Here is a 123,757-nt window from a genome sequence, read left to right as displayed (position 1 = left end):
TATGGATCACCACTTGTCCCAACACCATTTATAAAAGTCTGTCTTTTCTCCACTGGTTGGTGATGCCTCCCTGTCATATAGCAAGTTCTCATTTATGCACAGTTCCACCTCTGGGCCCTTCTTCTCTTCTTCTGTTCATTTTCTCTCTTTATAGCCTGATGCTGAAAGTGGTCTGCTTAATTTCCTTATAAGGTTTTTTTAAAAAATAAATTTATTTATTTTTGGCTGCATTGGGTCTTCATTGCTGCGCACAGGCCTTCTCTAGTTGCAGCGAGCAGGGGCTACACTTCTTTGTGGTGCGCGGGCTTCTCATTGCAGTGGCTTCTCTTGTTGCGGAGCACGGGCTCTAGGCGCGCAGGCTCAGTAGTTGTGGCGCAGGGACTTAGTTGCTCCGCGGCATGTAGGATCTTCCCGGGCCAGGGCTCGAACCCGTGTCCCCTGCATTGGCAGGCAGATTCTTAACCACTGCGCCACCAGGGAAGTCCCAAAAGTTTTAATATTTAGTAGGGCACAATGGAGGACTTGGAAGACAGGAAATGGTGGAGTCAGAATGATGCTGTGTCGAGGTCACTTTGATGAGTGAAGAAATGGATTTTAGAGGCCAAGGCAAAGGGTCAAGAGTCCAGCTGGTGGCTGCTGCAGTATCCAAGCCAGAGGGGAGCAGCATGGCCGAGGCATGGGCTGATGTTGGATATGTAATGGATGTAAAGCAGACGGGATTTGCTGATGGATCAGAAAAATTTGGGATCAAAGATGACTCCTTTTTTTTTTGGCCAAAGTAGCTGGTGGTGCCATTTGCTGAGATGGGAAGGCCTGGGGTGAAGCTGACAGGTGGGCCCTTAGAAAGTGCCTGACAAATGAATGAATGAATGAATGAATGAGTGGGGGTTGGTGGGGGGAGTGAGTTGGCAGGGCCGCCCCACCTCCTGCAGCCCTTCCATCTGATGCCTTAGGGAGGATTAAGCACCATCCTCCTAGTTTAACACCATTAGTTGTTTCAGCACGTGTGTGTCATTTCTCCCAACCACGACTGTCATCATCGACTGTCATCGCTGGTGGGGAGGAACATCTTCCCTGCCCGTGCGGTGGCACCTCCCCACCCCCACCCTGGCTCAGAGCAGGTCCCCCAGATTCATGGTCCCAGGACACTGGCCTCCAGACTCACAGGAGGCGCGAGGCACCTGGAGAGGACCGAGCAGGCTGCAGGACCAGCTTTGTTACTCAACTCCCTCCTCAGTAAAGGAAGTGGCCTGGGCGAGTCTCCATGTCATTTGGGGGTGGGGGGTGGGCGGGGCCTGTGCTATCAGCCAGGGTGAAGGAAGGAGCCCCTGGCACATGGGCATGAAGGAGGCCCTGCCACCACTGTGGAGCTTATAGCCTCAGAGGCCCTGCTTGTGTGTGGGGCCTCAGACAAGGGCGGGTTTTTTTGCTCTGTTTACAGCCTGCTTCTGGCTCATCTTCCCCAGCTATTATGAAAACACCTTTAGTCCATAAAACGTGGAAAATTGCGTCTGAGCACTCAAGATGAGTCATTTTTCTAAGCAAGCCTTCAGTCGGGGCAGTGTTTTGGGCCAGGCCTGGGGCGGGGCTCTGTGTAGGTCTGCATTTAGCCTGTGGGCAGCCCCAGGTGGCCTGGCCAGCTGGCCAGCTCGAGGCCCAGGGCACAGGCTTCGTTCTTAAAATCAAGAACGATTTTAAGCCTCTTGTCTGTGTTGAGAGTAAAGCCCTGTCACCAGGATGGCTGAAGAGCAGGGAGGGACCCCTGGGTTCTCAAGTCGCCAGATAACCATGGGGGCGTGTTGGGCCAGGGTGGGGGGAAAGATAAGGAACAGAAAGGGCAGGGAGCGTCTCAGCTGGGGGTGGGGAGGAAGGCCAGGCTCAGCCTGTGTCCTTCGCTGTCCGTGCACCAGGGAGCCCTTGGCCTGAGCACTGTCCATCCCACCACAACCCTAGCCAGGGGTGACCTTCACACTGGGGCCCAGCACGACTCTTGGCTGTAAGGGAAGGAGGGACGAGGGCAGGAGAGGAGAAACCAGTCTTTCTTAAGCAACTACTTCATGCCAAGCCCTTGGCTAAGCTTGCTCTTAGGGCCTCGCGCCTGGTCCAAGAATGTTGGATGCTTGCCGGCTGCAAGGCCTTGGGCCAGTGACTTCACCTCCTAAATGTTCTGTCCTCATCTGCCTCATCTTCCTCATCTGGCCTCAGGCTTGTTGTGAGGATCAAGTGAGGTGATGCAAAGACACAGTCAATAAATGGCCCTTCATGTTTTTATAAACAGTAATGACATGGTTCACATTTATTGAGTACACCCTGTACCAGGCTCTATGCTAAGTGTTTTCCTCACAGTAACTGACTTGATCCCCCCCAGCAACTCTGAAGTTTAGTCCCATTTTATAGGTGAAAACACTGAGGTGCAGAGACATTAACTTGTCCAAGGCCACAGAAACACTAACGCTGGAGCCAGAATTCTGACCCAGGGGATAATAGTTTATGTATTATTAAATACATCAAGTCAGTTGGATTAAATTGGTGTTTCTCGATGTGAATTCTCCAGAACCTTTGCCTTTGCTCCATTTAAAAACCTTGCTTCACCATCCGATAAGCATGTACAATGCTGGAACATTGCATTCTCCTTCTGAGAGATTCATAGGTCACTCTGATAGATCAAAGGCTCTCAGATGTGCCGTGATGAAAAGGGAAAAAGCAAAGAAGCTGTTTATGTTTAACCCAGCATTTCCAAGCTTGTCTGCTCTCAGAGCCTTATTTCTGAGATGCCCTTAATAAGATGAAGCTGGAGATGTACACATTTTCACGAGGCACTGCTGACCTTCAACTGCTGCATCACAGGTCTTTTACTGTCTTATGGGGGCACGCCGTGGACCATCCTGGTTTAAGGACCCTGTATTATTCCTTTGTTCTCTCACTCATTCATTCAACAAATGTCTCGAGTTCTCACAGGCACAATGACAGGTAGAGAAGATGCAACTTCTATTTATTTATTTATTTTCGGCTGCACTGAGAGGCATGCAGAATCTTAGTTTCCCAACCAGGGACTGAACCCATGTCCTCTGCAGTGGAAGCACAGAGTCTTAACCACTGGACTGCCAGGGAAGTCCCAAGATGCAACTTCTTTTTTAAGAATCTCATAGTCTGACGGAGGAGACAGTGTGATCAGAAGTTGCAGGGACTGGGGGGCTGAGTGGATGGCACCTACCCCGCCTGGAGCCAGGGAGGGCGTCCTTGGGGAGGCGTGGCCTCAAGCAGGTCAGGTGAAGGACATTGGGTGGTCAAGGCTGTAGGCGAGTCTTTGTACAATCTGTGGAAAAGCTCTGCAGTATCTCAACTTGCAGGACATCCCTGGGATTATCGGATTCCAGTCTATGAAGGCAATTTTACAACTCTGCAAATTGCAGGTAACTGATAGTGATTCAAACTAATTCCTGTCTACACTGTAGATTCTGAACCAACCTGTAGAACAGACTGACTTCCCCTCCTCCGTATTGCCTGTGTCCACATTCATTTCAATAGTCCTGATCAATAAATGTGTTTGTTCTTCACATTCTCTTTTGAACTGATTATAATACCTCTCTTATTGATTTAGGAGTATAATACACTCTTTAACACCTGTTCATTTTTATATATGTGTGACAGTCGCGATTCTACCTCCTTCTAAAAGGATAGTAGCAGGAGGCTCCCCAGGCAGAGGGACACGCAGGCAAAGGCCCGGAGGCTTGCCCTCAGTACCCAGCAGTGAGCAGCGGGTGGGCTGATCCCGATCCTCACCGGAGCAGACCTTCAGGAGTTGCCGAAATGGGCTGGTTTTTCAGCCTCCACTTACGAAGGGTGGAGGCAGCTGGAGTAAAAGGAAAACATGCTAGCTGCCAGGCATCGATGTGTATGGAAACTGGGGATTGCATGGCTCTGTGTCACCTCCTGATTAGTGTGTCTGCAGGGGAGTTGAATGCACTTCTGCAGTGGGATCCATCGCATCTTCTGACACTGCCATTGAAGCAGTCTTTCCTCACCGGCGGTCAGGGAGCAGACAATCGGCATGGCCACTTTGTTTAATGAGCTCGCCCTAGCGCACAGACGCAGGGAAAACTTACCAAGAACAGAAGTAAGCAGGGACACCTGAAGCCTTGTGTCTGAAACCAGGCTTGTTAGAATCCCCAATCCTAGGCACCAGAGCCCTTAAGTTAATTAGCTAAAAAATTCCTGAAATGCACAAAAGAAGGTGAAAGAAACTGGACTCTATCTAGGAATGTCATATAATATATACACAATTTGAAGGAAGCTGGCTTGGGCTCCTCCAGCCTCGCCCCAAGTGGCCTCAGGCTCTGGGGGAAGGATTTCTTCATTTCTCTTCCTCCTCCCTCGTTAATTTGTTGCTGGTAGCTCTGGCTGAAGTGCTGATGGAACCCCCCTTTCCTGTCCTCCCCAAGGCGGGTCCTATTTGGGGGCCCTCGGCCAGGCACGGCTTTGTCCCCATTCCCTGCCGGTGTGCCGCTGTCAGGGTGTTCAGTGGGGCACGGCACTGGGCATCTGTGATGTGCCAGGCTCTGTGCTGGGCACCCATGACCCAGACCCCCTCTGCTGTCACAGAGCTCACTACCATGCCGAAGGGTCGGGGCTGTGGGCACAGGGGAGGCCCCACTGGATGTTCCTGCATCAGTGGGGGACCCTGTCTAGGCAGCTGAGGGGCCAGAGCTGGCAAAGGGGAAGGAAATGGCCATCCAGTCCAGTCTCAGTACCTGCCCAGACTGGCTTCTGAGCTCACGTAGACACTCTGGACGGACTCCCAGAAATGCAGGGAACGGGGCTGAGGGACTGGGGCGATGGCTAGACCCATTTCCCTGGGACTGGGTGGTCACTGCACCTTCCCTGAACCCCTCAGGCCTTCTGCATGGGTGGGGCCCCTACATCCCCTTCTTCCCTGGCAGGCAGCCCAGCAGGAACCTCTCTGCTCCCCAAGCTCTGCTTTCTTGTTTGAGTTGCATAACAATCTGCCCAGACCAGCTCTGTACCTTGTGCACCCAAGGCTGTAGCCCAGCACTGCCCTTTGGCTAACAAAATCCAACCAGCCAACCAAACAGATCTCTGGCATTGGGAAAGGCTATTTGTGGTTCTGGGCAGTCTTTCTGGGGAACTGGCTCTTGGGGACTGGCTGGCCCTGGAGTGAGCTTGGGTGAGTCCCAGGTGAGGGGTCCTCCTGGAAACCGTGTCCTTCTGGCGAGAGGCCCAGCATCCCATCTGTGGGGCCTGCCGGAGCCCTGGAGAATTTATCCTACACACACACACACACACACGCATGCAAAGGGATGTCATCACAAGGGTAGTCATCACAGCACTGTTGTCTTAGCAAGACTAGAAATAACCTATGTATCCAACAGTGGGGGAGGGGGATCAGGGATTCTGGGCGTCCCCTCAGTGGAGTGCTGCAAGCCCGGAAAAAGAACGAGAGTCCCTGGAGTGTGCTCACAGGGGAGGGGGCAGCTCCTCTGTGCCCATCCCTCAGAGGCTGCCATAAACCCTGCAGCCGGGGCTCCCATGTCCCTCAGAGGGCCCCCTCCCCATGCAGCCTCACTCAGCGCCCTCTGCATCACATTGCTCTGTCCCTGCTGGGTACTGGGGCTGGGGCAGAAAGGTGAGCTGGAAGACCTCAGAGCCAGGTGGGCTGCCAATCCCAGCGGTGTGGCCTACAGCAACCCATTCACTGCTTTTTTGCCTCAGTCTCCCCATCTGTAAAATGGGGACAATTTACCTACCTCGCAGGTGAGGTGAGCACCTGGTAGTAGGTGTCCGACAGAGGTGAATGTGACTTTTAAGTTCTGCCCAGTGGGAACTGTGGGCGTGCAGATCAGAGGCCGGGTGGGTTCGGGAAGGTGGGGGAGCTGCGGGCAGGGAGGAGCAGGGGCTCAGGCTGCGGCCTTGCCTGTCACACGCTCTGTGTGCGCCCACGGCAGACGAGGGGAAGAGTTCACGCCGCTGTTTCCTGAGGGAGGAGGAGGCACATCAGGCAACACACGGTGACAGCCCCAGCCCTCACCCCCGGCCCCCCAGCCCCCACCTGCCTGGAGATTCACCTGGCACTGCTGGGGTGGCAGTGACCTCAATTCACCCACGGGTGCTGGGGGCTTGCCCCAGAGCTGCGTTTGCTCAGCAAGCTCGCTACGTGAATAGAGAAAACGATTCGAGGGAACTTCTGGGGGAGCTGGTGGATACTGTGTGGGGTGATGCTTCCCAGGGTTCTAAGGGGCACAGGGGGTGCTGAGCTGGAAGGCACGGGGGTCTGAGAAGGAAGTTCCCACTGGGTCTGGAGGCTGGGGACCGAGCCCCACCCGGGGTCCTCCATGGTGTCCAACCCCCTGGACCCACAGACCCTCAGTGGGCTCTGCAGGGAATCTCTTTCCTCTCAGGAAAGTTGGACTTTTTTTCCCAATTAAACTCTTTATCACTTATCTTCCATTACTGACTTGATGATTTCCCCCTTTCACTTCCCCTCCTCCTTTAAGCTTATATCTCATTGTTATTCTTTTAATAAACTTTAAAATAAGAAATACATGTTATCTTTTTTATATCTTTCAAGGACTCCATGAAGAAGATTTACAATGTCCTTATTAAAAACAAACAAACAGGGCTTCCCTGGTGGCCCAGTGGATAAGAATCTGCCTGCCAATGCAGGGGACACGGATTCGATCCCTGGCCGGGGAAGATCCCACATGCCGCGGAGCAACTAAGCCCGTGCACCACAAGTACTGAATCTGTGCTCTAGAGCCCGCGAGCCACAACTACTGAGCCCGCGTGCCTAGAGCCCATGCTCTGCAACAAGAGAAGCCACTGCAATGAGAAGCCCGCGCACCGCAACAGAGAGTAGCCCCCGCTCGCTGCAACTAGAGAAAGCCCGTGCACAGCAACAAAGACCCAACGCAGCCAAAAATAAAACAAACAAATAAATAAATTTATAAAACAAACAAAAAGGAACTTCCCTTGAGGTCCAGTGGTTAAGAGAAGCCCACGCACCGCAACAGAGAGTAGCCCCGCTCGCTGCAACTAGAGAAAGCCTGCGCGCAGCAACGAAGACCCAAGGCAGACAAAAATACAACAAAGCAGCAAATAAATTTATAAAACAAACAAACAGAAAGGGACTTCCCTTGAGGTCCAGTGGTTAAGACCTTGCACTTCCACTGCAGGTGGTGCAGGCTCTATCCCTGGTTGGGAACTAAGATCCCACATGCCTCCACACAGAGCAGCCAAAAAAACGAAAACACAAAAAAACCCCAAACATACGATGTCCTTATTTTTCAGATGAGGACATAGTCAGCGAGGACAAGGGACCTGGCTGAGGTCACCCTACTGGTAAGAGGCCAAGGCCAGTCTCACTCACATGCCTTCCTGGCTCCCTGACACCAGGCCCCGGCTGGCACTGGGCCATAGGGCTGGGCAGAGCAGGCTGGCCCAGGGGGGCTGGGGCGGATCACAGCCCACAGAAGGGGGCAGGGGCCTGACCTGTGGGTTTGGGAGGTATGTCAGGAAGGCCTCCAGAGGAGGGGGTCTTGGGATCTAGGGGTGAGGGAAGGAGGGTAGGAAGGGGATTCTGGTGGAGGAAAAAGCATGTGCAAAGGCCAGGTGGTGTGGGGAAGGCGAACTTAGGCCAGGGTGGCTAGAGTGAGGGTGCAAATGGAGAAGGATAGGGTCAGGGCTGCACTCAAGAGGTGGGAGTGGGAGGTGAGGGTACTGGAGTCAGATGGGGCTCAGTTGCCCCCAAGGCTACAGGGAGGAGAACCCTGGCCGGGCACGTCCCAGACACTTACCAAGGCTGGGCTGGGCCCTCAGCTGCCTGGGTCCAGGGCCAGCTAGAATGGGCATCTGTCTCACAGCCTTAGGATCCCAGGACAGGCACAGGAAACTCTGGCCGAGGGGCCAGGAGACAAGCTCAATGGTTCTTCCAGCCGAGAGGGGCTGAAGATTCTGGAAACCAACTCCCCTCTTCAGCTCTTCCCAGGATTTAGGTGCCCAGGTCAGGATCTGCAGAGACTCTGGGTCCTCCTGCTGCCTTCCTAAAAACCTTATTTACATTAAAGTGTTAATGACTCATACAGCTTAAAATGTAGTGGTTCTCAACTCTGACTATTCATTAGAATCATCTGAGGTGTGTGTGAAAGTAATGACCATTGTTTATATAAAAATGACACATGCTCGTTCTCAGACAAAATAAAACAAGCAATCTAGAAAAGTACAAAGAAGGAAGCCATAAATCCCCCCATTAGAATGCCAACTTCCTGAGCACAGGATTTTTATCTCTTCTGTTCTCTGCTGTATTCTCAGCTCCTAGAACTTTCTGGCACAGAGTAGATGCTTAATACAGCCCATCATTTACTGTTAACATTTGGTGAACGTCATCTGTACACAGAGGACTTTGGAGAGACAACGAAGTACAGGTAGAGAGAAAGGTAAATAGGTGGAAATAATTTTTAAAAATGGGATTGTACCACACCTGCTATATTTTAAACTACTTAATTTTAATTGAGTTTAACAGAAAGAAAATGAAAAAATTGCTGAATCTTAAATAAATTTTTACTTTCCACAGAGATATTAGTTCATAATGAATGTCTCTAACAGTGAGAAGAAAATTATGAAACTCATTAAGAGATTGGAGTCTTGGGGAAAAAGAATAAACCCTTCACTTTTGGCAGGCTCAGTATTTCTTGGGATGAAAAAGATGATCACTTCCTGTATACATCCTCCCTCCTCACACGCTACAGCTTCTGATTTTGATGCTAATATTTTCACTTTGTCAAGGTTTATAACACTTATACTCTGTTCTGCAACTATAATTCTCCTAGTATTTCGTCTTAGTCCTGTACTTAAATAGATTCCATTTCATTTTTTAAGCTCACTGTGTGCCTGAGTTTTGCATTTGGAGTCATTTCTTGGCTGAATCAGGAAAATCTGTGAAAGACTTTGAATGAGACCAACAACAGAAAAGACTGGTGGGTGTCCTGCATTTAGGGACTCATGCCGTTCATTGTCTTTGAGCAAATCTAAGTTGTAGAAAACCTAGAGTAGGGCTTGTCCATCAGAAATGCAAATGGATTTTGTCCAGTGGAATACAACTGACTGCTGTCTGTGGCCACTGATCAGTTTTACACGTATATGTAAATTCATTTCAGTATTTCTTATCTGCCTATATATGTGTGTGTTGTTCCAATTTTCCTTTGAATCAATTGGAAAATATTACTTGTTCCCAGGCTTCCCTGGTGGCACAGTGGTTGAGAGTCCGCCTGCCGATGCAGGGGACACGGATTCGTGCCCCAGTCTGGGAAGATCCCACATGCCGTGGAGTGGCTGGGCCCGTGAGCCATGGCCGCTGAGCCTGTGCGTCCAGAGCCTGTGCTCCGTAATGGGAGAGGCCACAACAGTGAGAGGCCCGCGTACCGAAAAAAAAAAAAAAAAATTACTTGTTCCCTAATTACTTAATGAGTTTAATAAAAATTTTGACATGTGTTCATTTTATATTGTCTGAGAGTCATGATTTTACCTTTGAAAAAATGGACACTTTTTTTTTTGGCTGTGTTGTGTGGCTTGCGGGATCTTATTCCCCAATGAAGGACTGAACCTGGGGCCGTGGCAATGAAAGTGCCGAATCCTAACCACTGGACTGCCAGGGAACTCCCCAGAACGAACACTTTTAATGGTTAGCTAGATTTCACGGCTGAGTCTGTTTTTTTTTTTTTCTTCAAAAAAAGGCTCAAGGGTGCTATTTTCCTCGACCCTTTCCATGTTGTCTACGAATCCAAACAACCTCACTGGGTGTCAAATTCTTGGTTTCCCCCTTTCCATACCACTTCGAACACTCAGCTCCCTTGTCTTCTGGTCTTGAATGTTGCTGTGGAAAAATGTGAGGCTGTCAACCAAAAAAAAAAAAAAAAAAAAAACCCTCACAAGGCTACAATAAGAAAAGAGTTTATTTGGGGTCTTAAGGATTTTAAGTCAGGAGACACAGACTTGGGTAAAACCAAAACAGTGTTCCAGGGAAGAGGAAGAGTCAGGGGCTTGTAAAGGCAAAAGTCACGAGGCTGTACTGACGCAAGAAAGGAAATATTTGTCCTTAAGGGATTGGCTGTCATGAATTATTTGAGGGTAAGGGTCCAATAAGTATCTGGAGTTTCTGGGACATTGGACAGATGTTCTGGATGCCTGTGTTAAGACGAGAAGATTCCATCTGGGCTGAGGCGTGCTTAAGTCACACTCCCTCAGTGGCCTCCAGCTCCATTTTAGAGAGCTCCCTTAGCAATACTGACTCCATTTTTATTTTCTTTTCATGAGGCCAGATTGATTTTTCTCTCCCCTCATTGTTGACTTGGTTTTTCCTCGTGGGTGCCTGAAGGGTTGTTTTCTTTATCCTTAAAGTCCAGCAACTCCACCGGATTCAGTGTGCTCCCGGTGTCGATCAGTCTGAATCCCTCTTGTACCCTTTCAATCAACACAGTGGGTTCTCCCTTTGTTTCAGGGAGAGTTTCTCTAAACATTCTTTTGCTTTAGCTGTTGGATAATCTACTTCAGGGACTCCAAGCCCTCTGAGGTGGGAAGGTCTGTGTTCCATAATGATCTTCTTCTTTTTAGTTGTTTGAATTTATGTGTCCTCTTTCTCTGAATTCACTGTGACTAGTTCAAGTTTCTCTCTGTGCCATGAATTTGCTTTTCAGACCTGGGCCCTGTGTTGTAACTCAGTTTTTAGATGTGCAATGATCTGGCTTGGGTCCTTAGTGTGTGTCCTTTCCTCTTCAAGCTCTCTTTGCATCTCCTGATGCTATATACATATATATTTTTTTTAAATTAATTAATTAATTAATTTTTGGCTGCGTTGGGTCTTCGTTGCTGCGCGCAGGCTTTCTCTTGATGCAGCGAGCGGGGGTTGCTCTTTATTGCGGTGCGCAGGCTTCTCATTGCGGTGGCATCTCTTGTTGTGGAGCACGGGCTCTAGGCACACAGGCTTCAGTAGCTGTGGCTCGCGGGCTCTAGAGCACAGGCTCAGTAGTTGTGGCGCAGGGGTTAGCTGCTCCACGGCATGTGGGATCTTCCTGGACCAGGGCTCGAACCCGTGTCCCCTGCATTGGCAGGTGGATTCTTAACCACTACGTCACCAGGGAAGCCCCTGATGCTATTTTGTGTGTGTGTGTGGTTTTTTTTTTTTTTTTTGCGGTACGCGGGCCTCTCACTATTGTGGTCTCTCCTGTTGCGGGGCACAGGCTCCGGACGTGCAGGCTCAGCGGCCATGGCTCAAGGGCCCAGCCGCTCCGCGGCACGTGGGATCTTCCCAGACCGGGGCACGAACCCGTGTCCCCTGCATCGGCAGGCGGACTCTCAACCACTGCGCCACCAGGGAAGCCCCCTGATGCTATTTTTTTTTTTTTTTTTTTTGCTGTACGCGGGCCTCTCACTGTTATGGCCTCTCCCGTTGCGGAGCACAGGCTCCGGACACACAGGCTCCGCGGCCATGGCTCGCGGGCCCAGCCGCTCCGCGGCATGTGGGATCTTCCAGGATCGGGGCACGAACCCGTGTCCCCTGCATCGGCAGGCGGACTCTCAACCACTGCGCCACCAGGGAAGCTTTGATGCTATTTTTTAATCATCTCTCCTCTGTGCTCTTTTTATATCTGACTCATCTTCTCATTAACTTTTCTCTCTCCTGAAGCTATTAGTTTCAGGGAAGCTGCCTTTGATCCTCAGCCCCATCCCCCCCAGCCGTGCCCTCATGAGATTTCCTTCCCCTTCCTGGCAGTTGGCAGGGTGGCCTTGCGAGTTCTTTTCATCTTGCTCAGTTAATTTGAGCAACTCCACCACTTCTCACACCGGAACCAGGCTGCCCTCCCCCAGAAGGATGGTTTCGAGAGCTGTGTTGTTTTTAGTCTGCTTTTTGGGAGCCCAAATGTGCAGGGGTTGGGGGAGACTCCCCCCACCGCGGCCACCCTTGCTGGGGGCACAGGTCTTCTGCATCCTGCCATCCCTCACATACCCTGCACCCCAGACCCCCTCTGCCCAGCCAGTCCTGTGTCCTACTCCCATGTCCCAGGCAGCCCAGGATTCGTGAGGACGGAGGGCCTGGAGGCCACTGCTCTGGAGATTGTCTTCTTAGTGTGTCAACTCATTCTCTTCATAATTTGTCGTCGTTGCTCACTTTGTCAGGTACTGGGGTAGGGAGAGTCTGTGTTCTCCCCTCACTCTGCCTTCTAAAGTCTGAAATCCTCTCCTAGGCAGCCTCTTAACAAATGCAAATCTCCAGGTCCTGCCCACCCAGAGGCCTAGAGGCCCAGAGACTCAGATTCTGTGGGTCTGGGTGGGACCTCTCCCTTCCCATCCCAAGTGCTGTGGGTGTACAGGCCAGGGTTGAGGACTGCTGAGTCATTTACCAGGGCCATTTACATTTTTGTCAGATTAAAGGAATGCGTCTCTGATTATGTAAAATCACATGGCTATGAACATTTCATAGTTTTGGAATGTCCTAGTGGGTGGGCATATTGGATCATTCATTCTATTGGTGAGGATTCTGAGGGCCAGAGAAGGAAGTGACTTGCCCAAGGTCACGTAGCAAGTCAGCAACAGGTTTGAAGGACTGAACAGACAGGTTTGAAGAACTGGAAATTCCAACCCCAGATATGGGGCCTCGGGATCAGGGTAGCCAACCTCAGAGGGCAGGAAGGTCTTTGCCTGTGGCATAAGCAGCTCACTTCCCATCTTGGGGCCTTGAAGAGAATATATGGTTGTGGCCCTTCCCCTAGGGAAATTTGGTCCGGAGCGTCACTGGGGACGGGGGCCAGGCCAGGAGGCACACCACCAATCCAAGCCCTCCCAGGAGGAGTGACCCCACTTCCCCTCATGCCTGCCTCACCCCATTCACCCACTGCCCCATAGCCACGCTCTCATCACCAGCCCAGGACCTGGTCAGGACCTTGGGCCAGGCGGCAGGTTGAGTTGTCCTGGTGAGGAAGCAGCATCAGAATAGGTGGGGAGTCTGGGATCAAGGCTAAAGAAGGGTCGGTCAGGCCTTTCTGGGAGGGTCCCCCACCTGCCCAGGGAAGGGGCTGCGGGAGCAGTATGGGCCATGACAGGGCAGTGCAGCTTGACCCTCCATCAAGAGGATGGGCCAGGGACTTCCCTGGAGGTCCAGTGGTTAAGACTCTGCGCTTCCACTGCAGGGGTGTGGGTTCAATCCCTGTCAGGGAAGATCCTGCATGCTGTGGGACTTGGTCAAAAAAACAAACAAACAAAAAAAAGGATGGGCCAGGAGCCTCTGGGCAGCTGGGTCGAGCTCTCAGCGTGTCCTGGGTGTTGTCAGCCCCTGGCCTGTCCTCGTCCTGCCCCACCAGCCTGGTGACATCAGGCAGCCTGAGGAGAATCCCGGGCCCAACACCTGCCTGGATTCAGGGTTCAGCTGCCTCAGGGACTAGCAGGACCCTCTCACAGGTTGCGGTAAGGGTGGGTTCCTGTAAAGGCATGGGAAGCGCAGGCTCCCTGTAATGGAGCTGCTGAGCTCGGAACAGATCCATTCCACAGGGAAACAAGAAATACTTGATTGGAGTATTTTTGTGAGGAGACGGGAAAAGGAATCTCATCCTTCCCCATAATAAAGCTGTAACTGCTTTTCTCTCTGGGACATTTCTGCTCTTTCCTTGCTAAACGTCCCCTCCTCCTCCTCTCTCATCCCCACCTGGATTCCTCTCTATTGTTCAATCGCAGCCCTCTGTTTGCACAGCTCTTACCAAAACAGGGGGGGCTGACAGTAGCCCCCGAGGGTGTCCCGCTGAGCGTGTGAATGAGGACGGTGGCCTCGGCTTGCCCAGCACTCGCCATGCTCTGGGAAGTCCAGGAAGCGAGCCTGTGGCAGGACCACCCTGAACCCATTAGACACAGGAGCGCCCAGGGAGGAAGTGCCAACTTGGGATTCAGACTCAGGCCACCCAGGCCCCAGCTGCTGCTGCAGCTGACCTTGAACCCATCACAACATGCACGGGCTTCTTGGCTCTACAGCAAGCCCAGGAGGAGAGAGGCCAGGTATCTACCACCATCCCACCAAATCCCATTTTTCAGATGAGGAAGTGAGGCTAAGGGAAGCTAAGGGCTCACGTGACTGATACGCCCCAGAGCCTGCACTCACCCTGTTCTGCAACTCCTTCGGCTGTTTTAGTCTGAGCTGCACCATGGACTCTGCACACCTCTCCATGCCCGATGCCCCGGCTGTCCCGACCACCCCGCCGAGCACACCATCTGCTTGGTCTGTGATGGGGCAGCTCCCTCCCTCTTCCCCGAGGCTTGTCTCCCCCACCAGATTGCAGGCAGCTGGTCATTATGGCGAACTGTCATCAGACTTTTTTGCCTGGGGTTTACACTTTCTAATTTGTTCTCACCATTTCGTAGTGTTGAGTCCTCTCCTCACTTTGGAGAAGGCTTGGCTCTCAGGCAAGGAGGTGCAGAGCTAGCTCAGTCCTGGGTCTTGGTTTCAGGGAGCCCCTGTGTGTTCCTGGGAGGAGCTGTACTGTCCAGGGAGCCTGCTGAGGCCTTCCTCAGCCTCTGTGAGGCAGGGTCTCTTAACTTTTTAGGGGTGTTGGCCTCTTTGACCATCTGAAGAAAGTCATGGCCCTTCTCCCAGAAATCTGCACAGACATACAAAAAGAGTACATACAATTTAGAGGTTTATACACCCTCTGACATCCATCCCTGGGTCTTCCAGGGGTTCCTAGAGTCTGTATTGAGACCTCCTATGTTAGGAGGTGCTATCTGCCAATTTCCAGAACCCAGAATCTGGTTGCTTATGATGATTAGCTAGTTGGACGTGCCCATGCCTGAAGGAGGGTTTTTTTTTTGCTTTCTGTAAATTCATTTACTGCTTTAAAGTTTTTAACTGTTCGGCAGTTACAGGAATCTTTTTTTAACCAGAAAGAAAAATATTTACATCTCAAATACAAAAGAAAATTTTAAATTATTCTTGGTTGATCTCTAAAACCCAACCACTTACATGCTCATGATTTTTTTTTTACCAACCCACTTTATCTATTCAACATGTGCATCCTGTGTACTTACTAAACATTTACTTGCACTTGCATTTTCTGTGTCAGGTTTATTCTCTCACCCTGGAGAGAGATTTCACATGTTGCTTCCTCTTCTCAATTGCATTGTCAGGATTAAGGCTTATGGCATTCCTTTGTCAATACAAATATGAAATCCAGACAGCTTTGTGGAAGGATTCAAAAAGTCTTCTTTTTTTTATAACTTAAAAAAAAATTAATTAATTAATTAATTTTTGGTTGCATCGGGTCTTCATTGCTGCACGCGGGCTTTTCTCTAGTTGCGGCGAGCAGGGGCTACTCTTCGCTGTGGTGTGCAGGCTTCTCATTGCAGTGGCTTCTCTTGTTGTGGAGCATGCGCTCTAGGTGCACGGGCTTCAGTAGTTGTGGTGCACGGGCTTAGTTGCTCAGCAGCATGTGGGATCTTACTGGACCAGGGCTTGAACCCGTGTCTCCTGCATTGGCAAGTAGATTCTTAACCACTGCCCCACCAGGGAAGCCCCCAAAAGTCTTCTACGTTCAACATAATTTTAGATAAACCTTCTTTCTCTGTAATACTTCCAGAAAGCTGTATTGCAGAAGGAGAGTAATCAATTTCAGAAATATTACAGAAACCAAATTTTGCCTCCTATTCTTTTAGTGATCTCAAGCCATATTCTTCAAGATCTTCATTTTCTCCCAGTTTCCCTCATTTCCTTCTCTATCAGACCAACAAGTTTAGCCAGTAAAACGCCATTCCCGTTCCAGTATCAAGCACTGGATGCATCCAATGGAATCTTGTGTATCTGCCTCCACTTTATAAGTCAAGCCATAACCAGATTTCTCCTGTATCTCCATGATCTTGGAAAGTTTGCAGCTCTCTCTCATAGACAGCATTTCAATGCTCTCAGGTGCCCAGTGCAGACGGGGTAAAGTCATCCTCTCCAGGACTGCCCTCTCGGGTGGTGGCTTCTTTTTTTGAGAGAGCAATTTCAAAAAAAGGATCAGGTTGAGAATGGCTGAGTTGAGTGAGGACTATATCCAGTTTATTCACCAGTCAATTTCTGCACAGATATATGCAACAGACAACACAAACATAGGGGGGTCTACGCTACAATAACAAAAGTTCATGTTCAGTGAGTGCCAGGCAGTGGCAACCTGCTGATCACGCATTATATCATTAAACCCTCATAACAATCAATCCCATAGGGTTATGCTATTATGATCACTCTCAGGCACAGAGAAGTTAAGTAACTTACTTAAGGTCACACAATAAATGGATTCAGTTGGCCTTTGACCTCAAGCACTCTGACTCCAGAGCCATTTGATAGTCTTCCTTGCTATGAACTGGTGAAACACAGCCCGCGGGGTGACTGGCCCCATCCTGTTCTGAGGTTTGGCTTTGGATGTTGTAGGGTCGAGGCAAAGGGACCAGGCTCAAGTGGATGCTGAAATGACGGTTTTCTGGAAAGCCTCTGTAGCACATTGGCGCCCCAAGCCCCCTATCTCAAATCCCCAACGGACTGTATCATGAAGTGGCATTTGCCTGGCTTGACAGGGAGACAGAACTCCGCTCTCCAGCAAATTTGGGGGGTCATGTGACCCCATTTGACTCCACAGGCTGGCAAGGACTGGGAAATCTCAACTTACACTCTTTCCACCGCTTTTAAGGTTTCCTTTACCTCCAGCGCTCTCTGCAAAGCGCCTGCCGGAAACAGCATTCCTGCTTCTGCTTCCCTGTTGCCGAGTCTGTTGAAGACGTACTTGGGTGCTGGAGGAGCTCTTCTGTGACACCAGACCCCTTCCTGCAAATAGCTCTCACCAAGCAAGGCTGTTCCACCCGCACATTCCTAAACACCCCCTGGAGGCTTCCGGCCCACCCTAAAGGCTTGCTGACATTGTGGGGAAACCAAGGATGAAAGGTTGCCTTGCCCAAGGCCCAAAGCTAAATTCCCAGCAGCTAAGGTTTGTATTCACCCTGAGGGCTGACCCCTGGTGCCCTTTCCTCTGCCCTAGGCAAGTCTCAAAATGTGGGCCCGGGGACTTGCCCTGGTGGCGCAGTGGTTAAGAATCGGCCTGCCAATGCAGGGAACACGGGTTCGATCCCTGGTCCAGGAAAATCCCACATGCCGAGAAGCAACTAAGCCCGTGTGCCACAGCTACTGAGCCTGCGCTCTAGAGCCCTCGAGCCACAACTACTGAGCCCACGTGCCACAACTACTGAAGCCCGCGTGCTTAGAGCCCGTGCTCCGCAACAAGAGAAGCCACCGCAATGAGACGCCCACATACGGCAAGAAGAGCAGCCCCCGCTCGCTGCCAACTAGAAAAAGCCCACGCATAGCAACGAAGACCCAAAGCAGTCAAAAAGAAAAAAAAAAGTGTGCCCGGGGTGGCTGGTGGCCTCAGCATCACCAGGGACCACGTTAGAAATGCAGACCCTTAGGCCCCAGCCCAGATCTTCTGATCCAGAAACTGTTTTACCCAGCCCTCTAGAGATGCTGAAGCTTTGAGAACTACTGACCTAGGTTTCTGCCTTCTCAGCTGGGATGAAGCTCTGCACAGGTAGCGATGATCAAAGTTTGAATTCCAAGTCCTCCATGCATCCTGGTCTTCCCCACACGTGAGTGGACTCCAGAAAATCAGTAAATGGGGAAATCGGCCAGCTTTCTGAGAATGAGTAAGACACTAATAATCAAAAGCATCAATGCACAAATACAAAAGGAAATCTAAGTGAATACTGAGGCCAACTGGAAGGCAACTTTCACTTGTCTTGGTGAAGCCAACAGAAGCAGTAAGGGGGGAGCCTCCCTACAGGCCTGGCAGTGCCAAGTGGGCAGCGGGATTTTAAGATCCAGCAGGCCCCAGGCCCCTGTCCCCATCCTCCTATCTCATCCTCTCATGGGGAGGGCCGTCTAGGCAGGTGCCTTCATAGTGGCCCCTTCACCCACTCATCCAACAAATGTTATTAGGCACCTGCTGTATGATAGGTCCTTCCAGCCAGAACCCCGGTCTGGGGCAAAGTGCAGACCTCAGCTAAGGACTGCTGAGGGAGTGGCAGGACTTGTAGGGTGGGGGTCCTTGCGGGCCACCTGGGGCCCCCTTCTCCTTTCCCCAGTGCAGCACCCTCTCCTTGAGCTGGAGTTCCTGCTGTGCTCCCCACTGGCACCTAGGCAGGTGACCCAGCACAGGGCACTTGTCCCCTGGAAGTGAGAAGGGTGGCCAGGTGGGGAAGTGTTGTCTTCTGATCAGGAATGGGCAGGGTGGCCCCAGTGGCAATGGCCAGACCCTGGGCTCCCCAGCCTAGAGGCCACAGGGCCACTCCAGCCTCAGCACCCTGTGCAAGTTCAACTCCACTGACGCCTGCTGGCCTTGCTTGGTCCTGGCCCTAGGAGTGGGTGCTTGCTCCAGGCCCACAGCCTATTCCTAGTCCACTGGGGGCTCTGACCCCACAGCCCTTCTGGAGCAAAGCCAAACCCCAAGGTGGCCGAGTGGCTCTCCCTTGCTTTATTCTGATTATAAAAATGATAAGAGTTCTTTTTGTAAAAAGTCAAGCAATTCAGAAAAGTAAAAATCATCTCAATTCCACTACTGTTAATATTTTGGTGAGCAACGCTATCTAAACACACACACACACACACACACACACACACACACACAGAGGTAAAGTGACAAATAAAATCTTTACTAGCCATGTTGTTCTATAGCCTTTTAAAAAAGTGAGCTGAGCTGTCATTTAAGAGACATACAATGCCGAGTGCTGTGCCTTATGTCATGGCCCTTCCTGCAGCCCACGAGGGACCTGGGGTCCCAGGCTGGGCAGCAGGGCGGCATGGATCTACAGCAAAGGGGTAGGACTCTGTTCGGCTTCTCAAAAACATGCTGTGGATGACTTTCCAGGTCAATAAGCAGAGCATTCATCACATGCTCTTAAATATAAAAAATAAATTAGCACAGAGTTGGCATTTTTTTGTGGGGTGTTGGTGTGGCCTTTGTGGAATTACTTGCCAAACTCGGAGGAGGCAGCGTGGGCTGGACAGAACCCTCACGTGCACACGCATGCATACCCCACACATTGCAGGAGATCCTGGGCCCCAGGAGGGCTGCACTGGGGCCTGGACCAGGGGCTCCCAAATTGACCCCTCTGGCAACAAAGCGTCCTTCTGCCTGGAAAGGGCCAGGACTGTCGGCCTCCCTGATGTGGGATCGCTATCTCTCGGGGATGTCTTCAAAGCATGTCAACAGCCCCTGTCCCTGCCCCATGTCCCCTCCTTGGCCAGTGGGATCTGTTGACTCCTGTCACCTTGCTACCCTGAGAGCTGCTACTTCTCTTGCTGGATATGTAAGAGCCTCCTGCCTGTCTGCTGGCGTCCGGCCTCACCCACTCCAATCCTTTTCTGACCCTGGGGTCATTTTTCGAAGGCAAATCGGATCATGTCTCTCAGAGCCCCCCCTGGGGACAGATCCCACTCCTCAGCCAGGACCATCTGGGATGGCTTCTCCACCTCCCTCAGCCCGTCCTTAACCCCGGGGAGGTCCCCTCTCAGGCCAAGCTCCATCACAGCTCCAGCCTTTACCCCTGCGGTTCCCTGGGGTGTCCTTCTCGTGTTCTGAACTCCTACTCATTCTCCAAGGCTCAAACTTCATTCCCTGTGCCCTCTGGACTGGACTAGGTCTCCCCTGGGGGCTCCCGCAGCACCCCCATACCCCAATGCTGCTTCTCCTCTCCTTCCCCCGGGGTGAGCGATCGCGTTTCCCTCCCTGACTGTGACCTCGCCGAGTGCCAGGGCCATGCCTGGGTTTCTGTGTTTGGCCCAACAAACATTTGTGGGACCTCTGACCAGAGGTGCTGGTAACCAGCTCGGGTGGCAGGGCCAGTTTACCGTGCAGATGAGAAGTTGAGGCTCAGAAAGGCCACAGAGCTTGCAAAGATCATCCAGCGAGTGCGAAGGGAGCAGGACCGCTGGGCTGGAAGCTGGCACCAGGCGGTGACAAGTGGATGGCGGTCCCCCGTGGCGGGGCACATGTGGCCTGCACATGGCAGGCTCGTGGGGCTGGTGTGGGAGGCCTGCTCTCGCAGTAACTGTCAAACCACGGCCGCCGCAGAGGTTGATGCTTCCGTCTTGAGGTTAGCAGGGTTCCCTGCTCCCCAGGTCACGAGAGGCTTGGGGGCCCCTCGCTGCAGAGGAGGCTCGGGGGTGCTAGCCGTGAGAGGGACTCCGGCCGCAGGTCTCGTTTCTCAAACACGCCTCCTTCCAGGCTGGGGTTTCAGACCTGTCCTGAGAGCAGTGAAGGTCACCGGGTCTGGATGTCCAGTCACCTGCCCTGCGGTGCCTGGCTCCCGCTCCTGCCCCACGGAGGGGGACGTAAGGACCTGCGCACTCTGCTCCCACACAGAGCTGGGCAGGGGCCAGGGCCTGACCTCTTTGGGAGCTTGAGGCTCCTGGAAGAGGCTGAATATGTGGGACCAGGACAGGCCGTGTATGTGGGACCCAGAGGGACAGACAGAGGCCCACTGGAGTGAGCTCCCGCATCCTGAGTAGGCTGAGGGGCCATCCAGGTTACTGATGCTCACCAAACTCTGTGGGATGTTGGAACCACGCAGTCAAGCTGTGATGACACCAAAACCCCATTCCCCACACCTGCAGGCAGTAGGGACACGGCCTCAGGCCCTCCTCCCTGGTTGGGAAATGCCTCCCTTCCTCAGAACCACTTGGTTGTGTGGACTCAAGTTCAGGCTTCCGGCTAGCCTCTTGTTCTATCCTCTGTCCTCTGCCCCGCAACCAGAACAGGGGCCCAGCAGCCCAATCTAACCTCTATGGGATTTTGTTTCCTTCTTCCTTCTTCTCTTGCCAACATGGAACATGGGTCTGGCTGAGGAAAGTCGGCCTGGGGGTGGGGAGAACAGGAGAGTGAGTGTTTTTTGAAAGGTAGGAGCTTTCTAAAGGCCAAGGGTACTTGTCTTAGCAGCTCTGGTGGTGTCTGGCACAACTGTGGGAATTGAGCCCTTGACTCCTAGCAAACAGGGGCTGGGCCCATGGCCTGGAGCACCTAGCAGGGGCCGGTAGAGGCTTGGGTCCCCAGAGCACGTCCCACCAGTCTGCTTCTCCAAATCCTGTGATGCCACGTGGGGGACGTGACTTCTGCCTTGAGTGAGAAGTGACTGCTGGAGCCTCCTGGGGACTCCACCCTGGCTTCCGCTAAAGGCTTTAGGGGCCATTGTCCCTCTGCTCAGGGGCCTCTGTCAGGATGGGGGCCCAGGGTTGGGTGAGATTCACCCCTGCCACCAACCCAGGCTGCTGCTCAGAGCAGGAGAGCCAGGGTGGGGACGCTGGGAGCCTCCCAAGCACAGGGTGGGCCTTAGGGGCTCAGAGCAGCTCCAAGCCATAGGAGGAGAAGCAGTTTCTTAAGAAGAGCAAGAGGGCCTGGACCACAGCCTCCGCTTCCTCTTCTGGATAAAAAACCACAGCTTAGCTGTGCTGGCTGATAATTCTGCAGCTTCTGTCCCTGGGGCCTGCCCCAGGGGCCTGAAGTTTTGAGCAGGCAGCCCCTGGGGCTTTAGCTGGAAAAATGGGGTTGGGAGAGGAGGTTGGATTGTTCAGAGGAAGAGCATAGACCTGGATTCCTTATAATTTATCTTCTAAACTGGAGCACTTTCAAGAATGAAAGGGAGCTGTCTTAATTATTACACCTGGGCAGCAGATGCAAACTGAGACTCTTCAGGGCAAACTGAGATATATGTTACCCTAATTACCACCATTTCCTAGCTGTGTGGATCTGGGCAATTACATAACCTTTCTGAACTCTAGTTTCTGCATAAAAAAAGACTGATATCATGTGCCGTCTCCCAGGGCTGGTGGAAGGATTAAAGGAGTGAATTACTGTGTGTGAAAATGCCTGAACAGCCCTCAGCATAGACTGGGCTTTCCATGTTTGCTCTCTTCCAGTGAGATAGTGGGTTCCCTGTCCCTGGAGATAAGCAAGGACTTGTCAACTCTCTGGAGCAAGTTCTCATGGTGGGAGAGGGGCTGGGGAAGGTATGTATATAGCTGGAGAGTCAGATTCTAATCCTTCCTGTGCCCTCGAGAGGGGTGATGGCAAGGGTGGGAGAGCCCGAGCCCCCACCCTCAGGCCTACCTGTACCTGGGGAGGGCGGCCAGTGAAGGGTCCTAGGCTGGAGCTCCTTTGTGGATTTGTCCCCGCCCCTCCTCCCAGGTGGTGGTGATTTCGGCGCTCATGGAGGACCCCTACCAGCACCCAGCCTGGATTGGCTTCGCTATCACCACCTGTCTTCAGCTGCCAGAGGTCCCAGTTTTGGTTTAGGGAAAGTCTGTGTACTTCTGTCCTCCTAAGATGGCGCTGTATGGACACGGTTGCATTCTCTGGGAGCCGGAGGCTGAACTGAAGGAGGCTGCTTGCATTTTCTGTGGCTGCTCCTGGGGACTGAGAAATTGAATAGACCCTGCTCCAACCCAACATTTTTTTTTTATTATTTTTGGCTGCATTGGGTCTTTGTTGCTGTGCGTGGGCTTTCTCTAGTTGCAGCGAGCGGGGGCTACTCTTCTGTTGCAGTGCGTGGGCTTCTCATTGCGGTGGCTTCTCTTGTTGTGGAGCACGGGCTCCAAGCACGTGGGCTCAGTAGCTGTGGCTCGCGGGCTCCAGAGCACAGGCTCAGTAGTTGTGGCGCACGGGCTTAGCTGCTCCGCTGCATGTGGGATATTCCCAGACCAGGGTTCGAACCCATGTCCCCTGCATTGGCAGGCGGATTCTTAGCCACTGCGCCACCAGGGAAGCCCCGCAACCCAACATTTTTAAAGAGGTGGGTGTGGGGCCTGCCTGACCCTGGGCTACCCCAAGGTCTCTAGGCTTCAGGTTCCTGCAGTGAGTTCCTCTTCAGTGCTTGGTGAAAGGCGTAGGTGACAGGGGTGGGGGTGGTGCTGGCCCTGCTCACAGACTCTGCATTCCACCCAGGGGCTCCCACTGCACTGCCTTCGCCTGTCCTCCCCATTGCTCCGGGAGCCCCTGGAGGCAGAGTGGGCACTGCCGAGGGCACAGCTAGCTCCAGAGTCCGGGCAGAAGAGGGGCTCAGTAAAGGAATGAATGAACGAGTGAGGTCAGAGCCGGGAAGTGACCCGATGTCTGTGGCATCAGCTCTGTGCAGAGGCTACCCTCTCTGTCCCCAAAGCCAGAGCTGCTGAAGGTAGAAGGGTGTGACCTCCTGCCAGACACCCTTGTACACTGCCAGCTCTCCAAGGTGACCTTAGGCCAGCGACATTATCCCAGCAGCCTCGACTACTGGCTACTCTGCCTTCCACTTCCTCTCCTCACCCCAAGGAGGTTCTTCTGGCCACTTGAGTCAGAGCTTGCCGGAAAGATGGTTCCTGAAAATGTCAGCTCTTGAAGGCATCTAGAGGTTAACAGTGCATGACCCTCAGCAGACTCCCTGCGTTAAACGAGGGACCAAGGGCCCAGGTGGAGGTCGAGGAAGCAGGAGGTAGGCGTGCAGCTACAAGGGTGGCCCCTCGGGGTGGGTGCAGGGTCTGCCTCAGCACCGTCTCCAGGCCAAGGCCACAGACTTCCAGCCAACTCCATCTTCCAACACCTTTGGCCCAGGCAAGGTCTCTTCAGCTCTACCTTCTTGACAGAGGTCAAGGAGAGAAGTGGGACACCAAACAGGTGTCACCAAGGTTGCATGACAGCTAAGAAAAGATGTCTCCAAAAATGAGGGACTGGAAGTCCGAAAAGAGGTGCCAAAATCCCACTGTGAGACTTGCTGGCCCATTAGCTGATTCAGGGAGGGGTCTTGAAAAGTAAGGCTTCCCTGATGCTAAAGGACGTCACCAGCATTTAATACATTCTTAACATTTGACCCTGTTCTTGTGGACCCCAGATTCGGAATATCATCTAAGTGCTAACAATCTGCTAGGCAAGAGAATGGCATCTCATTGTTCTAATTGGTACTTTTAATGAGGGAGATGGAGCATTTTTCACATATTTGTGGGCTGTTTGCATTTCCTTTTCTGAGAACAGCCTAGTCACATCCTTTGTTCATTTTTCTACTAGGTTGTCTTTTTTTTCTTAATGATTTATAGATACTCTTTGTATATTATGGATATTAATCCTTTGCCATGTATTATTTTCCCTTTTTCCTCTGTCATTTATGTTTTAATTTTGTTTAAGTTGTCTTCTACAAAAGTTTTACAGTTTCATGCTGTCCCATGCGAGTCTTTTTCTTTGGCTTCTGTGTTTCATGATGTTGTACTTAAAATTTCTCTCACTGAGATGATTCAGCTGCTGCTTCAGATGTTCTGAGAAACGACGGCCACAACACTTGCAGTGGCAGCAAATCATGCATGCGTTTCAAAAGAAAATGTTTATTTTAAAAATAAGAACTGTCACTCCAAGCACTTATTTAAATATTAATAGATATGGATAAAAATTACAAATGGTATAATGAAACTAACAGCTTTATATTCACAGATGGTCAGATGCTGACAAACAACAACTAAGATCTATGTACACTGAGATGAGATTTGGTTGCTATGAAAATGCAAACGAAGGCTTAAGAAACGGCCTATTTACAGGCTTTGGTGGAGCCATAATCCCCAATTTTCTACTGACTCCTGATGCCGCTTGAGAGCCATGCAAAGCTGAACTGGGTCCAAATATGCTGGAGGATTTAGTTTTAGAAGGTATCCTTCTGCATGTGCTGGACCCCCTAAAATGCGACAAAGAAAAGAAAATTAAAATGTCAAATAAAACCAAAAGTGAACAGTTTTCTTTCTCTTAACCTGCATGCAGCTATATAATCCATGATTTTCCTTGGTGTTCCATGTCTCTGTGCATTTTCTGCCTATAATGGCCCTGGATGGGGTCAGTTTCCTTTACAATTTAAGGAGTAAAGGACTGTCGCCCTTTACACCAATTTGTCCTACGTTTGTCCTCCTAAAATGTCAAGGATTCTGTGACTTGAGCCCAACCCCATGTGCCTTCTCTCTACCCTTTCACAGACCCCTCCCTCTCCCACGCCTCCCTCCAGGCATCTGAGCTGAGATCCACACTCCCCATCTACTCCGACCACAGAAGGGAAGTGAGAATACCTTGTTTTAAGGCCTCAATGCCCAGACAATAGACACTGTGGAATTACTGTGCTCCCACAGGCCAGAGGAAGGGGGCTTTGTGGGTGGGTGGAAACGGAGCGGAGCGGAGCGAGCCTCCTCCTGCAGAGCGGAAGGCTGCAGATGTGGTTCTCTGGGCCCGTGGCAGCTGGGGCCTGGCACATCTCTGTCAGGGCCCCGCTGCCAGGGGTTTGCTCGCTCGTCTACATTCTAAGATCTGTCTGCTCTCACCTCCTACTCGCTGCCTTTAAAAAAGGGTGAGAGGGCTTCCCTGGTGGCGCAGTGGTTGAGAGTCCGCCTGCCGATGCAGGGGACACGGGTTCATGCCCCGGTCCGCGAAGATCCCACATGCCATGGAGCGGCTGGGCCCGCGAGCCATGGCCGCTGAACCTGCACGTCCGGAGCCTGTGCTCCGCAACGGGAGAGGCCACAGCAGTGAGAGGCCCACGTACCGCAAAAAAAAAAAAAAAAAAAAAAAAAAAAAGGGTGAGGGCTTCCCTGGTGGCGCAGTGGTTGAGATTCCACCTGCCGATGCAGGGGAAACGGGTTCCTGCCCCGGTCCGGGAGGATCCCACATGCCACGGAGTGGCTGGGCCCGTGAGCCATGGCCGCTGAGCCTGCGCATCCGGAGCCTGTGCTCCGTAACGGGAGAGGCCACAACAGTGAGAGGCCCATGTACCACAAAATAAATAAATAAATAAATAAATGAAATAAAAAATAAGAAAGGGTGAGACGCGGCTGCCACAGCCTATTACAAAGTCCTTCCAGCACCTCACTTCCCCCACTGATCTGAAGATAACAGCTTTTTCTCTCCCCTGAAAATAAATGGTAAAAAAAAAAAAAAAAACACCACACGGTCAGCATGTTAGCCTATCCCTAAACGAGTGTTTCCCGCCTCATTGTAACCAGGCTGAATTCATGCCTGGTGTTAATTCCCTAGCATCAAGGCACACAAGTGGCATCCGATCTGATCTCTGAATTTAGGGGCCCGGGTATCAGGGCCACCAGTCTGCTAATGACATTTTGGTGGGGCTGAGTGAAGAGTGGTTTTTTAAAAACTCTTGCTCGAGGGCAGTTTTACTGCAGAACTGGCAAAGATGTGCTAAACCAGCAGAGAAGCAGCCTTAAATTTCCCTATGCTGATTTCCTGCTGAGATATTAAGTCCCTAGCAAAAACCTGCTGTTTATGTTGAGTTGCAGAATGAATCTGCCATCAGCAGCCTCTATTTCACCAGAGTCATCCATTTTACTCCCACTCAGAGCCCAGAACACAACCAGTTCATTGCGTGTTCTTCTGAAGATGTGAAACTCTGAGGGTAGGGTGGGGTGTTAAGGGTTCTGGCAAAGAGCCACATTTATTTTGTGGCTGCGTGGATCCTCAGCCAGGTGAGCAGCCTGGACACGTGGGAAGCCACCTTGCAGAGTGGTTCAGTGGAAACGAGGATAACGGGGCACAGATACAAAGAGGCTGCTACAGGGTAAAGTAAAGTTACACTACTTCCTGGTTTTAGCCAGTAGGGACTAGAAAATAATCCCACCTTAAACACACAGGCTAATTAAAAACTAGCATCAAAAGTGGTACTGGCTTTTGGACAAATATGAGTTTTACTACTTACTAGCTTAGGTTCTAGGCCATAGGGCAAAGTGCTTCCGTCTTATCTACAAAAGTTGTGAAAACAATAAGGGAGCCAATGGTTTACTATGTTCTAACTAGCAACAATGAGGAGATCACAATGGGTTTTCAAGAATCTCCGTGGACCACGTGCAGCAGTGAAAGTGCTCCAGGCAGGCCTCCTCGAGCCAGTGTCTAGTCCCACCTGTGAGACTGGTACCAGGCTGGGGACAGCTTCACGTAAACCTTCCCCAGGGGAAGCTTCAGGAAGCCTCAGCTTCCTCATGATAAATCCCAGGGAGTTGGACAGAGGCCTTTTAAGGTCTTCTACTCTGTGTGAGTGCCTGAGGAAATTAGTATTTCCCAAAATGGGGGAAATAAATGAAGAAAATAAGAAAATGTCCCTACTGAAGAGCGTCTGCAGGTCACTTGCACACTAAAAACCAAAAAATTATTATTTGGCCGTAAAAATGAATGAAATCCTGTCATTTGTGACAACACTGATGGACCTCGAGGGGACTACGCTAAGTGAAATAAGTCAAGGACAAATACTGTATGACCTCTCTTGAATGTGGAACCTAAATATATATATATATACATATATATAAACCAAGTTCATAGATGCGAGAACATATTGGTGGTTGCAAGGGCTGGAGTGGGGTAGGTGTAGGATAAACAGGTGAAGTCTTTTTTTCTTTGAAAAGTTTAAATAGAATTAAAATAAATAAATAAAACACACAAAATTAAACTAATATTTACTAATGCCTATAATTTCTATACCCCAACAGAAGGATTAGCACATACAAGATGTTTGCTTATGGACTTAACAAGGAAATGACAATTTGGTAACATCTTCCTTCCTTTCTTTTCCCCCACTCAATTTTTGGGCTTTATTAGCCAGAAGGAAAAGAGATAGAAAAACTGAAAAAGAAAAACAGAACAGCTTGCACAAGTTTCCTGAGGACTTGTTCCCTTTTCCTGTAAGCATTTCTGTTATAATACATAGATGCTTGGGGCCACATTCTCCAGACTGACGGGGTGGTCACAATCCTACCAGACCTTACCTACAAGGAAAGGGCGGAGCATGTCCTTGCAGAAAACAGGAAAAAGGGGCCGTCAGAAACAGTGTGATTATGAAGAAATAGGACGCTGCCCGAATCATCACCAGGACCTGACAGTAGTACTATCTTTGTTCCACCTTGGTGAGCGGAGAGTACCCAAAGCGGGTGCAACCCAGCTCGGGAGCCAGGCAGATGTAGGAAAGGGAAGAAGGTGGGGCTGGACTGACCTCTTGGGGTTCCTGCTGTGGCCTCTTTTCTGCTACCCTGCAAAGCTTGGGAGGCTGGCTCTCCCAGGTGTTACTGAATGGCAGGCAGTGTGCAGAGCCTCCAGGTGGAGGCCCTGCAGATTCTGCAGCAATAGAAGCGGTGTGGCAAGTATTGGCGAAAGCGTAAGAGTGATGAGAAAACAAAACCCTTTGTTGGGACTTCCCTGGTAGCACAGTGGTTAAGAATCACCTGCCAATGCAGGGGACACAGGTTCGATCCCTGGTCCGGGAAGATCCCACATGCAACTAAGCCCATGCGCCACAACTACGGAGCCTGTGCCCTAGAGCCTATGGGCCATAACTACTGAGCCCACGTGCCACAACTACTGAAGCCTGCGTGCTCTAGGGCCCCCATGTCGTAACTCCTGAGCCCGCATGCTGCAATTCCTGAACCCCGTGTGCCTAGAGCTTGTGCTCCACAACAAGAGAAGCCACTGCAATGAGAAGCCCGCGCACTGCAACAAAGTGTAGCCCCCGCTCGCCGCCAACTACAGAAAGCCCGTGCACAGAAACGAAGACCCAACGCAGCCAAAAATATAAATAAAAAGAAACTTAAAAAAAACAAAAACCAACCAAACAAAAACCCCTTTGTTTATTCAGCTAGTATATGATTTACAGTATTTTAGGTGGAATATTCACTTAGGAGCAACTGGCAGAAAAAAAAATGTTTTTTCCTAAGGTAATGTCAAAATTGGAGAAGTTTTTGCAAACTAGAAAACTTCAGTGATCATCAACCTAGGAGCAGATATCTTAAAAATCTGAAACAAATGTTTTTGTTTGGGATCAGACCTTAATCCTCACTCCACAAATGGGAGAGGCAACATTTAACAATGGCTTATTTTAATAAATGCTTCAAAGCAAATCAGAGCAGCTGTACTTTTATATTTTTCTCCCTTCTACCCTACATTGCAGAAAAGGTGGCAGAACTTACCCTTTTGTCTTGGAACCACCAAAACCAGTTTTTCTCCTCTTAGACCTTTGGGAGGCTGGCATCCTTTTCCTCTTTCTTTCATTTTTGGTTTTATTTGCAAAGTAGTGAGAAGATATGGGTGTTTCCTCATCCAGCTCCTCAGGGGCATTTCTTCCAGGGCCTCTGCTGCTGGAGGGGCTTCTCCGTGAGGAATCGCCCTCAGCTACAAATGGACAATGCAGACATTTACCGGTGATGCCACGCTGATCCAAGTGTGGTTATAGTCTACGCGGAGATACACAGCACAGGGGTGCAGTTCAGCCAAAGCCCAGCTGCTTTCCTGCAGCATCTTGCCACTTGGATTCAAACACCCCACAAGAACTGAGCACTTCTTTTATTTCACAAAGCCCCAAAGTAGTCAATGGCAATTTATTTTTAAAGAAAGGGGTTCAGAGTTCATTAAGAAAACGTGTGATGCTCTTTAACTTAACCAGAGACGTCAGGTTTTATTAGCTCACATTCTGTAACCCACGTCCCTGTTATTGTTTGGGCAATTAATCCTGTTAAGTTCTTTGAAAAGTATAAAGTGCTAAACAAAAGGCAATTTTATTTATAGTTTTACAGATGCTGAAAAAATAAGTCCAACATAAGGAAAACATAACTATGTCCTGCACCTCATCTTTGGGCGATAGTTACTTAGTAAATGGCTGTCAGAAAATTCTAGACCACATTTTACTCTTCTTTGCATAACAGTTGTGAACATTTCACATACTATGCAGGAAATGGGTCTGTATGAAAGCACACATTTGCAAAGAAGATGGTAATTTCCATAGGTATTTGCAATCCAAGGCTCACCCAAAGCATGAAATCTCCCTCTAGGTTAACAGTGACCAGGTCTTCATTTTCTGAAGATATTTCCTGGCTGGTCTGGTTCACCCTCAGGCTACCCTACCTTACTGCATGGTAGGAAGGGCACACGGGCAGACAGTGCAGCTCGGGTGAAGAGTGCTGTCATCCCAGCTGGGGGACTTTTGAGGAAATGAAAAGGCCTCACCACTTTTCACCTCGAAAATGGGTGCTGGGGAATTCCAGGGAGGTCCAGTGGTTAGGACTGGGCTCTCTCACTGCAGTGGGCCTGGGTTCAATCCCTGGTCAGGGAACTAAGCTCCCGCAAGCCACGTGGCATGGCCAAAAATAAAATTAAAAATAAATAAATATAAGGAAATAAAAATAAATAAAACAACAAAATAAAATCAGTGTTATAAGGACTGAATGACACAGAATAGGCAAAGCTCTTGGCCCTGTCCTCCCTCAGTAAGTGGGAGTGATCATGACCACACTGGGCTGTTTCCGCAGAGCAGCCCTACCTGACGTGGGCAAAAATCCCTATCCAAACAAGTTACTATACTAAACAAACATTAAGTTCCCACCAAGAGGTTAATGTATTTGAAGTAAGGATTTATGGAATAATTACCATACAGAGGAATTAACGAAAACCTGACTCTTCGGCGTTTTGTCAGTGGATAAAACACGACTGTGGAGAGACAGAACGTGAAATGCATGTTCACTCATGTCTCATCCTGCTACTCTGAGAAGGACCCCTCCCGTGGTCCGTTACAGAAACAGGGAAACATTTCACTTGGCTAGTCTGCATATGGCAATACACTGGAGGAGGGCACCCAACTCCTGCACCTGTATCTCCCACAATGAAATCTTTCTTTGTTCTCGATTTTCCCTGCGTCCATGCTTTCTATAGCTCAGTGTTGAGCTTCGTAATTAGAGGTGCTACATGACAGGCTTCCAGCAACCTTTGGGAACGTCTGCTAATGATGCACTCACTCGGGCAGATTCTTTCAGTGGCTAATAACAATAAGATTCTCCAGTAGTCCAATTACATGTTCATTTTCCCAAAACATTTAAACTCCACTCTTAAACTTTAGACATGCTTGCTAGATAACACCTCCCTTCCTCAGACATAGAAACTGAAAACCAAAGAGGCTATGGGTGGCCTGCCAAGGATTACAGAGTGAGATGGTGGCAGATATGTGATCTGCACCCAGGGCTCCAGATTCCTCAGGCACTTGCCTTAACAGAACGAGCAACTCCTGGGCCCAAAGGTCATCCTCTGGGTCCTGTTAGCAAGTTCAGTAACTGGTCTCCCCTGGGGGACCTGAGCACCGGTGTCCTCTAAGAGGTGCCTGGCACACCACTGGGGTCTGCTCTGAGAACCTGGATGTCAGTGTGACAAGGTGTAGGGACCATTAACACAAGCCAGAAACCACATGATTCTAATCCAGTGAGATGCATCGTTTAACATGAAAAGAGGCTTTCAGAAAACCCATATTTGGTTGTATACTGAACCTGGTAATGTCCACTCAGAATATTTCTGTAATATTGGAATCACTTCTGCACCATATTTTTCCAGTTTGTCTTCAGTAACACCATCAATTTGAAGCAAAACCTCAGGATCAGACGATAAAGATTCTGTGCATGGGCATAAAATTAGAAATTTAAATTACCACCCAGAGAAAACCCACTGAATTTATGCTCATTCACCCATTCAGCACGTTTGTTAAGTGCCAACTAACTGCAGAGCACCGGGTACATGGGTTGATTTTCTAAAAGGCAGTTAAATGCCGACAGAGGCAGCGCACAGGCCCAGAGGGCAGGAGCCCCTGGTCCAATCCCAGCGGCAAAGGTGCGTGGAGTCAGGGCCGAGAATGGGAGGGAGCATAGGACGTGGGGGGAAGCAGAGTGGGGGTTCCTGGGCAGTATGCCCCAGAGGTAACTGGACTTTGCTCTTGGCCCACTGTTCTCACAACCAAGACTTGTCTAGCTACAAGTATGGTGATGCTTGTTTGCAGAAAAGGCCCACATCTGTATTTCCAGCTCTGCCTTCTCCCCTGTACTCCACATTTGTATACCCTACTCAGTAAGGCCTTAACTGAATTCTTACTTCCCCCCCAACCCAAACCTGTTCTTCAGGTCTTTCTGCACGTGGGTGAAGCAAGTACTCTGCCTTTAACAAGTAGGCCATTAAGAGTCTTCTGTGTATGGCTTCCCTGGTGGTGCAGTGGTTAAGAATCCGCCTGCCAATGCAGGGGACAAGGGTTCGAGCCCTGGTCCAGGAAGATCCCACATGCTGCGGAGCAACTAAGCCCGTGCCTCACAACTACTGAGCCTGCGCTCTACAGTCCGTGAGCCACAACTACTGAGCCCACATGCTACAACTACTGAAGCCTGTGCACCTAGAGCCCGTGCTCCTCAACAAGAGAAGCCACTGCAATGAGAAGCCCATGCGCAACTGAGTAGCCCCCCCTCGCCACAACTAGAGAAAGCCCATGCACAGAACGAAGACCCAACACAGCCAAAAATAAATAAATTAAATAAATTTTAAAAAAGAGTCTTCTGTGTAGAGAAGGCACAACAGTCTTATAGCTAGACAAGCCTGTTATTTTTAAGATCACTCTGGCTGCTATACATGGGAAATGGATTGTAAGGGAAAGAGGGGAAACCAGAGCCTGGTGGAAGCCACTACAGGTGTGAGAGAGGATGCTGTGAACTAGCGGGTAGTAGTGGAGACAGAGAAGAAATAGATTCGGACATGTTTTGGAGGCGGGATCTGTAGGATTTATTGATGCACTGGCTATGGGCAGTGAGGGAGTAATAATTCCCACGTATCTGAGTTGAGCAAAGGGTGGATTTCAAATCCGTGATTGTAACATCATTTCTACTTTTAGAGAAAAAGAACAGACCTGTGGGACAGACCAGGAGGTTTATGGAAAGGGTTACTGTAAGATAAAGTGGGGGAGTCCCAGATCCCTGGGACTTCCCTGGCGGTCCAGTAATTAAGACCCCACGCTTCCACTGCAGGGGGTGTGGGTTCAATCCCTGGTCGGGGAACTAAGATCCTGTATGCTGTGAGGGTGTGGCCAAAAAATATAAATAAATAAAATAAAAAGAAATGCAGATTCCTGATAGAATTTGTACTTTACCTGGAGAGCTATTGGAATTTTAGCCAAGTATTTAGAAGATTAAAATGAATATCATGTTCACATCTGGAGATAAGGAGACCAGTTAGGAAACTTCACTAATAGCCTAGGAACAAAATACTACATTTCACTGTTTCTAAGATATACTCTTTTTTTTTTTTTGCGTTTTGGCATTCCTGAGGTCAAGAGGCGTCTTACAAGTGCTGACGGCCAAATGGCAGCTGTGCTGTCGCTGCATGCACACGTGAGAACTCAGTCATGGCTATCAGAGCTGCCGGCATGCCGACAGCGCCACTGCGGCGCTGGTTCCTCACATGCTGAATTGAACTGCACATGAAATGTGTTAGAAAAGACTAGACTGTGATCAGCATTGAGAAAATGATTGTGCACGCAGAAAAGCTCAGAAACGGAGTAACGGGGGATAAATTTGGCATTAACAAAGCAAATTGTATGTCCTGGAGGAAATGACAATTCCACAGTTTCTTGCAAGCAACAACCAAGTGCTTTACGTGACCTGAAGTAGATGAAGCAGTGTTACATTTGTGTTACTGAGAGACGTGCAGCCTCCCGCGGACACTTTCTGGTATCATCAAGAAAGTGTCACCATCAAATCAGAACGGGTGACAAGGATTTTGATTAAAATTTTGGGGAACAGAGTGGAGCATGCTAAAAAGGCTGTATCACTAACATTCCTGATGACATGAGGGAAAACAAAGACATGGACAACTGACTCAAAAAATAATTCAGGGCCTCCCTGGTGGCACAGTGGTTGAGAGTCCGCCTGCCGATGCAGGGGATACGGGTTCGTGCCCCGGTCTGGGAGGATCCCATATGCCGCGGAGCGGCTGGGCCCGTGAGCCATGGCCGCTGGGCCTGCGCATCCGGAGCCTGTGCTCCGCAACGGGAGAGGCCACAACAGTGAGAGGCCCGCATACCGCAAAAAGAAAAAAAAATAAAAAATAAAATAAAATAATAATTCAGAAGAGTCACGTTTTGAATGTGAATTTTTACAAGTACTTAAATCAATCTACTTTGATTGTATGCATTTTCCATATATGAACAGTTATATATGATAAAAATCTAAATAAAGTAAAAACAACTCTTTCAATAAAAGCACTGTGTCACAGTTTAATTAGTAGAATTTTTTCTTTCTCAATAGTCCATAAAATAACAATGTGGCATTTTAGAGTTGATGAAATACTGTAATGACCTATGGTGGCAGGAGTGGGAATGGAAGAGAGAGAAATGATGATTATGAGCTTTTATGAAGGAAGAGGGTGGAAGGAAATGTACACTAGTCAGTCAACCATGTGGCCAACTTATCTTCCAGGGACTCTACTATTAGAATTCTGGGTTGAGCTGTCTGAAGCCATGGAAATAACTCACGTCAGCAAGGATTTATCAAAAAATACTTAGACACAGCAGTGTGCTAGATCTGGATTCAGAGAAGCATAAAACAAAATCTCTTTTCAAAAGGAACTTAGCTCCACATTGCAAAGACGTGTACACACATAGTTAAACATCATAACGCAGGCAAATAATGCATACAAATTCATTAAGTAACATCTGGTGTTAGCGATTAGAATTATCCATATCCTAACATGCAGCATTAGACTGAAGTATAAGATTGAAATTATACCATATGTCTGAATAACAAAGTACTGTGTATATCTTAAAAAATATATTTTATCTCAAGAATGAGTTTAAACTGTTTTTCTGAGCTTTCAATTCAGAGATCAAAAAGACTGAGATATATTAATGCTCTTGATAAGTTCCTTAGCAAGATTAACTTTTAGCCTATTAATTTATGCCATGCAACAGAAGACTCACACACACCAACCTGCAAGCTTCTTGAGAGTGACAGTATTAAAAATATTAAAGTAATGGACACCAAAAACTTTTCCCAGAGATTTGCAGACTTCCGTAAGCTCTCCAAGACATTTCTTAACGATCTCTTCCCTCTGAGATACCTTTGTCACTAAAGCTTTTTGTTTTTTCACACTGCTGGAATTTTCCGTTTCCATAAAGTCTACCTTTGTGAGAGAAAATGAGAGCACAGGAATGAGTGTATTAAAGTGCACAGAGGCTTTATTTAATGCTTAATTACATTTTTGGGGGGGTACTTCTGTTATGCCAAGTAGATAGTAAGTCCCTTGGGAACAGGGCTGTATATTCTCCATCTTTATATTTCCTGTGCCAGCACAGACTAGCTTTCTGATAAATGTTTATTTAATGAATATACGATGATTTAATGATCTGACAACCAACCCATTCAATTCATTTTGACAGGTGTTACATTACTTGGGTTCAATTTTAAGGTCTCTTTCTAAATTAAGAAGAATAGAATATGTTCATATAGGACAGTATATATAAATTCAGTATCCATAAGCTTTGGAAGACACTTGAGTTTGCAGTAAAATAGTTCTGTCTACTCATTGTGAGATAATAAAATAAAATAAACATTTAAAATACCATACCTTTAAATGCCCATTTAGTACATGTTGGGCTTTATTTCCAGGCATCACATATGCAATTGGTTGATCATTGGCATTGATATATAAGTCTTCATCCAAAATCCTGTCAAGTATCAGCTTTTTAAAAAGTCTTTCAGCATTGTGTCTTGAATAAGCAGATCCCTTTCCAAATATTCCTGACTGAATTTTTGCACTCTTACTCCCTGGTAAGAAGGTAAGAGAAATTAGATTAGTAAATGTAGGTATATCATAATTCTAACAGAAGAGGCTAAAAAAGCCATTTATGGACAGGTCTGGGTAAATGAGATAGCTAAGCTCTTCTGCAGGAAAAGCCATGGCACAAATAGACACTTGTTTTCATGAACTAAGAATATTTGAGTAGAACGCTAAAATAATTGTATGTACTTCTCTTCATCTTTTTATAACGTGCATTGGCCCAAAATGGCAGCAAAATTAAGTTTATCATTTTAGCATGTTGCATGTACAGCTTATAAAATTATATTAGAGCAAACAAATCAAAGACAGTTCATATAAACCTTAATAGCTTCATATCACTGTTGCAGAACACTCCACAAGGCTGTGTACTTCCCTCCTCCTCCCACTAAGAGTCCCACCCCCAGGTGGATCCTTGGTTTTGCATCCACGCTGCACTAATGACTAATGTTTTCATCATAAACACAATTTAAAAAAAAATTTTTATTTATTTGTTTATTTATTTTTTTGGCTGCATTGGGTCTTTGTTGCTGGGCGTGGGCTTTCTCTAGTTGTAGCAAGCGGGGGCTACTCTTCCTTGTGTGCAGGCTTCTCATTGCAGTGACTTTTCTTATTGTGGAGCACAGGCTCTAGGCACATAGGCTTCAGCAGTTGTGGCACGTGGGCTCAGTAGTTGCAGCTCGGAGGCTCTAGAGTGCAGGCTCAGTAGTTGTGGCGCACGGGCTTAGTTGCTCCGCAGCATGTGGGATCTTCCTGGACCAGGGCTTGAACCCGTGTCCCCTGCACTGGCAGGCGGATTCTTAACCACTGTGCCACCAGGGAAGTCCCCCCTTTTATTTTTATTTATTGTACTTTTATTTTTACATCATCAAGATTAACATCTATATCTTGCCCTGTTCTCTAACCATGTTTAAGTCTATACATTGACTCTACTGTAGCTAATCAGCAACATTTATATTACAACAAGCTTCCTTCCCCACTTAGAACTCATGACTCTTGTGCAACTCTAAGGAGGATGTTCACTGTATTCAGACAAATGGATTATTTTTTTGCACATTTTATTAATTACTCAAAATCATGCAGCCATTTCCTTTGTTTTCTATTTGACCTTGCCTCTCTTTTATAATCTTTCCCTCGGAGTTTCTTTTTTTTTTAAAGATTTTTTTTTGCTGTGGGCCATTTTAAAAGTCTTTATTTAATTTGTTACAATATTGCTTCTGTTTTTTATGTTTCCGTTTTTTGGCCCCGAGGCATGTGGGATCTTAGGTCCCCGAACAGGGATTGAACCCGCACCCCCTGCATTGGAAGGCGAAGTCTTAACCACTGGACCACCAGGGAAGTCCCTCCCCAGGAGTTTCTAAGTGTCTTTCTCCTTTTGTTGTTGAGAAGTAACATTTGTGTTCTTTACTGTCATCAATAAAAAAATTCATTTCTTGTTCTTTCTCTATATTGCTTGGGACTTATTTTTCCCGACTTTCTGTTACAATTTGTACAGACTGCTTACTGGACCTGCTGCATAGCTGTGACTCTGGGATTTCTTCTCACTGGACCCATGGGTCAGTTCCTCTGTTTATGGTATACATCATATCACCTTCTTTGCCTTCTAGTCTCCAGGGCTACTGACATTAATCTGATGTCAGTTTGGTTTTGGTTTGCTTTTTATTTCCAAAGCTTTCTGGAGTATCTCTGATGGGGTCCAGAACATGCCACAGTGGCATAAAAATTATTTTGAGCAGAAGGTACCTGAATTTCTGAAATCCATCTGCCAAAAAGCAGAGACTCCCAAAAGAACTCAGTTGTCTTAAATCCCCTCCCCAGGAGCAACCAGAGAAAACTGACTCTTATCATTAGAGATGAGAAGTCTCCACACAACACTTAAACAGACACTGTCACAAAAAATGCCATGTCTCCCTGCTATCTTTCTCCTAAGGGTCCATTTATCTTTCCCTCAAATCATCTGTTTCCTCCTAACCCTTCCCCCGCCTCTACTTCCCCTATTAAAATGGTATATAAGCCTCAAATTCTAACTGCCCCTTTGAGTCACATTTTCTATGAACTCCCACACATACGTGATTAAATCTGTCTTTTCTCTTGCTAATGTCCCCAACAACTAAATATAACAGAGTGGAGAAAAAGTTTTTCTTCCCTAACATCACGTTACTCTTGGTATTCTTTTTTTGCGGTATGCGGGCCTCTCACTGTTGTGGCCTCTCCCATTGTGGAGCACAGGCTCCGGACGCGCAGGCTCAGCGGCCATGGCTCACGGGCCCAGCCGCTCCATGGCATGTGGGATCCTCCAGAACCGGGGCACGAACCTGCGTCCCCTGCATTAGCAGGCGGACTCTCAACCACTGCGCCACCAGGGAAGCCCTAACTGGGCATTTTTAAGAAAAATTTTGACCACGCCGCGTGGTCAAATAAGTAGTGTATTTGACCCTGGGGATAGAGATAATTTAGAAAATAAGCAATAGCTTTGGAGATATGGGAGGGGAAACTCCTGATTAGTATCTTCATAAAGACTTAAATAATAATAGAATGTTACAGGAAATAGAGAAAGAGCTGTTAAAAATGTTTAATGATTGACGCAAGTAAATTTAGTGGAAAGGTTGGAAGATAAAGTCAAGAAAATTTTCTTAAGACCTGAGCAAAAGGCTGTATGGAAAATGTGAGAGACAAAATATAGATCAATTCTTAGGAGATGTAAAATCTGACAAATAAAATTTTGAAATAGAAAGTAGAGAGAGGGAATTATCAAACCAATGATAAAAGAAAATGTCCCAGAATGGAAAAGAAAAAAAAAACCTTAATTAAAATGCCCACTTGGGGGCTTCCCTGGTGGCGCAGTTGTTGAGAGTCCGCCTGCCGATGCAGGGGATATGGGTTCGTGCCCCGGTCCGGGAAGATCCCGCATGCTGCGCAGCAGCTAGGCCCGTGAGCCATGGACACTGAGCCTGCACGTCCGGAGCCTGTTGCTCCTCAACGGGAGAGGCCACAACAGTGAGAGGCCCGCGTACCACAAAAAAAAAAAAAATGCCCACTTGGTGAGTTCCGTGTTAGTCTAGTGGCTAGGATTCAGTGTTTTCACTGCTGTGGCCTGGGTTCAGTCCCTGGTCAGGGAGCATTGCAAGATGGATTCTTAACCACTGGACCACCAGGGAAGTCCCCTTGATTGTCTATTTATATTTAGTCTTTAGGGACCAGGTTAAACTTTTTAGGTGGATTTCTTGTTATTTTATATCTAGGTCTATTTCCCCCTAAATTCCTCCCCTGAATGGGGATATCTAGTTACCAGGTTTGCTGTAGGGTAGGCCCCCAAATGCCACTTAGGGGAGGCCCCCAAATGCCACTTAGGGGCGCTGGCCCCCAGCTCAGCTGTCTCTCTACTCCTCAAGCAGTTTATCTTTGTTCTAGAATCAACTGCAGGCTGCTATTCCATGCAGTTCTTTTGTGAGCAGACTTTCTTTTAACCGTCCCCTCCTATTTTTGGCTCCTCTGCTTTTACTCCCACCCCCCAGGCCTCTGAGCTTCCAAGTCTGAGTCAGCCTGGTGATAATGGGGTTCTACCTGGTTGACAGCCCCTCTGCTATAACTTTCTCTACATTTATTGTGCATTGTGATTTACTGCATTTCATTCCATTTTTCAATATGCTTCCATCCATTTCGTCAAAGATTTTTAAAACCTCTAATCTGATGATGGTCTCTTTCAGGTTTTCTATGCTGTTATGGATTTAATCCTCATTTTATTTCCTTGTTACTATTTTAATGGGGCCTCAAGCGAAAAAAGAAGACAGATACTTATGCTCATGCTGCCATCCGGAACTGGAAGTCAGTCAAGGGGTAATTCTCCAGGGAAGTTATATTCCATTCACTCAGATGAAATGGTATAAACTTTATTATTTTCTTTTTTGTTTGTGGAAACTCATCTTAGTGACTTACATAAATTCTATAAAAATAATTGGTAATAATTCATAAAAACTGATTTTCTTTTGTTACTCAAAAAGGTTTTAGGGCTTCCCTGGTGGTGCAGTGGTTGAGAGTCCGCCTGCCAATGCAGGGGACACGGGTTCGTGCCCCGGTCCGGTAGGATCCTGCATGCCGCGGAGCGGCTGGGCCCGTGAGCCATGGCTGCTGAGCCTGCGCGTCTGGAGCCTGTGCTCCGCAATGGGAGAGGCCGCAACAGTGAGAGGCCCGCGTACCGCAAAAAATAAATAAATAAATAAATAAATAAATAAATAAATAAATAAATAAATAAATAAGGTTCTATTCTAAAACTCTTAGCTTCTATAAGAAAATAGAAGAGATTTTTTCTATGTACTTGTAATGAATTCTTTAGAGGTTCAACTTTTTTTTTTTTTTGGCTGTGCTGTGCAACTTGTGGGATCTTAGTTCCCTGACCAGGGATTGAACCTGCGCCCCCTGCAGTGGAAGTGCAGAGTTCTAACCACTGGACCACCAGGGAATTCCCTAGATGTTCCATTTTAATCGATGTAACTCAAACAATAAAACAGATGACTTACCCAAGAAAATGTCGACCAGCATATTCATAGTAAATCTCCCAGAAGGACCTACATGTTTTATATTTCTTGTTCCTTGTGATGAACTGTGTTCTTGAACAAATCTTACAATATGTTTTACATCATCTGTCACATCTCTTGTCTTATAATCCTATGAATAAAAAGAGATTACCTTTTGCTATAATTAAGATACCGATACCTAGATCGCTATGATTTAATATTAACTGTAACAGTCCCACAATAAACCATTTCCAGACTAAAACCAAGACCAAAAACCAAGGAAGTTTCAAATGTTCATTCTTTTCTAAGTTCTTATATTAACCTTGTGTCTAGAATAATTAGCACTCTACTATATCTATTTCATTTCTGTTTCACAGACAGTTACCTGAGAGCACTCTGTGGGTAGAAATATTCTTTTTCTTTCAAAACCCTTCATACCTCTTTTGGTCACTTACTGGATGGTGACCTTTAGGGATGAAAAACATTGTCCAACCATGCAGATGTATGAGTTCTGATCTCTTTTGGGTCTTTGGTGCCATAGTCAATCCTTTTTACCATCTCCGGTCAGTTCCCTTTCTCATTTCCCTCAGTTGTCTCCAAACTCTGCCTACCATTACTATGTGGTCTTTTGCTATCGTCTATCCTAGTTCTCTAACCTAGCAATACTAAGCACCTGCAGTTCTCAAAAGCTACATCGTGCTTTTGTGCCTCTGTATATGCAGTTCCTCTACCTTCTAATCCTTGTTCAACCACCACAATCCTGGAGACAAATAGGTTTCTTATCCTATACTAACAATTGGTAGTGATTCCGAGGCTCTACCTGGCATCATCACAAAAGAGTGCCCCATCATTCTCTCCAACATCATTCTTGCCTTAATTCTTGGTGACTAGTGTACAGAGATGATCCTCCCACACCTTGGCCTTTGGCAACTTGATCTCCTGTACTCCAGTGATCCTGTCCTCCAGATATGTCAGCCCCTCACTCCCATGCTCACACCCACTACCTAGCCTTACTAGTATCAGCAACCCTTTTGTTCTCTGACCGCTACCTCCTGCCTTTCTAACTCACGCCATCTAGTTTCTGACTCTAGCAATCCACTGGGACAGCCTATCCATTGATCCTCGTCCTCAGATGTTCAGCTTCAATTCCAGATCCGATCATTATAACATAACCTTTCATATACCTTCAACTCCCCTGCCCTTGGGTCACATTGTTTGACAAAACACATGAGATCCAGTTCTCCACCATTCCATGCCTACACCTGTGTAGCTGAACTTGGCAGGAGAAACACACACAACTATGCCGACTGTTTTCACTTTCAGTACAGGGCCACAAACCTCAAGTGGATCCTTAATGCTGCCAGGTAATCAATGACACATGCTTAGTCTATCTCTCCCCCATTCTCTTAGAATAGGAGTCAGCAAATTATGGCCCATGAGCTGTATACCTGTTTTTGTAAATCAAATTTTATTGGAACACAACTATGGAAAAATCGGTGTATTTATTGTAATTTATGTTTGCTTTTGGGCTAAAATAGCAGAATTGAGTAGTTGTGACAGAGACTGCCCACAAAGCCTGAAATGTTGGGTTGGCCAAAAAGTTCGTTTGGGTTTTTCCATGAGCTTATGGAAACCTGAATGAACTTTTTGGCCAAGCCAATATTTACCACCCTCTGGCCCTTTAAGATAGTTTGCTGACCCCATCTTAGATGACAATTTCACACTTCCTCCTTTCTCTTCAATCCCCACTCTTGTCCTTTGAGCTGACTACCTTGCTTCCTACTTTGCTGAGGAAACAATCGGAAGAGAGCTTTCAAAACTTCCTTCACTACATCCATCCCCAGCACCTGCCCCGCATTTTCTTCTTTCTTCCTGTTATTATAGACGAACTATCCAAGCTCCTGTCTAAGCCAGTCTTTGTCCTTCTGCACTAGCTCCCAAGCCCCCTTGCTTACTCAGGAACACTGCTTCAGCAATTCTTCTCTCTCCTCACACATCAATTTCCATGCTCCGTAGGTACGTTCCTATCAGCACACAAATATATTATTTCTCCTGTCTCTTCTTGACTCCACTTCCCCTGGCAGCTACGGTTTCATTTCTCTGTTCATCCCTGAAGCAACACTTGAAAGAATTCTCCATATGCACTGCCTCCAATTTTGTCCCTCTGCACTGAAACTGGTCAAGTCCAGGTCCCATATTTCCGCGGTGCTAAACCCAACGGTGACATCTCGGTCCTTATGGTACGTGGCTCAGCAGCAGCAGGCGACTAGGGAGCGCTCCCTCCTCCCTGATGCACTCCTACGCTTAGTTGCCTTGGTCTTCCTCCTACCTCACTTGTTCTCTTTCCTGGTCTCCTTTACTAGTTCTTCCTCTTCTCCTCAACCTCTTCAAGTCTCAGGGCTCAGTCTTTGGTTTTCTTCTCTTCTGTCTAAACTTATACCAGTGAAGATTTCATCTGCTTTCATGACTTCAAATTCAACTATATGCCAACCACTCCCAGAGTTATGGTACCACCAGCCTCTCTTCAGAATCGCTGGATCCAAGACATATCTAACTCACTACACCCCAGACCAAACCCCTGATCTTCCCTGCCAGCCTTCCCCGAACGTCTCGGCTGAGGGCTGCTCCACTCTTCCAGTTTCTCAGCCCTCCAGGCACCGTTCTGGCTGGCCTCACCTCTCCCCCTGGGCAGGCACGTGAGCTCCCTCACTACCCCTCAAAGGCACAGGCATGCCCCCCACGTCAGGGCCTCTGGCCAATATCCGTATTTGAGAGCTGCTCAGCTAACTCCTTTCTTCAAGTCTTCGCTCAGGTCTCATCTTTGCAGTAAGACTTCCCTGGGCCACTGCATCCTGCACCCCATTCATCATTCCTGACTCCTTACACCGCTGTACTTTTCATCAAAGTTCTTTCCTCTTAACATGTACTTATAATGTATGTTGTCTTTATTCAGCCTCCCTCTGCTAGAATGTAAGCTCCACAAGAGTAGGGATCTTTATATTTTGTTCAGTGATGTATCCCAAACTCCTAGAACATTGCCTATCACAGAGCAGGCATTCAACAAATATTTGTTGAATGAGTGAACTGATTAGCAATGTCTACAGAGTGGGGTGGGGTGGGTTGAGATGGCCATAAATCCACAGACTCCACCCCAAGAGAGAGTAAATCACCCTCTGCTTGGCTAGCGTTGCCTACGGTATCACAGTGATATGAACACATACATGTCTGTCTCCCCTCCTGTCTGTGAATTGGCCTATATCATGTTCATATGTGAATCCCCAGCACCTTGCACAGATATTTCAAATAATATATCAACTGTGAAAATGCTCTGTAAACTGTGAAGTACAGTAGACATTAAAACATAGAATTACCATGATAGGTACAATACAGTACCTAACGATTGAATTTAACAACCTCCCAAAGTTATGTTTAGGACAGATGATAGCAAATTCATCCTGAAGCTACTGCCCTTACTCTTTACAGTTTTTTTAAAAACCAGTTTACAGCGTAATCTAATTGATCTGAATTCAAACACACAGTACACTAGTTATAACCCTTTTGAGAATGAAGATGTTTAAATATAATTAGAGTTGAATGTAAAATATTCTACCTGCCCATGTTGGATCTTTTTGGGTATTTACAGATTAATGATATTTCTTAAATATCCTATAACCACCAAAACAGGTCCAGTATATATTTTTAACAGGCTTCTAGTTCTATGGATATTCCATAGAAATACTATTAAAATGTTTCTATTCCCAATTAACATGGGGAGGAAGCCATCGTCCCCTTGTTAAAATCCCTAGGGCCCACTTACTGCAATCTAACTTGTATCTAACTTTTCTAAATTAAGAGAAGAAAAAAAAAATCTTTGCAAGTTCCTTATCACAAAGAATTTAAAACTTTCTTATTTTACCTTTGTTTTACAGCAATTATCACAAGAAACATCTGGGTATTTCTTACAAAAATAAGGATTAAATCCATTTTCGCCAAAGTAAGCCAAAAGCTGTATTCTCCTGCATTCTGTTATATTTTCGCAGTAATGTACCATACTATACAAATTATTGAAGTGAGTCTCTTTCGTATGATGGTTTCCATCTTTTTCCACTAAAAGAGATGAAGAACATAGTAAACATACTTATTACAGTAGAAAAATAGAAAAGAATATCACAGAAATATTTAGAATAGGTTCATATAACTTTAAATATTAAATGAAATAAAATTATTCATAGCATTATATATCAACATGACATGAATCTACATAATTAACTGAATATTTATGTTAATCTTCAAGATTGTAGTTTTGCAGGAATAAACATAGGTTGTCAGGAGTAGCTGAAAAAATTGTGCAACTCTTCATTATTCCCAATGATAAATATCTGAATTATATTTACTATATTTATCAGACAAGGATATACTGAACCCAGCATTCAAAGTAAGCAGAGCATGGAGCCATGGCAGTGGGCTGTGCATCTCCCTGAGTATCTGAGATCAAAGTGGTTAAGCCAGTGGTTCTGAAACTATGTACCAAGGACCCCCCAGGGCTGGGGCGGGTGCTGCAATGAACTCACAGGGGTGCTGGCAGGTGTTTTAAATTTAAGGGAAACAGCAACACCTGACATCTGTTGAACACCACACAAGCAACTAGTTGGAGGTAGTTTATGATGTGCTACTTTCCTTCTAATGACATTGTGAAGCTGAAATTTTGGCAGTTGCTATGATAAAAATAAGTACCTCCAAAAAATCAATGTGAAACAGGAAATAAGGGTGGCAGTGTCCAATCTGATTCCAAGGTCTGAGAACAACATGTACATACTTTTCATTTGTAAGCAATTGTTGTTAGTTAAAAATGAAATAAAAATTTTTTTTCTGGTTTATGAGTATTATTTTTTTTTAATGGTTGCTAAGTGTTTAGCACTTAAATACTAAATTATTTGGACCTAACTTAATATAGGTTGAGCTTAAAAACACAAATGGACACACTAAGTTTAAAAGTTTCATTTTTGCACTGAGAATTATCTTGGTATAGTGCAAGGGACATGGACTTTGCAATCAGATGAACCTGGATTCCATCAGGGCTCTGCCACTTACCTAGCTCTGTATCTCATTTTCCTCTTCTGTAAAATGAGGAGAATAATAGTAGTATCTTTTAGGGTTGTTGTGAAGATTAAATGAAGTGATACACGTAAAGCATTTAACATAGCAGCATATAATAAGTGCTAAGGAAACTTTATCATCATTATCACTACCCTTCCCCTTACAGCTGCTGCTCTTGGGGGCAAGTTACAAAACCTTTCTGAAGCTCACTTTTCTCATGGGACTATCTCAAAAGCTAGTGGTTACAAACAAATAAGGTAAACATTACTTGGCACAGAGCTTGGTAAGTGCCATTTCCCGTGCTCGGTATCTCTGCCAGAGTTCATTCAAAAGTGGTCTCAAAACAGGCAATTTTACTTATTTATCTATTAGAAGGGGACTGGTTCAATAAACATGGAATACCATACTATGGAATTCTATGTAGTCAAGCTATGTGTACTAGTTGGAGTCATAATTACACCCTAGTGTTGACTGGAAAAAAAATCAGGTCAACATATATATATTAAAAAAGCACATTTATATAATAACTGTAAATAGAGTATAACCTTTAAAAATTGTGAATCACTACGTTGTACACCTGAAATTTATATAATACTGTAAATCAACTACATCTTAGGGAAAAAAAGCACATATAATGGAATCGCATTTATACTGTAAAAAATCTGCATTTGGGAAAGGTAAATATCAAATATAAGATATTGCATAACTCCAATGAAGAGATAAAGGGATGAGATAGGAGAGGGCTATGTAGGGGTTTTATTTCCTAACCTGGACAGTGGTACGTGACAGTTCATTATTTTTTTCCATTTTACCTTTCTGCATGCTTGAAATATGTTATATACAAGGATGCATGCAGAAATTGGGCCTGGAAGAATACAAAGGAAATCAGTAACTGGAGTTATTTCTTAGGGCAGGACTGCATACGAGGCATGATTTGGAAATTTTTCAGTCTTCAACACATCTGTATCATTTGAATTTTACATAACAAGCATGTAATACTTTTATCGTAAACATGAACTAAAATAAAACTTCCATATCTATCTAAGTGCCTCTATTTTAAGGAAAACTGGACCCAAAACACCACAACTGCAGGGGTAGATGACAATCACGAGACCGAGGAGGACAGCATGTGTCCCCGATGGAGCTCAGCTTACTTAGTATAAGCCTCTTCAGTCTGGTCACATCGTGGTAGGTATAGAAGAGCAGGCAGTGAGAGATTTCCCCATCTCTTCCAGCTCTGCCAGATTCTTGGTAGTAACCCTCCATGGATTTAGGGAGGGATGCATGGATCACAAATCGCACATCAGGTTTGTCAATCCCCATTCCAAATGCAATCGTCGCACAGATAACCTGATGTAAAAGCAAAAGCCTATTAGGCTCATAATGCATTTAAAGGAACATTTTTTCAATCAATCAATCAATCAATCAATTAATTTTTGGCTGCATTAGGTCTTCGTTGCTGCGCGCGGGCTTTTTCTTTAGTTGCGTTGAGCAGGGGCTACTCTTCGTTGTGGTGCATGGGCTTCTCGTTGTGGTGGCTTCTCTTGTTGCGGAGCACGGGCTCTAGGCACACAGGCTTCAGTAGTTGTGGCTCACGGGCTCTAGAGCACAGGCTCAATAGTTGTGGTGCACGGGCTTAGTTGCAACGCGGCATGTGGGATCTTTCCGGACCAGGGCTCGAACCAGTGTCCCCTGCACTGGCAGGCGGATTCTTAACCACTGCACCACCAGGGAAGCCCTAAAGGAACATTTTAATAATAGATGCTTCTAGAAGCTTTATTTTCTATTTTACTTTAAAATGTACTCTATATAAGAGTCTAATATCTTAACTTGGTTCCATTATTTAGCATGACTAATACGAGATTTTCATATTGATAATTTGCAGTTCTATTCAGACCCAAGAAAGTAAAGAGAAGCTCCGTGTGGCAGGCACTTGCTTGTGTGATTTGGTGCTATCACCAAGGGAGCCAGGATCAGCAGTAGTTGCCTCCTGATGTGTTACCACTGTTTGCTCTCGTATGTTTTTGATATGGAGGTGTGGGGGTGTGGCTCACCCAGCCATGATATCCCTGTTGCCCTGGTAACTGTGTTTCTCAGGAGCTCTGGCTGTTCCCAGGGCTTGGGCTTTTAGAGGTCACTGCTCCTAGATTTTCCAATGATTCAGGAACAGTGGCATTCTCACCTGCTCCAGGTGAAAATTTACTATCCAGTTTTCCAGTGGGAGCAAGTGATCACACACCAGCTCCTCTTATTCATCAGCTAATTTCAGAGTCAAAACTTGTGAAAATTTTATTGGAACTCGTGGGCAAAAGTCTGAGAGTTGCTTATACTAGGGGGAAAAAAAGGCTGGAGACCGTGGATCTTGGCCTATGCAAATTACTCACTGGAAGCAAGGTGATAGCTAAATTTCAGGAGCTTGATATATCAGTTTTTAGTAAAAAATCTCTTTCAAGCCTATCCATTTCAGTGGCAAATTTAGGACCTATAACCCAGCCAAAAATATTATATCTCCAGGCAAAATTACATTATACAAATAAAGCTGCAAGCCTTTTTTTACCACCTAAAAAAATGAATTGCTACTTCAAAAATAGTATTTCAAAAGCACTGGACGATCTGGCAGCCAGACTGAGGCTAACGACATGATTTCAGTAACTGTAAGTACCACAGCTAGGAACTGCACGCCATGGATGGCAGACGGGGGTGCTCATCAACGCTGGAGATGCTGGTGGCCTGTACTTTAGGTCAGCCATCCGTCTAAATTTATGGCACTGCAATCAAAGGCGAATCTCCTTGGAAAGAGAAAGTCTACTGTAGTCTCTAGCGGTGGGAGAGCAGGTGGAGAGGCTGTAAAGCAAGGTGAGTCAGCCTACAGGCGTACAGGTTTCCAAGAAGCCTGGGTGCATCTCCCAAGGTCGGGTGAGCACAGGGCTGTGAGGGAGGCTGCAGGCTCATGAGGTGACTATGACACCAATGCCTTCTGAGACTCTTTATTTCTTATAATTGGGAACACTGGCTTTGTGCAGTTGTTAATTCCTTCTTTATTTCTGTGTTGCTTTTAAAACTTCAGGCTAGGGCTTCCCTGGTGGCGCAGTGGTTGAGAGTCTGCCTGCCGATGCAGGGGACACGGGTTCGTGCCCCGGTCCGGGAAGATCTCACATGCCGTGGAGCGGCTGGGCCTGTGAGCCATGGCCTCTGAGCCTGCGCATCCGGAGCCTGTGCTCCACAACAGGAGAGGCCACGACAGCGAGAGGCCCACGTACCGCAAAACCAAACAAAACAAACAAACAAAAACTTCAGGCTAGGGACTTCCCTGGTGGCACAGTGGTTAAGAACCCGCCTGTCAACGCAGGGGACATGGGTACGAGCCCTGGTCCGGGAAGATCCCACATGCCGCAGAGCAACTAAGCCTGTGCACCACAACTACTGAGCCCACGCGCCACAACTACTGAAGCCTGCACACCTAGAGCCTGTGCTCCGCAACAAGAGAAGCCACCACACCGCAACGAAGAGTAGCCCCCGCTTGCCGCAACTAGAGAAAGCCCACGCGCAGCAACGAAGACCCAATGCAGACAAAAAAGAAAAACCCAAAAAACAAAAAAACTTCAGGCTACCATCATATCTTTGTGAAGAAAAACAACCAAGTTTTATTCTATCCCATAAATCTAGTAAGATCAAGGCTGTCCAGTTGGTTATATTATTATACCTTGACTGTGAGGATTAGCTGCTCTGAGAGCAGAAACAATTAGATTAAAAAAAAAAGCTCACCAACTGAAAAAACTATATATTTGATCAAAGTGTTTTATATATAAAAATATGTATACATGTATGTATGTATGTTATAGAATACACTATATATGAAGAATTAAAGAACTTTAAAAAATTGGCTTTCTTTTTAGTTTTCTATTCAATTTTTTTATGGTTGAGATTACACACTTTTTTTAAAAAAATTTATTTATTTATTATTTTTGGCTCTTTTGGGTCTTTATTGCTGCAATCGGGCTTTCTCTAATTGCGGCGAGAGGGGGCTACTCTTTGTTGCAGTGCGCTGGCTTCTCTTGTTGTGGAGCACAGGCTCTAGGCGCACGGGCTTCAGTGGTTGTGGCGCGTGGGCTCTAGAGCACAGGGCTCGGTAGTTGTGGTGCATGGGCTTAGTTGCTCCGCGGCATGTGGGATCTTCCTGGACCAGGGCTCAAACCCGTGTCCCCTGCATTGGCAGGCGGATTCTTTTTTTTTTTTTTTTTTTTTTTTTGCGGTACGTGGGCCTCTCACTGCTGTGGCCTCTCCCATTGCAGAGCACAGGCTTCAGACATGCAGGCTCAGCGGCCATGGCTCACGGGCCCAGCCACTCCGCGGCATGTGGGATCTTCCCGGACTGGGGCACGAACCCACGTCCCCTGCATCAGCAGGCGGACTCTCAACCACTGTGCCACCAGGGAAGCCCTGGCAGGCGGATTCTTAACCACTGCACCACCAGGGAAGCCTGAGATTACACACTTTTGAATTATATTTTTCCTTACATTTATCCATCATTAACATTTGAACATTTTCATATCATTAAAAAATTCTTCATAAACCATCTTTTAATGGCAGGGATGTACCATAATGTAACCAATCATGCTCTCAGGACATTTAAGCTATTTACTATTAAAAATAACACTGATGTAAATTCCACACCCATGTTTCAGATTTGAGGCTCTTAAATATGGTCTACCACATTGTTTTCCAGAAAGGTTCTCATGAGTACTACAGGAAATCGTCTCTGACAACACTGTCCCTGACAGTTAATAAAAGTTTGCTAATACAAGAGGTAAACATGATCTCACTGTTTTAAATTTTAATTCCTTTGATTATTAGCAAAATTGCACTTAAAAAATTTGTATTTAGCCCTCTGTAGTTCCTCCTTTCCAACAGTTTCTTGATAGTCTTGCGTAATTTACTATTTGAGACTCATGTTTTTCTTCTCACATTTTTACAAGCTCTTCATTATGTTTTATTTGAGGAAGCTATAGTTCCCATTTTGCTGTTGCCTTTAATTTTTGTTTTACAGATATAGAAGTGTTTAGTTGTTTAGGTTTTTAATCATTTCTAGCAATTACTTCCTTTTGGGCTGTTTTTAAGCTTAGGTTCTCTTTCACTCAGCATGCATACATTTAAAAATATCTGTACCTTTATTTACCTATAATTAACTTTGATATGAGGACTCAGAACAATTCTCCCCATCAGGTAACCAGTACCACTAGTTGAATAATCTTCCTTTCCTAATTAATTTTAAATGCCTTCCTTATCATATATTGTTTTTACCTGTTTTCCAGTCGATTTCTGGATTTCTGTTCCATTGATCTTTAACATATTGCAAAGCCAGTGTTCATGTGTTATTATTTTCTTGCCAAATTCTTTTGATTATTTTCACTTGAATATTCTTCCAGGCAAACTTTGGGAAAAGTTTATCAAAGGAAGAAAACACTGCAATTTTGATTAGCTACATATTAATTTGGGAAGAATGCCTTCTACAGTTATATCAGTGAAAATAAACCAGCATTTTACATATTTGAAAAACCTTTCTATTGTTTCTGACATAAATGACAATGAGCTGGCGTGAAACTCTTCAGTCCCAGCCTTCCCTCTTCTGATTCTGGAGATAGTTTACTTCTGTTTTTTTAATTTAGTGTAACTGTCTCAGGCATGTCTATTACTCGTTCTTTTTTTAATTTTAATTTAATTTATTTATTGATTGATTTTTGGCTGCGTTGGGTCTTTGTTGCCGTGCATAGGCTTTCTCTAGTTGCAGCAAGCGAGGTCTACACTTCATTGCGGTGCGTGGGTTTCTCATTGCAGTGGCTTCTCTTGTTGTGGAGCATGGGCTCTAGGCACGTGGGCTTCAGTAGTTGCAGCACGTGGGCTCTGTAGTTGTGGCTCGCGGGCTCTACAGCACAGGCTCGCTATTTGTGGCACACGGGCTTAGCTGCTCCGCGGCATGTGGGATATTCCTGGACCAGGGATCGAACCCGTGTCCCCTGCACTGGCAGGCGGATTCTTAACCACGGTGCCACCAGGGAAGTCCCTCTCGTTCTTTGTTGAGTAACCTATTTCTTTATCGTCATGAATACAATTTCTTATAACTGTAAATCAAACAAAATGTTCTGAACTATGTCTACATGTAAGTTTTTCCCCAGTGATCTTGAGATAACTCTTAAATTTGTTACATATTTGTTATGTATTTATTTATAATACATTTGACTACTCTATCGATCTCAACTATCCCTATTTCTTTTTTGGGTATACTTATTCTTAGGCTGAACCCCTACTCTCCCAGCTACCAATAATTTTTTTGTTTTTTTCCATTCAATTTTCATGTTTTTTTTCCCTTCACATTCTCAAGTTATTCACTACATCACTGATTCAAATGCCTGCATGGAATTGAACCGTTTGTGTTTTGATATATAATTCTATTTGTTTTGTTTTTCTTGTATTTTCTTATCTGGATAAACTGACTTTTTATTTATCCCTTCATCTCAGCCTCTTCATAACATCTTCTTATGGCAAACTGTTTCTAGTTCATATAAGTCAAGTCTTCTTAAATCTTTCTGAGGATATTAAGCCGATATCCTCTAAGATTTCCTTTTGTTTTCCCTCAGGAAATAATTTTGGGAGATACTTTTCCTTCTGAATCTTCACGGTAATGATTTCTTTTTTTGTGCGCTGAAAACTTCATAGGCTACAAAAAAATTATTAGTCATTCTCCTCAAATTCATCCTTGTATGCAGAGAGATCTATCTAAGTTTCATATTTGCCACAGTATGGGATGCCCTAGAATGTTCTTGCTTCCTTCTTGATCTACATGGGTGATAAATTTATCCTCTCAGAAGCAGATGCTCAACATCACTAGTTTTTAGGGAATGCAAACAAAAATCACGAGATACCACTTTACATACACTAGGATGGATATAGTAAAAAAAGACAGTAATAAGTGTTGGTGAGATGGAGACACTGGAAGCTCATACATTGCTGGTAGGAATGCAAAATTTTGTAGCTGCTTTGCAAAACAGCTTGGCAGTTCCTCAAAGAGTTAAACAGAGTTTCCATATGACTGAGCAATTCCAATCTTCCATCTACCCAAGAGAACTGAAAACAAGTTCACACAAAAACCTGTACAGAAATGTTCACAGACGCATTATTCACAATAGTCAAAAAGTGGATACAGGGACTTCCCTGGTGGCGCAGTGGTTTAGACTCCGTCTGCCAATGCAGGGGACAAGGGTTCGAGCCCTGGTCTGGGAAGATCCCACATGCTGCAGAGCAACTAAGCCAGCGTGCTACAACTACTGAACCTGCGCTCTAGAGCCCGTGAGCCACAGCTACTGAACCTGCGCGCCTAGAGCCTGTGCTCCACAGCAAGAGAAGCCACTGCAATAAGAAGCCCGCGCACTGCAATGAAGAGTAGCCCCCGCTCGCTGCAACTAGAGAAAGCCCGCATGCAGCAACAAAGACCCAAAGCAGCAAAAAAAAAAAAAAAAAAAAAAAGTGGATACAACCCAAACGTCTACCAACTGATGAATGGATAACAAACTGTGGTACTTCCATACAATGGGATATTATCCAGCCACAAAAAAGAGTGACATACTGATACATGCTACAATATGGATAAATCTTGAAAACATGCTAATAAGTAAGAGAAATCAGTCACAGAAGAACACATATTGTATGATTCCATTTATATGAAATGTCCAGAATAGGAAACTCTATAGAGACAGATTAGTAGTAGTTAATAGATTAGTGGTTGCCAAGGACCGGGTGTTAGGGGAGTGAGAAGTGACTGCTAGTAGATACAGGGTTTCTTTCTGGGATGATGAAATGTTCTGGAATCAGACAGTGGTGATGGTTGCACGACCTTGTGAATGTACTAAACTCCACTGACTTGTAAACTTTGGAAGGGGGAATTGTATGGTATGTGAATTACATCTCAATAAAAAGTTTTTTTGATTTAAGAAAGAAAAAGCAGTTTCCCTGGTGGCGCAGTGGTTAAGAATCCACCTGCCAATGCAGGGGACATGGGTTTGAGCCCTGGTCCAGGAAGATCCCACATGCCGCGGAGCAACTAAGCCCATGCACCACAACTACTGAGCCTGCAGTCTACAGCCCACGAGCCACGACTACTGAGCCTGTGCGCCACAACTACTGAGCTCATGTGCCACAACTACTGAAGCCCGTGCACCTAGAGCCCATGCTCCACAACAAGAGAAGCCACTGCAGTGAGAAGCCCAAGCACCGCAACGAAGAGTAGCCTCTGCTCACCACAACTAGAGAAAGCCTGCATGCAGCAATGAAGATCCAATGCAGCCAAAAACAAACAAACAAATAAATTAAATAAATTTAAAAAAAAGAAAGAAAAAGCAATTTTAGATGTCTCAAAAAAACATCAGTTTTTAAATCTGCCTTATTTTGATGTTTACTACCTTTACGGTGAAAACAATTTTCATCCTACGTGTACAAGGTGGCTTATATACTATAAAATATTGTTTCCTTTGTTTATTTTTTAAAATGTTACCTGGCAGCCATCCTGATTAATCCACTTGTGCTGTACCTCATCTCTGGCAGAGTCACTGAGGCCAGCATGATACGCCAGAGCAGCGAGACCATCTTTTTGTAATGTGTCAGCCACTGTGTCACATTCCCGCCTGGAGAGGCAGTAAATTATCCCTGAGTCATCTGCCAAGAAACCAAAACAGTATTGTGAAACGAGGATTTTTAACATAAATAACACAACCTACATTATGTTCTCAGAAGTATCTGAATTGTAAACAGAGGTATAGTTTTCTCACAGCAGAGGAAAACCACATAGGTAGAATAAGTCAAGCAACGGATCGCGTGCACTGGAAATGACAAGATTTAACCTTTAATCCTGTCCCTCCAAATAACTCCTTAGGTAGACTTGGAGGAACCCTGGGCTCTGTTTCACACTTGCTATAAAATGGAAAGGCACTCTTACACAAACTTTGTAGAAAGCATATGGCAATACCTATCAAGAGCCTTAGAAATGCTCCTACCTTTTGATTCAGTTTCTTTCTAGGAAATAAAGTGATCCAAGGACTTATTATATAAGAAGTTTTGTTTATAATTTTTAAAATTAGAAAAATCTTAAGGGCCAGCATTAGGACAATAATTAAGAAAGGAATTTATAAACTAAAACATATTGCAACTATTCAGTGTTTTGTAAGTTTTTAAAATGACATGAGAAAATGTTCAAAATATAAAACAGGGTAAGGTTAGAAACACGGTAGATACAGTATGCTAATGGAAAGAAAAATGCATACAAAACTTATTGGAAGGAAATAAACCAAAATGGTAACAGTGACTTGTCCTATGGTGAGCCTTGTCTTTTTTCTTTTTTGCGGTATGCGGGCCTCTCACTGTTGTGGCCTCTCCCGTTGCGGAGCACAGGCTCCGGGCGCGCAGGCTCAGCGGCCATGGCTCACGGGCCTAGCCGCTCCGCGGCACGTGGGATCTTCCCGGACCGGGGCACGAACCCGTGTCCCCTGCATCGGCAGGCAGAGTCTTAACCACTGCACCACCTGGGAAGCCCGAGGCTTGTCTTTTGATTCTTTCTTTTTTTGTTGTTGCTTTCTAAATTCTCTTCACTATATTTATTGCTGTTTGTATGTATGTTATTTTTAAAATCAAAAAATAGAAGGTATTAAGGAAAAAGTCATCTCTCTGTGGCAGAGCCAAAGATACAGATACACACACAAGCTATTATTTATATTAGGTGCCTGGGAGAGGGGGGACTGGAAAAGGAAACTACTGACTTCTTCTTGGTCTATCTCTGCATTGTTTGATTTATTCAAACAAATACGTATACTAATTAAAGAAAATGAAATAGAGATGTTTAACAAAAAAATTCTCCATGGAAAAGTAGAAAAGAGGTTACATGGAAAACTACCATGAATTTCAGAATCTCATTTTAGTTAACATAACTCAAAGGCAGACACACTTGGGAGAAGGCACTAAAACAGAGCTGTGTAATTCATTAACTGATAGAAGCCAGAGGAAAGACAGTGAAACCATGAATTACAATACAGGTGTGTAGGAGGGAGTATTTAATATACTTTTTGTTAGGGTTTATTGTTAACAAGCCAAATGAGATTTTATAATTTCCAGAATTGAGAGAGTTGCAATATTTTGCTCTATGAATAGCAAGTTAGTGCTGTCATAATGAGAAAAGAAAAGTTTAATATGCAATTTTATATATTCAATTGTGGTACTAAAAAGACATTTATTACTTCTAGACGATTTATCACATGGCTGTACTCACGTGGGTGATGCTTTCTGATCCATTCTAAGCAATCAAATGCCACCTTTTTTGGTTTTTTGGGTAACACGTAGTATTTTAGATTATGTCTGTTGAAGCTCATGCTAAACCTAAAAGAAGTCGCAAACATAAAATTTTGTTATTATGAGAAAATAGTTTTAGCCATCTTCAAAAATTAAATGCTGATTTTCCACCATGCAAACCTAATTATCAAGTTGTCTTAAATTGAATATAGCTACTGGCAGCTTACATGATAAAACACAGATGGAAGTTAGGTTAAGGATTAAGAATGGTGATAAGGAGGCAATGTCTACGGGACTAGTTAACAAAGAATCAGAAGGAATGCAGAAGAGAAAAACCTGTAGAAAAGACAGGACCCTAGTCTCCAAGATGAGGTGGATTAAAAGCAGAGATGGCTAAAACGTTATTTAAAAGATTAAGAAAATCATAGAGAAAACGTACGTAACTTTAGGCCACCAACGCCCCCAAATTTTGACTGTGTACAGAAGAGTGAGGAATTGGTTGCAGGGCTGCAGGAGCTCAAGCCTGCAGACCCTGATCACTGTACTTTGGCTGTGCGCCCAAGGGGAGTGTGGCTGACTCTGACACAGATGTGCTCCTTTTTCTCTGGCCTTTTGCTCTTGGTCCCCCACTTCCTCCCACTTCTTTTTTTTTTTGCGGTACGCGGGGCCTCTCACTGTTGTGGCCTCTTCCGTTGCGGAGCAACAGGCTCCGACGCGCAGGTTCAGCGGCCACGGCTCACGGGCCCAGCCGCTCCGCGGCATGTAGGATCCTCCCGGACCGGGGCACGAACCCACGTCCCCTGCATCGGCAGGCAGACTCTCAACCACTGCGCCACCAGGGAAACCCCCTCCCACTTCTTTAGTGAGCTCTTCCTCTCCATTATCTCCTTTCTTGTGCTTCAGTCTCTTCTGTGAACTCTTCCCTTTTATCTCTGCATATGTTCTAGGACCCCCAATCCTAAAACCAACAAAAGCTTCTCTTGACCCTATGTACATTCCACCGTAGTTTGCATCCCTCCTCGTTCTTTCCCTCCAAAGGCAAGTTTCTAAAAAGACTCATGCCCCCAACCAACCAACCATACATCCAATTTCTTTTTTTTTTTTTTTTTGCGGTATGCGGGCCTCTCACTGTTGTGGCCTCCCCCGCTGCGGAGCACAGGCTCCGGACGCGCAGGCCCAGCGGCCATGGCTCACGGGCCCAGCCGCTCCGCGGCATATGGGATCCTCCCAGACCGGGGCACGAACCCGTATCCCCTGCATCGGCAGGCGGACTCTCAACCACTGCGCCACCAGGGAGGCCCCATACATCCAATTTCAACTCTCATCATTTCCATTCTGGCTTTTGCCATTACCATTCTACCAAAATTGTTTCAGCAAAGCTTTTATTTTATTTACTTATTTTGTGGCCGCACCATGCGGCACGCGGGATCCTAGTTCCCCGACCAGGGATGGAATCCGCCCCCCTCGCGGTGGAAGTGCACAGACTTAATCACTGGACCACCAGGGAAATCCTATCAAAGCTTTTAAAAACTGAAGGGTAAGGGAATTGCTACAGGGCCCTTGGCCCTGACGACACCCTCCAGCTGCGCCAGGTTCCAACATTGCCACAGGAAGGAGAGAGAACACTATCTGATGAGTTAAAGTTACAGCACAAAGACATCTCAGTGCCTGGGTGGACGGAAGGAAACAAAGAGACCATGAACAGCAATAACCTGTGGTAAGGAGGTTGACTCTAGACAGGGGGTGGGGATCAGAGGGAGGAAAGATGGAGAATAAAACCACTGCCTTTCTTTGTATCTAAGTCCAAGCTAGATGGGTCCAGGTTTTGTTGCCATTGGTAAGACAAGCATTTCATTTTAGGACTAAAGAACGCAACACTTCACATATGGAGGGCAGTAGTCGTGTTCCTGAAGGGGCTGCAGTACAGATAAGAAGGCCATGCAGTAGGCAGTGGTAATCTTTCAACTGCGTTTGGTGCGCGCACTTGTCTGTAAGTTAGTTACTTATTTATTTATTTATTTATGGCTGCGTTGGGTCTTTGTTGCTGCGCGTGGGCTTTCTCTAGTTGCGGCGAGCGGGGGCTACTCTTTGTTGCAGTACGTGGGCTTCTCATTGTGGTGGCTTCTCTTGTTGTGGAGCACGGGCTCTAGGCATGTGGGCTTCAGTAGTTGTGGCACGTGGGCTCAGTAGTTGTGGCTCACGGGCTCTAGAGTGCAGGCTCAATAGCTGTGGCTCGCGGGCTTAGTTGCTCCAGGGCATGTGGGATCTTCCCGGACCAGGGCTCGAACCTGTGTCCCCTGCACTGACAGGCGGATTCTTAACCACTGCGCCACCAGGGAAGCCCCACGCACACTGGTCTTTTGTCAGACCTCATTCTCTTACCTCTCCACATTGTTGGCTATCCTTACTGAAAACTCTATTAGTGCTCACACCCGTGGGGTTTCTCCCCCTTACCTCTCTGATTTCTTCCTCTCCATCTCTCCTTTTCTTGCTTACTCCTTAAGTGAGGATCACCACCCAAAATGCTTGGCTCTTCTTTCTTCTTCCCCTATATTACCTTCTTCAGGGATCTCACTCTCACTGCTTTAAACAGCACCAAATATCATTCCTGTGAGTCCCAACTTGCACCCCCAGCTCAGGCCTCTTTTCAGAGTTCTAAACCACAGTCCAACTTCTTTCAGGTCAGTGGTCTAAAGTTGGGGTGTGCATACCCCTAGGGTTCACAAAGACTTTCCAAAGGTACATGAGCAAAGACAATTTTAAAGGAATCAATTTCCAGATCCTCTGTTTTCACTTATGAATTTCCCCCTAAAAGATGGATCTGAGAATGCCTGTAGTCAGGACTCCCAGCTTGTTACTCCTACCCCATTTTTTCCTTTTACAATTGTCTCTCACTTTTGGAAAACAAACAAATTTTACTTTTCACCCATTCTCAACTTTACCACTGTGCATTGTTTTGGACATAAAAACCTCCAGTACACCAAACAAAACAAACTGAAATATAGTATGGGTGTAGATGAAACTTTCTCTAATCCAAATACCAGAAACTCTTGGTAGGGCTTCATGTCTCTAACTGTTTTACATTATTTCTGTTAAGAGTAAAGTATAACATCAGGAATAAAGTATTTTGGCCTTTATTGGGGTGTTCTGATTTCAGATATAGTGAGAGTAAGGTGGTGGGAGAGAAGATGATTCTCACTTTATGAAGTTGCTTCTTTCATTCCTATTGTCATAGAACGCATTACTCTGAGAGTCTTCTGAGACTACTGTTAAACAATACCTTGAAACCAGCCCTCATTTAGGGCTTCCCTGGTGGTGCAGTGGTTAAGAATCCACCTGCCAGTGCAGGGGACACGGGTTCGAGTCCTAGTCTGGGAAGATCCCACATACCGCGGAGCAACTAAGCCCACGCACCACAACTACTGAGCCTGCACTCTAGAGCCTGCGAGCCACAACTACTGAGCCCGTGTACCACAACTACTGAAGCCCGCATGCCTAGAGCCTGTGCTCCGCAACAAGAGAAGCCACCACAGTGAGAACCCCGTACACTGCAACAAAGAGTAGCCCCTGCTCGCTGCAACTACAGAGAGCCCACGCGCAGCAACGAAGACCCAACTCAGCCAAAAATAAATAAAATAAACAAATAAATAAATAAATGTTTAAAAAATGCTGAAAAATATCCATTAAAAAAAAAAAGATATCGGGCTTCCCTGGTGGCGCAGTGGTTGAAAGTCCGCCTGCCGGTGCAGGGGACACGGGTTCGTGCCCTGGTCCGGGGGAATCCCACATGCCGTGGAGCGGCTGGGCCCGTGAGCCATGGCCGCTGGGCCTGCGTGTCCAGAGCCTGTGCTCCGCAGCGGGAGAGGCCACAGTGGTGAGAGGCCCGCGTACCGCAAAAAAAAAAAAAAAAAAAAAAAAAGATATCATTTATATGTACAAAACACTCAGAGATCTTTTAGTGCTTGAAATGGCAGAAGAATGTGTAGCAGATTGTGGCAAAAAAGACAAAAAAGACGGTAGATAAAGGACTTGATATGCCCACAGACTCTTTTGATTGCTCTGTTAATCATTTACAATCACTGCCACAGCAAAGGAAACTGCAGTCCTGATAAAATTAAGGCATAAAAAGAATTGCCCAGGAATACAAATGATGTAGATATTCTTGAAACTTATTTGCTTTGATTTGGGCTTAAGTTGGGAATGGTGCATGAGTCTCCCTACCAATAGGAATGCTGAAATGATTATACACAAGAATGGCTTTACTGCTCTTCCCTACATTTTACACTACACTTTAATTTCAGAACCATGTTTTATACACTTAAAAAAAAAAAGCTTTGGGTCAAAAAAAGAGAGACAACAGCAAGTGCTGGTGGAATCAGAACCCACTATACCACTGGTGGGAATGTAAAATGGTGCAGCCACTTTGGGAAACAGTCTGGCAGTTCCTCAAAGGGTTAAAAATAGTTACCATACGACCCAACAATTCCACTCCTGGGTATACACCCAAGCGAAATGAAAATACAGGTACACACAAAACCTTTTGTTTGTGAATGTTCATATGCAGTTCAAACCCATGTTGCTCAAGGGTCCACTGTATTCGCACAATTTGTTATAATGAGAAAGTTAACAGTCTCTTAGAGCTCATTACATATAATATATCTTACTTGGCCTGTTGGAAAATGGGATGTTTGGAATTAACAGATATTCTAGTTAGGGAGAGTTCACATCAATTGATGAATGGATAAATAAAATGTGGAATGCCTATTCAATGGAAGATTATTCAGCCATAAAAAGGAATGAAGTTCTGATATGTGTTACAACACGGATGACCCTTGAACACAGGTTAAGTGAAAGAAGACGGGCACAAATGAGAGAATGGGGAGTGACTGCTGAGTACTAGGTTTCTTCTTGGGGTGATGAAAATGTTCTAAACTTAGATTTGGGGGTTGGTTGCACAACTCTGAAAATACAAACAAACGCACTAAATTCTAACCTTTAAATGGGTGAATTTTGTGGTGTGTCAATTATATCTCAATATTCTATTTTCTAAAAAAGCTTTGGATTCCAAAATATCTTCACGAAGGGAGTACTGATGTTGCCATTAAAATGGTAAATATTATTAGGTCCAGGGTGTCAAACTCATGTCATTTTAAGTGATGTGTCAGGAAATGGAATCAATTTGCGCTCAGCTCTTGTTGCTCTTGGAACTGAGGCACTGTCATGAGGATACGCACTAAGTAGTTTATGTGAACTGAAAAACAAAGTTAGAATTTTTTTTTTTATATGTAAGAAAGTAAGTTTGGCCAATTGGTTTGGCAATGACAACTGGCTTTGCCAGTTAAGTTATATGGTAGTCATGTGCCATTGTTTGAATAGTTTTGACAAAACTCTTATTTAAAAGCATGTCAGGGACCTCCCTGGTGGTCTAGTGGTTAAGAATCCACCTTCCAATGCAGGGGACACGGGTTCGATCCCTGGTTGGGGAACTAAGATCCCACATGCTGCCGGGCAACTAAACCCACGTGCTACAACTACTGAGCACGCGGGTCACAACTAGAGAGCCCATGTGCCACAACTACAGAGCCCACACGCCCTGGAGCCTGTGTGCCACAACTACTGAGCCCATGTGTCACAACTAGAGAGAAGCCCGCACCGTGCAACTATGAGCCTGCTCACTGCAGCGGAGGATCCAGCATGCCGTAACGAAGATCCAAGTAACAGAAACTAAGAACTGACGCAGCCAAAAATAAAAGAAATAAATATTAAAAAAAAAAAAAAAGTTGAGGACTAGGAAAGCATATTAGGAGTCCCTCCACACAGCAGAGAAGACAGATAAGCTCTTTGAGGGACTGGTATAAAGAAAGTTATTTAAAAAAAAGAAAAGCATATCACTTGATTAAAAATATATGTCAAAAATATACTAGGAAAGGTGTACTGAAACTAATAGTATTTTGATTTCCCCAACTCCTTCAAATATACTGGACACAAGATTCACCTAAGTGAAAGAGTAACACAAATACTTAATAGTCATTAGAAAAGTTTTGGTAAAGCATTTTTATTAGTGTATGTTTCCCAGAAAAAGTAAAGTGAGTAACTAATGATCTGACTTATTTTGTCAGTCAGATGGTTTTCAATTCTTCGCTTTTCACAAAATTTGCAGGACTCAATTGAGATGTCAGCTGACAGATCATTAAAAATATTTTTTTTTTTTTTTTTTTTTCTGTACACGGGCCTCTCACTGCTGTGGCCTCTCCCGTTGCGGAGCACAGGCTCCGGACACACAGGCTCCGCGGCCATGGCTCGCGGGCCCAGCCGCTCCGCGGCATGCGGGATCTTCCGGGATCGGGGCACGAACCCGTGTCCCCTGCATCGGCAGGCGGACTCTCAACCACTGCGCCACCAGGGAAGCCCTAAAAATATTTTTTGATGACAAATCATCATATAATTTTGGCATTTACATCAGAAGGAATTCAAATAATTGAGAGTTAATACTGTAATAAAATGTTTTCCATTCCTATCTACATGTTTATGTGAGCAACATTTCTCAATGCTATAAAATATACCTATAAAAATAAGAAATATGAACAGACTTGATTCATCCATAGATATATGTACTAATTGGGAAAAAGTCCTATCTCATTAAGTTACACATTCCCCATCAAAATTTATACTTAAGAATTATTTTCAAAAATATTTAAGCTATTCTGATCAGTCAGGTACTACTAATGATTATATATAATTCAATTAGGACAAAAATTTTGGTATAGGAAATTTAAAAATAATTTATATACATATCTTTCTTGCAGGTAAATATGACAGAGTAAGCAACAGGCTTCATGCATAAAAATAGGATAAAATTAGGATAAAATTCTGTAGGGAAACTGAAAGAGAAATATGAGTTTGAAAAGAAAAGGGGAAATTTAAAAACCTGTTAAAGAGTTAAAATTTTTATTATGTCTTCTGTAAGTGGGAGATAGTAGGTACAGAATTGCTATATTATGTTTATAGTCTACTGGATACATTTAAAAGAGCTAAGTAACAATTTTCTTTAAAAATGTTATTTACAACAGACCACTGTTCTCTTTATTTAAACTCATGTTGAGGAATTCCCTGGTGGTCCAGTGGTTAGGACTCTGTGCTTTCACTGCCGAGGGGCTGGGTTCAATCCCTGGTTGGGGAACTCCCTCAAAAACCCAAACCAAAACAACAAAAAACAAAAAAAGTCATGTTGAAAAATTTTAGATGTCAGGTTTAGAAATGTACAAGGGGCACAATTTTCCAAAATTCTTTTAAGTCTCATTGACTCAACTCTGCTTTCTCTCTGGATTCTGTCCCCTCCTTCCGCTTCTGGTGTTGCCAATCTCTCTCCTAGATGGCTACAACTGGGTTCCTAAAGGGCCACCCTACCTCTCATCTCTTGTTCCTCCACTCCACCTTCTGTTCCACTGTCAGGGTTATCATTCAACCATACAGTTCAGATCAAGCCACTTCCCAGGTCAAAATGCCTACATAAGAAAGTCCAAACACTTTACCATCATGATATATGCAAGACCCTCCAGATCTGGCCTCAAGCCACCTTTCTAGGGTCACCCCTTTATATTTCTCTTCTTATCCAATGGATTATCCACCATTCCTTGGGCCTGACCTGTAATTGCATGCCAGAAACTTCAGCCCTGAATTCTCACTCTTCACCTGTTAAAATGCCATTCACCTTCCACTTCATACCCACTAGGATGAGTATAATCAAAAAGATACAGTAACAAGCGTTGGTGTGGATGTGGAGAAATTGCAACCCTCATATACTACAGAAAGTGAAATGGTGCAGCTGCTTTGGAAAATAATCGGGAAGCTCTTTAAAAGATTAAATGTAGAGTTACCATATGACCCAACAATTCCACTCCTAGGTATATGCCTAAGAGAAATAAAAACATACATCCACATGACAATTTGTATACAAATGCTCACAGAAGCATTATTAATAACAGCCAAAGAATGGAAGCAACTCAAATATCCATTACATGATGAATGGATAAATAAAACAGAATATACATACAATAAAAAAAGATGAAATACCAATATGTGTTACAACATGGATGGACCTTGAAAATGTTATGCTAAGTGAAAGAGGCCAATCACAAAAGGCCACATAATATATGATTCTATTTACATGAAATGTCCAGAATAGGCAAAAATCTATGGACACAGAAAGTAATTAGTGATTGCCTAGGGTTGGGGCGATAGGGAATAGTGGGAATTGACTGCTAATGGGTATGGAGTTTCTTTTCAGTGAGACGAAAATGTTCTAAAATTAGGTAGTGGTGGGGTTGCACAGCCCTGTGAATAAACGAAAAATAAAGCAAAGCATCAATCCATAGAACTGCATACTTTAAATAGGCGAATTTTAAGGTATGTAATTTATATCTCAGTACAGCCATTTAAAACTTTAAAAAGACCATTGTTCCTACAAAGTCCACTTCCTTTATAAAACCCTACCTGACCCCTCCTCGTAACAGTTAGTTGTTACTTTGGGTTACAGTCAATCTTGCCTTCCAAGTTCCAGCAGTCAATTTACATCTCTAATCACCACTTACTTCATTCTGCATTTGGTACAGTATTTAAAGGGTTCTGAAAGCAGACTGTTTGGGTTTAAGTCCTCCAATACTTGCTAGGTGTATGACTTTGTTCAAGCTGTTTAATTTCTCTGTGTTTCAGTTTCCTCATCCGTAAAGTGAGGGAAATAGGAATACTGACCTCATAAGACTTTTGTGTGGATAAATGAGTCAATACACATAAAATGCCAAGAACAGTGCCTGGCACATGTATAGGCTAGATATGTAAATGTTAGCTATTATTGTCGTATTATAGTATTATTGTTGTATTTACTGTCTAAATGTCTTATCTCTTTTCTCTTTCTCAGTTCGTATTTTAAGGCCCTAAGGAAAAGGAATAAAGTTAATCTATTTTATTTATTTCCATCCTCATATTTCCCAAAGATGAAGAATATTATCACAGACTGGCAGTAGGAGAGAAGCATGGGGGCCTTGGCTTCAACCCTAGGGACACATGCCTTCACCAGGGCCATGACATAGCAGCAGTTGGGAAATTTAATCCAAACAAGAGGCCTATGGGCAGAAAAGAAGATCAGGAAAAAAAATGTAACAGAAAGTGTTTGTTAAAATCTTTTACTTCCACTCAGGGATTTAAATTCTCCCAAATATAGAAGTAACAAATATATTAAGGAGTCAACAGACCTGCCCAAATTTTCATATTTTACCCACATTTACCAAAACTCCTCCATATGTTTCATTTATTCATTCTTACTGAGTGCCAAATATGCACAGGACACCACATGCTAGACTCAGGAAATGTACAATCTATTACTTTTCCAAGCAGGCCTCCCCCGCACATCACTAGGAAAAGATATTAAACCTGTATGTGCAATGTTTACTCAAACAAAAATGACAAATTCTACACTTTCAAAAGGTTATTCAAAAGGTGAATTGAATTTATATCACTTCTTTTAACTATGGGCATTTGGCAATTAATATTACTGATCTAAAAGAATAGTAGGTTGCATCTGGCATAAACTGATGGAAAAAAGCTAAAAACACTGCCTATTTAAAAAAAAGCTTTTATAGATCAATGGAGTACGTGTAGAAGCAAATTTCTAGCACGTGGGTTCTTCACTAGAACCTGAAGACACCTTAAATATAATATTGTAATGTAAATCAATTATGGAAGAAAATATCTTTTTCCCCCAAATTTTATACAAACACTCCTCTGCAAGGAAGATTAAATTAAAATTTTGCATTCTGGGGCTTCCCTGGTGGTGCAGTGGTTAAGAATCCGCCTGCCAATGCAGGGGACACAGGTTCGAGCCCTGGTCCAGGAAGATCCCACATGCCACAGAGCAACTAAGCCCATGTGCCACAACTACTGAGCCTGCACTCTAGAGCCTGCAAGCCACAACCACTGAACCCATGTGCCAAGCTACTGAAGCCTGTGCACCTAGAGCCCGTGCTCCGCAACAACAGAAGCCACCACAATGAGAAGCCCACGCATCACAACAAAGAGTGGCCCCCACTCGCCACAACTAGAGAAAGCCGGCGCACAGCAATGAAGACCCGACACAGCCAAAAAAAAAAAAATTTGCATTCCAATTTTTTTGATTACACGCACAAAATTCTGAGGACTCTAAAATCCTTGGGCTTAAGAATGTCAGTTTAATCTGCAAAGGTCTCTGAAGCTATCTTAATCTCAAACCCCCTCATGTCCCCTCATATGGCACTTAGAGTTCTTCTCATTACCCACTGACATGATGTTATTGTTCTTACTGGTTATAATATTTACAGAGCCAGCTTATTCTCTTTGTTTCCAAATGAACAAAGCTTTAAAAATTCACCCCAATACATTAATCATTATTCCTTCAGACCTTAAAACACCCACTAATTCCATTCCTCAAAGCATTCCATTCCTCAAAGCACCCACTAATAAATTAGAAGGAAAAAATATTTTAACCTTGGTAGACAACAGCTGTTAAGTAAATATTCGCTGAGTAAATTAACCTGTCAGAGAATGTACCTGTCTCTACAAAGTCATACAGAGGCACAAAATAATTCAGTGCAACCTATATTGGGGACATTTTTTATAGTAGTTTTTGCTATTGAATAATTATGGATTTGGTGGCAGTAAGAAGCACTTTGCTGTTCAGATGAAAACAAAGTTAAAAAAGCTGTATACATAGTTTCTGGACTGTTTTCAACATCCTGGATATAGCTGGGACGTCAGAGGAAAATGACAAAGCAGGTTCATCTGTTCATTTCATCATGTATACTCTAGGATAAATGGGAGCCAAAACTGGATAAAGAAAAGCTAGTTTATTACTGGGACTACCCTAGGATTTAACAGGTATGGCATGCACTTTATCCCCATTTCCAAAACAGGTACTGGGATAGAGTTTTAATTTCAGTGAGCGAAGAAAATCCCTAGGGTCCTGGCTCCCAAATTTTGCTGCACATTGGAGTCACTTGGGAATTTAAAAAACAAACTGGCTGGGACTTCCCTGGTGGTGTAGTGGTTAAGAATCCTCCTGCCAATGCAGGGGACACCGGTTTGAGCCCTGGTCTGGGAAGATCCCACATGCCATGGAGCAAATAAGTCTGTGCGCCAAAACTACTGAGCCTGAGCTCTAGAGCCTGCGAGCCACAACTACTGAGCCCACGTTCCACAACTATTGAAGCCGGCACGCCTAGAGCCCGTGCTCTGCAACAAGAGAAGCCATTGCAATGAGAAGCCCACGCACCACGACGAAGAGTACCCCCGCTTGTCGCAACCAGAGAAAGCCTGCGCACAGCAATGAAGACCCAATGCAGCCAAAAAAAACCAAAAAACAAAAACCATACTGGCTCCCAGCCCCCCAAATTCTGATATAATTGGCATTGGGTACAACCTGGGCATTGGGATTTTTAAGACTCCACAGATGATTCTAATGTGCAGCAATCTGGGAACCACTGCCCCAGGGTTTTAAAATTAATAACTTTCGACAACTTACACCTGAGGTCTAAGAATCTTCAGCTGAGTGAGGATGTCCTTCTGTACCCTGGGATTAGCTGTGGCAGTAAGAGCCATCACTGGAACAGAGGGAAACTTCTGGCGAAGCATATTCATTCTTTTGTAATCTGGACGAAAATCATGTCCCCACTAGTTGGAAAAAAAAAAAAATACTGCTTTTCAGACTATTTGGATCTTCCTTATATAAAGCAAACACTGCTCACTATATTAAGAACCACCTTATTCTTCAGTGAAATAGCAGAATAATTCACTCAATACTTTTTCTCTTGGCTCTGAAAATATATATATTGTTGGTAGTACAATTTATTGGTATCTCAAGACATAGAGAACAGTATTTACCTGACTGACACAATGTGCTTCATCAATAACAAAACGTGCCAAGAGCTTCCTCTCATACAGATTCTCCAGAGTAGAAATCAGTCTGTTACTTGCACAGACCTAGACCAGAAATGCATTAATCAGACATTTAAAAACATTTAAACATATCACCTTAAGGATTTGGTTGTCTTTAAGTTCCACTACAACTTAAGTCGTATTAAAACCTCCACATAAAATTGGTTCTGATTTCGATCTACGAATAGAATTAGAACAGGAAACAGCAAATGAGACATTTTAGAATGTTTACCCACATTTAGCAAACAGTTTTGTATTAGGTCAGTGGTTCTAAAAGAATTTTTCTGCCTCAGTGTATTTGGGAGCCACCACATGTTTACACTGGTAGCAGGGTTACAGACGTGTGTTACGTGTGTGTGTTGTCTGGGGAAAATATATACATATATATGTACATATATACATATATTTATATTTTGTAGCTCTGTCCATAACTGGGCCTGGAAGCAATGACGTGCCAGTAGCAATGACCATCTCTGGCACCCACGTCTTGATAGACATGTCAAAAGGTCACAGAAGCCAGTCTGATGGAGCTTTCCCACTGGCCAAACCTAGGACAATTAGAACATCAAAATACATAACAGTAACTGATTATAACCTACTGAATAAATTAAGAATACATGATTTCATATTGATACAAATAAATATGTGGGTAAAGGGAAAACCCTGTCCTTACAGCAGAATGCCAACTAAATTAGAAAAAAATCATCATTTGGCACCCACTACAATAACAACTGATGGAGAATCATCAATGGATGATAAAACTCTTGGGTCAAAGTCTGATGAGTAATAAGATATTTACATAGTCTCAAGAGTATTCTACAACAGGATACCTACAATTACAAAAAAAATTACATTTTTATAATTAATAATCACAAAAAGAAGAGTAATTTTTCAGTGGAAGTCTGGCAGACAACACCTTAACCAAATGATCAAAGTTAACTAACATCACCAGTAATATTATAGAACGAATCAACACCAAATGCCTCCTGATAGGATACACTGAGAACATATCACCACTTCTGTGATATTCCCCTCAAAAATGACGAATACAAATCCAATCTGGAGGAAACATAAACTGAGGGACAGTCCTCAAAACAACTGGCCTTCACTCTTCAAAACTGTCAAAATCATGAAAGACAGAATGCAATGCATAATCTAGGATTTTCTTTTGCTAGAAAGGGTATTATTGGGACAACTAGTGAAACTGGAATACGGTTTACAGATAAAGTAATAGTACCGCATCAATGAATATTTTCTAATTTTGATAACTGAACTGAGGTTATGCAAGAGAATTCCTTGTTTTTAGAAGATGTACAGTGAAGTATTTAGGGTTAAAAAGATATGTCTGCAACTTACTCTCAAATGTTTGAGGGAAAAAGAGAGAGAGAAAGAATGATAGAGCAATTACAGTAAAATGTTACCATTTGGGGTTTCCTGGTGAAAGTTATACAGGAATTCTTGCACTAAACTGTACATCAGAAATTATGTCAAAAATTTTAAAATAGGGGCTTCCCTGGTGGCACAGTGGTTGAGAATCTGCCTGCTAATGCAGGGGACATGGGTTCGAGCCCTGGTCTGGGAAGATCCCACATGCCGCGGAGCAACTAGGCCCGTGAGCCACAACTACTGAGCCTGCGCGTCTGGAGCCTGTGCTCCGCAACAAGAGAGGCCGCGACAGTGACAGGCCTGCGCACCGCGATGAAGAGTGGCCCCCGCTCGCCGCAACTAGAGAAAGCCCTCGCACAGAAACGAAGACCCAACACACCCAAAAATAAATTAATTAAAAAAAATTTTTAAATATACGTATTCTAATGGGCTTTTATGATATAATAGAAAAGATACACTGGTCTCTGCTCCCAGTTCCTGGGCACAGGGTTCCTGGAACTCTTGTAAATTCTTAAGTGATAAAGCAGTATGATCGAGACTCCCCCGGTGGCGCAGTGGTTAAGAATCCACCTGCCGACGCAGGGACAGGGGTTCGAGCCCTGGTCTGGGAAGATCCCACGTGCCACGGAGCAACTGAGCCCGTGAGCCACAACTACTGAGCCTGCACTCTAGAGACCATGCTCCGCAACAAGAGAAGCCAGCACACGGCAACAAAGAGTAGCCCCTGCTCGCCGCAACTAGAGAAAGCCCACCCACAGCAACAAAGACCCAACGCAGCCAAAAAAAAAAAAAAGAGCACTAGGAGCATCTTTTGTCCTCTTGAGGCAACTGTGAGTGGGCTCCTGGGTGGGGGCTGGTCACCAGAAAGACCAAGCCATGATTAGAAATTTGGAATTTTCAGTCCTACCCCCATCCACCAGAGAAGGGAGTCAGTCTAGAAGTGGAGTCAATAATTGTTCATGCCTACGTGAGGAAGCCTCCATAAAATCCCAAAAGTATGGGGTTCAGAGAAGTTCTAGGTTGGCAAACACATCCACATACTGGAGGCTGATGCACCCCAACTCCACAGGGACAGAAGCTCCTGTGCTCAGGACCTTCCCAGACCTTGCCCTGTGTATCTTTTCATCTGACTGTTTATCTGTGTCCTTTACCACAGCCTTTAATAAACTGGTAAATATAAGTAAGTGTCTCAAGGGGTTCTGTGAGCTGCTCTTGCAAGTCACTGAATTCAAGCAGGAGGAGGTCACGGGAACCTCTGATCTGTAGCCAAGTCAGACAGAAGTTGTGAGTACCCTGTGGATTGGCCCCTGAGGCAGAGTGGTAAGAATCTTGTGGGACTGAGCCCTTAACCTGTGGGACCTGACACTATCTCTGGATAGTTGACAGAGAACCACTTGATGTAAGGGAAACCTCCATACATTTGGTAACTAGAAGTGAAATATTCTATGTGAGTAGTAAAGGAGAGAAACACAGAAGGGAAAGACTGGGTTTTTCCTTACTCAGTAGGGAGAACTGGGTTGTTTTTCTAAAACACCTTTAATATAGTATTTTAAAATAATGATATAAATACAAACCTTCTCTGGAGTAACATAAAGAAGTTTTATAATCGGGTCTTTTTTTGATAACTGGAGGTAAATATTTGTAGCTTCTGAGTCAGTCTTATCACCTGTCAGATATGTAGCCGGAATCTAAGCATAAAAGTAGTAAACAATTTAAATTTTACCCATTAATCTGACTCAAGATTACATTTATCCGTAGGTTTCATAAATATTTTACAAGTCACATATCACACCTGTCAAAGGAAAGAGAATCTCAACATAATAAAAAGTAATCAGTACATATTTTTAAAAAACCCTTGTTAACCATAAGTCAAATATTCTTCCCATTGTTTACTTCCTTTTCTTTTCTTTTTTCCCATTTCTTTACTTCCTTAGCTTTTCATATCTGTAAGTAAGATAAATATGAATTCAGCATCCAGAAGGTTCCAGTCCTAATGTATGACCACATTTTTTTTTTTAAGGTAAATGCATCTTTTGGGTTTTAATGCATAACAACACTGAAAGGACCATAAGATCATGAATGGCTGAACAATAGCTACCAGCACTGTACTAAGACATCCTTGGGAAGAAAAATCAAACCAGTGGTCTTGTTGAGGGGTGGTGGTTCATAAAGCTGAAAACAGTTCTGTTTGATCACAGTATATAGGATTTAATAGACTGAATTCATATACTTTCTTAACCTCAGCCAGGAGGAAAAAGGACATATGTGTGTGGGCATGCACATGTGTATGCATATTAAGATATTAAGGGAGTGAGAGAGAACTAAGCTGATCTGACAGGAGTAAAAAAAGAAATCTTTCCATATTAGAAAAAAAAATTTACATCAGTAAAATACAGGTTAAAAGTTCTTACCAAAATACATTCTTCTAGAGTAAAATCAGACTGAACTCCAGAAGGTTATCTGTACCAGAATTATCAAAGACCTGTTCTTAAATGTACAACTTAATATAACTGCCGTGCTTTATTCTTATAATCTATGAACTATTTAATGAAAAAGGTTACCCAGAGTACTGAAATATAATTGTTTTTAAATTATGTTTTTATTAGCATTTTTATTATAACTGGTAGTGTTTTAACTTACATCCAAGGAAGTCAGCTTTTGGACTTGATCTACTATAAGTGATCTCAAGGGAGAAATGACAATAGTGACCCCGGGAGAAACACAGGCAGGGAGCTGGTAACACAAGCTTTTACCACCTCCTAAAAGAAATGACAGCAACAAAAAAATCTGTCAGATTCTATTTTGAGAGCATGAAGGCAAAAGTTACAATATAAATTACATATAATATTTAAAGTAATTAACTAATAGGACACTAAGTGATATTCTCCATGGTGCCAAAATATGCCATATTTGAATGAGCCAAAATACTTGGTCAATTTAAATGTGTAAAAATGATCTCTTGGGACATCTTATGTAGGTATATATCATAGCAAAAGCAAGAATAAGGGCAGGAAATTTAAATGCAACAGAATTACTTTAAAAGTCTACTTGAGAAAGACCCTGAAAAATGCCCCCTTGAAACCCTAGAGGATAGTGGAAAGCCATGAAAACCACTGAACGAGGGAGGCGAGAATTCTACCATTGAACCAACACCTCAAACCTCTGGACGAGATCAATGCCAGGGTCCTCTCCAGCTTTAGTTTTGGAGTACCAAATTGGAGTCAAATCAGAAGACACAGACTGAACAAGTTAATGAAGTATGAAATGCTGCTGATTAAACAAACCAACACTGTCTAAAATTTAAAATCAGTTTGAAAAAATTCAGATACCCAGGCAACATTATTTAAAGACGATGGCAACAACTGATTGAAGGTCACAACAAAGGTGAGTAAAAGGCAGAGGGAAGACTACATGTGAATAATGAAACTCCAAACTCCCCATGCTGCTGCTGTTTTTTTTTTTTTAATTGAAGTATAGTTGATTTACAATGTCCCCATGCCTCTTATCCTAATGGCTTAATATTCTTATTCGGATGACTATAAATCATTGAACAGCTGTTATAAACTTTAATAGTATGATGAAAAGTCCTGGATCTCTTCAAAACTGAGGACAAGAAAGAACTACACTCAATGCTTTTCACTTAATCCTCAAGACATTCTGTGAAGTGGGCACGTTGGTATTATCCCCACTGAGCACACGAAGAGACTGGGGTTCAGGGAGTGAAGTGCCTTGCTCAAGTCCACACTGTTAATAAGTGGCAGAGCTGTGTTTTAAGCCTAGGGCATCGCTCCAAAGCTGATGATTTTTAACCACCATACAACACTAGGTTGTACCAAATAAACTGCCAGAAATGGTCGTGGTCTCTGACAGTAATTTTTTGGCTCATGTTCCAGGCTAATTTCGACTAGAAAAAAGAAAAATTCCCAAAGGAAAATCCTAGATCAATTCAACACAATGAGCTTTGAGTTGAAAATCTTAAAGGGCAATAAATGCTATCATATCAACAACTAGAATAGAGGATTGAGGTGATACACTTTCCTAACTATGGCATGGGAGGTTTAGAGGTCCCTAAATGATAGAAACACTGTGTAGGTTCTTTTTATCTTTATTAAAGGGCTTTCATTTAACATCTGCCAATGGATTCCTGCCAATTCATATCTAAAAATACATACCAGTGGGCATTAAGATAAAACAGTCTTCACCAAGTAGTGCAGCATTGATCGCCTCTAGCTGATTAGTTCTAAAATTATGCAGGCCAAATTTTTTATGAAAAATCTTCATCATTTCTTTTGTATGAGGAAAATTAAGACTTTGGAAACGCTCATGTTTCAGATCTCTGGATGCTAAACTTTGCTCCGACTTGTCTAAGAAAATAATCAATGTTAAGAGAAATCAGGGTATTACTGTAACAAATCAGTTTTAGCATTTTAACCCTTTGCCCTGCATAATCATTGGTGTACGTTTCCCTGCAGCACATCCTTCTTTACCTGTTTATCAGGGTTTCCTCACTGCCCAGTGTCAAAGCCACCAGAGACTTCCTAAGGGCCAAATTCAAGTCTTTCCTTGACTTTTCTGCAGCATCTACCACTACTGTTTATTCTCTCCTTCTTCTCTCTTGACCTTCAAGATAATCATGGGTTTTCTACTCGCTTTAAATTCCCTTTCCTGGCTCCATTTCCTCTACTTGCCCCTTAAATTTGGGAATCATTCGGACACTTGGGACTGGGCTCTTTAGACTGTTTTTTTTTTGGAATTTTCCTAGTCCTATGACCTTAAACATCACTGATGTGCACACAACGCCTAGATCTCTTTCTTAAGACTTGAGGGATGCCCTCCTAAGTTCCAGTCCTGCATGCACCTCCAACTGCCTGCCAGACATTTCTACCTGAATGACTTCCCAACACTTCATGCTCAACAAGCCTTAAAACAACCCTCCTCAGCTTTGCTCCAAATCTGCCTGCCTCCTGACTTCCCTGTTTCTGCTAACAGTGTCACAGTTTTCCCAATCATTGGGTCTGAAACCGCAGAATCACCCCAACTTCCTCTGGTTCTTCTTCCATGGCGTCTCCCGCGCCGGCCCCCATGCTGCCTCCTCGATGTTGCAACTCTGGCTCCGCACAGAGAACAAGAGGTGCTCACGCCAGCGCTGGCGGTTCCATCAACCCCGGCACTCAACCACCGCAAAGATAATTGCGAACATCAAGTATGACATGCCCAAACATGACACAAAAATAAACCCATTAATGGTTATTTTAAAGGTCAACAGAGGAACTGTAAGAACAACCTCCGTGGCATTAAGTCATCAATGGCAAAAACAGGGAGGACTGTACTTTACGAAAACTTACACGTATAAACTTGTTTCAGTTAAAAAAACCCCACTTTTTGGTAACTTTATAGGATCGATGTAAGGTTTTGAAATTAATTTTGGGTTTTCTCTGCAGCCTTTACAACGGCTAATTTCACTCTTCCAAAAACTTCTCTCAGTAAACTATGAGCTCCAAGAGGGCAGGAACTCTTCATTACTCATCTATTACCAGGACTTGTGCACAGAACATGGCACACAGTGGGCACTCCATAAATATTTGCTGAATGAATTAAAATGATTCTAGACCAAAATAAATAACTTCACTGATTTAAGAACTTTCTGACTTATCTTTCTTAGGCTGCCCTAAACTTTAATATTTGAAGACATAAAACATGTTTCTCTACTTTATAAACTGATCAGTTCTCATCAATCCAGAATTCTAAAAATACACACAATTACATTTTTAACATAAATTCAGCTTTGCTTTTTATCCATCCCCTATAATCATTAAAAACTTGGCCCTCATGAGCTTTATTGTTTTAGGGACTAAAAAATGTTAATTTAAAGGCAAAGCACATTTGTAATGACTTTAGAGCTTTACTATAATAGGTTATAATTACACATTTTATAAAACTACAGCTGCTACAGAGACAAAAGAGCAACTTGCTTTCGAAATTGTGATTTGTAATTCATATTATCAGCAGAAATTTGCATAGAAACAATGTCGTTTTCAGGCCATGATGATTTGCTACGGTTTTTCTTATAAGATTCCTATTTTGGAGTTTTGTTTTCATATAAAATATAAGCATTCAATTTATTTTAAACTTACCAGTGTAATTCTGAATTGACTCTGAGAAGTTTTTATTCTGAGCAGTAGATGCCAGAAGACAGTCTGTCTTGGCTGAAGAAGAAATTCTTTCTGATACTGATTTAACTGGCCGACCTTCCTTAATAGGTTGATAGGCAGCTGTGGAAGACTTGCTGGCTGCTAAATTATTCATCACATTTTCCCAGTCCTCCTCATCATCATCAAAGTCATCTATGTCAAAATTGTCAATATCATAGGAAGCCTGGATTTCTCTTTCCAAGTCATTCATAGAGGTAGCGTGTTTATTCTGATCTTTCACAGCAGTGCTTGTGAGAACATTTCCTGGGAAATAAGAGCTTTCATTTCTTTTTCCTACCCTTGGTGTTTCAGCCCAGTTGCTATCTACAAAGGACTCCTGTAAATGGGAATTGAATAACGGTCTTTCAAAGAGATTCTTGGTGGTGGCTGAGAATCCTGTCTTTCCTGGGGTAGGAGTCAGTAAACACTCCCCAGTAGAAATGGAATTTGAGGGAAGGTTTGGAAAAGTGAACTCCTTAACAGAATTCCCTGTAGGACAGGAATCACCCTTTGGAAATGCACAAGGTGGGGAAACAGATGCCATATCCTCCACAGAGCTACCAAGTGAATCAGGCCTGCATCTCCACAATGAGGCAAGAACACTGGCATCACTCGTATTAAAATCTGCTTCAGCTAGGAGCTTCCTTCTGGAGAGAGAGCACAGAACATCAAATTAATTATAAGTAGTCAGCTACGGTGGGCACACAAGTTTATCTTTAGTTTTCATGCCAAATTGTGGCAAAATATATCTTCTTTTTTCCAACCTTAAAAATTTGAATACAAATGCTAAAGGAACAGTTATTTTTTTGTTGTTTTTTTTTTGCAGCAACTCTATATAGACCTTTAATGACTGGGGTGTGGCTGGATCTAAACGTTGAATGGTTTAGGGCACTGGGGACTGAAGTCAAGCAATCAGTAGGACGTCTGAGACTGCTGCTGGCGGTAGCCACCCCGGCGCATGTAGCCCTCATTTGAAAAAGTCATAAATTTAAGACACAGTGTATAGCACAGGGAACTCTACTCAATACTCTGTAATAACCAATATGGGAAAAGAATCTGAAAAAGAATAGATGTATGTACATGTATAGCTGAATCACTTTTTTTGTATACCTGAAACTAACACAACATTGTAAATCAACTACATTCCAATTTTTAAAAAAAAAGACAAAGTGATAATTATCCTATTCAATTTCCTGGCCAGAATGCCTAGAAATCTTGCCCTATAAATTTGTGGCTTACAGTGGTGGTGGAAACACAATCAGATATATTCCAGAAGGAGAAAAATCAAGATACCTTATGTCCCGCTGCTGGAGCAGTTCGTTCCCACAATCCAAAGTTTTCAGCTTGTCATCAGGAATAGTGTCAACTAATTTACAGATATGGTCCATCACACGAATAAGTTGCTGCTGTAAACTTATCTGTCTAGCTATAAAGTATTTATGTTGTTAATATTTTTTGTCAACAACAAAAAAGACTTAAAAATTTGAAAGCCATGCATGTAAAACTTGAAGTAGTTTACAAACGAGATTAGAAACAACCATATATTCTCCCATTTTCTGCCTATGAAATAATTTGAAGTCATACTGTCTCTATTCTAGATCATAAGAGCTCATAACTATGTTATCCTTTCATTTCATGTTAATTCTTATTATTTCTCTTACGGTAACCAAAGTTGTTGTAAGATACAAAAGTTTATGATTTTTTTACTAACTTCAGGTGTAAATCTCACCATGCCCATACAAAGTACATCATAAAGTATGGACAGGTAAGAACCTCACCTGTTGCTCTGGTTTGCCTGCCAACCAGTGTTTCCTAACAGTACAGCACTTGGACTTGCTTTTTGGAGACTACTCCCATCCCCACTCCCATGTCCTCAGTGGGCATCTGATGTAAGGCAGCTCAATGAGAATTAGATCTAAGAGTTTTTCGACTGACGGGAAAAGAGGACCTCTCTCTTTAACAAGTTGGACAGGCTGCTGGTGGCCATCTCTGCCACCACAGAGCAAAACACAAGCTTGAAAATAAGATCAACACAAGGAAAAGCAGAAAACAGAGATGGAAGGAAATGGGAGACTGAGGGAGAGATGGGATGAAAGAGAAGAGAGAGAAGGCAGGTGTGAAAGAGAGAAATTCCTGATAACAATGTCTGGACATCTGAATCTGGCCAGCCCACTTCACACTTTTAAATTTCAGCTATGTAACTAAGAAATAATGTCAAAGGAGGGGTGGCTTTATATGACGGAAAGAAAAAAACAATGGGAAGCAAGGAAGATGCCTACCTACCTCTGGGGCCTAAGGTGTGCAGGAGAAATAAACAGTTTAGGTGGGCTGCAGAGGCAACAGTATTCTCAGAAGACAATCAGAGAAGAGAATGAGGCCACTGGGAAATTGTTGACCAAGGGCAGCTGGTTGAAGGGTCTAAGGGGCAGGGAGGAGAGGAAGAGGGGGTGGTGGGGGGGACATAACACATGCATCTGTGTGAAAATGACCTGTGGGTGTGGACTTTTACTAGTTTTGGCTGACGTAAATAGGGTCATGAAGTATGAAATGGTAAAAGTGGACTTGCTGGGTTCCTGTTTCACATCTGTTTTCTCTGCAAGGAGAATGGGCACTGGATTGGAGAGAGGAGCATAAACAACAGTCCAAAGGAAATGAAAACCAAGACAGGCTCACAGAGATACAGCTATTGGAAAGGAGCTCAAGTCTCTTCGTCTAGACAGATTACACCTCAGAGTACAAAGGAAACCTGCAAAGAAAATTTCACTGATGCATGCGGCATCTAGTGAATAGGAGAGGTGATGGAAGAGTGAAGACAGGCAAACATTGTTCTAATTTTCAAAAAAATTCTAAAGGGATGCCAAAAGCTTCAGGCTGGTGATCTTAAAGCTAATTCAAGGCAAAATTCCAGAACATGTTATCAAATGGCTGCTTTGTGAGCTCTAAGAAAAAGAGGAAACAATTATAGAGTTAGCAAGAGTTCATAAAAATAAACCAGCCATCTCAACGTATTTCCTTCTTTGAAAGGATTACTAGACTAGCAGATAATGATAGCTACCATTTATTGAAGGCCTACAGTGTGCTGGGCACTTTACCTTGAATCCTGACAACTACTGGGCAAGGCAGACACTATTTTCCTCATTTAACAGAACAAGAAACTGAGGTCCAAAGAAACTTAATTAATTAGGCATAGTCACCCAGCCAGGAGTGGGAAGAGGCAGGCTTGTATACTAGGTCTGCATCATTCTAGAGCCAATGTCCCACCTGTTCCCTCTTGCTGCCTCAGACCTTGAACTTCTAGAGTCATATGACTGAGTCTTTTGCATCCCTGTGGACAAGGGAGAGAAACACAGTCTGAAGGCAGACGTGTAACACGATGAACAAGAAGTGGTGATGAAGGGACTGATGTCAGCTGAGAGGGAGGCCGCTAATGACATTCTGTGGGACTCTCTCCTTGCTCTCGTCCTCACTAACCATTTTACCAGTGAAACTTAATGAGGTAGAAACAGTATACTGCAGTGGCTATCAATGTAAACGCAAGAGCCTCAAGACTGCTGGGTTCAAATCCTAGCTCTGCTGCTGTCTAACTCTATGACCGTGAGTAATTATTTAACTCTCCTGTACCTGGGTTTCCTTATTTGTAAAACAGGATAACAGAAACCACCTTAAAGGATCACTGTGAGGATTAAATTAGTTAATATTAAGGCACTTAGAAGAGTGCCTACAACATCAGGTTTTTCAGGAACATCTCTAACAATAAACTCAGAGACCAAAATAAACAAAAAGAAATTCAGAGGAAACAGGAACAACACACAGAGATCACTACACATGTGTGTGTGCCTGCACACACATACACACCATAAGTACAGCACCCATCAAACAAGAATAGAAAACATTACAGAAATACTCAGAGAATACAACACAGCTCTTGGAAATTAATTTGATGAAAATGAAAAATTCCATCGAAGAGTTAATTTAAAAATTGAGGAAATCTCCCAGAAAGCAAAAAGGCAAGAGATGAAAAATAGAAAAGTTAATTAATGGAGGTCTAATAGTCCAATAATTAAAGTTCCAAGAAGAGTGAAAGAAAAAAGAAAATAAAAAGTAATGATACCAGAAATAATTTCAGAATAGAAGGACACAAATCTCTAGCCTAAAAAAGCTTCTGGGAAGGAGGAATCAGGAGTGGGAAAGGAGACAGCTGTTTTTCAAAGCCTTGTAGTGCTACTGGATTATTTATACTAGATATTTAATAGAAAATTTAAAAATGAATTAGAGACAAATCAAACAAACAAAAAGTATTAAACTTCAAGCGGACACCAAGAATCAAACCCAGAGAACCAGGAGGATGAAAGGTCTAGAAACCAGTACCTATAAAGAAGAGGTAAAAGATCTAATATTATTTAGCGCTAGGCGCTTCAGGCTTATCTCACAAAGATTAAAGTTACAGGAAGGCAAAATTTTGGTTCAGTAGGAGAAATAATTCATTGTCTATTTTGAAAACGTTACTTGTTAGAAAGTCACCTTGTGAGAAACAAGTTTCTCGGTTTCTGAGCTGTTCGAGCTGTTCGAGCAACAATGGTTAACCCATGGTGGTTGGTTATTACGGATGATTCACTGTTACAGGAAAAGGAACTATGAGCTCGCCATCGTCTACTATACCGTCACAGGTTAAGAATACAATCTTACTTTGTTTTCAAAAGTAAGCAGTTACAATACGTGTTATGTCCCAAACACTTTCGTACCATCATAGCTTGCGCTGGTTTCTTGATTAGGCTGCTGTGTAGTCATTTTCTCAGATTTTGACAAGTCTTCTGATGTGCTAAGACCATCCTTGCTGTCAGAGGTGTCAAGATCCTTCAACACACTACAAATTAAAAAATATTAAACCGATCACAGTATAGACTAGACCAAATGCATATTTTTTCCTCTAATATTTTCCACAACTGGTCAGATGATATGTAACAGAAAAGAGACACATGTCTTTTTGTCTCCTCTATTCTAAAACCTCTTTAGCTGGCCCTCAAAGTTTTCCATCTTTTGGCCCCAATATTATTTTTAATTAATTTATTTATTAATAATTTATTTCTGGCTGCACTGGGCCTTCATTGCTGTGTGCGGGCCCTCTCTAGTTGTGGCTAGTGGGGGCTGCTCTTTGTTGCAGTGCGTGGGCTTCTCATTGTGGTGGCTTTTTTTGTTGCAGAGCACAGGCTCTAGGCGCGTGGGTTTCAGTAGTTGTGGTACGTGGACTCAATAACTGTAGCTCACAGGCTCTAGAGCACAGGCTCAGTAGTTGTGGTGCACGGGCTCAGTTGCTCCGTGGCAGGTGGGATCTTCCCGGACCAGGGATCAAACCCGTGTGCCCTGCATTGGCAGGTAGATTCTTAACCACTGTGCCACCAGGGAAGACCCTGGCCCCAATATTAACACATATAAACATGGTCAGTCTGATTGGATATAAAAAATACTTTAAAAGTAACAAAATAAATTAGTACTAAAGGAGTATTAAAGAGAGGGTACTATGGCAATCCAAAGAAAGATAACACTTTCTGGAACTTGAGAAGGCTTTGCCAAGAAGGTGGAATTTGAGGAAACCTTGAATGATGGGTATGGAAAAGTGACAGCTTACAAAGGAGAGATAAAAAAGACAATTCTATTTACTCGATATTCAGGAATCAACTGTACTTTTCTAAAGCAGGATTTTGGAATTCAATTTTCTAACTAAATCAAAGAATGATGAATAACTATGTTATAAGTCTCATTAGGCTACTGAGCTTAGGGTTACTGTAAGAGCATAACTGGAGATAAAGCTGTAAAGGTAATTTGGGGTCTGAAGATGGAGGATCTTGAGGCCCAGCTAAAGAGGTTTAGGAATACAGGAGTTACAAAAACATGCTTTCTTTTCTGTCATATGTTATCTGACCATTACACCTCTGAAATTAATTCAGAAGTCACAACCAGCACTTTAAAATGAAATAAAATATAACAGAAAATTTGTGTACACTGCACGTACAGTATCATTTGTGAAAATTCTATTTTAGTTTTATAATGTATACAAATACGTATACTAGGTTGCAATGAAAAAATATAGAGAATTTACCTTGGAAGCAACCATTTTCCAACTGCTGACGGTCTAGGTAAAATAAATTATGGTATGACAACTCATTAAATTATGCAGCCATTAAAAGGAATAAAAATAATGACTATGTAGCAATATGGAAAATGTTTTAAAAATAATGTTAAAAGAAAATCAGATTGAAAAATTATAGCTACATGTTGATTATGGCAATGTAAAAATCATACACACATAGAGAAGAAACAAAACAATGTGGCTAGGGAACGGGGGAGGAACAAATTAGGAGTACAGACACAAAATAGATAAGGAATAAGGATTTACTGTATAGCACAGAGCATTATACTCAATGTCTTGTAACAACCTATAATGGAATATAATTGAAAAACAAAACAAAACAAAACTGAATCACTAGGCTGTATACCTGAAACTAACACAATATTGTAAATCAACTATACTTCAATTAAAAAAATAATAAAAAAACTTAATGTGGATACAGAAAATGTTTGTTGGACTGTAAGACTACCAGTAAGTATCCTGTTAATGTGGTTACAATGTTATCTGTACAATACACACTTTTTTAATAAACAAAGAAAAAAGCCAGGCAGTCAACAGGGAATGGTATGGCCCAGGAAATAACCCTACACTGGATCTTAGTCCATTTGCCGTTAATTATCACCCCAGACAATGCCCTGCTCCTCCTTAGGCCTCAACTGCTGCTCCTGTTAAAAGAGAATACTGATGAATGCTATATGAACTCTTGCTCAGTTTTTTTCCTACAATTCTGTCTCAATTTCTATTGGGAGGTGAAAGAGGGGAGCTCTTACAGTTTTTCTGTTTTGTTGTCTAACAGCAATCATGCTTCAACATTTCCCACCTCTTTAAACATCTCAACCCACCTGTTAAAACAAAAACCTAGAGAAAACTAGGTTATGCAGGCAAACACCTCCTTCCTGCCTTCAGGTGATATACTAGAGGGATTTGTTTCTCATCAAAATATGGTTAACGGCAAAGTATATACCAGACCACTCAACCGAACTGTGATTTAGACTGGGGTGAGGATGGAGGTAATAAAGACTACTAGTATTTTCAGCTATTAATGAACTATGTGGACTCTATTTTTCCCATAATACTACCACTTAACCACAATCATGTCACTACTTTACCAAAATTCAGTGAATGACAAATATAATGGTCAATTCTATTTGGATTTTTTTAAAAAATTAAAAAAGACGACGAAGAAGAACACATTACTTACTAAGTCACTTCACAAATAAGGTGTTAGTTTTGGGTCATTTCAGGTACATGAGATTGGAAATACAGTATCTTTAGGACTATATTCCACATGCCAAGATCAATTACATAAAACTGTTTAGAGGTCCTATGTAATGAATCATAATGGAACTTTACAGCTTCAGAATACCAAAAATTAAATAAAATGTAAATAAATAGGGACTTTTTGATACTTTCATTTGGATACAAAATAAATTGTGCAGAAGCATGAAATTAATCAATTTTGAGATGATACCACATAACTAAATTATTTCAGCTACCCCAGAATCAATGTTTATTAATTAATAAACTATTTTACCTAGAGCATTTTAAAGAGGATGAAGAGGTTGAAGTCATTCCTTCTTCTGGAGAAGGTGGAACAAAATCTATGTCATAATCATCTTCATCAAGCTCAATACATGAAGATTTCTCAATTGAATGTAATTCCATCTCTTCCAAGTTTTTCTTCTTTTCACAATTATCTAAAGTACAAAAAAACAGCTGATAAACATAGGTTATTTTAATATTAATGAGACAGAAAGAACAGGGTGTGAGCACTTGTGAGTGCTCTGAGCAAGTCATAAGCACTAACACCACTCTGTGCGATACGAGTTCTCTCCTTTTACACATTAGTGTTGCCTTGTTTCTTCATAAACGATGATTGAGTCAACTGGATTAAGTCCAATGAGTGCTGGACTGAGGCTGATGATTTGCTTAAGGATTTTCATGACTGTCTCTGGTTAAGTTATGAAACCATCCTTATTATCAGTACTTTCATTTCTCTGTTTTTCATTCACACTTAAATAAGGGTGAAGTATAAGCAAGCCTGATAATTGTACAAACATTGTTGTTTATACAGATAAACAATCTCTACTTTACCACAAAGGTGTCTTAGTTATTGAAGTCTCCCAGAGTGTCTCTCTCTTGACTATGTGGGAAAACACTGCCAAACTGTTGCTCTCTAGTTTACCTTTTACCAAATTTTCTCTTCATAAATAGCAACATGTTTGATTAGACTATAGTTTTGCTTATTATCAATCACTTTTCAGTCCTCTCTCACCCTATAGTAACCTTGATGGGATTCAGGTGTTTAAAAATATTAGTCTCATATTTACAACTGTTTCATAACGTGGGTACCTCCACATATGGCTAATGTCAGCTATTAAGTTCTAGACATCTAATAACTATGAGACCTAAACAGAAAACAATTTGCATGTAATTTATAATACTTTAATAGCATGATTAGATCATATTATACATCAACATTAGGTGGTACAAACCATAAAAGAATTATAACACAAAGGCTTAGCTTCACATCCCACTTCTACTACCAACCAGCCAGCAGACCATTAAGAAGCCATTTTAACTTCTATGGACCTTCGTTTCTTTTCTTTTTATTGAAGTATAGTTGATTTACAATATTGTGTTAGTTTCAGGTGTACAGCAAAGTGATTCGGTTTTTTTTGCAGATTATATTCCATTATAGGATATTACTACATATTGGGTATAATTCCCTGTGCTATACAATAAATCCTTGTTGCTTATCTATTTTACACATAGTAGTTTGTATCTGTTAATCCCATATTCCTAATTTGTCCCTCCCCCTTCCCTCTCCCCTTTGGTAACCATAAGTTTGTTTTCTATGTCTGCAAGTCTGTTTCGGTTTTCTATATAGATTCATTTTTATTATTTTTTAGATTCCACATGTGATATCATATAGTATTTTTCTTTCTCTGACTTATTTCACTAAGCATTGTATTCTCTATTTTTAAAAATTAATTAATTAATTAAATTTATTTATTTGGCTGCGTTGGGTCTTTGTTGTTGCACATGGGCTTTCTCTAGTTGTGGCGAGAGGGGGCTACTCTTCATTGCAGTGCGCGGGCTTCTCACTGAGGTGGCTTCTCTTCTTACGGAGCATGGGCTCTAGGTGTGCGGGCTTTAGTAGTTGTGGCTCATTGGCTCTAGAGTGCAGGCTCAGTGATTGGGGCTCATGGGCTTAGTTGCTCCGCGGCATGTGGGATCTTCCCGGATGAGGGCTCGAACCCGTGTCCCCTGCACTGGCAGGCAGATTCATAGCCACTGCGCCACCAGAGAAGTCCCTCTACATATTTCTTCATATATAAAATCACGGAGCTATCCTTGTTATTTATATAAATAGCAGAATAAAATCTTTCATTTCCTTAGTATGCCCTGCCTCAAGAACGTGGCCAACAAATGGTGCTTAGGATGTATAAGCACCTCTGTACATCCTAAGGACAAAAGCTAAATCATATTTGCTGCTGTTCCCAATGCCTAGCTTTGAATAAACTAATACAACCTTTTGAAATGAAATAAAACAATAATTTTTACCTCTTTCCTCTCCCAAATGAGTTTTTAAAGGGTGATTTTCCTGAGTATCTTCATTTATAAGCTCTTCGGAATTGGGGTCATCATCAATGCAAATAACATCACTATTTAACCATTCTGAGTCGTCCTTCTGTTTCTTAGTCAAATATGCCTGCTTGCTCTCAGAGGAGGAAGGAGTCAAATCAGTCTTTACTGTATTTGTTTTATCAAGGTGTGCTTTTAGAAAGTTCCTCTTAGACTTCTTTGATTTCTGAGCAGTGCTTACTCTTATGAAGTGGTTTTGGTGTGGTGTCACAAATGCTTTTGAATCTCCAGAAGTATCAAAGTCATCCATATCATCCCAATCATTGAAGGTAATAAGAGAATCTGATGAAGAACTAAATTCTAATTTCTTGAAAGTGGCATCGCAGGATTCCTTCACAACCAGTGTGTTCTGGTTAGTGCATAAAACTTCCTGAGGAACCTGTGACAAATTTGGCAATAATGGTTTTGAACCAACTCTCTTAGTTTGCTGTCCAGCTGGAGTATCTTTAAAGTCATTGATCTTTGTCTGCTGATTCGTGGTGTGGGGAGAAGGTTCACTGAAGGAAAAGGCCTCAGTAATATTAACAACTTTATCATTCAACACAGGAGCTTTTGCTACTGACACACAAATTACAGATACGTCGTTGGCTGAAGATACTTTCTTTTTAAAAGTGAAACCTCTGAAAAATAATCGAAAAATTGAATTAGATGGATTAATTTCAACAAACCCAGCAAGTATACAAAACAAAACTCTAAGTTATATAACAACTTATTTCCTTGCATCACAAATGAGCGAGCGAAGAATCTATTTCCCTCTCTGATTTTAAAATGTGTAAGTTAACTTAAATTATGCTTTGTATGCTCTTATTCTTCCTATTCAGAAGCTAATTATTCAGCTTTGAGAGTATCTGGGCCATTCCTACTACTTTGTTTCTCAGGCTCATAGTCCTTAATTAATAGCCTCTCCAGAGGGAGGGGACGGAGTAAGCAAAAAACGTGGCTACTTGTTTCTACTCTGATAAAAGTTTTATGGGGAAAAGAGTCAAAAACTGCCAGCTATGCTGAACTCTGAAAGACAAGTGAAAGAGGCAAGAGTCCTGAACATCGGATGGATTTAGTGACATGAAGGTCAATGGTGACTTTGAAGTCAAGCATACAGAATGGTGTCTAGAATCTGGTAAGGGCACAATAAAGATTATAAAATATTAGGTACTGTTAGAAGGAGTTTGGAATATAGCTTGGAGGAAAGAACAGAACTGGAGAGTTATAGTTTCCTTAGAAACGGTTTTTGAAAAGGATATAAAATTATATTAAAATATTAAAAACACCAATCTGCCCAAATTTACAAGATTTGTATTCATTCATTCAATGAATATTTACTGAACAAAAACCATGTGCTAGAAACCATGCAAAGGTGCTGAACGATACATTACCTAGCATTGCTAAAACATGCTCTACCATTAATTTGCAAAGTAGGAAAATCACTGACCCTCTCAGCTTCATTTCCCCATCTCTACCATGAAAGAGTTGAAAGAGAAGGTATTTCACTTGTGTGTTAGTGCCTGTATGGAAGCAAACTAACCAAAACACTTACGAAGATTTTGGTTTTGAAGGACTTAATTTATTATTAAGTTTTCTGGCTGAATGACGTTCCAGTTGCTCCTGTAGATTATTTTGAGGAACAGCAGCCATGATCCTAAAAAGTGAGGGAAAAAAATATCAGTGGAGTTATGCACTTTGCATTAATCACAATGTTTACTGGGGGGAAGAGCACTGTTCCAACTGTGTCCAGAGTAATGCGGTTTGTTTTTTTTTTTTGGTCAAAAAACTGTTTTGACATTTACAACCGGTAACATTTGAAATATATAATCTTTAACTAACTGAAGTCTCACTTAAATAGCAAATGACCTGTTCTTCCCCCAATGCTAAAATAAGCACAAAAGACATTAGGGAAGGGCTTATTAGGAAAAGGTTTGCAGAAAAATGGGACCTGGCCTAGGCTTGAAGCATAAATGGAAGCTGAATGGGGAGTGAGGTGGGAGAAAATGATCAAAGCACACTGAAAACCCAAAGAACAAAGGAATAACTGAATTCTCTGCCTAAGGGGAAAATCGGGAAAAGAAGGAAGAGCACCACCAATGACAGCAATGGTTTACCAGCAAGATACCGTGCTTCATAATTACCTAGTTTCAACCTGAAAGAACACTTTTACCAAGCATATTTATACCTCCTGTGTAACAAATTGTGACACTGCTGAGCTACTGCCTGGGATAATGTGTAGCTTAAGCCACCTTAACATTACTGGGGCCAAAGGAAGATGGGATAGCAGAATATACGGCTAGTAAACAATTCTCATTCATTTGAGCTGAGAGTTATAACCCTCTTTCCTATTCTATGTTTACCAGAGATCTCCTTTTATTTTATACCATATATCTTAGAAGGATTAACAACACTAAATGATATTCACGGAAATATGAAGTTTTACATATATCATATACTCCACTCACTAATTATTAAAATAATCTATGTTTAACAACTACTTTACTTTAGATAACAGTGAAAAAAGAAAAACTTGGTAGAAAGTTCAACTGGGAAATCTCCATGTGCTGAGCTTGATGAAGATGATTATGATATAGATTTTGTTCCACCTTCTCCAGAAGAAGGAATGATTTCTGCCTCTTCTTCCTCTTTAAAATGCTTTAGGTAAAATAGCTAATTAATAAACACTGAATAATTCACACTGATATGTGAATTATATCTTAATAAAGTTGTTACCAACCCACCACCCACTGTCAACATTTATCAACTCATCAACTATTATCAGCTCATCCAATACTGTTTCATCTGTACACACATCCCAAGGTCCTCACTTCACCATTCTGGAAGTCAACCTCCCAAAATAGTGATATTTTAATTCTGTCATTCCTTCTTCATTCATTAGCTGGAATAGTTCTATCAAGAGAAATGTTCTCTGATCTATTATTTTGTTACCCAGTGGTACAGTTGACATAGAAAAGACAGGATAAATGTTGGATTCTTTTCCTTTATTTATTAGTTTTCAAAATAATGCGTTAATTCTCTAGCAGCCTCTAATGGTGGTCAATCTTTTTTTCAGTATCATTATTAACTCATGAATTAACCATTAGGTATGTTTTAATCCAATATAATTATCATCCTTATCGATTCTCAAACTGTTTCACGTTTGCCCAGTGGGAGCCTTTCCAGGTTGACTCTTCAGTACTTTTGACATAAACTTAGTAGGTTTTGAGACCTTCCTTACTAACTAGAATGAAAAGACATCCCAGACTTATCTTGTGCATTTTTTTGCCCCAGACTTAGAATCAGCCATTTCCCCAAGGAGCCCTGATTTTTATTTTTAGTGGTGAATATTTTAAGACCACAGTCCCTGCACATCCAAAGGCACCTCTCCATTTTACATCCAGTTTAAAAGCACTGGCCTTTCACTGAAGTATGCTCTCTCTAAGGTCCTGTCCAATATGGAAGTTTTTCACAGAATAAATGATAAAGAGTGAAGTCACACTACTGCCCTCTCAAAATTTCAACCTCAAATGATTAGATGGCTGACATGGAGGGAGAGGCACACAGTCCTTCAGCCTTAAGACAAAGCAGGACATAATGGTCCATGGCATCATTACTTAACCTTTCCCCACATTCCTTCTAAGTTTTTATTGTTCCTGTCTCAACTTTCTACAATTTTTCATACCTTATTTATTTTTATATCAAAACTAGCCATGGTATTCTTTTTTTTTTTTTAGAAAGAGGGTTTATTTATTTATTGGCTGTGCCATGCAGCATGCAGGATCTTGGTTCCCTGACCAGGGATCGAACCTGTGCCCCCCTGCAGTGAAAGCACTGCGTGCTAACCACTGGACCGCCAGGGGATTCCCCTAGCCATGGTATTCTAATAGTTTTCCAACATTATTCCACAGTACGATTTGATATGCATATTTAGTCATCTCAATAGTACATGTGTTTGATTCATAACTGTAGTGACACATTATGGATTCATAGTTGGCATGTAGTCAACCTTAACACTGGGGCACCCTTCCCTATTTTCAAGCTACACTGCTCTTTGGTTATTCCCACAGGGTAGCATCCTCTAGTCAGTCATATTCTGAAGCATGGTAGCAAGTACACAATTTTCCTTCTCAACAGCCTTCAGCAGTAATGCTTTTAAGGAGTTGGTGAGTACTGAGAAGCAAAAAATATCAATAAAATTGTTTGACATGCAAAAAAATTGTTCATCAACAGCAAAGATAAGTGATACAAAATTAAAAGAAGAAAATAAATGGAAAATAAATAGAGACTAGTGCAAAGTTTTACAATACTAAAGGGGATGAACAATGAGAGCCCAGAAACGGATAAGCCTTCTGAATTAGACTCACCACAAAAGTCACAAGTATAATTTGGAAAATGATTAAAAATTTCTATCATGTACATGAAGGAAGTTATCATGGCATTGTAAAACAATATAAATAAGTAAAAAGCTGATTGAACAGTGCAAAAAAATTACTGAATGAAACAAGTAAACTAGAAAACCATATCCATACATAGAAAGAATAAATAAATCAATGAAAAAAAAGGTATGAGAGAATGACAACAATCCAGGGCTGGAATATAAAAAATATATCCAGCGAATGAGACTTCTTGAAGTAGTAAAAGAAACCACTGACAAATAATAAATGATTAAAGGAGTCCTATCTCAACAGTATCTTGAACAAATAAAAATAATTCAGGCCAGAAATTCAGAGGACCTTTATTGAACCAGATAAGACTAAGACATAGTCTCCTGAAATTAAACTAAAGGGAAACATTTTTTTAAAAACCCTACAAGTGGCTAAGCAAGAAACATATCACATTTACGTAACAAACAGAATTACTTCTAACTACTTCTCTGATCTTAAGTGTATGTCTCAATATAGTTTTACTTATGTATATAACTGCATGAACAACATTCAAATAGAGATACAGAACATTTCTAGCATATCAGTATGCTTTCTTGTGCCTTTTCCCAGTTAATACACCCCAGATATAACCATTATCTGACTTATTCACCATAGGTTAGTTTTGCCTATTCCTGAACTTACATGGATATATGGAATCACACAGTATGTATTATCAATGCATATTTGAAATGGCATCTGTTAAACTCAAATCATTTCTAACAGATATATTAAAACATAAAATTAGAAGTACTTAAAATCAAGACCCAATACAATACCTTATATTTTACAACAGGGATGAATCCATTAAAAATAGGGGCTAAAATGAGACTGTTCTCTTATTTTCACTCTCATTTTAGAGATTCTTACCAATGCAAAGATATTCAAAAAGGGAAATACTAGAAAAGAAGAGATGAGAATATCATACATGTAGACAATTCGATTATATACCAACACAATTCAAAGAAAATCAGTCATAACAATAGATAATTAAAACTTCAGTGAAGTGGGTAAATAAAAGATAAATATAAATCCACAAAAGTCAAATGCATTCTCATGTAGTAGTAATAACGAGTTAGAAAATATAATTTTTAAAAAGCATTCAATTAACAATAGCAACGAAAAACATTAAACTACCAATTAACCTAACAAAAGACATACATCTTCATGATATAAAGAAAATGACCAAATATTACTAGGATAAATAAAGAAAGATTTGGATAGAGAAATATTTCATGTTCTTAAATGAAAGGTTTAAATATCACAAAGGTAACAGTTTTTCATAAATTAATTTGTGAGTTTAACAAAATTCCAATTAAAACACCTCAAGAATATTTCACAAAACTCAACAAAAACACTTCTAAAATTCATTTGACAAAAGCATGAAACAAGAATACTAAATAACAATGCGGTGGGAACTAGCATTAGAAATATTATAATCATATTAAATGTAACTAATTTAAATGGCATGGTACTCAGCTTTTTTTTTTTTTAAACATTTATTTATTTATTTGGTTGCACTGGGTCTCAGTTGCAGCAGGCAGGCTCCTTAGTTGCCGCTCACGGGCTCTTTAGTTGCGGCACGCAGGTTCCTTAGTTGTGGCATGCAAACTCCTAGTTGCAGCATGCATGTGGGAATCTAGTTTCCGGACCAGGGATCAAACCCAGCCTCCTGCATTGGGAGCATGAAGTCTTAACCACTGCGCCACCAGGGAAGTCCCCAAATGGCATGGTACTCATCTTTGAAAAAGAAAATCCTAGGGCTTCCCTGGTGGCGCAGTGGTTATGAATCCGCCTGCCAATGCAGGGGACACGGGTTCGACTCCTGGTCCAGGAAGATCCCACATGCCGCGGAGCAACTAAGCCCGTGCGCCACAACTACTGAGACTGTGCTCTAAAGCCTGCGAGCCACAACTACTGAGCCCACGTGCCACAACTACTGAAGCCTGTGCACCTAGAGCCCGTGCTCCACAACAAGAGAAGCCACTGCAATGAGAAGCCTGTGCACCGCAACGAAGAGTAGCCCCCGCTCGCTGCAACTAGAGAAAGCCCGTGCTCAGCAACGAAGACCCAACGTAGAAAGGGAAAGAGAGAGAAGAGAGAGAGAGAGAGAGAGAGAGAGAGAGAGAGAGAGAGAGAGAGAATCCTAGTCTCCAAAATACAGTGTTTAATGTTTAATGAGAGAAACATAACAAAATAGGGTAATCAATATTTAACAATTGTTATGGGCATAATCAGTACGCAATATATTCTACATCAGGAGTTGGCAAAACTATGATTCACAGGCCTGTTTGTTCACATACTGCCTAAGGCTACTTTAGCACCATAGTTGGGAAGTTACAACAGAGAATGGTCTGCAAAGCCTAAAATATTTACTATCTGGTCCTTTACTGAAAAGGCTTATTGACAATTACTCTAGATTATTGCTGGATAAAATAAGAAATTATTAAATACAGGGTGAGGGTGAGGGATGGATTGGGAGTTTGAGCTGTGTACACACAGCTATATTTAAAATAGATAACCAGGGACTTCCCTGGTGGCACAGTGGTTAAGAATCCGCCTGCCAATGCAGGGGACATGGGTTTGATCCCTGGTCTGGGAAGATCTCACATTCCACAGAGCAACTAAGCCAGTGTGCCACAACTACTGAGCCTGTGCTCTAGAGCCCACGAGCCACAACTATTGAGCCCATGTGCCACAACTACTGAAGCCCACGTGCCTAGAGCCTGTGCTCCACAACAAGCGAAGCAAACACAATAAGAAGCCCATGCACCGCAACAAAGAGTAGCCCCTGATCGCCACAACCAGAGAAAGCCCACATGCAGCAACAAAGATCCAATGCAGCCATAAATAGATAGATAGATAGATGGATAGATAGATAGATAACCAACAAGGGCCTACATTATAGCACAGGGAACTCTGCTCAATACTCTGTAATAACCTAAATGGGAAAAGAATTTGAAAAAGAATAGATACATGTATATATAGAACTGAATCACTTTGCTGTACACCTGAAACTAACACAACATTGTTAATCTACTATACTCCAATATAAAATAAAAATTAAAAATAGAGGGCTTCCCTGGTGGCGCAGTGGGGCTTCCCTGGTGGCGCAGTGGTTGAGAGTCCACCTGCCGATGCAGGGGACACGGGTTCGTGCCTCGGTCCGGGAAGATCCCACATGCCGCAGAGCGGCTGGGCCCGTAAGCCATGGCCGCTGAGCCTGCGCGTCCGGAGCCTGTGCTCCGCAGCGGGAGAGGCCACAACAGTGAGAGGCCCGCGTACCACAAAAAAAAAAAAAAAAAAAAGAAATTATTAAATACAGGAAATCTCTGACAAGAAGTTAAAATGATCAGGCCAAAAGTGGGAACCCAGAGAGGTAAGGAGAGCACTGACAGTTGTTTTCGTCCTGAGGACAGCTGTCTAATCCTGAGAATCTGAACATCAATTTTGCTAGCCTTGGAGGAAAAAGATGGACAGAATCAAAGTTAGGGCACAACCACGGTGGGAAATGTTCCCCTATAAAACCAGCACCCCAAAGGGCTATACCATCTGGGCAAAGGTAAACCAAAATTAAACCTCACTTCTATTCCCAGGTATCTATAAGTAAAGTTATCAATTGCTGAGGGACTGAGTGGGAGAGACTCCGAAACCACAAACCTGAGAATCTTCTGAACCCAATTTTTATCACCCACATATTTTTTTAAAAATCCAAGTCATGAATTTAGATTAAAGTCATCTTAACTCCAAGGCATCTTCCAAATGCAAATGCAAAAATGTCTCTGGAGGACTATGCCTTTATCTTAGGCCTTAAACAGTTCCCACAACAAGACAATATATAGCAAATACAGACAAAAATTGTCAACCACACAAGTAAACAAGGCACCAGGAATGAGAACTAGTTGTAACAGAAAGAGTCAAACAGTATCAGACATACCAGTATAAAGCAATTAAACTTATGTTTACAAAAATAAAAGTCAAGCTTGAAAATATCTACAGTAAACAGAAAACTATAAAGTTGACCTTGCCAACAGAACTTCTAGGAATGAAAGATACAATAACCAAGATTCAGAATTCAACAGATAGATTTACCAGTAGACTACACACAGCTAAAGAGATAATTAGTAAAGTGGGGGGAAAACCAGAAGAAAGTATCCAGGACCTGGCTCCATGGATTTCTCACATTCTTACATGGTCGAAGCCTTCTGAGCAAAGGACATGTGAAGTAGCAGATGGTCTTGGTTGCTGTATTCCTCTGGTGAGATTTGGAGTCACACTTCCCCCAGAGACATCTCACAGTAGTAAAGATAAAGCCCTTTCTTTTCTCTCCCTGGAGACATTTCCCTACATTCAAGATAATAATCCTCAAGGTCCCTTCCCCTCTCACCCAGGGGAGATTTGCCTACATTCTAAGGTAAAAAGTGATCTCTCTGGAAGGGAGGATGTGCAGATGTGCCAGAAACCCTCGAGTGCTCAGTCTCTGAATTTTGGGGTTTCTTTCCTGTGATGCACTCAACTGTATACACAGGTATCATCTAGCCCTTATCACATCACCCTGTGGGAATTAGGGTGTAGGGAATGGATGCAAGGTATTGCTGCAATAAACCATCTGCATCTGTGACCCAGGGGTCTTGTGCCTCGTCAGTACATGTGTAAACATTTATGTGCGTGTGTGTGTGTGTGTACGCATATAAATAACTGTTAGAGGCTGTTAGCTTAAAAGTAGGGTAAATTTTAAGATTCCCACATAGTTTCTGACTTAATAGATGCATACATGGAAAACTAAAGAAAGAGATAGAAAATATGAGAAGTTAAAAGACATGGGAGATAGAGTAAGAAAGTCTAACATAAATCTAGCTAGAAATCTAGTTCCAGAAAAAGAGGAGAAACTGGGGCAGAATATTTTAAAAGATAATAGCTGGGATATTTCCAAGATGAAACACACAAATCCTCAGATTCAAGAAAGCAAACAGCGATTTCCCTGGTGGTGCAGTGGTTAAGAATCCACCTGGGGGAGGGGGAAGGGTAAGCTGTGACAAAGCGAGAGAGAGGCATGGACATATATACAGTACCAAACATAAGTTAGATAGATAGTGGGAAGCAGCCACATAGCACAGGGAGATCAGCTCGGTGCTTTGTGACCGCCTGGAGGGGTGGGATAGGGAGGGTGGGAGGGAGGGAGACGCAAGAGGGAAGGGATGTGGGAACAGATGTATATGTATGACTGATTCACATTGTTATAAAGCAGAAACTAAAAAAACAAAAAAAAAAACGAGAAGAAAAGAAGCACGTGCCTACATCATCTTTGGATCAAGAGGAAATAAAAAATTGAAATGGGGATTAATTAGGAAACCAGGCTAGCCTCAGATAATATCTATCTGTTAATAGGCTAGATAGCTGGTCTATTATTGGGATAGATACCAAGTGTGCTAAGAAAGAGCTAGATTAGCTCAGGTTTACAGCCTTAAATTAAGGTTTATTTAAATCACCAAATAAAACTTTTAATTGGAATTTCTATAGGAAAACTATCTTTGTCATTGCAAGGGTGAAATCCTGTAGGCCTATTTTCTCCCATTTATACAATTATTTTAATGTTGCTGTTCTTAATAAATAAAGGTTTCTGAGATATTAAAAAAATTAAAAAAAATGCAGATAACAAACAAACAAACAAAACAAAACAAACAAAAAAAAGAATCCACCTGCCAATGCAAGGGACATAGGTTTGAGCCCTGGTCCGGGAAGATCCCACATGCCGCGGAGCAACTAAGCCCATGCACCACAACTTCTCTCGCTGCAACTAGAGAAAGCCCGCACGCAGCAACGAAGACCCAACACAGCCAAAAATTAATTAATTAATTAATTTTTTTGAAAAAAGAAAGCAAGCAAACAAATTCTGAACAGGACAGAGAAAAATAAATCCACACCAAAATACATCATTGTGCAAAACTTGGGGGTTTTTTTGGTTGTAACAAGCAGCTTGTTGGATCTTAGTTCCGCAACCAGGGATTGAACCTGGACCCTGGCACTGAAAGCACCAAGTCCTGGGACGTCCCTGGTGGTCCGGTGGTTAAGACTCCGTGCTTCCAATGCAGGGGGGTGTGGGTTCGATCCCTGGTTGAAGAACTAAGACTCCACATGCCATGCAGCACAGCCAAAAAAAAAAAGAAAGCATTGAGTCCTAACCACTGGACTTCCAGGGAATTCCCCTCATTGTGCAATATTTGGACAGTTAATTGATTTCTCTTCAGCAAAATTGGAAATCATAAGACAGTGGAATATAACACATTGTAAATGACCTATACTTCAATTAAAAAAAAAGACAACGATGACAGTGGAATATCTTCAGTCTGCTGAGAGTAACCTAGAACTTTTCCCCCAGCAAAAATACCCTTCAACAATTGAGACTGAATTGCGTTAAGGGTGAATTTTATGGTATATAAATTATATCTCAATAAATCTTTTATTTTTAAAACTGGCTATAATAAAAGCAACAGATAAAGTGTTGGTGAGGATGTGGAGAAATTGGAACCCTTATCCATTGCTGCTGGGAATGTAAAATGGTGCAGCTGCTTTGGAAAACAGTCTGGCAGTTCCTCAAAAAGTTAAACACAGAGTTACCATATGATCCAGCAATTCTACTCCTAGATATATACTCAAAAAAACTGAAAACAGGTACTCCAACAAATACTTGTATCTGAATGTTCACAGGGGCATTATGCATAATAGCCAAAAACTAGAAACAACCCAAAGTTCATCAACTGATGAATGAATGGATAAAGGAAATGTGTATATCCATATGGAATATTATTTGATCATACAAAGGAATGACCAAAGCATACTGATAAGCTCTACAGTAATGATGAACCTTGAAATATTATGCTGAGAAAAAAGCCAGGGCTTCCCTGGTGGCGCAGTGGTTGAGAGTCCGCCTGCCGATGCAGGGGACACGGGTTCGTGCCCCAGTCTGGGAAGATCCCGCATGCCGCGAAGTGGCTGGGCCCGTGAGCCATGGCCGCTGAGCCTCCGCATCTGGAGCCTGTGCTCCGCAACGGGAGAGGCCACAGCAGTGAGAGGCCCGCGTATCACAAAAAAAAAAAAAAAAAAAGCCAGTCACAAGGAACCACATATAGTATGATCCCATTTATATGACATGTCCAGAATGAGCAAACCTATGGAGAGTAATTAGTGACTGCCGGCTGGGGGTGGGGGTGGGGGGCGGTTGCTGGTTAGATTGGGGGTTAATGGCTAGGGGTGTGGGGTTTCTCTTCAGGCTGACAAAGCTGTTCTAAAATTGAGTGTGACAACTGCTGCACAAGCTTATGAACAGACTAAAAGCCTCTGAATTATACGCCGAAAATGGGTGAATTTTATGGTATGTGAGTTGTATCTCAAAAGAGTTGTAATTTAAAAAAATCAAGGCAAAATAAAGACATTTTCAGATCATCGAAAACCAATAGTTTGCCACTAGCAGACTCTCATTAGATGAAATTCTAAAGGATGTACTTCGAGGTAGTAGAAAAGTGAGCCTGGGTGGAAGCTCTCAGATGATAGCTGGACTGAAGGACAAAGAAAGTGGTAAATATTAGGTTAAATTTATGCAAACCTTGCCTGTGCAAAACAACAACAATAATGTCCTCTGGGGTTAAAAAAAATAGTTAAAATACCCAACAGTAATGACCCATAAGTGAGGAGGGAGGTAAAGAGAGTGAATGTGTCCCAAGGCCTTTGTATTGCCTGGGAGGAGTGTAAGGTGTTGCTAAGCTTTAGACTTGGAGAGGATAAATATGCATGTTGTACTTTCTAGAGTAACTACTAAAGAACAAAAAGAGAGCACTTAACTTAAAATCTAGAAGGGGAAATGATTTAAAAAAAAAACTTCATCTGTAAGAAAGCTACATAAAAGGGGAAAAAAGGAAAAAAATAATACAAAGAAAAAATAAGGTAGTAGATTTTAATCCAAAAATTTATGAATTATAATAAATGTAAACAGACTAATTGCCTTGATTAAAAGATTACAATCTGAATTTTTAAAATGATATCTAACTACTGTATTTGCTGTTTATTAGAGACACATCTAAAACACTAGGTGTATAGCAAGGTTAAAAGTAAGAAGATAGGGGCTTCCCTGGTGGCGCAGTGGTTGAGAGCCCGCCTCCCGATGCAGGGAACACGGGTTCGTGCCCTGGTCCGGGAAGATCCCACATGCCACAGAGCGGCTGAGCCCATGAGCCATGGCCGCTGAGCCAGCGCGTCCGGAGCCTGTGCGTCCAGAGTCTGTGCTCTGCAACGGGAGAAGCCACAACAGTGAGAGGCCCGCGTACCACAAAAAAAAAAAAAAAAAAAAAAGTAACAAGATAGAAAAAATATACATGAAGTAAAACTGATAGAATGACAAGAAGAAACAGAAAAAAGATTGTAATTATAGTATAAAATTAGCTCTCTCAGTAATCGATAGAACAAGTAACTAAACAATCAGTAACAACCCAGAGATTTGAATAACACAAATTTGACAACAGCAAAATGTACGTACACATTCTTTTCAAGAACAGACATTTACAAAAGGTGACCATGTACTGGGTCACAAGGCATGTCTCAACAAACTTCAAAGGACTGACATCATAATGGCATGTTTCCAACCAAACGTAAGTTAGCTAGAAATCAATAATAAAAAAGATAACTAGAAAAAAACTGTTTTCATATCCACTGGAGATTCATACCTGAAGAAATAATGATTATATAATGATGGTCTTTCTAATCCCAGTCATTCTTTAGTAGCTGGCATCATCATTCAGTAATTGGCATTCCACTATAAAGAACTTCCCCTTCTTCCCTATTTGTTTTCTATCAGTAAAGATTCTTAATTTATTCAGTGGGTTGTAATCCATACTGTCATTATTTATGCTGATGCTCAAATTGTTTCATATAGGCAGTGGGAATAGAATTCCTTTAAGCTGGCTCCTTTGTCCTTTTTTATTTTTTATTTTATTTATTTTATTTTTTTTGCGGTACACGGGCCTTTCATTGCTGTGGTTCTCCCGTTGTGGGGCACAGGCTCCGGACGCGCAGGCTCAGCGGCCATGGCTCACGGGCCCAGCCGCTCCGCGGCATGCAGGATCTTCCTGGACCGGGGCACGAACCCGTGTCCCCTGCATCGGCAGGAGGACTCTCAACCACTGCGCCACCAGGGAAGCCCTGTCCTTTTTTATTTTTAATTGTGCTAAAACACACCTAACATTAAAAATTTACCATCTTAATCGTTTTTAAGTGTACAGTTCAGTGATGTAAAGTATATCCACATTGCTGTGCAACAACTCTCCAGAACTTTTCTGCCTTGCACAACTGAAACTGTGTGCCCATTAAACAACAATTTCCCATGTCCCCTTCCCCCCAGCCTCTGACAATCACCATTCTACTTTCTGTTTCTATGAATTTGACTACTTGAGTAGACTTATACAGTATTTGTTTTCTTTGTGACTGGCTTATTTCACTTAGCATAATGTCCTCAAGGTTTATTCATGTTGCAGCATGTGTCAGAATTTCCTTCGTTAAAGGCTGAATAATATTCAGTTGTATGTACATACCACATTTGTTTATCCATTCATCTGTCGATGGGCATTTGAGTTGCTCCCACCCTCTGGCTATTGTGAATAATGCTGAAATAAACACAGGTGTACAAATACCTCTTTGAAACCCTGATTCCAATTCTTTTGGGTATGCACCCAGAAGTGGAATTCCTGGATCATCCAGTAATTCTATTTTTAATTTTTTGAGGAACTGCCATACTATTTTCCACAGCAGCTGCATCATTTTACATTCCCACCAACAGTGTGCACGAGTTCCAATTTCTCCATAACCCTCATTTCTCTACATCCTTACCAACAGTTGTTATTTTCTGGTTTGTTTTTTTAAATAAATAAATAAATAAATAAATAAATAAATATTTATGGCTGCTTTGGGTCTTCGTTGCTGCGCGTGGGCTTCCTCTAGTTGCATGAGTGCGGGCTGCTCTTTGCTGTGGTGTGCGGGCTGCTCATTGCAGTGGCTTCTCTTGTTGCAGAGCAAGGACTCTAGGCTCGCAGGCTTCAGTAGTTGTGGCTTGCAGGCTCTAGAGCGCAGCCTCAGTAGTTGTGGCGCACGGGCTTAGCTGCTCCGTAGCACGTGCGATCTTCCCAGACCAGGGCTCGAACCCTAGTCCCCTGCATTGCCAGGTGGATTCTTAACCACTGCACCACCACAGACGTCGTTTCTGGGTTTTTTGTTTGTTTGTTTTTTTTGCGGTACGCGGCCCTCTCACTGCTGTGGCCTCTCCCGTTGCGGGGCACAGGCTCCGGACGCGCAGGCTCAACGGCCACGGCTCACGGGCCCAACCGCTCCGCGGCATGTGGGATCCTCCCGGACCAGGGCACGAACCCATGTCCCCTGCATCGGCAGGCGGACTCTCAACCACTGCGCCACCAGGGAAGCCCGTTTCTGGGGTTTTTTGATAGTAGCCATCCTGAGTGTGAGGCGATATCTCATTGTGTTTTTGTTTTGCATTTCTCTGATGATTAGTGATGCTAAGCATCTTTTCAAGTGTTTGTTGGACATTTGTGTATCTTCTTTGGAGAAACGTCTATTCAAATCCTTTGCCTCCTTTTTCATTGGGTTATTTGTTATTTGTTCGTTTTAAAGAACTGTAGGGGTTCTTTACAGATTCTGGACTTGGGGAAAGGGAGCAAGAGTGAGGCATTACACAGGGGCATGAAGAAACTTCTGGGAGAGATGGATATGTTCATTTATCTGATCGTGGTGATGGTATCTCCTATATATCAAAACTGATCAAATCATAACTTAAATATGTGCAGTTTATTGTAGGTCAACAAAGCTGCTTCAGGAAAAGTAAACTCAAAGAGCATCTAGAAGACTGAAAAGTGTTTTGGAAATTTTACTTCCCTTCAGCCCCTTGACAACAACTAGAGATAGATGACTAAATCAGTGACTATAATATGAAGTATCTAATTCAAAAAAAAAGAATTTCAAAGTTTTCCTTCCTTCATCTGAAGCAATTTATTAGCATTGTGATTATCTAGACTCCTGAAGTTTGGTAGAATTTCCCTATGAAACCATTTGGACCTAGTGTTTTTTTGTTTTCATTGGGATGGTTCTTTCAAAACTTTGTATATTCTATGGAAATTGAGGTATTTAACTTGTAATCTTTTTTTTTTTTTTTTTTTTTTTTTTTTTGCTGTACGTGGGCCTCTCACTGTTGTGGCCTCTCCCGTTGCGGAGCACAGACTCCGGACGCGCAGGCTCAGCAGCCATGGCTCACGGGCCCAGCTGCTCCGCGGCATGTGGGATCTTCCCGGACCAGGGCACGAACTCGTGTCCCCTGCATCGGCAGGCGGACTCTCAACCACTGCGCCACCAGGGAAGCCCTTAACTTGTAATCTTTATGGGGATCCATTTTGTTAAATTGTATTTCCCTAAATAATTATCCATTTCATATAAATATTCAAATATGTTTAGAGGTATGCAAATTAATCTCGTATTTTAAAAAATTTCTTCTATATTAGTGGGTTTTCCACTTGTCATTTGTTATTTTGCATTTGCAATTTCCTCCTATTTTCTTAAGTTAGCTATTAGTTTGCTGGCTTGTTAAATTTTTTAAGATACAAGATTTTGATTAATCACATGTTCTTCCGTTCTCTATCTCATTAATTTCTGTTTCTATCTTTATTATTTTTTAGCCTCTTGTGCTTTCGTTTGGTTTACTTTTTGTTCTTTTTCTAACTTTCCAAGTTTGGAATTTAGTTCATTTATTTTCCGTCCTTCATTTATAATGCCTTTAAAGCTATAAACTTCCCCCCTTCACCACTGCTTTATATGTGTCTTATAAAATCTGATTTGTTGTGTTTTCATTTCATTAATTTTCAGGAATCCTTTATTTCAGTTTGTATTTCCCTTGTATCCAATAGTTCTTTAATAGAAGGTTTTTAATCTTCCAGATGGAAGGGCCTTTTCCTTTTCTTTTAAATTCCATTTTAAATTTCTAGTTTTGTTGTACAATGATAAGGACTGTTCATAATCTTTCTACTTTTGGAAAATACTAATGTTTTCTTTCTGACCTAACATATTGTAAAAATTAATAAAGGGAAACCTCATTTAAAATGGAGTTGTGAAGTCTTAAAGGGGGAGCTCTCTACACATGTACCTTTCTTCACAGCTTACTTCACGTTCCTGGGCGGGAAGCTTACTTTATTACCCAATTCTCTCCTTGTTGAGCAACAGCCCAGTCAATGAGAACTCCAACAACTCAGCCACCCTGAACGTTCACATTCCTCCAACGGACTGCGGTTTGGAGCAGCCGTTCGCAACTTCTCCTTTTTCTATATAAAGTAAGGTTGCTCTCCTTTGTTCTCCAGACCTACCCGTGGTTTGCTATAGTTTTCATGTCCTAAATGGCAATTCCTCTGCCATTCCTGAATAAGCTCATTTTGCTAGTAAAATAACTAGCTATTTTATTTTTAAGTTGATAATGTGAACTATTTTTAGAATGCAAAATGCACACTTGAGAAGACATATTATTACTGGACTAACCCTGCAACTTTTTCACAGGTTTTTAATTTTTCAAAGAAAAAAAAAAAGAGAGAGAGAAAGGAGAGAGATGGATCCAGAAACTCCTCATGCTTGGAAATAAAGAAATATACTTACTAAAAAAAACCATGGATCAAATAAGATAACAGAGTGGGCATTAGAATATATTTTTGAACTGGACAATAATGCAAGTCTACATATAAAAAAAAACTTGTGATACGCAACTAAAGAAGTAATTACAGGGAAACGTACAGCCTTAATTGTTAGAAAGGACAAATGAAAATTAATGAGCAGAAGGCATCTATCTCGTATCTCTTTCATTTGTGAAAATGAAAAAACAAAATAAGCCCAATGAGAATACAAAGAAGAAAATTATAAAGATAAGAGCTAAAATAATAAACATAAAATAGAGAGAACCAATAAACCAAGTTTGTTCCGTAAAAAGACTTATCAAAGGGGCTTCCCTGGTGGCGCAGTGGTTAAGAATCTTCCCGCCAATGCAGGGGACATAGGTTCGATCCCTGGTCCGGGTAGATCCCACATGCCGCGGAGCAACTAAGCTCATGTGCCACAACTACTGAACCTGTGCTCTAGAGCCCGGCGAGCCACAACAACTGAGCCCACATACCACAACTACTGAAGCCCGCATGCCTAGAGTCCATGCTCCACAACAAGACAAGCCACCACAATGAGAAGCCCACACAACGCAAAGAAGAGTAGCCCCCGCTCGCCACAACTAGAGAAAGCCCACACGCAGCAATGAAGACCCAATGCAGCCAAAATTAATTAATCAATTAATTAAAAAGACATCAAAAAGAGAAAAGGCATAAATAAACCAATATCGGGACTAAAAGAAGAAACTCAACCACATATAATATAGATATTAAAATACAGTAATAGGTTGTTATGAACAACTTTGGGCCAATAAAATTTAAAATTTAGATGAAAGGGACAAATTTCTTCACAAACTTACTTATCAAAACTCACTCAAAAAGAAACAGAAAGCCTAATAGCCTATAGCTATTTTAAAGAAATATCTGTGGCTAAAAATCTACCCATAAAGACAGCATCAACACCTGAGAGCTGGTGAATTCTTCTGAGCATTTACGACAATATTCCAATTTTTAAATGAAAAATTTATTTAAAATTCCAGTTTTATGAACGATTCCAAAGTACAGAAAGACTGAACCTTGCAACTCACTCTATGAGGCTAGCATAATTTTGGTATAGAATTCTGCAAGGGCAGTTCAACGTGAAAAATTACGGGCTAATTCTTATGCATAAATGTAGCTGCAAAAAATCCCAAACAATATGTTAGCAAACCAAATCTAGTCATGTATAAAATATACTATGACCAAGTTGTATTGTCTCAGGAATGTATGATTGGCAACATTAAAAAAATCAATTAATATAGTTTACCAAATTATTAAAGAAGAAAAATCGTATGACTTTTCTCAAGAGCTGCAGAATAAGCATACGATAAAATCAAATATCCATTCACAATGAAATCCATTCATTATGAAAACTCTTATCAAACAAGGAATAAAAGGGAACTTCCTTAACCCTACAGAGGGGATATATAATTAAAATATAAACAAACCTCCAATAAGGTGATATTTAGAAAGTTTTTCCTTTTAGATCAGGAACAGTACAAGGATGCCCACTCTCACCACTTCCAAATGATGTGCACTGGAAATTTAGGCCAGAGCAATAAAGCAAGAACAGTAAATAAACTGGAAAGAAGCAAGAACCTTAACGTTCACAAATGATACAACCGTGTATATACAACAACTAAAAGAATCTTCAGATTAATGGAGGAGGAAAGCCTCAAGAAGCTGTAAAGGGCAAGGAAGCAGATTCTTCCCTAGAGCTTCCAGAAAGGAACACAGACTTGCCAACACCTTGATTTTTATCCCAATGAGACTCATTCAACTTCACAACTACAGAACCGTAAGATAATAAATCTGTGTTGTTTTAAGCCACTGAATTTGCGGTAATTTATTTATTAAAAAAATTTTTTAATTGGAGTATAATTGCTTTACAATGTTGTGTTAGTTTCTGCTGTACAATGAAGTGAATCAGCTATATGTATACCTATATCCCCTCCCTCTTGGACCTCCCTCCCAACACCCCCCCACCACCACCCCCATCTAGGTGGTCACAGAGCACCAAGCTGAGCTCCCTGTGCTATACAGCAGGTTCCCACTAGCTATCTATTTTACACATGGTAGTGTATTTATGTCAAATCTAATCTCCCAATTCATCCCACCCTCCCCTTCCCCCACTGTGTCCACATGTCCATTCTCTACATGTCTCTATTACTGCCTTGTAAATACATTAATCTGTACCATTTTTCTAGATTCCACACATATGCATTAATATATGATATTTGTTTTTCTCTTTCTGGCTTAATTCACTCTGTATGACAGACTCTAGGTCCATCCACGTCTCTACAATTTCATTCCTTTTTATGGCTGAGTAATATTCCATTGTATATATGTACCACATATTCTTTATTCATTCATCTGTCACTGGACATTTAGGTTGTCCCCATGTCCTGGCTATTGTAAACAGTGCTGCAATGAACAATGGGGTACATGTGTTCTTTTGAATTATGTTTTTCTCCAGATATATGCCCACTAATGGGATTGCTGGGTCACACAGCAGTTCTATTTTTAGTTTTTTAAGGAACCTCCAAACTGTTCTCCATAGTGGCTGTATCAGTTTACATCCCCACCAACAGTGCAAAAGGGTTCCCTTTTCTCCACACCCGCTCCGGCATTTATTGTTTGTAGATTTTTTGATGATGCTCATCCTGACTGGTGTGAGGTGATACCTCATTGTAGTTTTGATTTTCATTGCTCTAATAATTAGTGATGTTGAGCATCTTTTCATTTGCCTCTTGGCCACCTGTATGTCTTCTTTGGAGAAATGTCTATTTAGGTCTTCTGCCCATTTTTTAATTTTTTTTTTTTTTATATTGAGCTGTTTGTATATTTTGGAGATTAAACCTTTGTCCATTGCTTTGTTTGTAAATATTTTCCCCCATTCTGAGGGCTGTCTTTTCATCTTGTTTATGGTTTCCTTTGCTGTGCAAAAGCTTTTAAGTTTCATTAGGTCCCATTTGCTTATTTTTGTTTTTATTTTCATTACTCTAGGAGGTGGGTCAAATAAGATCTTGCTGTAGTTTATGTCAAAGAGTGTTTTTCCTATGTTTTCCTCTAAGAGTTTTATAGTGTCTGGTCCTACATTTAGGTCTTTAAACCAATTTGAGTCTATTTTTGTGAATGGTGTTAGGTAGTGTTCTAATTTCATTCTTTTACATATAGCTGTCCAGTTTTCCCAGCACTTACTGAAGAGGCTGTCTTTTCTCCATCGTATGTTCTTGCCTTCTTTGTCATAAATTAGGTGGCCATATGTGCATGCATTTTATCTCTGGGCTTTCTATCCTGTACCATTGATCTATATTTCTGTTTTTGCACCCGTACCATACTGTCTTGATTACTGTACCTTTGTAGTATAGTTTGACGTTGGGGAGCCTGATTCCTCCAGCTCCGTTTTTCTTTCTCAAGACTGCTTTGGCTATTTGGGGTCTTTGGTGTTTCCACACAAATTGTAAAATGTTTTGTTCTAATTCTGTGAAGAATGCCATTGCTAGCACCTTGATTTTTAGCCCAATGAGACTCATTCAACTTTGGAACTACAAACTGTAAGATAATAAATCTATGTTGATTTAAGCCACTGAATTTGTAGTAATCTGTTACAGCAGAAAACTAATGCAGTGAGTTTAGGTAGACTGCTGATATGAGGTCAATATACAAAAGTTAATTCTATTTTTATGTACCACTAATAAACTGTTAGACAATGAAATTTCAGAAAACTTACCATTCACAATGGCATAAAAATTTAAATATCAAAAAAATAAATCTACCAAACTATGTCTATGATTCTATTCAGAAAATTATAAATAATTATTAAGAGAAATTAAGGAGTAATCAAACAAATATTTGTACCATAATCATGACTGGAAGACAGCAATACTGTCAAGATGCCAATTCTCTCCAAATTGATCTATAACTTCATGCAATTCTAATCAAAATTCTATTTTTCCCCCCTGGAGGAACTTAATAGCTGAGTGTAAAATTTATATGGAGATGCAAAATTCCAAAAATAGCCAAGATACTCTTGAATACCTATAGGATGAGAAGACTTGCTCTGGCAGACGTATAAAGACTTATTAAAAAACTACTTTAAAAACAGTGAGATATTGATGCTAGGATAGGCAAACACCAGTGGAAGAGAATAAATAACCCATAAGCAAGCCAATATAAAGACACTTAATTTATGACAAAAGTAGCATTGCAGAACACAATGGAAGGAGTCTTTTCAGTAAATTGTGCTAGAACGTCGGATATATACGTGGGAAGAAATGAAATTTAAATCCTACTTCACTCCATACACATCAATCATTTTCAAGTGAACTGCAGATCTAAATGTAAAGGGCAAAACAATAAAGTTTCTGTAAAATAATACAGAAGAATAATTTTATAACCTCCAAGAGATTTCTCAAACAAGATACAAACAGCACTAACAAAAAAGAAAAAGATTAGAAAAACTGAATTGCATTTTAACTGAGAATCTTTCGTGTGCCAACTAGCTAAAACAGCACTAAGACTTGAGACACTGGAATATAAAGAAAAGCAATGTATTGATTAGCACAAAAATCAGGATAACAGTTATCTTTGGGGTAGAGGATAAGACAGGGGCAGACAGGAGGCTTCCTGCTTTTTTATTTTTATTGAATTATAGTTGCTTTACAATGTTGTATTAGTTTCTACTGTACAGCAAAGTGAATCAGCTATACATATACATTTATCCACTCTTTTTTGGATTTCCTTCCCATTTAGGTCACCACAGAGCACTGAGTTCCCTGTGCTATACAGTAGGTTCTCATTAGTTATCATTTTATACATAGTATCAATAGTGTATATATGTCAATCCCAATCTCCCAATTCATTCCACCCCCCCCTTTCCCCTTGGTATCCATACGTTTGTTTACATCTGTGTCTCTATTTCTGCTTTGTAAATAAGATTGTCTATACCAATTTCTTCAGATTCCACAAATATGTGTTAACAGACAGGAGGCTTCTGAGGGTGTTAGCAATGTTCTATTTCTTACTTGGGACATAGGTACAGAGGTGTTTGCTTTGATATATGCCATTAAACTGCTGTTTCCGGGGTCCCCAAAGACTATTCCCTCATGTTCAGTGATGAACGACCGCAGGCATACCGTCTTAACTCACAGCTAAGTTTTATTACAGCAACAGACAGTAAGGACACACCAACAGAGCAACAAGAGGAAAAGACACATCAGTCTGTAGGAATCCATGTGCTGGCTTCTACGTGCTCTCTACCTCCCAGAGAGGACATTCTCTCTCAAGAAAACTGCAGCTACACGTGCACTATGTTTTTGCCCTAGGAAACACACCAGAGATGCATTGTCTAGGGTTTTTATCCGGGGCTGGTCACAGAGGAACACTTTAACACCAAAATTTCAGATTCTCAGAATGAAAGCAAGTGTTAGTGCCACAGGTGGGCAAAAGAACCTTATCAGCTTAGGAAAGGTTTCAAAACCCAAGTTCCCAGGCCTACTATGTTAACCCATTTCTGCACAGCTTATATAGATGTTTTCTGAACTTTTCTCTATGAAATATATAATATTTCACAACAGGGTGGGGGGAAGGGATAGTTAGGGAGTTTGGGATTGACATGTACACACTGCTATATTTAAAATGGATAACCAACAAGGACCTAGTGTATAACACAGGTAACTCTGCTCAGTATTATATAAGAACCTAAATGGGAAAAGAATTTGAAAAAGAACAGATACACGCATATGTATAACTGAATCACTTTGGCATACACATGAAAACCATCACGACATTGTTAATCAACTATATTCCAATATAAAATAAAAAGTTAAAAAAATATTTCACAATAAGTGCTTAAAAAGTTGACTAAAATTATATTACATCCACTTTTAAAAGCCAGAGAGTAGATATTTGCAATATATATAACTAACAAATAAATAACCACTATGTGGAATGAAAAAATAACTCCTACAAAATAAGAAAAAGACAGACAACTCCATGGAAAAGATAGAAAACTTGAAGAGACACTTTTAAAAAGAGGAAACAGTCCATAAATACAAGGTGCTCAACTTCATTAATAATCCAGGGAATTAAAACCATAAGAAAATACATACACCTACCTGATAGGCAAAAATTAAATACACAATATCAAATATTAGAAAGGATGTGCAGCAATGGAAAGTCTAATAACACCGGTAAGGGACTTCCCTGGTGGAGCAGTGGTTAAGAATCCACCTGCCAATGCAGGGGACACGGGTTCGATCCCTGATCTGGGAAGATCGCAGAGCAACTAAGCCTGTGTGCCACAACTACTGAGCCTGCACTCTAGAGCCCACGAGCCACAATTACTGAGCCCATGTGCCACAACTACTGAAGCCTGTGTACCCTAGAGCCCGTGCGCCACAACTACTGAGCCCACGCGCTGCAACTACTGAAGCCTGCGTGTTCTAGGTCCTGCATGCCGCAACTACTGAGCCTGTGCTCCGCAACAAGAGAAGCCACCGCAATGAGAAGCCTGGGCACCTGAATGTAGAGGAGCCCTTGCTCACTGCAACTAGAAAGCCCATGCAGCAATGAAGACCCAACACAGCCAAAAAATAAAAATAAAATAAAGAAACAAACAAACACTGGTAGGAGTGCAACCACTTTTGAAGACAATTTGGCATTAGATCGAAAAGTAAAACCTATACATATCCTTAGACCCAATAGTTCTACTCTTAGTTATATACAAACTTATGAACATGTGCAGCAGGGAATATGAACAAGAACATTCACAGCAACATTAATAGCTCAAATCTGAAACCAACCTAAATGTCATCAAAAGCAGGATGGATAAACTGTGGCACAATCATACAATGGAATATTCTATGGCAACAAAATAAACTTTTATTAACAATTATAAAATTATTTAAAAATTTTAAAAACCTGTACCTACAATATGGAAGAATCTCACAAACGTAATGTTGAACTAAATGAGAAAGACAAAGTAGAATACACAAACTACCATCCCATTTATAGAGTTCAAAACCAAACAAAACTGCACTACATTACTTACAGGTTGCATATATGGGTAAATTAAGAAGACAAGAGAATTATTATCACAAAAAACAGGAAAACAGTTATCTCTAGTGTAGGGAGGAGGTTATGATGAGGGAAGCATACTTCTGGGGTACTAGTAAGTACCCCAGATTTCTTGATTTGGATGACAGTTACATGTAATTATAATTTTATAATTATTCTTTACATTTATATAATTTTAATGTAAAATTAAACTTTATAATTTTTCTTTATAATTATTTATATATACACACACACACTACGTAGTTTTAAAAATGTATCTACTTTCACATATGAAATTTTTTTAAAAAGAAAATTAGCAACAAATAACAAATAAAGGATTAATATTAAAAACACATAAAGCTCCTGTGAACAAATGATCAGGGAGTATAAACACATAGTTCACCAGAATATACAAAGACAAAATAATCTCATGGAAAAATGTTCAATTCTTCTAATAATTAATAGCATGAAGCAACATTTCACACCTATTAAACCACGAAGGAGAGTGGAATAATGTGATAATTTATAAGATAAATGACTACCATGGAGACTGAGAAGCTACATGGATTAATTTAAAACTAAAAAAACCTGTAAATTATGAGTATATTAGGCTTACAGTAAGAAATTTGCATAGTTAAAATTTAGAAAATTTTAAATTTTAATTTCATGAAAAAATAAAAATAGCTGAAGTGTTTGGAAGACAGGATTATGACTGCAATATTTTTCTTGACATTGAGAATATGGTTCATTAAGATATAGGACTTTTGGGGGGCTTCCCTGGTGGTGCAGTGGTTGAGAGTCCACCTGCCGATGCAGGGGACACGGGTTCGTGCCCCGGTCCGGGAAGATCCCACATGCCTCAGAGCGGCTGGGCCCATGAGCCATGGCCACTGAGCCTGTGCGTCCGGAGCCTGTGCTCCGCAACGGGAGAGGGCACAACAGTGAGAGGCCTGCATACCGCCAAAAAAAAAAAAAAAAAAAAAAAAAAAAAAAAAAAAAAATTAAAGATAAAAGAGATATAGGACTTTTGGGCTTCCCTGGTGGTGCAGTGGTTGAGAGTCCGCCTGCCGATGCAGGGGACACGGGTTCGTGCCCCGGTCCGGGAAGATCCCACATGCCGCGGAGCGGCTGGGCCCGTGAGCCATGGCCTCTGGGCCTGCGCGTCCAGAGCCTGTGCTTCGCAACGGGAGAGGCCACAACAGTGAGAGGCCCACATACCGCAAAAAAAAAAAAAAAGATATAGGACTTTTTAGACAAAGTAAACTCAGTAGTTCCTTGCCATTCTAGAGAACAAAGTCTATATGTCATAACACCAAGAACTTCCATTAGTTGATTTCGACTTGTATTTTCACTGTGCCAGGGATCGTAGGAGGCACTAGAGGACAGAGATAAGCAAGAAATAATTACTTCCTTCAATGAGCTTCTAGACTAGCAGGAAACAGACATGTCAATAAAAAATTACAATGAAATGGGTAAGTCCTATAATAAAGTCTTTTCTTAAAAGTCTTATGGCTTCCCAGATGAAGGTAAAACTCAGGAGAATCATAGAGCAGTTTTCCAAAGAACACTGAATTGGATCTTGAAGGACAACTGGAACCTTCCAAACAGGGTGGAGGTTGTGAAGGGTAGTCTACACACTAGTCATGCAAAGACTGAGGTAGACTAGCAGGTGGTTAGCGGAGACTGCTCAAAGGCCTCATGTATCATGCTACAGGCAATGGAGACCCACAGGGGCTTGTGGCATTTAGCTCCCCCAAATATTCTACAATTACACTGGACCTCTTTTTCTACCCTTCCTTCCCTTAAAAGGAATATATATAGAATATAACCCAAAGCAATATACAGATGTAATGCAATCCCACAACATTTTTCACAGAATTGAAACAAATAATCCTGAAATTCACATGGAATCATGAAAGACCCCGAAGTGCCAAAGCAATCTTGAGAAAAAAGAACAAAGCTGGAGGTACTGCCCTCCCAGACGTCAGACTATACTACAAAGCTACAGTAATCAAAACAGCATGGTACTGGCACAAGAACAGACACATAGATCAATGCAACAGAATAGAGAGCCCAGAAATAAAACCCACACACCTATAGTCAATTAATCTACAATAAAGAAGGCAAGAATATACAATGGAGAAAGGACAGTCTCTTCAACAAGTGGTGCTGGTAAACAAAAAACCCAATCAAACAATGCGCAGAAGATCTAAATAGACATTTTTCCGAAGAAGACATACAGATGGCTAACAGGTACATGAAAAGATGCTTAACACTGCTAATTATTAGAGAAATGCAAATCAAAACAACAATGAGATATCACCTCACATCTGTCAGAATGGCTGTCATCAAAAAGCCTACAAATAACAAATGCTGGGGAATTCCCTGGGGGGGTCCAGTGGTTAGGACTCCACGCTTCCATTGCAGGGGGCACAGGTTTGATCCCTGGTCAGGGAACTAAGATCCCACAAGCTGTGGGGTGCAGCCAAAAGAAAAAAAAAAAACCAAAAAACAAATAACAAATGTTGGAGAGAAAGTGGAGAAAAGGGAACCCTTGTACACTCTTAATGGGAATGGTGCAGCCACTATGGAAAACCATATGGAAGTTCCTCAAAAACTGACAATTGAACTACCATTTGATCCAGAAATTGCACTTCTGGGTATATAACCAGAAAAAATGAAAACACGAATTCAAAAAGATACATGCACCATATTTCTCCTACTAGACTACAAGCTACTTTCTGACAGCAGCCTGGCTAACTAAACGTTGGCTCAATTTAATACTATTTACTATTCCTCACACAGAATACTCTATCTCCCGCCTTCTCCAATTTCTGGTCGCTCACCCAGTCTCTCTCATTACTGCCCCTTCATCTTGACAGGGGCACAGGGGTGCTATTTATCCACGTTGGTGGCACCAGGAGCTGTCAGGTACCTGCTCCACCTCAGGCCACTAGGTGTCCAAAGTGCCAAGTAACCGAAGGGCAGGTGAGGGGTACGGGTGAAATCCCCATGTTGTGCAAGATGTTTTGGAGTCAGGCAGTTCTCAGTTCAAATCCTATTTCTAGCATTTAATCACCAAATGCCCTTTCATCACAGAGACAATTGTTTGTGCCTCAGAGTCTCCATGAATAAAATGAGGACAATCTTATCCAGTTCTCTGGGTGGTTATAATAGAACCCTTACTATGTTGTCAAGTACTCTTTGAAGCATTTATTGCATATATTAAGTCGTTCAATAATAACAAAAACTCCAGGAGGTAGAGTAGGTCATTTCCCTCATATGACAAAAGGAAACTGAGGCACTTTAAGTAACAGTTGGATAGTCACATAGCTAGTACATGCAGGAGCCGGCTTCCGAACTCAGGCAATCTGATAGTCTGTGTCCTTAACCATTTCCCTTTGCTGGGGTATTGCGAAGCTACAACTGTAAGGTAAAGGGGTGCCGGGCACGTGGCACACAGTAGATACTAAGAATACACGCAGACTGGCTCATGATTGTGGAAAGCCATAGACAAAGTACAGAGTTTTGGTTATCCCTCGGGAGGGAAATGGGGGTAGTGCCAGAAATCTGGGAAGTGACTGTTCTGTGCCAGGCATCTTGGTAGGCACTGGAGTACACGAACAAGAACATACTGGGTGCTAGGCCGGTTCTGCCACCAAGGTCCTGGGACAGCCTGGCAAAGCTCGCCCCCGCCCCCAGGCCTCTGTTTCCCCATCTGAGTATCTATGTGCGTCTGTGCTCTCCTTCCATGCTGTTCGCCTGACGAGAAGACTCAGCGGGCCTAGCCGAACCGGGGAGGGCAACGGGAGGAACCGGAGAGGCCTTCCTCTCCGGCCCCGGGCCGCGTGGCCAGGAGTGGGGCTGGGACAGGCGGACGGGTCCATGAGTCAGCGTGCGCCGGCACTCACCTCTCCCACAGTCTCGAAGCGGGCGGAACCACGATCCAAACTCCCCGCGCCGCAGCCGCGCCGCAGCCGCGCCCCGACGCCGCGCGCCAGCTCACTTCACGCCGGAAGTCGGCAGATTCCGATTGGCTGCGTCCTGAAGAAGCCGACCAATACCGTCGCCCCGTGGCACCTTTCCCCGCCCCCGTGGGCTGCTGGGACGGGGTCCCGGAAGGGTCTGAGGAGGAAGGGCACGTATTCCCAAAGCCCAATCAGAGCCTGGAATGCAAGGTCAGATGACTACGGTTGAACCCAGGGCTTCCGGGGCTGGTGGAGTTCTTTGTTTTCAGGATGTTACGTGGTGTCGATAAAGACTTAAGTAAAGCACGCACCTGGAATTGGACCGTGGCGGGATTGAAAACCCCGGAGTTTAAGCGAGCCTGAGATTTACTAGTTCCCACAGACCAGGCCAAGGCTCTACACCCCGATCTCTTTGGTTCTGACCGTCTGTCTCTGAGGCTTTGGCTGTCCTCTCCACCCTCCTAGTAACGCTGGCCTCTGCCCCACCCATTCTCTTCTAAATGAGCAACTGGAAATTGTCATTGACGGAGAAAGGGGTATCAAACTCAGATGCCTCTAGGGACGTGTGCAGTACCTGAGGTTCCAGCTGATTGTTTCCACGAGGGACTGTGGGCCCTGTGATGCCAGATCTTTCTTTTCTTCCTTCATTTATTTCTCTTTTAAGAAAAACTTAAAATCTGCTTCTGTCCTGTTTTGTGTGTGATATCTGCCGTTTTTTTAAAAGTTACAAAAACAAAACCGAACGGTGCAGCCAATCAAAACGCATCGCTGTTAAATTACTCTCTGCAGGAAAAAGCAAAAGCAGAGTAAGTTAAGCAGACTTTTAATAGCAAAAAAGGCCACATAGGAAACAATAGGGATAAAGCCCAGGTGTGAATAATTTACCAAAAGACTAAAGCCTCTAACATTTAGAGTAAAAGGGTACACAAGCTATAAGAATGCTGACCCATGTTATGGAGGCACCTAGGATGGCAGATTTGCACACACACAATGAAAGGTATGGAGCCCAAAAGAATCAGATATTCCAGAAGGGTGTGCTAGACAGCACCTTGTTTTTCACTGGATACTCAGCAATATTTTTTAGACCATTTCAAAGTTTTTCACAGTTTTCTTCTACATTACACAGTAATAAAAGAGAATGAACTACTGGTACACAAACAGATAAAGCTCACAGATACTATGTTCAGGGTAAAAAAAAGGCAGACATAAAAGAGTATATAGAGAATGGACTTGAGGATATGGGGAGGGGGAAGGGTAAGCTGTGACAAAGTGAGAGAGTGGCATGGACATATATACACTACCAAACGTAAAATAGATAGCTAGTGGGAAGCAGCCGCATAGCACAGGGAGATCAGCCCGGTGCTTTGTGACCACCTAGAGGGGTGGGATAGGGAGGGTGGGAGGGAGGGAGACGCAAGAGGGAAGAGATATGGGAACATATGTATATGTATAACTGATTCACTTTGTTATAAAGCAGAAACTAACACACCATTGTAAAGCAATTATACTCCAATAAAGATGTAAAAAAAAAAATAAAAGAGTATATACTGTATGATACCAGGTTACTCTGGGGGTAGAGATAGACTAGATAGACTTAGTAAGGTAAGGCTTTCAGAAGGTGTCCTGATACCTGCGAGATAAATAACGGGTATGATTTGAAGGCAAAGGCCATGAAACTGGAAAGACTAAGTAAGGTACTTTTGAGAAACTGTCAGGAAAAGGGGAAATAGAGAGAAATGGTACACGAGAGGAAACAGACAACAGACCTCAAGTTTGGACTTAACTCTGAAGGTAAATGGCAATTGTTGGATTTGGGGGCAAGTGGGATAGGGAGAGTCTTAGGTACTAATCTTAAGTAAAATCAATGATTTTACATATATATATATATATATATATATATATATATATATGCCATATATATATATATATATATATATATATATATATATGCCATATATATATATATGTATCTCCACCACCCAAATCAAGTTATATACCATTTCCAGCAACCAATAAGATTCTCTTGGGGAGCTTCCTTTGTGGAGTCTACCTCTGACCCCAGAGTAAGCTGGTATCATACAGTATATAATCTTTTTTGTCTGCCTTTTTTTTATCCTGAACATAGTATCTGCGAGCTTCATCTGTTTGTGTACCAGTAGTTCATTCTCTTTTATTACTGTGTAATGTGGAGGAAAACTGTGAAAAACTTTGAAATGGTCTAAAAAACATTACTGAGTATCCAGTGAAAAACAAGGTGCTGTCTAGCACACCCTTCTGGGATATCTGATTCTATGAGGGCTCCATACCTTTCATTGTCTTTGAGATAAAGAATAACTCTGTTAGTTTTTTAAAAGACCTATTCTTGTGTATAGAAATACAAATTGTGTTCAAGGGGATGTATTTGATTATTGCACTGTGGGTCTGATCAGTTCTGCCAGGTTTTGCATCTATTTGTAAAGCATTTCATTATTCCTCATTTGAATATATATGTGCGTGCGGTATTTTGAATTTTCCTCTGAACTTTGTAATATCTTTCTGGGTCTCTCATTAATTAATGACTTAAATAAAACCTTTGACACATTCATTTTATATCTGTGTGAGTCATGATTATACTAGATTTTAAAAATTATTATTTAACAAGTGTATGCAATTGTATAAACACACCACAGTTTATTAATCCATTCATCTGCTGATGGGCATTTGAGTTTTTTCCCTTTGCCTATTATAAAGCCACTATGGACGTTTTTGTATAGGTCTTTTTGTGAATATATACATTAATTTTTCTTGGGTAAGTATCTAAGAATGGGATTTCTGGGTCACAGGGTAAGTGGTAAAAATGGACTTGTTTTCAAAGTGATTACACCATTTTACACTCCCACCAACACTGTATGAGTTTCTTATTTTCTGCATCTTTGCCAACACTTGGAATTATCAATCTCTTCCATTTTAGCTATCTGTAGATATTCTATGGTATCTCATTGTGGTTTAATTTACCATAGGCTTTTATGAGGGAAGGGAGTGAACAGAAAGCTCTTTCTGGCTGTTATGTAGAGAATGATATTTGTACACCAAAGCTCATAGCAGCATTATTCACAATAGTCAAAATGTGGAAAGAAACCAGGTGCAGATGAGTGGATAAACAAATGTGGTATATACATGCAATGGAGTATTATTTGGTCTTAAAAAGGAATGAAATATATGCCACAACATGAATTAACTTCGAAGACATTATGCTAAATGAAATAAGCCAGTCACAAAAAGACAAATATTTTATGATTCTACTTATATGAGGTACCTAGAATTCAGAGAGAGAACGCAGAATAACGTTTACTAGGATTTGGGGGTGAGGGGGTGTCATAAGGAGCTACTGTTTAATAGGTAGTGTTTCTGTTTGGGGTGATTAAAAGGTTCTTGAGATGGATAGTGATTATGGTTGCATAACAATGCAAATGTAATTAATGCCACTGAACCGTACATTTAGAAATGGTTAAAATGTAAAATTTATATCACATACACTTTAATGCACACACACAGATGCACATACATGCACAAACCTGGTGTTCCAGTTCTGAGAACTCAGCAGTGGCAGCTCCTGTCTCAACTGTAACTGTAGAATTTTAATTTATGGAAGTGACTGACAGCACGGAGAGAAGTGATGCCATTGAAAGAAGAATTTATTACTTATGTTTCCCAAGAAGAGGAGGCACACCACATGTGGCCACATGGGGAAGCATCAGGTTTGGTCGAGAGGCAGAAAGGAGCAAGGGGAAAGCCAAAGTCAGAGCCTTTACTGGGGTTTCTGCAGGAAAGGCAAGCTATAGCAGGGAAAATAGCTTAGGATCGGCTAGTTTAATTTTTTTTTTTTTTTTTTTTTTTTGGCTGTGTTGGGTCTTTGCTGCTGCGCATGGGCTTTCTCTAGTTGTGGCGAGCAGGAGCTACTCTTCGTTGCGGGTCACGGGCTTCTCACTGGGGTGGCTTCTCTCATTGTGGAGCATGGGGTCTAGGTGCACGGGCTTCAGTAGTTGTGGCTTGTGGGCTCTAGAGCGCAGGCTCAGTAGTTGTGGTGCACAGGCTTAGTTGCTCCACGGCATGTGGGATCTTCCTGGACCAGGGCTCGAACCCATGTCCCCTGCACTGGCAGGCAGATTCTTAACAACTGCGCCACCAGGGAAGCCCAGGATCGGCTAGTTTAAATAATTCTTTTGAACTGTGGGGGACAGGAACTCTTCCTAGATGTCTGGTACCTGGCCTTGGGTTGATTTAGGGCAGGGGAAATATTGACATGTTGTGTGGGATTAGATAAAGGAGGTGGCTGTGGATATGAACTCAAGATTGGTTGGAGAGTTTGTAATATGACTTGCATGCTCTCAAAAGCAGGATTGCAGGGGAGATGTAAACAACTCTGGTTATTAAATTTGGCCCTGTGGTTAATAGATGTCAAAAGGCTAAATACAGAATCTAAGAAAACACAAAACAATTGGCCCTGTGGTTATCTGGCATTACTTTAAGAAACTTTGGGGTGATTATAAGGAGACTTTTAGGGAGTAAGGCATAGGATGTCCTAAACAATACAGGAAACATTTTATTATGAAAGTAGAAAGGAGGAACACAGGTAGAAGTATAAGGAGTGCTTCTAGGTCAGTCCATAACTGATTGGAAAAACTGGTTTTCCATTTATATGGCATTAGGCAAGAAAATAGATCTGAAATTTCAGGAGTCTCTAATAATATTTTGGTGGAGTTGTACAGTATGTTAAAAGTATGAGTGACAATAACATCTTGGTGTATCTCTTGGGTCAGGCAGTTATGTTGTGGGAGGGTATGAGCTGATAATTTAGCAAAGTATATGTAAAGATTAGTGGTATTATGTGTAACCAAGGGGAAGGAGAGGTCATGTTCGAGATGCAGAGCACAAGTAGGACACAGCACTGGGGAGTGAGTGGTCCTCTCCCCAAGGGGTCAGCGGGTTGACTGACATGAGGGAGGTGTCCTCTGGGGAAAGTAATAATCTCTATCATTTTTAGAATGGCACAGATAGTAATAATCTCCACCAAATTTCCCTTTAGTCACGGGAGTTTAGGGATGTATGTTTTGGCAGAGAACAAGGGATATACCAGAGTCACAAGCTAAGCAGACAGCAAGCTCAGAAACAGAATATCTAATATCAAAGGAAGAAAAGCAAAACTGCCCTGTGTCCAATTTTTACCTTAGGAGAGGCCATCCATGGGCATCACTGGGGTGGAGGTTTCAGTGTCCAGGTGAAGTCATCTCTGGCACAGAAGGGCAAATCATTTCCAAAGGTGAGGTCTTGAGTTGGGGTGATGGCATCTCCAGTGGTGAACTCCTGGGCCAGGCCAATGTCATCTGGGATATGTGACTTGGGATATCTTTTTTTTTTTTTTTTGTGGTACGCGGGCCTCTCACTCCTGTGGCCTCTCCCGTTGCGGAGCACAGGCTCCGGACGCGCAGGCTCAGCGGCCATGGCTCACGGGCCCAGCCGCTCTGCGGCATGTGGGATTCTCCCAGACCGGGGCACAAACCCATGTCCCCTGCATCGGCAGGGGACTCTCAACCACTGCGCCACCAGGGAAGCCCTGGGATATCCTTTTTAAGTGGACATCCACTCAGGTTAGTGTGGATCTTAGCATTTGCCACACTTGGTTGAGACAATGGAGCTTGGAGAATTTGGCCCGTGGATTGTAAACGAATGAAAGTGTCCCAACTTTCAGTGATCAACAGAAAGTGTACAGCTGCACTTGTTTTTTTAGCTTTGTTTATGGTGGAAGTTTAGGTTCAGCTGGGTCCCATATCAGGCAAGCAGCTGCCTGGCCCATGAGACAATCTACAGTTAATGGGTCTCAGCGGAGTATGAGCCTAGATCTGGCCTCCAGCCCTTATGGAATGGAGACAGGATTGAAAATCTGCAGATAGGTTAAAGGCCAGGGGCAACATAGAGACACATTTTTTTAAAATTTTATTTATTTATTTATGGCTGTGTTGGGTCTTCGTTTCTGTGTGAGGGCTTTCTCTAGTTGTGGCAAGTGGGGGCCACTCCTCATCGCGGTGAGCGAGCCTCTCACTATCGCGGCCTCTCTTGTTGCGGAGCACAGGCTCCAGACGCGCAGGCTCAGTAATTGTGGCTCACGGGGCCAGCCGCTCCGCGGCATGCGGGATCCTCCCAGACCAGGGCTCGAACCCATGTATCCTGCATTGGCAGGCGGACTCTCAACCACTGCGCCACCAGGGAAGCCCCTAGAGACACATTTAGAGGTTTATTTCCTGGGCTGGAATCTTAAAAGGAGTTATTTTAAGAGACCATTAGTTCTCTCAGTTAAACTGGCTATTTAGGTCCTATTAAGGACATGCAGTTCTATTGAATGCCTTGTCCAAGAGTCAAGCATTGTGTATTTTGAACAGTGAAATGTGTGTCTTGGTTACTACCAGTAACGTCTGTAACCCCAAAGGGAATGAGGAGGGTCCTGACAAGGCCTTGTATTGCGGCCTCAATGCATGTAGAGACATGTGTGATTTTGATTTATATTTTGGCTATCTATTAGGTAAGAGATTCCCAGTCTTTTACCTTGGAAGGGACAGTTTTTACGTAATAGCCAAATAGTTTATAATAAATGTGAAGGTGGGCCCATTTGTTGGCCAGAGCATCCAGTGTGAAGATGACTGCCTAAAGTTTGGCCAACTGTGTTGACCTTTGGGTTCCATCCTTCATCAGGGACATCCAGGTTAAGGGATGGAAAGCAGCAATATTCCATGGAGCTCCATCACATATGATGGTTAGCAGTGCCATTCGCATTGTCTACAAACTCGCATTGCTGTTCACTCAGCTAATGCCAATGGGCTTCTCAGGAAGCCAAGGGGTCTCAGAGTGGGGAGACTTCCTTCAGCACCATGGCATCTGGCAAGGGACTGAAGACAGGGGAAGCTACCCTCAACCCCCTGGAGGTGGAATATGCCAGAGGGCCCACGTTTGGTTCCATCCTGTCTTAGGGAGGACTCTGTAGCTGTGCTGAGCTTGTAGGATGCAGTGTCCATGACCCAAAGCATAAGGGGTAGCTGCGTACAGAGGGTCACGGTCTTGGGGGTCTGTGATAGTCTCTAGTTCCAGGAGAGCCCAGTATGTAGCCTGCTATTTGTTGTTTTAATAGTGTACAGCATGAGGCTAAGACGGGTAGTTTCTTGCATTACAAACTCTCGGGCAACTGACGGCCATCAAAAGTGGTGTAGATACAGATGAACCTATTTGCAAAGCAGAAATAGAGACACAGACGTAGAGAACAAACGTATGGACACCAAAGGAGGAAGCAGGGATGGGATGAATTGGGAGACTGGCATTGACATATATATACAACTACGTATAGAATAGATAACTAATGAGAACCTACTGTATAGCACAGGGAACTCTACTCATTGCTCTGTAGTGAGCTAAATGGGAAGGAAATCCAAAAAAGAGGTGATATATGTATACATAGAGCTGATTCACTTTGCTGTACAGTAGAAACTGACATAGCAAAGTTTACAGCATCGTAAAGCAAATATACTCCAATTTAAAAAAAAAGTGGTGTAGAGACACCAGGAGACATGAGAAGAGGTTGCCAAAGACTACAGTGAAGGAGTTTCTGAGGGCACTAATGGAAGTGTCTGATGATTTGGAAGTAAAATTTGTAAATACACTGCCACTGGATGCAAAAAGGACTAAAAAATGTTGGACTTATATGTCCGTAAAGAGTGTGTTAAATGAGTCTCATTGGAGGAGGATGTCATCAATATAATGTCATACCTGTGCTCCTGGAGAAAGGTGAACACAGTGAAGATCTTGTTGCAAAGATTGTATGTGGTGGCAAAACTGTTGAGGTACCCCATGCCTGGAAAAGGTATCTTGTGTCTTTTCAGAAGTGAAGGCAAACTGCAGCTGAAAGGCTGTTGAAACAGGCATGCAAGAGAATGTTTTTAACCAAATTTATAAGAGCAAAATATTTATTAGTTGGGTAGAATCCGTAATTTTAATAATATCGGATATTGGGTATGGGGGCCCTAATGGCTGTGACCAGAGCATTAATGCTGTAGTAATCCACCATGAGGCAACTTTTATGGACTGAATGTTTGTGTCCTCCCCAGATTTACATGTTGAAGCCACAACCGTCAATATGACTGTACTTGGAGATAGGGCCTTTATGAAGGTAACTAAGGTTAAATGAGGGCGTAAGGGTGGGCCCCTAATCCAAAAGGACTGGTGACTTTAGAAGAAAAGGAAGAGAAATACCTCTTCCTCTGTCTACCATGTGCAGCCATGGCAAGAAGGCTGCTATCTACAAGTCAGAAAGAGAGGCCTCACCAGAAATTGAATCAGCCAGCATCTTAACGCTTGACTTCCCAGCCTCTAGAATTTTTTTTTTAATTAATTTATTTTTGGCTGGGTTGGGTCTTGCTGCGCGTGGGCTTTCTCTAGCTGCGGCGAGCAGGGGCTACTTTTTCTTGTGGTACATGGGGTTCTCATTGTGGTGGCTTCTCTTGTTGAGGAGCATGGACTCTAGGCACGCAGGCTTGAGTAGTTGTGGCACATGGGCTCAGTAGTTGTGACTCACGGGCTTAGTTGCTCCACGGCATGTGGTATCTTCTTGGACCAGGGCTCAAACCCGTGTCCCCTGCATTGGCACCAGCCTCTAGAATTTTGAGAAAATAATTTTCTGTTGTTTAAGTCACCCAGTCTGTGGTATTTTGTCTTGACAACCCAAGCTAACTAGTACAGCATCCTTTATTTTTTCCCAGCAGAAACAGGCAAAGTTGGGCTATCAAACAGAAAAGCAGTGGGAACAATCACATCTTTATTAATTAGGTTTTATATAAAAAGTTTTAATCCTTGAAGGCCCTCTTTTAACTTACAATGGGCCATATTAACTATTTTAACTAAGGGGTCTGTGGAGTCCCATTGTATCAAGCCAATTTGTAATGGCCAAAGATTTAATTTTAATTCAGTATTCATTGTGTTAGAGTGTGTGTGCCCAATGTGAGATATTTTTAGAGCAATAGGTATTATGACTATGGGAAACTTGGGTAAGGCTGTAGTTAAAGGCTATTTTTTTCTCTATTTTATGTTTAGCTCCTTTTCTAAGATTATAGGGGGTACAATGTTTAAATTTAGTGGGATCCCCAGGTATAACTATAATTTGAGTCCCAGTATTGATTAAGTCTATAAAGTTTTCTCAGTTGATACCTTTTAGCAAATGCTAAAGTTAATTTAGAACCAAGGCTGCAGATGCACAAAAGCCAATCAGCACCCTTTTTTATATTTTTGTGATAAATTCTTTTAGTATATACATTTTTACATATAAATTTTGGAATTCCAACTGAGCCAAATTAAAGACCTGTTTTAATTTAGTTAGATATCATATATACATATATATCTATTATGTATTAGTTAAAATATTTTATATGTATATATATATACAAAAATTTTTTAGTAATCTTTAATTTTCTCCTCCTGTTGTCTAGGGTTTTGTTTTCTTTTCTCTATTCCCTGCTCACCCTGTTTTCTCCTGTTTTAGGCTTTTAGCTCCTTGAAGCCAGTGGGTTTTAGTTTCTGCTTTAAGGGGAAAGAGGGAGGGAAAGGGCCCAGTGCCTCTAGACAGCAGCCTCCTCTGTCCCCTTCTCAACATCCCCTACTTTTTTCCCCTCTTAAACAAAATCTTTTAGAACAGCTGAACAGCTGTATCTTTAGGTGGATCAAGTCCCACTCGCCACGTTTTTCTTTGTCTCCTGTCTCTGACCATTTCCCCCACTTTTTTTGAGTGTTTACCTGATAAACTCCTGGTTTGAATAATTCCAGCAGGATTTGGGGTGTAGGGGCTGTCCCTAGATGTCTGGTAACTGGCCCTGGGTTGACTCAAGGAAGGGGAAATATTGACATGGTGTGTGGGATTACATAAAGGACGTAGCTGTGGGAATGGATCCGGGACTGGTTGGAGGATTTGTTATACAACTTTACCTGCTCGCGAAAGCAGGATCCCAGGGCAGATGTAAAGAACTTGGGCTGTCAGTTTGGCCCTGTGGTTAATAGACATTAAATAGACAAACACAGAATCTAAGAAAACAGAGTTGCCCCTCTTCCCCTTGTGGCATTTTCCAATTGGCCAGTGCTAGGAGCCATGTGCGGCCTCAGCTATACACGTGTTAGGCATAAAATAGCAGCTTCCAGGCATGAAAGAGCCAAAAAACCAAAAACAACAAAAGAGTACCTTTTGCAGTAGACATCTGCTGCTTTCAGCTGTGACGGACCTTCCACTCATAGCACCTTGATATCCCTTTGGAGAACCACCCTGCTTCCCAACTCCTGGTCCAGGTGACTCACGCCATTGTCGGACTGACTTCTCTCAGCCTAGGGCTCCAGATGCGGTCATGTGACTTGGGCCTGGCCAATCAGCATCACCCTCCCAGCCTGGCCTCAGTGATTGGCTCAGAGATGGGTCTGTGATTCCAGCTAGTCAAATGGCAGCTCTCCCTAAGACTTCTGCTAGGGTTCACTGGGAACATGGCCGGTGTGCCTTATTTGGTGGGGTTATCGAACTGTCAGGATGTCATCCTGAAGCTGGGACTGGGAGGGAAGCACCATGTGGAAGAGTGGGGGATGCTAGCCTGAGAGTGAAGCCACCAC

At 42.8% G+C, this 123,757-nt stretch overlaps 1 protein-coding gene across 10 annotated transcripts; it reads right to left on the bottom strand.

Moving 5' to 3' along the window:
- Positions 1–2,305: 2,305 nt before the first annotated feature.
- Positions 2,306–113,130, bottom strand: BLM (BLM RecQ like helicase). Of its 10 annotated transcripts, XR_014293657.1 has the most exons (29): positions 113,039–113,130; positions 86,475–86,576; positions 84,860–85,560; positions 82,827–82,989; positions 79,908–80,029; positions 76,459–76,591; positions 75,109–75,812; positions 73,147–73,338; positions 71,615–71,733; positions 70,549–70,662; positions 67,535–67,633; positions 67,176–67,324; positions 55,605–55,711; positions 53,841–54,001; positions 46,450–46,645; positions 44,115–44,305; positions 40,202–40,349; positions 35,475–35,674; positions 34,838–35,030; positions 31,367–31,489; positions 29,027–29,228; positions 22,176–24,756; positions 20,853–20,927; positions 19,922–20,312; positions 17,563–17,708; positions 14,406–14,651; positions 7,812–8,065; positions 5,766–5,992; positions 2,306–4,078 (listed from the first exon to the last, which is right to left on the bottom strand). XR_014293657.1 is itself a non-coding variant. In XM_082616834.1 (22 exons), the coding sequence occupies exons 2-22, from the start codon at positions 86,570–86,572 to the stop codon at positions 24,579–24,581; spliced, it is 4,293 nt and encodes a 1,430-aa protein (XP_082472960.1). In that variant the 5' UTR covers positions 86,573–86,576; positions 113,039–113,130; the 3' UTR covers positions 22,120–24,578. The 10 variants fall into 10 exon arrangements, 1 of the variants encoding a protein (XP_082472960.1); XR_014293658.1 differs by lacking the exon at positions 7,812–8,065; XR_014293659.1 differs by lacking the exons at positions 2,306–4,078; positions 5,766–5,992; positions 7,812–8,065 and adding an exon at positions 15,079–15,267 and having other exon boundaries at positions 11,620–14,651.
- Positions 113,131–123,757: the final 10,627 nt, after the last annotated feature.

The sequence above is a fragment of the Mesoplodon mirus genome, assembly GCF_964341445.2.
Source record: "Mesoplodon mirus genome assembly, chromosome: 4".
NCBI lineage: Eukaryota > Metazoa > Chordata > Mammalia > Artiodactyla > Ziphiidae > Mesoplodon > Mesoplodon mirus.
This window is presented reverse-complemented; position numbering and strand designations above follow the sequence as displayed.

What these genes read in the sequence shown, in the direction of transcription:
- BLM (XM_082616834.1), bottom strand. Translation starts at nt 86,572, where the DNA reads ATGGCTGCTGTTCCTCAAAATAATCTACAGGAGCAACTGGAACGTCAT. An exon ending in AAAAGCTGACTTCCTTGGAT is followed by an intron (nt 70,663 to 71,614) that starts GTAAGTTAAAAC and finishes TTTTATGCTTAG; the next exon opens with ATTCCGGCTACATATCTGAC. An exon ending in AAGCACATTGTGTCAGTCAG is followed by an intron (nt 67,325 to 67,534) that starts GTAAATACTGTT and finishes TTTTCCAACTAG; the next exon opens with TGGGGACATGATTTTCGTCC.